The 141,601-nt window shown below is 38.2% G+C and overlaps 1 protein-coding gene across 1 annotated transcript; it reads right to left on the bottom strand.

Annotated features, from left to right (window-relative positions):
* Positions 1-20,705: 20,705 nt before the first annotated feature.
* Positions 20,706-98,558, bottom strand: LOC128021281 (protocadherin-1-like). Its single transcript, XM_052608385.1, has 5 exons — positions 97,941-98,558; positions 93,042-93,860; positions 90,216-92,402; positions 47,436-47,655; positions 20,706-24,425 (listed from the first exon to the last, which is right to left on the bottom strand). Exons 2-5 carry the CDS (start codon positions 93,831-93,833, stop codon positions 24,052-24,054), a joined length of 3,573 nt encoding a protein of 1,190 aa, XP_052464345.1. The 5' UTR covers positions 93,834-93,860; positions 97,941-98,558; the 3' UTR covers positions 20,706-24,051.
* Between the last annotated feature and the right edge of the window lie 43,043 nt (positions 98,559-141,601).

Genomic DNA, 141,601 nt, shown 5'->3' with positions numbered 1-141,601 from the left:
TGTTGTGCATCAAAAGATGAGCCATTGCTGTCTGAAGGTCTGGACAGATCCACTTCTCACTTGCTGTTTTACACTTGCAGGTTATGTCTGTACCTTTTTTTGTATCCCACAAAGGATAGTCTAGAGGTAAAAGGGCCCACAAATGAGGTTCTTTGAGGGCCCCAGAGTCTTCTCTCCTCCGGTGGGAGCTGTCACCTCCATCTTTTTGGCACTTCAATTACCAGGAATTCATGACCCACAAGAACGAATCATGTACAGGAACAGACGTGCTGAATTTTTGAGCGATGATAAGATGTTATCTGAGAGTGACATTTGCACCTGCGGAGTCTCGCACTTCTTTAATTGGTGAATGACAGAAGCCCTTTGTTTTTGCAGATTCATTAATTCAGCTCGGTAGTTTTACTCAATCGAGAGAACTGTGATGGTTAAGGGTCTTCAGCAAAGTAAACTTGCTGTAGGCACATTAATTATTTAGGAGCAAAGTGGCCCTGGATGCTTAAGCCACACTTAAAAATGCATGAATGTCATTGCTTTATATAACGAAATGTATAATCAAGAGGCATTCATTTTAAAGAAAGATAAGACAAGAAAAACTACTGATGAAATTACACTGCTCAAAAAAAAGATTAAGGAAACACTTAATCATCACTGTCATCACATCATCCAGCAAAATGGGTTTGGCAGATGGTCTGGGGAGGAATATGCTTTGGGGGTTGCACAGACTGGTGCATGATAAACCCAGCCTCATGTGGTCAGGGTGCTTAGGAAGTTTCTGGACAATGAAGACATTAATGACACTGACTGGCCATAGTGTTCTTCAGACTTGAACCCAACTGAGAACCTCTGGGATGTTATATATCCGAGCATTTGAAGCTACCAAGTAGCACCGCAGACTGTCCAGGAGCTCACTGATACCCTAATCCAATTCTGGGAGGAGATTCCCAGGACGGCATCCGATATCTCTTTAGGAGCATTGTCGGGAGTGCACACAGACATACTGTATGGGGGCCATACACACTAATGACTTACATTTTAAGTTGATGTGATGAAATTCATTCAAGTTGGATTTTTTTTCGGGGTGATTTGGAATTCAGCCTTTAGTGGCTTGATGATTTTGGTTTTCATTGTCCATTTTACACCACATCTTTTTGTTTTCATTGAATTATACAATGTATATAAGTGAAGATTTTCAACTGAAATATTTAGCTTATCCAGATCTAATGTGTTATTTAAGTGTTCCCTTTTTACCTTTTTTGAGCAGTTTGCTGGGTTTAAAGTGATAAGTCTGTGGAAGCCTATTTCAGTTTTGTGTAAAAATAAAAAAAGATAATTGTGATATAAAGTTTGAAATAATAAATAGTTAACACGTGTTTTTTTTTTTTTTTTTTTGCCAAACACATACGTTAAAGTGATCTGGGACTGGTTAAAGTAATTGCAAAAATGGCCCAGAAATGTTCCTTCTGAAAATGTCTGGCATTATTTGTTTGCAGATGCCACTGGGTTTGACATTTGTTAACTTATATAATGAAATTCATGAATTTTACATAAGACTTAAGTTTTCAAATATAGGCCAATACAATGTTCCTGCTATGAGAAACTAATTAAGGATTATTTTTATATTCATACCTCTCTTTCATCCAAAATATTTATATAATCATGGGAACTATCCAAAAAAAAAAAAAAAAAAAAGGCAAATTTAGCCAACAATCTATAAAATTATCATTGGAAGGTTCTATAAACTGGAACAGAGCTTTTCCAACCTGCTCTTGGACGAACACCAACACTATTGAAGCAGCTCAATTGCCATAGAAAATGTCCAAAAAACAATGAAATATAAAAGTTGGAAAATAAGCTTCAACTCTAAACGTGTCTTATAAGCAGTGAGAAGAAACCTTTCAGTCATGCACATCTGTTACCATGGTGACAGAGGGCCTGCTGGGCTGTTCAATACATGCAACATGTGTTTGACACACTGCCATGAGCACAATAAATGACATTTACATGCAGAGATGCTTAATTAGTGGCAATGAGTAATTTATGTGAATGTATTTATTTGTGTACACATGTATATGGGTGCATAAGCAAATGAGCGGCCATGGAATTTTTTTAAATAATAAAAACAATATTAAATGTGTATTAATAGCACTACAGGCATTATCCTGAATAATAATAATAATTGTTGTTATTATTATTAATCTTATTAATTTTATTATTATTAAAGTACAAAGTATTTATATGCAATTTTAAAAATAACACATAGTGAAGTATTTCCCCCCCTACAAAATAATAATAAAACAATTTTAAACTACTTTAGTCTCTTTAGTAATTTTTATTATTTTTTTTTTCTTTTTTACTTTATGCCCCACAAAACATCTCAAAATTAATTTGAATAAAAAATAAATAAAACATGATAAAACAGTGTCATAATATAATTAAATTCATTATCATAATCGTTAATATATATAACAATGATAACTGTCCTGTTGTAATTTGATTTCAGTTACTACAAATGTATTTGTGCACATTCAAGTTTGTGGGTCCGAATGTTTTGCTGCATACAGATGTGTGTGTGTGTGTGTGTGTGTGTTGCAGCAGAATGTCCACCAGAGTGGCTTTGACGTGCTCATCCATCAGCACAGCGAGCTGAGGTCTCCGTCAGAGAGGTAGGGATACAGTGGGCCGCAGGGAGGGGAGGTGTCACTCTTAAACAGGATATATGGCCTCTCACTGAGACACAAATTACAGAGTAAATACATTATGGTGCTGCAGGACTTCCCCACTGCAACATCTCTTTACAAGCTGTGGCCCAGCGAATGCACGCAGTCCCGCATTAAACAGCTCCACACTGCATACGCGATCACATTACAGAACGGCCTGCCAACACCCCATACAGTCACATTACACAGCGTTGTAGATTGCACTTTCATGCAATCACCGCCGGTATAAAATAAACTCACTGGATCTAAATGTTGATTGACCCACCACACAGTGAACAAATTTAAGCATCAGATTCAGATCTCACAGCACACTGGATTCAAGATCTCCAGCTAGAATACAGGTGCATCTCAATGAATTATAATGTCGTGGAAAAGTCAATTCATTTCAGTAATTCAACTCAAATTGTGAAACTAGTGTATGAAATAAATTCATTGCACACAGACTGAATTAGTTTAAGTCTTTAGTTCTTTTAATTGTGATGATTTTGGCTCACATTTAATAAAAACCCACCAATTCACTATCTCAACAAATTAGAATACTTCATTCTACATTAAATTCTAATTTATTGAGATTTACCTGTATATCCTAATGATGGCATTTCCATTATAAGACACCCAGCCTGTGCACTTTGAGAGAAAATTGCCTGCCGTCTTTTACTCCTTTTTCTACCATAATTATAGCTTAATTGACAGTATTTGTGGTATAATGCTGATTAATTATTTAAAATACTTAAAAAAAAGGCAAACTTACAGTAGAAGTGAATAAAGACAGTCCACAAATGTTAAAATAGTTTCAAAAGTCATAACAATGAATGACAAAATGACAATGCAATAACACAAAACCTGAAAACTTAAAAAGGGTATAAAAGTAAAGTTAGACCGCTTTTGAGTTCAAATAATACCCACATTTTTAACAGAGAATTTATTGTTTTTATAAAATTCACATTTTTGCTTGTAAATCCTTCAAAAATGTACTTCCTTTGTAAGCGTCTCATTGTAACTCATTCCTCCTCCTCAGACTTGATGCTTATGCGGGTTGCCAGATTGAGGACACACAACAGGACTGAGCGCATTCGACATTGATAAGCATTGCAGTGTAAGTTGATAAGTTGGTTTATTTGTTTTAATAAGGCACTGGTCATAGAGATTTGTAGATGGATACAGAAGCTTTTTAGGTCGTTTAAATCTGCGATCTCTGATGCAGTTTGTTTGCTGGCTTCCGTGACTGCAATGAACTGTGTTTTCCACCAACTGGGTTGGGGTGGGGGCATATGTAATCTTGGCATATTTCCTAAATGTCTGCAATCATAATATGGTGTACTATTTATTTTTAGTACAGTCAAAAAATTACATACAGCACTTTTAAACAATAACAAAAACTGAATGCTATCAGTCTGCTGGACCCCAACGTAAATGGTCAGTGCATCCATACAGTACATCAAAAGCCCACAATTGCTTCATGATTTCACCATCTAATAAAGACTGGTGTCTAACATGAGGCTCAGGATTTCACAACTGCCTTAAAAAGAAAAAAGAAAAAGTTCTTTCTACCAAATTTGCTGATTGTTAAAACAGAGCATCTTCTTCAACAATCAGTACAATTCCCTTTAAAGTGAACTTTGAACTGCATCCTCTAGGGGTCGCTATGGGGAATGCCTCATCGTGACCCATGTCTGAAGCATACATTGAAAAACACCAACAAAACGTTGGCCGGTGACAGCCCATGACGTGCCTACCGGTGCCATTATAGTATAAATAGGCGCCAGGAGAACACGTCATCCTCAGTCTTTATTGACTGTTTTTTTGTTTGAAGCATACAGCGTTTAGGAGTACATGTTTCTCAACAGAAGCTTTGCTCTGATACCTGCAGTTCACACAGCTGACATGCTATGGGTGTGTGTGTGTGTGTAGTGAAGAGAAAGTGCATTCTGCTCTTGAGGGAGCTGGATGAGCTCTGCTGTGCTCATTGTGATGCATTTGCGGGACTACTGAGGGGGATGTGAGTATTTCACCATTTACCTGAATAGATAGTTTTTGTAGTTTGTAGACAGCGTTTGTATGAGTGCATTGCCTCTCGTGGGAATAGCGATGCATTCGCGGCAGCAGTTTCGCTTGCGCTTGACTTCTGTGGTAATATAGCGGTTGGGCGCAGCGTGTTTAGCTCCTGTGGGAGCTGAATGCATGCTGCTCATTGCGTCGCGGTGAGAACATGGAAAGGATCTGACAGGAAATTTTTCCCTATCAGTAATTTTCGTTTATTCATATAGGAAATATATAGTGTGGGTCTGTCTGTCTGTATTTTTTTTTTTTTTTGACAGATGGTTTATAACATGTCCTTCTCAGATAACCACACTATGCTGCACTTTAGCTTAAAAAAATAAAAATAAAATAAATATAAAAACCATTCTCATCCCGCATCCACAGATTCCAGCATGCTAGTTATGCCAGCATTGAGGGAATGGGTAAGAATGGTTATGAGAAGATGCCACCTGTTGAAGAGAAGCTGCCCTGCTATCTTTTCATGGGGGAGGCACTTTCTTTTAAGATGTAAGCCTTTTAGGATACATCTCGCCTTTCAAACGTTTCGATACCTCTGTCGAGACAGTGGTTGAGAAGTTCAGGGAGGCAAAGGCATGTTCAATGGCCTCCAAATCCTTCGACCCACGGAGGTCCAGGTCTGAGCTGAAACAAACCAAGGGGTCCTGGCCCGTATCGATGTGTATAATTCTTCTGTGAGATTTCTTTGCAGTGTTTTTCCGGAACCTGTGGGTTTCTTACCTTTCTAAGGTAGGTTCTCTGTGAGCACCCCCCTTGGCTGGATTCATAAACTGGGTGCTCGATTTGCAGTGTTACTTCACTTGTTGATATTGTGTCCAGCCAGTATGATAGGACTGGTTCCGGCTTCATAGTTCCTGGATCATGTGGCCAGGTCATAGTCTTCTGCGGGAACCTTCTTGATCATCAGGTCCCCGGCACGGCACTGACCTGAGGGGCTTCCTAGTCACCAAGGATATACCCTTTTGCTGAAGCATAGAGCGGGAAGTATAGGTGGAATTTGTGAGAACTTTCATGTGTAATGCTGTCTCAGGCAGTGTTCCCCTTACCTTAGAGGGTTATATTTGAGCTTGCCTCTCCCGTTCGGTTCAGTACCTCTAGGTATCTGTGAACAGATCCTTGGGAAGCTTTAAGTAAACACGCTAAGCTCTGTGTACTTTCTGAAATCCACATGGTGGTAAGTGTGCACATTGAACACTTACCACACTTTCTAAAGTCCACATATGTGGTAAGTGTGCACGCAAGACTCTGCACACTTTCTGAAATCCTGTATTGTAAGGGTTACCAATCTTTGGCTAGATTGCAGTACGCTTCATGCTGTAGGTTGAGCCCCCTATTGTTGAGAGCTGGGTCTATACTCCCTCAGCTAGGTAACCTACTGCTAGCCGTTCTAGCATTGGAACATGCTGTAGGTTGAGCCCCCTCTCTTGTTGAGAACTGGGTGTGTTGCTCCCTCAGCCAAGTAAGTTACTGTTTTACTGGCTGGACAATTCTGTTCCAGCATTGGAACATGTGGTAGGTCAAGCTCTCCTGTCGTTTGAGAGCTGGGTGTTTGCCCCTCCCATTAGCTGGATATTTACTGCTAGCCACTCCAGCATTATATCATATATTAAGTTGATGACTCTCAAACATATTGGTTTTGGGATGTACCATTCCATCTATGAGCTGCTCTTTCATTGTACCATGAGAGCCCTTTAGAAAAATATCCTTAAATCCATGTTATGATAAGTGTGCACGTGAAGTCTTTGCACACTTTCTAAAATCCACACTGTGGTAAGTTCGCAAGCATAGACTGTGCGTTCTTTTCTAAAATTCTATATGGTGATGGCTTCGCGCGGTTGCATCGAGCCCTTTCTTAAACTAATGTCTAATGTCCCAGGGGCAACTCCCATGGAAATGGTAGAGTTGGTACTTAGTGCTTGCCATGGTTCTGGCCTGCACTCCCCTCAGCATGGTGGCATGGGTATACCATTCCCCATAGTGACCCGTAGAGGACACAGTTTGAAGTTCACCTTGATTACTTGTAACCATGGTTTCCTGAGTAGGGAATGAGACACTGCATCCTCTAGCTTCCTGACATACTTCGGTCGCAGGCTTCAGATGAAGAAGTGGATGATGTGTTCTCCTTCTATTTATACTATAGTCGCACCGGTAGTGATATCATGGTCTGTCTCCGGCCAAAGTGTTGTTGGTGTTTTTCAATGTATGCTTCAGACACAGGTCACGATGAGGCATTCCCCATAGCGACCCCTAGAGGATGCAGTTTCTCATTCCCTACTCAGGGATCCATGCTTACATAAATAACCTGAGACATTCTTCATCTATAAATTATGATTTTTTAACATAGGGAGCAGTTTGACATGAATTATTCCCCATTTGTTTAAAGCACAGCTATAATTTTCATAACTACACCCACTGATAATAAAGTGCCACGGGTGGCTGTCTGTCACCTTGCCGGCATTCTGTGACAGATGACATCCTGCTTGGTTTATTCCCAGCTCTTTGCTCTCGTCTCATGCCCTCAGCGAATCACAGCGAGCCCCACAAAAGCACAAACATGCTTAATGTGAAATTAACCTTTTTTTTGCTGGTGTTGTCAGATAATGCGGCAAGGATGATGGTGACTTGTTTTATGACCTCATTTCTCTTTTTCAAACCTGCAGCTTCACTTGGTATTTTCCTTCCTTCCTTTTGTTACTTCACCTGTAAGAACAGACAGGGCTGGGTGTGCAAAACATAGACAAATGGCCTCTTGCTTTCATGTTTTTAGCTAGGGGAGAGAAACAAAGATGACCAATGAGAAAGAGGGGAATAGGTCAAATGGAATCTTCAATTTGATAAGCAAAGGTATTAATTTAAACTAGCACAAATGATCATCATATATTATTTTCAATTATTGCTGTCAGGCTACTGTTTGTGTGCAGGTTTCTTTGATGCAAAGAACACAATCCAGGGTGAGTGGACAATTAGATCCACATAGGCTGATCTTTGCAGAGTTTTCCTCCAATTATCTCTGGTGTAAACCACAGGGATGGGGTGGGATGAACCTAGCTCTTAGCAAATAATCATGTACAAATGAGTGGAAGCAGAGGAGGGTGCAGAAATGGGAGAAGAGTCTACAGTGGCTCAGTGTGAGGCCTGTGAAAGCTGTCTGTATAGGAAGGAAAATAAGTCTTCCATCTCAGTGGTTCCTCCAAGACAGTTTCACATTAAATAGAGAGCAAATGGAGACTTTTTGCTGACATCTCTCTGATATGTTTTCAGAGAGAGGGAGAGAGAGAAAAAAATAATCCTCAAAAACATCAAAAACTGTGTTCAGATTTTCCAAGATACAAAATTCACAGATTTACATATGAACTCAAAGATCTCTTTTTAAAAATGTATTTGGCATAGCTATTGAAACACAATTGACAATAAATAAATAATATATATATATATAATGTGTGTGTATATAAACTACTGTTCAAATGATTGGGATCAATAAGAGTTTTAATGTGCTTTAAAGACCCTTCTGTTCATAACGGCTGTATTTATTTGACCAAGAAAAAAAAACGGTGATATTGTAAAATATTATTACCATTTAAAATGATGGTTTTCTATTTTAATATACTTTAAAATATAATTTATATTTGTGATGCGAAGTTGAATTTTCACCAGCCATTATTACAATCTTCATTGTCAAATAATCCATATAATATCATACTGATATTACAGTTATTACAGGTAAAAGAAAATTGACACTATGGTTGGAAAATGGTTTTACTGATTCAAAAATGAATCCCTCGATGGGGTCGGTTCTTTGATGAATCGGTCAAATGTTATTTGTTAAAATATGCCTAACATAGCTTTTTCCTTCAGTGCTGACTGATAGGATGTACTGTACTTTTTTCAATGAACTGTAGGTAAATAATTAACCTGACACTCTTTTGTTCCCTATCTGTCGGTCACTACGAGTTATGTCGAACTACATATGGGGTCTCACTTGGGAGGCCAATCATCTCTGAGTTTAAGAGAAAACGACAATGAAAATTGGCTAGTGGATTTAACATACCTGAGCCACTCCCCGTGCCGACGGGTATGAAGGGCGACAGGTGCATCCACTCATTAGATTTTTGCTTCGCAGCCGAGTGGTTGTATGAAAGCTGTTATATTCCACAAAGCCATTCATCTGTTGTGGGTCGGGAAGCTGTTCTGGTTGGCGGTACGGCGCACACAGCAGTGTCCCTTTCAGCGATTCCCCTGGGTGCTTCAAATAAGAGAGCAGATTTCCTAAAAGAGCCGTTTTTTAAAGACGCCGTTTTGTCCGCGTCCTTCTGGAAGGTGACAGTGAGAGCTTCTCCGCCGGGCCATGCCCCACAGACATCTTACCCCTTCCGCAGTGTTTGTCCTGTACGGCTACTGGGTGATTTTGCTGGGCTGTCTTATGGCAGTCCCAACGGGTCATTTAGTTTGCCGCCGGGGATCAAATGTCGATTGCAGCATCGGGGATGGGCTGTTGACCTCTGTGGATGAAGATTCGGCGGGGCTGCCCCCCTCTGGTGTTGTCGCCACTGCCGAATTGTACCCAGAGTTGACAACCGTGCTTGCCCGGGCAGCTGTGAGCATCAGGAAAGAGGTGATTGCACCGCCCAGCCCTGAATGCTCATGGCTGTTCGATTGGTTCTCGGTGTAGAGTGTGGCTCACAACTGGGGGAAATTGTCTCCTTGTCCCCCGTGTCTTCACAAAGGTTGCGGAGGGCGCTCTTGCCCCACTCTGGGAATAGGGCATCAGGATCCTCAACTCAATGACTTGCTCAATATGGCCCGGTCCTGAGAGCAGTTCTGCGATCACAGGGACTTGGTGCTCTGGCACCTCATTCAGTTGGGGCTTCAGGTCAACCGAGAGAGGAGCAAGCTCTCCCCTGTGCAGAGAATCTCTCATCTCGGTATGGAGTTAGACTCGGTGAGTATGATGGCACGGTTCACCAGCGAGCGTGCCCAGTCAGTGCTGAACTGCCTGAGTTCCTTCAGAGGCAGGACAGTGGTACCACTGAAACTCTTTCAGAGGCTCCTGGGGCATATGCCAGGCACACGTTCTCTGCTCCTTAGCGTAAAACCTAATGAGTGGATGCACCTGTCGCCCTTTATACCCGTTGGCACAGGGAGTGGCTCAGGTATTTGCTAAACAATTGACCGATTAATCAATGGTTCTCAACCTTGCTTAGGCCAGTGCACCCCTATCATATAAAACATAGTCTAATTGTCTTCACTGAATATTACAGTTGATTATTATTTTGTGTTTATAATGAGAACTGTTAATATATTGTATATATATATATATATATATATATATATATATATATATATATATATATATATATATATATATATATATATATATATATATATATATATATATAGTATATTGAATTTCCTTTGTTTCTGGCATAACAGATATGGTCATTTTGGTGGGTAAATAGCAATGCGAATGGAAGAAATGTAAACCCTCCTTTACTATATTTCATGATTTTGAAAGAATATTTCAAAGTTTGCTTATAAATGTATATTTTAAAATGTATATTTTAAAAGCATATTTCAACCAAAATATTACAGTCCTCATTAGCTCATATATCATATTAAAAAAAATGTCATTAAACACACCTGACATATTTGATTTGACTGGACTGGAAACTACATTATAATTAGTTTCCCAAAGATTAAAAAATAAAAATCAAAGTAGGCTATAATTAAGAATGATGAATAAACTGTTTAGAAATTCGAGATTCAAGAAGAAGAAAACTTCAGTGCCACCCCCCCACCCCCAACAAGTTAAACATTTAGATAAGAGTGCTCCATAATATCTCAGTTTTCAAAACTACACTTTGTAAAATAATTATGGACATATATTAAAATGATCTGGACATTGGATGATTGAAGCTCTGTATGCAGTATGGAGAGTAGGTTAATAGACTCCGTTCATAATTCATTTTTAGGTTTGAATTTTATGGGTGAAAATAGATGAAGCATGTTATCTCACAGAAAGCTTTTCATTTATGCAGGCCTATAAAATGATGAATTCATTTCATCCCCAAACCTGAAGCTTAAGTGGGTTTTTTTTTTCCTCAAGATCACCTCTTTATAAAGCTGCGGGTTATGTCTGGACCATTTTCTCTCTGTGCTGTAAGGTAAGTGAGTGTTCATTCATGATATGAATCTCATTTAAAGCAGCCAGAAACATTGCGTTGCATGAGTGGCCCTATCACACGACCGATGCAAGGAACGCAACGATTTGTCACCCGCTTCCAGCGAGTCCGCAAAGAAAACACTCCGTAGGCGCCACAGAACTGCCTAAACCACAACAGGCCATTAAAGTTACCTCACCATGAAGAAAACCTTGTGGGGATGGGGAAAGTGAGAGAGACTTCTGGCTTACATTACTGAAACTTTTCATTAATATACTGTAGCCTTATTCAGGGTAGACACCATATTAATCCAGTTTTACTGTCTCTGGGTACTGTGTCATATCTGGTCACTGACTGCATCAATTGAATCAAGATCAAGATTTTTTTTCTGCTTGCTTGCTCGGGCCAGTAGCTCAGATTTCTACTTGCAAATATTTTCACCGGCACAAAGACATAATAATAATAATAATAATAATAATAATAATAATAATAATAATAATAATAATAATAATAAATAAATAAAATTACATACACTACAGGCTAAATGCTTTTTAATCAGACATTAAGTGTTCTTTACAAATAAAACCTGCAATAATAACTGGAAATAATTCAGTTATTACAGTTACTCACTGGCCAGCAGGTCATCCTTACTGTTAAGCCCCAGACACCTGAATATTAAATTTTCCACTGTCTCAGTTCTGAATGCCTAGAGAACAATGTAAGTGAAAACTGAATTATCTTACTCATCTCTATCTACTTAAAATTGCAGGGACAACCTACTCTTTGCAAGTTGCCATTATGGCAATAATGTCACCTGAATAGAAATATTCATAATTCTGCACTGCTGAACTCAGTTCATGCATACAGTCACTTATTGTATATTAAAATTATACAAACTTGGACTTGGCTTGGACATTAAGCCTGTGCACAATTCAACTTTCATTCCGGTTCTTTTTCACAGCAAGTCCAACCCAGACTGACACAACAGTACATCTATTGCTCACATTATCGTTTTCATTTTTGAAAATGAAATATGGTGTCTCTCTTGAATAAGGTCCATTGCTACTCATGTATTATCTTGTTCTCTATCACAACCTCTGCTTTTTTTCTTACAGATACCAACGCAAACAACAGATCTGGAATAATTGACTTTGCATGTAGCCGCTTTATTCATTTTAATTTTCTGACTATGTCTGAGAAACCAGACACATTCGCAGCGATGAGAAAGAGAGAGAGTAGAACTCCGCTGGTGTCTTCCATCTCACAAGAACAAAAAGGAAATACAAGTTAAGTCAAGTGTGAAGGGAGTACTCATTATAAAAGTGAAACATGTCAGTTTTGGTGTAAGAAATAAATTTAAAATGCATTTGACTTCCTGTTTCTCTCCTACAATAGAGCACTTTTACATTCGATGATTAGTGTTGCTCAGAAAAAAAGGGCTCATTTTACACTTTAAAACTCTTTATGAAGTCAACACGTCCTCTGGAGAATATTCTCCATTCCATCATGAAATCTTTGAGAGTTCAGCTGAAAGGTTATCAAGTCTCACTTTTCCCCATTTTCCTCCTCAGAACAAAAGACTTTCTGTCTCCTGGCAACAAAAGAACAAATTTATGGAGAGTGGAAGAGAAGAAATGTGACAGCATGTGGCACCCAAAACATATGCTTTATTTTATTTTTTACTGAGACTATTCAAAGTCCCTCAACCGTTTCTTCAAAAACACATCATGCGCTGAATAACGGCTTTGAGACTCGCCATTATCTTGAATTCAATGTGTTGTTGTTTTGAGGCACAATCTGCACTATCGTAATTGGAAAGCCAGGCCTGGTGTGTGTACTTCTTGTCTGAAAACACACTAAGTCAGGTCTGTAAGTTAGTGAACTGGGAGAGATACTTCTCCTGGGAGATACAGGACCGGCTCTGAGGACAGTGGAAGAAAACTAGCTGAGAAAAGTGTTTCTACACTCTGGGTTCGAGATGGAACCTCCAATTCCACATGGCTTTAGAAGATCCAGTCTGGGGAAGCAACAAAGTGGATGGGCTGAAATTGGCTGGATGCCGAGGGAGAGAGGTGTATTGTTAGGGCTATAGCGAAGCCCCACTGTCTGAGGAGGGAGACAATGATCTTCAATTACCAACAACTCTCAGTCCAATTTACTGCGGACATTAGAAGGGGAACAATGAAAGAATTGTCTTCAGAGGAGAGCTTCGGGTTGTAGAGGCTGAAACTTTCTGGATCGGTCTGTGAACAGAGAAAAAGGTGAGTTTTTTAATGTGCAGCTAAGTGGATCGACATATAGAAAAGTGAATGGGAGCCTTTTAATTAGATGACGGACGCAAAGAAAGGGTGGTTTTAATTAGAAGGGAATCGATTCCGAAAGGAAGAAAAGTTTTATTCAGAAGGGAAAGGGCTAGGAAAAAATGTGAGCTTTAATGAGACTACAAGATCAGAGCTTTAGTGAGAACTGCGATTTAAAAATATATATAATTTCTTTTTTCCAAAATAGATGGTAAGCAACACTGGGAAGTGCCTGTCATTAAAGCCATAATGTATTTCATTTCTCTTTCACTATAGGCCAAGACACACATGCCTAATGCAGATCAGATTAACCAAAAAAAAAAACAGAAAAAAAAAAAAAAACCTTCCGCGGTTCACAAACAAAAAATTTCAAGGCTACATTGGTGGAGTAAATCAAAAAGCGCTTTGCATTACCCACCGAGACGCACTCATTTTTCTCCCTAATCATGTGCATCCAGCCTCAGCAGTCGGCAAACAGGTGAGACTGTTCCTCAACGCCTAAGATATAACCGCAGATTTAGTCCGACAGCATGGCAATTATAGGCTACTTTGATACAGAAGGATTGAAAGAGCAGAAAATGAGCGCGTGGGGTTGATCAGAGGCTCCGACGGCTGAGATCAACTGATGCCACTCAGCCACCCAGGTGTGTGCTTAATCAGGAGTGCTTCTCCTTTAGGTTTCGTGTTGGACAGAAGGATCAGGTCCGCCGGGAGACCACCTGTCAGTATTCATCTTCTAAATGAGAGCCCCCTTCCCCAATCCATCATGTAGCCTGTCTCCTCTTCTCTGGGAACTGCCAGTTCTGCTCTCCCCAGAAGCTACAACATTTTTCAACAAAACGCCATGTTTTCCAACTGTACCCTGACTGTCTTTACAAAGCCATCTAGCACGTGCAGGAGAGCCTCCTCTGCACCTTTAGAGGAAGAGGAAACACTATAGCTCACCGTGCCTGTAGGGTTCATTCAGGTGCATAACAACATCCGACAAACCTCTCAAATAAACGCAAACAATGTAGCTGCACAAAACGGCGTCGAAATAATCCGGCCCTACTTGCACAAGATAAATATGTAAAAGGAGCTCTGATTAGGCTCTCGACTGATCTCTCTTCAAAATAAAGCACTCCTCTCCACCATTAGCAGTGGAGTGTTTTGTAGTAACTCCGTATGGCCTTCAATAAAATCGTTCGGAGCAGCTGTACACATGATGTTTAATTGCACCCCCTGTGTTTACAACAAAAGATCCATCTTTCCTTACTCTCCATTTTCTTGCCTTTACTTTCTAGCTATTGAGCATCTGCTTCTATCCACTTTGTCTAAGGCTGCTAAGCGAGTTTCTCACGGGAGAATCTTCTTGTTGCGATATTGAATTTTTTAATTTTGAAAGTTCGTATTTTCTCTAACTTTCCTTTCAGACTTCTGTTGCCTGACTGGAACTCTTTTCCCATAGGGCTGAAATAGAAAAAAAAAACAGTGGGTGCCCACAAGTTTAGGAGTCACACAATGTGTTACTAGAACTAAAAGGTATTATCAAATACAGTGTATTGTCTAAGGGTGTATTCACACAAGGAAAGTCTGCTAGTTCCCTTGCTTTGGTGTGGACCAAATACAATGTTTATAACCAATATTCTATCATATTTTTCCTTTATTTTCCTAACCACAGAATTATGCGGAAGATATATTTTATAGTTTCTATAGGCAACTGTAATAAATGTTGTCAATTAGCACTGCATTATTCAGATGCTTTTTTAATTTCCTAGTGATGGCTTGAAAAACACACATAAACCATTGTCGCAGTCAACGTGTTTAATGTCTTCACGTTTCATTAGTCCAAACTTTTTTTATTAATGCCAAGGTATCAACAAAATAAGTGCAGAAAATATCAAAAGTATGTACAAAGAAGTGACACAAGCAAAGCATTGTTTATGCATGTATAGGCTAACAACAAATAAATAATAATATACAACAGATGAATAATATAAAAGAACAACTAACAAAATAGGTGAAAATAAAACAGTTTTAAGAGCTTTAAAGGGGTCATAGGATGCTTTTCTGGGTACTCACGGTGTTTTACATGAACGGGGGGAATCTCCTCATCCACCACCAGTGTGCAGCATCCACCTGGATGATGCGACGGCAGACATATTGCGCCAGAACACCCACCACACACCAGCTTACTGGTGGAGAGGAGACAGAGTGATGAAGCCAATCAGTGTATGGGGATGATTGGGTGGCCATGATCTTCAGAGGCCAATGGGAAATTTGGATTTTTAATGACCACAGAGAGTCAAGTCATGACCTTGGTTTAAGATCTCATCCGAAGCAAGGTGCTTTTACAGTATAGTTTCCCCGTCACTACACTGGGGCATTAGTACCCACACAGACTGCAGGGTGGGCACCCCCTGCTGGCCTCACTAACACCTCTTCCACCAGCAACCTAGTTTTCCCAGGAGGTCTCCCATCCAGGTACTGACCAGGCTCAACCCTGCTTAGCTTCAGTGGGCAACCAGTCCTGGGCTGTAGGGTGATATGGCTATAACAATAATCATTAAAAAAAGTTAACGGCTAAAGTAAACAGTGTCTCTGAGAATGGCTTGGAATAGAGGGGTGGGGTCAGCAGGGCTCATTAACATTTAAAGGAACATGCTTCAAAACTGCTTGCTCTGAAAAGAGCTGTTTTTGACAGGGTAAACATTTTGTTTTTTACACTACCATTGAGAAACTTTGACGAAACTATGTTACAGACTTTTAATTAAGGCCCTAAAGAATCATATTAACTTGTGGAAAATGGCCATTTGATGACTCCTTTAAGATTGACAAAGAAGTGTGTATATACTGTGCACCTCACCACTGCCTGTAAGTCAATACCTTTTTATTTTTTTACTTTTTTTTTACTATGCTTAAATGCGATGTGTCACAACATGTGGGATGCAATTAACATTTAAAGAAAACAGCTAACACATTTGCTAACCTGTCTAAATGGCAGGGTAATTAAAATCCATTTTTGTCACACAATAGAAATGTGTTTATTGGCATAGTTGTTCTCACAGGTGTCACTTTTATAAAGAATGTCACGGTTTTCAGGCGTTAACCAGACCTATGAGAACAAAACAAGCATCATACCACATGCATACATTGTGGTGTAAATCATGCTGATCAGCTGGAGTGGAATAATTAATATTGGCTACATTGTGAGTTGATTGAAAGTGCCATAGTTTACAGGGTGTGTAATGGAGGAAAATGCAGCCACATGGTGTGATTACTACATTTACCTGCAGGGGCTAAAGAGCCATGCTTCTCAGCCAAACCTTGACCCTTTGGGTGTATTACCTGGTTTCTAAAGCAACATTGGACACCAGTGATTTTCATTGTTTAAAAAAGCAAAAAAGTAAAAAGAAACCCATACATATATATAACTTTTTTTTTTTTTTTGTTCAACAACACAAAAAGTGTTTCCCTATATTACATTATTGTTATTGTATACTTTTTATATTTCTTATATGTTGTGTTTTACATTTGGAGATAGGGAATAGTTTTTTTTTTTTTTTTTTTGGCATCTGTTACACATCTGACATTTTCAAATAACGAATAAAGTAAACTTATTTCGTCTGCTGTTCAACCACCTATTTCTTCGTTATAAATCATCAGTGTCACTTTATAATGTTTAGTAACAGTAATAATACTTCTATATTGCATTTTTAAAGCTACCTGTTCTGTAACATCATAATAATTCAATCTGACAAATGAAAATTTGGAAGGTGCAAAATTAGAGTTTCATAAGTGTAATTTTATTTCAAGACACCTGGGTCATTCCGTGTTAACGCAACCAGAGGTCCCCATCTCAAATTTTTTAATTAGCTAATATTTTTTTTTCTGCAGAAAGATAAACATGTATATTGATAAAAGCAAAAATATTAAATGTCATGGATGAATATTTACCGAGTAAAACACTATTTCGTAGATGGGGGGGTTAAAATGGTAATTCTTTTGCCATTTTGATTTCTGCATACTGTTCTTTGACAATGTAAAGTTAAATGTTATTTTCTCACTTTCTCTATATAATTTATTTGCTGTTTCAATAACTTTTTGGAAGGTACAGGTAATAAAAATAAATAAATAATTAATTACATCCGTGAACACGATTCAGACATTTCTGGATGGTGAAAACAACATCTTATTATTAGGAAAGGTGATTAGCAAACAATTATTAAAAGACCTGCTGGACCACAAATGATTTGTATGTGGACATACTCATTTAGGTAGATCGGGGATGTATTCCTTTTACAAACAAATGTAATCCACTTTGCTTCAGTGACTCAGATGTCGGGAGTAAATGACGACTACTAGGTTCATTATTACAATCATCAATAAAACAACTTGATCACTTAGGAGTCATTCGTGTCTACATCTGCTTCAGCGGGGAAACAATGGCGGACTGATGACAGCTCACTCAGGATAGGTCTAAGGTAAGATGCCAGTCCAGTCTGTGTATCGTGGGAGGGGCCTGTCTGTGTGACATCACAAAGACAGGCATCTGAGATCAGCTCGATTTGAGATAATGGTTAAGATTTTAGTAGGAAAAAAAAAACACTGGGTGGATTTTAATCATTATATGGTAGTTGTGTACACGTACTGCCAACACACAATTCAGTTCTAACAACTTGTAAAAGTGCATGTAGTATCCTATGACCCCTTTAACATTTTGGCTTATTAGCAATATCAAATATTTGATCCGGTGGCCTCTGGTTGAGTTGACACGGAATGACCCATCTGTGACTTTCAAAGCAGAACTGTTTTCTAAATGTAAATAATATAAAACCTCAAGCTACTGAATATAAATATTCGCATATAAACATATACAGCAGGTGACTCAGACAGGCATGTATGCCAGTGGCTTGAAAAGCAGTGGTTTGAAAAGCTGTTTTAATTCCATTTGGGCAGAGACTTGCTGTAAATTAGATTAATGTTAAAGTGTCATGTTCCCAGGATTAGAAGATGAATTCAAATGAGTCTCTAGGTATGTGATGGTGCTCAGCAGGTGGGCAGGGAAGTGTGAGGTGAGCTACACTCTCTTGAAGGCACCACTGATTCTGAGCTCTCTGCCATGGCTCTACAATTTCAATAATCCCGTTTTAACAAACTGACAAACACAAACAGCGCGGGCCAGTAAAATACGACTTCCTGTTATACTTCCTGTTGGACTACTCCACAAATGTGACTCTTATTGTACCACAGTAACTCTCTCTCTGCCAGTCATGAGCTATAGGCCATTTTTATCAAGCAGAATGCCACAGAAGAGGCAGTGAACGAAAGTGAAAGGGACAAGTAGTTATTCAAAAAGTGATTTTCCACTTGAATATACAGGAGAAGCCTTCTGAGGCTTATGCGGCTGTGGAAAGGGGGGCGTTTAGGCCCAGTGAACAGGTGAGGAGGCACTACTGTGAGGCGTGGTGTGTGGTCACTGTGTTTGTCAGGGCTGATGGATGGCTCTAGGCCGTTTCGGGATCATAGATGATTGGAAGATTGAGTTCAGGTGGGATGTAATCGGGTGTTAAATGAGACAAAGAGACTTTTTATTGACACTATTGGGCAGCAGAGGAGTGTATACAGTACCTAGCTGGCGTGGACAAAAATTGACAGGCATGTGTGAGATTGGATATACAGTAAGACGCAAAATTAGTTTTATATTTATGTGCGATGTTGCATGTGCCCGCAGTTCTGAACCATTTCTCCAGTGCTTATTGACTTTGCCCATAAGCCTTTGATGATGCTGTTTAAATTGCGCCATTGATTTTAATGCACCAATTACGTATATAGTGTATGAGAGTCGATATGTAGGACAGTGGTACAAATAGCTGAATATGAAGAGGGCTTTAGTTCAGCAATTTTCGATGAGTCTTAAGTGCCCACGATCTGTAAAACACCCCACTTTCCTGAAAAATGTGCGATCAATACTGTGGAGAAAACCTTTTTAGGGCTTGCAGCTATATGACTTTTCTGTTAAATGAAAGTATAATCAAGTTTTTAACGTCTTGTGACTACAGGAAAAACATGCCACCTTTAGCATCATTACGTATAGGCCTACTACTGGGAAAATGTGGAATTCGTGCACGCATCGATCTCTGCGTCTTTAAACAGGCACAAATGTGTCATGTGATAGGAGGGTACGAAGGGAGGTGGCGCTTTTGATATATGCCATTATTTGACAGTGTTTAATTGGAGAGTGCATTTGAGAGGCAGCCGTCCCCGCCGCTGGCTTTGCTTCTAATTGCCAGCAGCACCGCGCTTAACGAAGCGAGCAAGAAGGAGCGTGGGTGAGGGAGGAACAGAAAGAGAGAGGGGCCAGGTTTCTATGGCAACAGCACATCAACAGTAGGCAGTAGCCGAGGGGGTAGTTTCATCTTGAAGAAAGACCCTCTCTGCCGAGGCTTCCTCCACAACGAGAAATAAATGCCCCGGCCGCACGTAAACAAAACACCAGCAAAACGGCTCCTTTTTAAGCTCAGCCTGCAGAGTGTGAGGCGAAGCGAAAACCTATCCATTAGAAAGAGATTAATGGAAAAAAACTCAGTGGGTCCTCCCAAAGCAGCCTCGGTTAAATAAGCTGCTACAAGCACCCCTGTCTGCGAAATGTACTTCTATGTGGTCCAGAAACCAGTATCATCCTGATCTCAATTATTATTCATGCAGCTTCACTCGTTTCATCCGCCGTCCTCGGGAACGCGTACGCTGTAGGTGATGTCAACAAGAAACTGAAGAACACCAGCAGAAAAGAAGGCTATCTGATTCATTAATCCTGACTTGTTGAGTATCAGGTATTAAACGCTAATCTTTTGCCTTACTGGGGAGTTGTAGTTATCCTGATGACCATTAGAGGGCAGTTTGGCCTTCTAAACAAGCATAAAGTGCGTTTTCTCACGTTTGTCTGTTTACTCACATACTTGCTCCAAGTATTTACCTCACTTTCTATCTTGTATGTTTCATATTCTTTTGATCTTGTTTATGACTCTCGCTTTTGAAAGCGTTTGTTTGCTGGCTCACATCAATATATTTTTATCCGTGAAAGCTATCATTTCAGAGGTGCGCGAATTATGTAGTGGCATAACTATAAAGACAGCGCACCAAATGAAAGCCGGATTGATTTATTGTCTTTTGTCTCGGCGTTATCATCTTTATGGCTTCGTCTTTATTGTGCTGTCGAGTACTGGAAGGTCTTGGGTGTAATGCTTTAACTCCTTGTTGAGGAGAGAATTAGGTTTCAGAGACTGAGAAAACTCGGGGTCTTGTGTTTTTTGATCATTAATATTGATGGACAGCTTTTGTGAAGTGAGAGCTTCACATGACTAGATCTCACATTCGCTATTCTGTTCTATTAAGTTCCTGTCAGTCTGGCGAAACCGTAACCTTTTCCTCTTTCTCTGTTTACATAGGCAAAGAGACCCGGAATTGGAGAGAAAGAAATTGAGTCTTATATCTTTGTCAGATCAATTTGCTTTATTAATGAAAAAGCTTCATGGAGAGATCACAGTCCCTAGATTCATTCTTAAACAATGACTCACCAAGCAAATGTATTTTCCTTTTTTTTTTCTTCTCTCATTTTATTACAAACTTTGCAAGGACTTATTACAAGGGGTTTGTTTTCAACATGCGGAAACAGAACAAAACCAAACACATGGGAGTCAAACAAACAAGTCGGATCGGACAATCCACTGTTCACAATAAACATAAAATCTGATAAAGCCCTCGGTGACAGGAGCCGGTGAATGACTACGGTGCAGGCATACGACGGCCACATTCACACTGACTCGGCAAAAAAAAGATCAATCCATCCAAGGCAAGATGTGCACATCTCAATAAACACTTTACGATTTGTATATGCCATCGGCTTTTGTTGTAAGATTTAAAAAGCTTCACTTGCATGTACATAAAACTGTACAAAAACAGATCATCACAAGCATTTTTAATCCTATATAAATATAACCAACAATTAAGGATAACAAGTTTTGAACTCTCCTGCAAAAGACATACTTTCAAGGCAGCTGTCTTCAGTTTGGGGTGAATGGTGAAGATGAGTTTTGTGCAGTGAACGTCGCTTTTGTTCTCAAGAAAAGGTTTCTGATCCGGCACTAACATTTCAGCAAGAACAGTAAACGGTTTCTACCAATTATCTTTGGAATTCATGCTCAGCTCGTCGCCTGCTAGACACCACACACGGGGAATGTGGAGAGCTATGTACAGAACACTTTTTAAGAGATGTTTACTACAAACACCAGTTTTCGTTACTCTATGAAGAAAAGTCTCGCTCTAAGGATGAAGAAAAGACTCCCTTGTTTCGTTACGGTCGTCTCATCACATCCAGACATCTAACAGCGAAAGAGCACACATCTAAACACCAGTTTAAAAAACAACCACAAGAAGTGGACATTCCTCCATCTGTCCTCTGGCATTTTGGGCCGAAGGACTCTAGTAGTCTAGACTTAGAATTCCTAGGAATAAAACAGCCAATATAAAGCCAGAGGAGTCGAAACCTGCAATTCAGACTGTCTGAATCAGGCTGGCATCAGAGTGGAGGAAGGTCAAAACCTGCTTCACTCAGAGTTAGAATAGATGAAAGCCTTTAAGTGGTGGTAGAGTTTCGTGGTCATCTCTATCTTTTAGCCATGTTAAGTCCAGGTCAGCGATCTCACACGTTTGCCTGGGAAGCCTGCCTGAAGTGCAGAGGAGAAGCAAGCTGGGCTAATTACGCTGGATCATGACTCTCGCTGGATTATTCTTTTTTTTTTTTCTATTGGAGTCACTAAATGGCTTTGAAAAAAGCATAATGTGCTGTCTTTCCTTAGGCGGGATAATCATTCGCCTTATTTAATCATGGCTACGTCCAGTAATTTCCATACGTTTCAGACTTAATTATTTGGTGAGAGGTGCTGAAGACCGTCGCGATGAGGTAAGTGCATTGAAAATTGCGAATTGCTAAACAACTGAAGCATTTGGACCAGGATCTTTTTCTGTGATCTGTGCTTCCTTTGGGGGCTGGAGAGTTCGCATATGCCAACTGCACCACACTCATTACTCACCCTAATTAAGGAAATGCCCACTGTCAACCCCCCTGCAGACATAAAGCAAGCTCACCCAGGTGTGGAAAAAGTTGAGATATTGAGGCGATGCACCGTGATGCAATAGTAATGATAATGTCCATCAGATATGGTCCTTGAGCACACTAGGTAATCATTGTCAAAATGGTCCCCCAGAGATTCTCTGAAACTTGGAGGGAGCCAGAGCTTCAGAACAGGTTAGATAGTCAGCACAGTGTCAAAGAAAAAAAAGAAATTCCCAACTGATGGAGGGCAGAACAATTTATGAAAAAAAAGGTGGCTGAAATTAGGCAAATGGTGATGTGATCGCTTGTAACATTTGTAATTATTTGATTGTGGGAAAATAAAAGAACATGCACAGTTGACATGCGAAAGACAAGACAGGATTATCAGTCTAATTTGTCCATTGTGATTGTTATATACAACTGTTTTTTAAGGCAATTAATACATTTGTTCTTCAAACAAAGTCTAAATAGGACACACACATTTCATTTAAGACTGTAAAAACTATGTAAACAAAGAAAACATGACAGTGAATATGAGCGTGGCAAAAAGGACTCTTTTGATGGAGACGAGGTTTGTTTGTGGACTTAGCACACACCGTCAGTTTAACAAAACCATACTGATAATTTGAGGGGAAGCAGGTGGTCTCCTCCTCACTGGGGCTGTGCTGTGTGAGCCGTAGGCGTCTTTGCGAGTGCCAGGCAGCGTTTGCACTACATCGTGGGAGTTCAGGAGAGATTCACAGTGCCAAAAAACACAAGTTCTGCCGTATGACACAAAAGTATGCACTCACATTCTCACCTATTGAAGAATGTGCTAATGTACCAAAAGCCACATGTGTTACTTTTTGTGACAGTAGGTCCCCTGATGCATGAACGCACACACCGGCATACGTTAAGATCTGTCATATCGAGTTAATAGATGTTAAACCCACTGCCCGTTCTCCAAGCGCACACACACAGCTATACACCATGCTCCAGCGTGCAGATGGACATACAGAACAGCAGGTGAGGATCTAGGCCCTAGATGGGCACGACGAGGGTCAGGAGCACCATCAGGATGTTTTCCCCTTCACTCCAGCTCGTCTATTCACGTTCCCATATGGCCATTACAAATGTTCAAATCCTCAAAAGCAGTGGTAAATACACACACTTCAGGTGTTCAGGCTGATTTAGATGTAACTTTTGACCTTTTTGTATATACTATTTTTCAACTTGAGCCTGATAGTAATATTCATATATTCACCATACACATGTATTTACAGCATTATTACAGCATGTATAAAGACTGCTCTCCTCTGAGGACAGGATCAGGTTAAGAGTGTCAGACACTCTATGTGGCTCAAGACCCTTTTACAGCAGTATCTCCAGTCCACTATAGCACTTGGTAATCTAGTAGAAGAACCCATGAACATTCTGTAGGCTAGCGAAGCTAAAAGTCGGTTAGTCACGTAAAAGTATGCATCTTTTTTTTTTTTTTATGGTACGCAAAAACAGTATAAAAAGTTTAAAGAAACCACAAAAAATGTTAAAAGTGATAATAAATAGATGCATGTATGAATGAATGAATGGATGAATAAATAAATAAATCTACTTTGACATTATGACAATTGTGTATTTTTCCAATATCCAATTTATATCCTGTCGCAAATTCGATGTTCTATTTTTGCAACCGTGTCTTTGTAATTTCCGGTGCGTGTCAATCAAAGATGGTGGGTGTGGTTATCTCACAGGTATATTTCTCTTTTCGAGGTGTGATTGGATGGGGGATTGGTAGGTGGGAACTCTGATGTCACGCTCAGAGGCACCTCCTCCAGTGGGGCGTGGCCACTGGGGTTGTGGTCACTACTGGAGTAGGCACTACGGGAAGGTGGGAGGCGTGGCCTGTTCTCCTCTGCTCCCAGCCTCACGCTCCCATTGGCCAGGCGTCCCAAGCTCCCCCTCTCCTGATAAGGCACAAACGTGGACAGTTTAGGGGGATTGCGGGTCTTGCGGACGGGCGAAGGCTGACCAGGCATCCAACAAGCATCTGAGTGACCCAGCTCGCTACACTCCTGACTGCAGTTTCCCGTCATGGCAACATCAGGCAGTGAGCGAATATCTGTGAGAAGAAGGCACACAAAAAACAGTCTTTAATGACGAGTAAATTATATAAAAGAACAGAAAATCAAAACTTATTTTGTTGTACCGGGTGAGTCACAGAGACACTGCAGTTCACCTAGCGTAAAATGCAAGCAACTAACAGGGAATACACAAAGAGCTGCCAGTGGTTGCTATGCACTGTGGTGTGGTTGCCATGTGAGAGGCAGTATTTGCTATGCACAGTGCTGTTGTTATGGACTGCATACTGGGATTTCTTCAGTGGTTACTGTGGGTCAGATTTTTCTGGTTTGATTCTTTAAAGTCCTTTGAATTGAAATGATTTCTTCATAGTGTAGGCATTCCGACTGACGGTTGCTAGATGCATTCGAATGTATGCATGCCCACATATGTATTGGAAGTTTGATGGCAAAACGGCGGAAGTGCAATTCACTTTTCCCTGCATTTATGTCCCTTGGGCTGCAATCCCTCGATATTCGTGTCTTGAATATTTATGCACAAATAAACATACAGGCATGCTTGCATTCAGTATCCTACATTCAACAGTAAATGAGATCCACCAAGGCCCCTGAAGGAAAATTCAGCACTAAGGCTTCAAGATTGGCAGGTCTGAAATTAGTGAGCCTCTGATTGCTATCCATTTTCCATTCCACTGTTCCCTAATTAATTAAACAGGGCCGAGACCCAGTGACCTCATTCTGATAGAGCCATTCAGAGAGCTACATTAACACACACTCCCTGTAATCCGCCAACCACATGCTCTCTCTCTCAGGAGCCGTTCCACTCTGTGGACCACATTCCTCACCCTTGTGCATTAACACCAGAGGTTTTCAGTCTCTCAGTTATGAACCCGCGTGGGGCTGCTGGAAATGCAGATGGAGTCATGGTCTTATTTTTTATCATAGTCTAGGAGAAAAATCTTTAGAAAACAGTAAAATAACAAAATTACTTTGTGACAAAGATAAGAATTTCAAGTAGTGTTGGGAATTTAGGACCGAAAGGAAGCATTTGTGTTATTTGTTATTTGTATATATTTGATTCTAACCACGTCATGGCAACGAATAGAGAAGTCAGCAATGCTATTTATTAGTATTGTGCATTTAGACACAACAGCAAAGGTGCTTTTTATCCCAGATGCCATACTTTTATATTTTCTTCGGTCATTGAAAAACATTATTTTATTACTTTGACCAACATCAAAAATAATAAAGAAGACCATTGATCCTATATGGAATTGGTTGCGGAACACAGAACAATAAGAACCAGTGTTGGAGAAGCCACTCTGAAACTATAACTTGATAAGTTACAAGCTACTCATAAGTTAAAGTAGTTAAGCAACAGTCAAGCTACCCTTCTTAAAAAGTAGCTAGCTACACTACAAGTTGCTACCAGAAAGTAGCTAGCCTTAACTACCCTTTGTTCACAATGACATATATCAGAAATACCTGAATAAGTGTTAATGAGGAATGTTTTAAGTAAAATATTTGTTATTTAAAACAACATTGCAATACAATTATGTTGTCAAAGACTATTGTTTTATTCCAAACAATATAATATCTCAGGCTGTCAGAAGTAAAAGTTCAACACTGCATCACATTTAGCATTGCAATACAAATATATATATATATATTTAAGTAGCTTGAATTAAACTCACAAAATTATTTTCTCAAAAATATTGTGTAAAAGATGGCTTTTCCCTGGAAAAAGTAATTAGGACCTGGAAAAGCTACATTGTTTTAAAAGTAGCTGAGGTACTGTCGAACTACTAAAAAATGTAGTTACATTAGTAGTGTCAGTATTCCACAACACTGTTAAGAACCTCTGATCTACCTGCAATGTTACCTTTCTCTCCACTTTCAATTATCGCCACAGTTTCAAACAGAGACCGAGAAAATGAAGAGAAAAGTAGTGAAGACCCTTAAATGTGCAAGAGATCTACAGATGGCAGCCCTGAGGCAGACGCTGGGGCCCAGGGGACGTACCTCCACTGGCATTGAACATCCAGACAGCTTTAATGCACTCATTAAATAAAGCTCTGTGAGGCTCCACCGGCACAACATAACTGACAGTTCTCTCCACACGAAAACACGACACTGACCCCACCACCGCACAAATGAACGTATGCTTCAAAAAAACTCCCAGTAAGCAGGAGCCGACATGGTCAATACATCAAAGAGGTCTTGAATAGGCTAAAAGAGGGCGTTTACTGGAGGAGGAAAGAGGCTTTATGTCTCACCAAACGGAATAGATCAACTCACCCCTCTGGAACAAACACATTAAGAGTTCTACAGTCCTGTTTGTTTGTGTGCGAAAGGGCTAGATTGTGTGGGAGAAAAAAGTGTGTGGTGAACTCGGAATATAATTGAGGATGTGCATTAGAGGCACAACCTGTGTGTGTATGAGGGGTAGGATGTGCGTAGGAAAGGGAGCATGTGTGTTAGATGATGTTACTGTCCATGTGCTTGAGAAGTAATAGTGTTTGCACGTGTTTGTGCAAGAAGGATGTGTGCTACAGATGGTGTTTGAAAAGTGAGGTGTTGGGAGTATAGAAATGTGTGTGTGTGTGTGTGTGTTGCGTGCGTTTGTGATATCCTTGTGGCTCTATGTAGGCAGGCGTGAAAACAGTTTCTTACATTTATTATCCATTACTGGATCTCATTTCTTCCAGTATATATATACATATACTGGAAATTATAGAATAATAGCCAATTAAATGCAGATCTACTTGAATGATTTGAAGTAGTTTTAGGTGAACAAATGAAAACGGGAAAGGAAAGCATGCATTTAGATGTGAGCACAAGAGAAAACGTTAAACAAGTACTGTAGTTTATAAAGCAGTTACTTTAATTCTGATTCTAAATTCTGATTAAGTGTGCCACATTTGGACTACTATGTATGCAACTGTTCAGGTAACTTGTGTGCTACATTGTGGAAAAGTTTATATATATATATATATATATATATATATATATATATATATATATATATATATATATATATATATATATATATATATATATATATATATATATATATATATAACAGAAACTATTTTTTTTTCCACTACTGGTGTATTTTATAATATTTCAGTTCCTTACCACACCTTACCCACAATACAATCAGTAAGTGTGTTTACATGCACTTTACAAGACTTATTCAATTGATTTAGTGTTATTCAGTTCATCTTTTTAAAATGTCAGGTACACTGTTACACAAAGTTAATAAAACAAAGAATACGGGAACACACTATACAGAAAATATTGTTTACTTCTTTCTGCTTCAAAATGTCATGTTAAAATCAAAGTGTTACTTGCCATTTCTTGTTTTTTTTTTTGGGAAATCCAACACACAGCCCGAAATAACATGATCGTAACTCAGCTTTGTCCAGCATGTATAGGGGAGAACCGGGGCGAAAGTAACACGGGACGAAAGATTATAACTGCCTTTCAAAGCTTCGAGTAGCTTACTGTTTTTATAAATTACATTTCACATCTTAAAGTTGTGTGTGTTTTGGTGTTTACTGTGATTGGCATTAGAGGTCAACCGATAGTGGATTTTACAGATACTGATAGCTAGGTTGGATCACACTGGCCGATGCGATTAATCAACCGATAAAATGGATTTAAAATGGATACTGTATGAAAACTAAAATACTGCTTTACTGTTAAAAAAAATAAATAATAATAAATAAATAAATAATCTGAAACTAAAAACTGAAGGTGAATCAAAATGTATTGAACCATACTTTGTAAATGAATACAAATATTAATATTAATTATATATTGATAATTAAGGTTAGTTCCAAGTTCATTCAATGTTAACAGTAGCAACTTTAAAATTTCAAAATGTTTAAGTAAATGTTGAAATTCACAATACACAATAGAATGAACAATACTTCTACAGCTTTCAGTAATCTTAATGTTACAATGGACTCTTATCAATGTGACTCATCAATGTGCTTTCTCACATCACTAGCTTTAAATATGCAAATTTTCTGACTGAAAAATACATTCATGTGACCAGCTGTATATAAACTAATGACAACAGATGGTAAGAATTATGAAATAAAAGAGCGCCAGCCTCACATGTCAAAACAAACATCACAAGGTGTCAGATTTTTGCCTTCAGAGGCCACTCTCATGTTGTAATGACAGCAGGACCATCTCAGCCAGTCAAGTAACTGACGCAACCCAGAAAACTATCGGCATGGATTTTTGTTGATAGCGATTGTTCCAGCAATCAAATATCATGCTGATTAATCTGCAAAACTGATCAGTCGGTCGATCTCTAATTGGCATTTTGTATGGGGTTTGGACCATGCATGGGTGTTCTGTCTGTACAACAAAAGTTTGAAACCGTTTTGGTTTTCACAGCACACAACCTGAGACCAAAAGGAAGTCAGAAAAAGGAAAGATGAAAGAGCACAAAAAAGGTAAACTGCATGCTACAAGCACTTCGCCATGACCACCTTAGCATGCAAAACTTGCCCGACCTTCATTTTTAGACACATGTAAGGGTGGGTTTGCAGTGTTCTTGCATCAGGGAACCAGTGGGATGACTGGTCTCGTTGATCAGTGGCAGGCTTCCTTTCAGTCTGATCTCCAGCTGGGGGGTAGTGGGGAGGGGAAATGGGCATGTTGCTCTTCCTGAGATTTCACAGAACACCTCCTTTTTGATCTGGCGTGCACACTTTCTAACGTACCCTCAGCCTTTTGTCCTCTCTCTGTCTCTCTGATCCTCTATTTCTAGTTATTTTTCTGAATGACTCTCTTTACCTTGCTTTTCTGCTTTTATTCTCCCACCCCCTCCCTTCCTCTTTTACTTTCTCTCCAATCTGCCACTTTTTTCTCTCCGTTCGTCTCTCCTCTCTTTCCTTCTACCTGCTGCTTTTGAGTGTGCCGCTGTGCTCTAATCAGCTGGAAATTACAGTCCAGTTCACGGAAAAGCACACCAAATGAAAAGAATCTGACGCCACAATTGTCCACAGTTTTAATCAAATGTGCAAAATGCTCATGTAATTATAAGAATCTATTATCAAAAATCAGGTGCCCTGTGGTTAACCACGAAAGAAAAACAATGATGTCTATATTTCTGTAATAATTTGTGGCAGTTGTTTTCTTGTGGAGGGAAAATGACACAGCTTGGTTTAGCCTGACATGCTGAGGTTATTATCAGACACAGAAGCTCCTCTAACAAGCTGGCACTGCTGAGTACATCATGTTCCTTTCTAGAGCAACCAGGAAAGACAAAGAAAATGAGAGAAATCAGCTGAGAAAATAACACAAAATAAGACAGATCTTGGAATCCTTCACATAATTGCGGAGATATCCCAAGAAGGATACATATTTAAGAAGTAATGATGGCAAATTTTCAGGTGCTGAAGCATTATGGACGTCTAGTGTCCTGTGTTTGTTTCCATTACAAGGACATTTCTGTTGCTCTATGAAAGCATAGAGCTTGATTTCTTGGTTACAAAACCTTTCATATTTGGAGTTAGAGGGGTTTTTGAGGGCTTAGGAACTAGCATTTTTACAAACTCGTTCATGTTTACCCATATTTCAATGTCTACCTACTCAGTGTGGGGCTTTTGTTAAACTAATCTCTACTTCTAAATATTTCACTCCAGAAAGTACAAAAAAGATTTCAAGGAATATTTGATTCATTATTGAACACAGCTCTACTCTATTTTTGTACTTGAGTGTGTTGATTGTTGCTTGGAACATTTGGGTTACTGCAGTTGTCTTTGGTGTCCATTTTCCTCCTCCAGTGTTTGGCATGCTGTGCCATGCATTTCCATTTGAGAACGAATGGAATGGATGAAAAACTTCTTCTAGAGGACCTAAGGAACCTCTAAGTGGAGATCTGTGCGGGATTGATTTTTCAGTTCCGTCCCTACAAGATTATGTCCCGTTGGACAATATCCAACCCTGCAATTGTAGACAGTTTCTACCTTAAAATAAATTGTAACTTTTACTTTTAGATAATAGTATTTTGTGGAAGCCCCACGATTGATTGCTTTCTTCAGCTTCCTGCACACACACATTGTCATCTTTCCTCTTGCACTCAGAAATTCAGAACTTGTCCCATGCTGCATTCAGTGACATCAGATGCAGACCTCTACCTCCAAGAGAGGAAAGGGAGAGATTGGGAGGTAGGGGCCATTTTGATGAACTGATTAGCCACTCACTTCTGCCAGGTCCCTCTGATGGGCAGTAATTTATGAGCTAGGGATCATTTTCCTCTTGGCGCCGGAGTGGTGCTGCTTGGCTGTAGCATGTCCTAGGTTTTATTATGGTGATTGCTGGCGTTCATATGGTCGTATCTGGCTTTGATGCAACACAATTTGGCACTATCAGTTTGCTGTTGGATTAAGGGGTAAAAATTAAAGTCTGGCTTCCCGGAGTGTGACTGTATAATCACAAAGCTTTAGAGCATGGAGCGAATGGACAATGGTGTGTATGGCCGCATCAATACATGCGAGGGAACGTGTACTGTCTGCAGACTTTCAGCATATGTTTGACACCACAGAGCGTGTTGCCAATGGCTTGCTGGTGAAGATGGAGAGTGGCCACAGTGGACTTGCTCCTCTCAGCACTGCTGAAAATAAGGAAGTACATGTCAGAGCCACACAGCCTGCTCCCTCTAGTGCCATCCATCATGGCAGGCCAGTTCAGTAGTTAGAGAGCGCTTCGCTGCTTCTCCGTGTATGCGTGCGTGTGTGAGATGGAGGCATGAGCCCCAGGGCATTTCTTTGCCTTTATGAGCAACCCAACTGGGGTGGAAGTGGATTTGGCTGCAAGCCCGCAGTCTCAAAAAGAGTGCCCTTCACTCTATCTGCTCTAAGAGAGCTTTGTCATTGTGGTGCAGAGGTGGGGCATGGACAGAAACTGTGTTGAATATAATTTCTCCTTCCGATTTGTGTCAATAGCATTATACAATGGTCTGTAAAGAGGAAGATTTCCAATTTGCCATCATTTCCTCCTTCCTCCCACCGTTGAATTTAAAAAGAATAAAAATTAGCCCAAAATCTGTCATCATTTACCCACCCTCCTGTTGTTCCAAACCCATAAGACTTTGGTTAACCTTTCCTAAAACATTAACACAGAGCTTAATTTGTAAATTGCGAGGTAGCACTTTATTTTACAGTCCTGTTCCCCATGTACATACTATAATAGTAATTACAATAACTATGTAAAAACTAGGTACTAACCCTGAACCTACCCCTAAACCTAACCCTGCCCCATGTAGTTACCTTGTATTACCAGAACTTTCTTAGATAAATACACTGTAAGTACACTATAAGTACATGTAAGTACACATACTGTAAAATAAAGTGCAACCAATTGCGATGTACCGGAAGAAGCGGGGTAACGGATCCAGCATGTTACAGGAGGGATTGGTAACGGATCATTCGCACAATCACATTGGTGGACCAGTTGAAGTGATTAATAGCATGCATCAGTTGCTTTCAGGGTCTGTACGGTCAATAATAACCGGGAAAAGCCATACAATTTTCAAAATAGCAATTTTCAGGCCTGAAAAAGTTTTGAAAAAGTAAAAAAACTAACAAAAAAAACAAAACAAATACAACTTATAACTTTATATTTAATCATGTCCTAAATTTGGGTGGGGGAGTTGCGTGTAGCTACTGTATATCACATAGTTTTACATTCCCGCAGATTTCAAGTTCATAATGAGGCAAATCCCTGCATTTATTCAATATAGTATGTAGGTTAGATGAACAAATAAATTCACGCAAACTATAAGATTAAATCAGTCATTATGAAATCAGCGTTTGAAACCATGAACTCTCTAAGAGCGCGCTTCACATCAGTGCATCTTGTCTGCATTATAGACAAGCTGCTGCATGCTGCATGCTGAGATACAAGACTTTCACTCACATTTTGGCACAGCTGACAGAACTGTAACTTGACTAATTGGGTCATTGTTGCATTGTCACTAAAATGTATAATTTGCACATCTTTGCACATCTTGTGCGCTCCAGAGGCTGTATTCTGTACACTCATAAAGTCACATCCAAAGTGCACGGGTATAAAGCCGTCTCGCGAGTTATTTTTCGTAGTTTGTTGAGCTTAAGTGACCAAATACACACAAAATGATGTCTGAATGGCCTTCCTGGTGAGTATCCTCTTTAGCACTGTAGGTTCCTAAATGTAAACAGTTGAGAAAGAAAACGCATGTGTAACAGTAAGGATCCGTGCATTCGGTTTTTGTGTGAGCAGCCTCATGTGAGCAGCAGCCATTCACGTCACATCTTTTGCGCGCAGAAGTTTATTTCAAATGTAGATGTGCACTCAAGATTTTTCATGACATATATGCATGCTGTAGGTCAGCACGGACGTCTTTCAGTGGCGTGTGAGGAGGGGGGTCTGCCAAAATTAGGTGCCGAATCGGATTTCGAAGGTGCCAGATTAGGCTTGTTCCGGCACAAATTAAGCCCTGCATTAAGATATAATAAATGAAACCTGAGAGGTAACTGTCCCACCTCAGTGTAACCAAAACTTAAAAGATTAAAAAAGGTTACAAAGGCACTGTAGTTTTATATGTGTGTGTGTGTGTGTGTGTTCTTACGTAAAAAAAAAAAAAAAAGTCCTCAATTTTTTTTTATAAATAAATAAACAATGATACAATAAAACAAAAAAGCAAAGGACAAACACAATAGAAAATAGTTACAAGTGAAGTAAACAGTGCTTTAAGTTTTTTGTATGCAAGTCTGAAGTATTCAGCTTACAGTCTAATACAGAAACTGAACAATAGAATTTAAAATAAAACAGCATAGTCTTCACTTTAAGAATTGAACTTGCTTTGTTTATTATTATTCAGGCTACAGATGTCCTTCAATCAAGAGCAGTGAGTGATTTTTTCTTTGTCTTTTGATGTTTTATTAATATTAAGCACACAGACAGCAGCTTGTCTGTCACATGAAGAGCTGTACGTATCCAACATACTGTTACTCATATTTTCACTCTAAACTCTTTAAGTTCACTTAAGACCCTGACTAGGGTTTACGTGTATAATCAAGCACTGCATTTTTTTTTTTTTTTTTTTGCTTCTATTTAACTGTTTAAGCTGCTAAAACTTGTGTTATGTTCTACAGTGTGAAGAGGCTCCATTCGCCCCATAATGTGTCTAATTTGCTCAGGAACCCCCTTACAGAGACTGTGGAGCTCCAGTCTGAGCTCAGATATGTTGTTCTTCCCTCTTTGTTTTGAGCTAATCCTCTGTCCGTCTTCGGCTCATCACAACCCATTAGCCACTGTTCTGCAACGTCAGTCCGTAGCAACTGCACTTTTTAAAATTATCCCCCGCGTCTCCATAATGTCTAACAGTTCTTCTCACTCCTCTAACTTAAAATCTACAATGTCAACTTCCACAACTTGTGTGTGTTATTTATTGGGTTATTTTGTGCTATGTGTATTGTAATGTTCTCCATTTGTCAGAGAATCAAAGTTGTTTATTCTGTGAGCAATCCACAATGGCAGTATAAAAGGTTTTGCTTCTGATTAGCATACAAGCACACACACTTACTGAAAGCATGCTCAAATCAACTGCTCACAAAAAAAAAAAAAATAAAAAAAAAAAATAACTGAATCTACTGACACTTGCTGAAAAAATCTATTGAAGCACCAACATTTCAGCTTTACTGGTGTTTATGAATTAACTAATACATCATGGCTATTCAATAAATAATAATGGAGTGCTATATTATTGACTTTCACAGTGAATTAAATGACTTCGGGCTGGACTACGTATGCAGATCGAGATGAAACTTGGATCAGAGATGAATTATATGTGGCATGAAGATGAGAAATCACACTGCAGCAAAGGCATGCTATAGCTTGATATAGCGTTTGAGTCCACATGATGTAACTGGGCTCTATTTGCTGGAAAATGAGCGAGGGGCAGGCGAGAGGTTTGAAAGGTCTTATTTGTGCTTTATTGTAGTGTAACATGATGATGGTATAATCAGTTTCATTGAGGTTCAAACCGAAGGCTGATGTTGATGTTCCGTGAAGGCGATAATCATCTAATTTTTATCTATTTTTATCAGCTCACATTGCCGAGACCCCATCAAGCCCTGAACCCACTTCTGTACTTTGAGCGATCCACTTTGTCCTAATGACAGATGTTATCTGCACCACTTGGGCCAGATCGGCCTGCGGTCATTACACACAATCCTGGGTAAACATCAGAGCGGTGTGTGCAGGGAGGGCTAAAAAAGGTGCTTGGAGAGGAGGAAGAGAGTACACCTGGAAAAAGTACTCAGATCAGATTGGACTGCAGAATCTCAATGTTTATTAAATAAATAAAATAAACATCTAAATAATATTAAAATGATTAATTTAATGACTTTGTTGAGGCCATTTATATCTACCTCTTGCAGTACTCTCCTTTAGTGTTACACACACTGAGACACTAAATACTTTCAAAGTGTGACAAAGTGAATTAAGCAGAAAGTGCTGCATGCTTGGGCTGGAAGGTGCAGCTTGGTTTGTTGAAATGAAGCAAACATTTCGCAAAGTTACTATAGTTATTGTTCTTGGTAAGAACTGGCCTTTACACAAATATATATATATATATTTTTAATATAAAAAAATATTTTCTTTTGGCTAGAACTATAATCCCAATTGTTTTTTTTTGTTTTGTTTTTTTTTTTTATGGTTAGTGCTTTCGTTCATTTGTTAATTCATCTCGTTCATAGCCTTGTTCACTTTCATTATATGTGCCTTAAAAAGAAATATGGGACAGTTGAAGTTATTTTCTGAACCGGAACCCTCTTTTAAACCGGCAGTGACCCACTCTCTCGATGTCTCCTCACTCTGTTTGCATTCAACCAAACTCTGCAACACAGATACATCTGAGCCCTAGTTGTTGGTTTTTTCTTGCTACTGCACTGTAACTGTAAACGGCGCAGTGCTGAACAATAAAGGAGGTAAAAAAAACGATAGCACAATGAGCACAATAGCTGTGCTGCAACCTACTGGCATTAAGGCCAGAGAGCCACTGACAGCTCACCTCTTGAGGGTAAACAGAACCAGGACACATTGTTTCACCCCCTCCACCTGAAACAAACAAACAAAAAAAATACTGTCTGAAAAATCGAGAACATCAGATGCACCTCTCTCTTGTGGGGAAGGTTGAGCAGAGAGCAGAGAGGCTGGCTCGGGCCTCTGCAATCAATTCTACTAACAGGCAGGGACTCTGACAAGGCCTAACGCCATCTGTCTGAACAGAGCCATGCCCCGCGTCGTCACGCCACACTGGCACCCGGGCAACAACCCAAGCTGGCACCCAGAAGACAAACAAGCCCCCTCAGACTAACACTCCGTTCTTCAGTCTGTCCCTCTTTCTTCCTCTCTTTCATCACACGCATTGTCACATACAGAACAAACAAAGACACGTCATCTTTGGTTCACCCAACAAACTAGTGAATGATCACACATAAACAAGAATCACTAACAAAACTAAAGTAAAAAATACTGACTTGCAAAGCGACATGAGATGTGAACGTGACGGGATTGAATGAGCTAGGGACACATTGAAAATGGTTTCAGTAAAACCCAGAGGTGTAAAAAGTACTCAAAGATTTTCTCAAGTGAAAGTACAAGTTCTCAGTAAAAAATTTACTCATTTAAAAGTACAAGTATCTGGTCAAAAACATACTTGAGTAAAAGTAAAAAGTACAACTTTAAATTGTACTCAAGGATTTAAAAATTAGAAGTACATAAATATATACAGGGAAAGGGATTAAAAGGAATGTCCATCCTTTCCACCCTCATGCCATCCTATATGAGTTTCATTTATCAGATGAACACAAACTAAGAGTTTTAGAAAAAAAAAAAAAAATCTTTATATAATGAAAGTGTATAGGACATCCAAAATGACACTTCCAAAACTATACACAAAGAGAATATGACCCTAACTCATGCAACCCCTGTTAATGAATTACTGACTTCTTAAGTGAAACGCATATGTAAGAAAAATACAAATACCAATATTTGAATCACTTTGTGTGGTTTCTGAAGTGGTCCTGTCCCCTTGCATTATATGGACTAAAAATCTTTGCTTGTGCTCATGTGAAGAAAGAAAGTCATGAACATCTGGGATGACAGAGGTTCAGTAAATGGTGAGAGAATTTTCATTTTTGTTGAAACAATCCCTTTGAAGAGCAAGAGGACAATTACAGTAATCTTTTAAATGTTTATTTGGGGCATTTAGTTTTTTTCTTAGCAAATTTTGATAAATAATTATTTGTGACTAATAGTATTAATTAATAAGAAAATAATGCAATTATTAAGATTAAAAAATATATATAATAATTCACTGACAGTCCTAATTCCTGCTTAATGTTTCATATAATGACATATTGTAAATACAATTTATCCACCAACTGGTAAGAAAATCCCTAATCACAAATTGCAATTTATTTAGCATATAATGTTTATTTAAACACTTTTTTTGGAGATTTGTAACATTCAATAAAAACCAAATCCGACAAAAATAATTGTATTTCAATTCTCATCACTGACTTAATTTGCACTCAATTTTGTGCGTTCAGCTAATATATTACATAGCTGCACAACTTTGCTACCTCAGTATGCTTCCTCAGATTTAATGGTGAACTTTCGAAGCCAGACATTTACCTGATGAAAGTTATAATTGAAGTAGAAATATGTGTGTTTGATGCATGAAAACAATGATCATAAGTTCTCTAATCAGGCACACATGAGCTTCTGCTTTAAAATTAAAATGAAAAGTGCACTTGGTTAAACCACACATCTGGACATAAACAGTTATAACATTATTATCCATTACCATACATACTATATACATTGCCACCTACAGCACAAAGAAAGATGTGCAATCTTTGTTTTACCCAACAAATTAATGAACGATCACACATAAACACAAATCACTCGCAAACAAGACCAATCGCCAAAGCGATGCAATACTTGACCGTGACATGCAATTGAACGAGTTCTGGAAACAATGAAAATTATTTCATTAAAATCCAGAAATTGGCAGGGTTTAAAATATATATTTTTTTTTAAAGTAGGACATAAATATTATTGTAGTACGCTTTGCAAGAATATACTACTCAAGTCTTTCCAAAATGTCACTTTTAATTCAATTCTTTACTTTCCGTTTCTTTTAACTTTTTGTACAAAATTTACTAGCAATTTCTGAATGAAAATCCTTCACCAAAGTTTTCTCAGTGTCCCCTTCACGTGGCTCTTTAAAATGTTAAAAGCACACTTGTTTATTACGCATGTCTGGATATATACCAGTTATTAAGTTCTTCTCCATTGCCATACATGCATTCATTATCAAATACAGAACAAACAAAAATACGTCATCTTCAGTACACCCAAAAACTAGCAAACGATCACACACAAATCACTCACAAACAAGACCGACCACTAAAGCAGCATGAGATCTGAATGTGACGTGTGACTGAACGAGCTCGGGACACAATGAAAAATGTGTTCATTAAAACCAAGAGCTTGAAACTAAGAGAGAATCTGTCAAAAGAGTTACAAAAAAACGTGCTACATTATTAGGACTTCATAAGGCACCAGAAACATCACAGGAACGAAGAAGAAAGAATCACACAGCATTGCTAAAGTTCCTCATCATTATGCATATGCCATTTTATTCCATTTTATCTCTGTCTCTTTTTCCACTCTGGCCATATGTGCGGTGGCTCATGTTGGGGCTTCAAAAGGAGGCTCAGCCAGGCCACATGCAAATACCCCCATCTGGGGATCAAACAGCCCAAGCTGATCACCACACATAGGACACGCTGTGGGCATCGAGATGTGGTCAAACGTCACCGCTGACCTGTGTAAAACTCCCAGCGAGCTCTCAGGGACAAAACCTGTGCACTTGCCTCTCCCTGTGGGACGAGCGAGTGCTTGTCTTAAAGAGTACAAAAGCAATCTAACACGAGGAGGACCCAATATCAGTGCCTTAGAGACCAAGTGTTCTGACAATCCTGTCTAATGAGCCTTTAAAAGTGTTTCTGATAGTCAAATTATTCCAGACACACGCAAGACTGGATTGTCGTTAGAAAACTGCAACGTTCGATACAAAAAAACATGCTTGATAATTCCTTCATAAATCAAAATTAGCAGCCCTAATCAGAGTCAAACAGCCACTTATGAGGAAGGAATGATTCATCAGCGTCAATCCTTGCTCTTTTTCCTTCTCTCTCGAGTGGAGGAAGCCACAATAAAGAGAAAATCAGCATTTGCAAGAATATGATTGTTCGCTGGCTGTCACTCGGATTGTCTACATTAATGAGTTCTGTACACCTGGCTCGTCCAATCAAACGAGTCCAATTAAGAGAGAAGATTAAAACTCTGAACCTGTTATGGCAGACGTTCACACTGCTAGCGCTGTCTGTCTTGAAAAATCATAATCAAAACTGGGTGAGCCTGTATACATTAGTACACAAATCTCTATTTTGGGTGGCCTCTGTGTTGCCATATATGTATAATACAGAACAGCATCTAGAGTGAAGCGCAAGCTGTTGTAGTACACTGAAATTCTTGTCGCCATTGTAGTGATGTTTCTATATACAGGCAAGTTCATTTGTAATGCATTTACTGTAACTCAAGCAGATGGGACCACATATGAACACACTAACCACTCAAAACAATCACTGAAGAGAAATAAGTGGCCTGTCATAAACTGTACACTTTTGATTTCATGTTCATTTTTCATCATATAATGCTAATATGATACTAATAAGCATTAGCTAGCACTTAAACTAATGACGCTCATCAATTTTAATAATATCCACGATGATGACAGATTTATTGAAAGATTGCATTCAATACAACTACAAAGACTGACAGTCATTCAGTCCATGGGAAGCGATGACTTTTTCCTGTTTATTAACTATGGAGTATAAAATGATTTCTAATTAACATTAATTATTATACAGCACTGTATCATTTATTTGCCTACATATGGTGACACAGTGATGCAAATTACTCATCACTGCATAAATATGTATGGTTGCTTGGGCAAACGTTCATTTAACAAAATCAATGCTTTACTAAAAAGTTGGTTTATGGGAAGTCTTTAGCCAAGATCTCAACCAGAACACAGAACAAAAAAAAAAAAATATTCGTTAAGAGGAATTATGCAAATATAAAATCGCTGAAATTGTTTACACTACATTTCTCTTTTGTGTGTTGGTGTGCTTGGTTATGGAGGATTTAGTTGACTATTGTGATCTGGCATGTTTTACTGGAACCATACAGCATTATACTGTCAAAAATGAGTATGTTTTACTAGAAAATTCTATTTCAGGCTTTTATTTCCAAATTTCACACCTAATCAAATGTGTTACTTGTGATTTCATTGTAAAATAACAATCTATTTCCGAGTGAAAACTGTTTCCAAGTAAAGATTTGTGTTGAAAGTGCACTTCTAACACTTCTTATAACACTCTTCTCCAAAATATGAAGTACAGGTATAACTGATTTAGTGATCAATTGTAAATGTGTGCAAACATCTGTTTTATATGATACTGCCCTCAAAGTCTGCCTTCCACGAACAGTAACAGAGCAATGTTAATTGAGGCGGGAATGTACTGTAGTTTTATAAATAAGGCACAATCTACAATAACCCAATGTCAAATGTTGTACACGTTACATATGTGACCCTCGACCACAAAACCAGTCTTAAGTCCCTGGGGTATATTTTTAAAAAACATTGTATGGATCAAAATGATACATTTTTCTTTTAAGCCAAAAATCATTTGGATATTAAGTAGACCATGTTACATGAATATATTTAGTAAATTTCCAAACTTAAATATACCAAACATTCACTTTTTTTTTTTTTTAAATATGGATTGCTAAGAATTCCTTTGGACAACTTCAAAGGCGATTTTCTCAGTATTTCGATTTTTTACACCCTCAGATTCCAGATTTTCAGATAGTTGTCTCTCGGCCAAATATTGGCCAATCCTAATAAACCATACATCAATGGAAAGCTTATTTATTCAGCTTCCAGCTGATGTTTAAATATTAATTTAAAAAAATTACACTTAAGACTGGTGTTGTGGTCACTTATACTTACTACGGTAAAAACAATAAATCAATTAACCCTAAACTAAAGACTTATACACAAACAATTAAGGATTTACTTTGAAATAATTTTCACTCTAAAATTGCTAGTAAAATTAAAATGATTAAAAAGAAAAGCAAGTACTGAATTAAACATTTTAAAGTAGAACTTTACTTTCTTGTAAAATTAACTACAATGATCTTTAATTTACAACTTCACTTACACTTCAGTAAGTACATGTTCTTAAATGTATAATTACACTGTAACAAGGACACCTTATAAAAAAATTATCTGATGTATAATAAGCCTCATTTACATAGAAAGGAGATGTGTTTACATTGAAAACAGTCAATTATTTAATGTAAATGCAACACAGTGCTACTTAAATGCATTTAGCACCTAGTTAAACTGGATTGTGGTCATAGCTGGTTTTTGCTCTTAAATAGTGTGCACTAAAGTGTTTCTTATATTCGCCCCACAGTACTTAAACAAACAAAGGAAGATCAGGGAAAAATTTACAGAACAAAAACCAAGAGCAAGCCAAAAACCAGAGCTAATGTTAATGCCAAAATGAGAACTACAGAAATCAATAGTAACAGATCATGTTACATGAAAATCAAATTGTGTATCACAGATCTCAGGAAGCCCGTCTGAGCCTTTTCTCTAAGGAGAAAAGCCTTGAGCAAGAGCGAGAGAGAGAAACAGATTGGAAGAGAAGAGAGACAAAAATGAGACCGACAGCAAGGGGAAGACAGAACAATAGAGAGAGATAGAGAGAGAAAAAGGGATACAAAGACTCAGACAGACAGGTAGACAGACAGAAAAAGGGAGGGGGTGGGGGTTTGGGGTGGTATGTAGAGAGCACAAAACAGAAAACATTTTCCTTCCACTAAGTCATTGAATCCCAGAATTTAAGACCACCGTCCCTTCTCTCCCCAACCATATATACCACCAAATTACATCATACACTTCAATCTGATCCAAGATCAAAAGGGAAACGTGTGGGTGCCATGGAAACACACTTCAAAGACTTCCTCTTCCAGCATCCAGTGTAAACCTCTGCAACTGACTGGTGTTCGTGCAGAGGAGACGCCGGGGTTTTGTTGACCTCTTCAGAATATTCCTGACAACTGCCTAAGCTCAAATTTGATATTAACTGATGGAACGATATAACACTGCTGCAAACTGCAAAATGAGAAATGACAGAGTGTAATTTTTTACATTACATTCATGTTAGAGACAAGTGTGTTTTCTGCAGCACAAAATCAGACTACAACGGGCGTCGCAGTTAGAATTCACAGAAATGGATGAGACTGAAATTTCTCATGAATATTAAAGGGTTAGTTCATCCAGAAATGGACAGCAGCGTTGTACGTCAGTCTCGAACTAAACCTATAATATCTTAAACTGTGTTCCGAAGATGAACACAGGTCTTACAGGTTTGGAACGACATGAGGGTGAGTCATTAATGACATCATTTTTCTTTTTGGAGTGAACTAAGCCTTTAATTATGTTAAGTTTCAAATGGTTTCAAATAATCTTGTAGTGATTTGAATAGGGCCAGTCACCTCATGACATGTTTAATCTGATCTACCAAAGTCATTCAGTTCAGTGAACATGTGCATGAATCGGCAAATGAACAATAAGTATATCTTGATGGTCCAGTGCGAGAGGTTCCAGATTATAATCCGCACTTATACAACTTTTTATTTTAATAAACCAGATGTACATTGGTGGATGTACATTTGGACTGGGGTGACATTTGTTTGCATTTTGTTTTGTGAATTCACTAGAACGGATGGCAAGCTGCTGAAATGCAGTAGATTAGAGTCTTAGAAGTTTAAGCTGGAGAGAAAATGCCACTGTTGCTTTCCACAACTGATAACAACCCCAAAAAACATACAGCAATGAAAATATTAAATTCCAGCACCATATAGGAAGTACATTATGACACTAACCAAACAAAACCATAGTGAATAAACTTCTGGTGACAACTGTAACCAGCACAAATGCGTGTCCTTTTTATATATTTACATTTTAGTATTTTATTCTATTTCAGTTGATAGTTTTTTTTTTTTATTTATACATAAAATGTACTATTAACTGACATAAAATATTTTTTTAAATTATTATTTTTAAAGCTAGTAGTCAAGGCAATTAAACCTCATTTTCATTTAAAGTACTAAAATAAGCTAAACTGAACTAAAACTTAAACTATATACAAACTAAAAAATTACAAGAAAATACAAAATCTAAAATTGAAATGGAAGCAAAAAATGAAAATAACATCTAATTCAAAATATCAAAAAAATCTATAATAGAATATTAATGATAATAAAATAATGCTGCCTTTTTGCAAAATAATTTCCCATTTGCATTGGGACATAATTTAAACATTTTCATTATTTTATTAATAATAACATTTTAAAATAAAATAATTATATTATTATCCTTTTATGTACATTATATAATTTAATGTACATCTATACTGGCCACTTCACTCCACTCCACTCCACTAATATCTGAACAATGTCAAACTTAGTGATCGACAGTTTGTGGCTAATGTGGTGAACGCAATGCACAGTATATGCATTACATAAATCAGTAGTCTCTGCTCTGAGCTGCGTAACTCTGTCAAGATGACACCAATCAATCATTAGTGGATTGACAAACGAGCAGTGTAATGGCAGTCTGAAACATTAGCGGAGTTCTTGGTACGTCAGTTTGCGGTCTTATGGATGGATTTGAGGTATCATGTATATTGCGCTCTGTACTGATACCAGCTAACAATGGTTGTTGTGTCAAATATCCCGTGAAGGGCATGTGAAATATTACATCTGCCATTTGCTCAGCATGAAAGATGGATGATATTCGACACGTCATCCCGGGCTTGCAGAAATGATTGGTTTAGAGTTGCAGTTGGTCACTGAATCTGTCACAGGCTGCAGGTGTTCACTGTATATCTAAAATAGGCAAGAGAACAAAGCGTCTTGTTCCAGCACTGTCAACGAGAACTGGAATCAAGAGGTCTGGAAACAAAGGTCAGAGCAAATCATAAAACACAGTCCTTTCCTGCATGAAGCGGCCAACGTCGGCAACAGAAAAAAGGAGACTTTTCATAACCAAAGGCCAAACTGCTTCGGGGATCCACGGTGTCCTTTCTCCTGTGGGCTGCAGACGCACGGGTATGTGTGTGTAGAGTTCACATATTGCTTTTCTTCCAGTTTAAACAGAGTTACACCCCCCTCAAACTGTCAATCATTGCAACGGCAGTGAACAAAAGCCTCCACCGGCCCCTGCTTGTCACCCTGTCACTCAAATCCCAGCGCAAAAATAAATAGGGGGCAGAGAGTAGCACCGCAGGGTAGATGGCTAGAGGGGTTGGGGGAGTGGGAACAACTGCCTTTTTAAAATCATTTTCTCCTCCATTTCTCAATGAGGGATTTCTTTATAATCTCCCTGAGGTGAGAATCATATTTTAATTAGGTCTACTTCTGGTTAACAGTTCCCCTCCCTGCCTGATCAGTGTACGTGTCCACCCGGCGGTGTTAGCAGGGCTGTCACACTCACTCACTTTCAGATCAAATTGGATCATATCAAAGATGCCAACAATCCTCAGTCTTCCCACTCTTGTGACACCCCCAAACAACAAAAAGCCAGCTTGTGCCATGCTAGTCTTTAAAGGTGCCATGTGTAAAAATTGAGGTAAAAATATCCAAAAAAATGACCTACACACATCAAAAGAATGAGAAGAAATAAGGGCGATGATGTCATTAAAAAAATGTAAAGTTATAGTGCTGCAGAGATATCAACCTTAATTAGCATTAGCATTACTAGCCACAGCCCGACAGGTGTCGTAATACCATTTTCGGCCATGGGAGGCGATATGCGGACAACATAACCACCAGCCAACCTGCAATACACGAATAACTCGCACGGCTTGTGGGCGTGTACTTGAACCTGATATCAATCGTGTGGAAAGTACAGCTCCCTACTTCATTTCAGTTCAGGGAAGAGAGCGGAAGGATGGCTGAAGCCCTTGGCAAGAGACCCCTACCACCACCACCCGCTACAGGGAAACAACCGCGCTCGGAATCACAAATCAAATCCGATAAGAAAAGGAGCCGAACCAGAGTAAACATCGCCACTGCTTTCCATCACTGGAGACAACTGATGGACTTGAAAGAAATGAGGTTCGACTCCGAACTTGCAACATTTCTTTTGGATAGGTAGGTAAGATGCTGTTAGTGTTTCGCTAGAAGTTTGTTTTATATGTTTGCGTATTTTTTTCGGGAAGTTATAACAATCAGATATTTTTTAATATCATAACTAACCTGCTCTGTCTAGTCTGTTGGTCTCCGTGTCCTCTTTGCTCCTTGGTTTTTCTGTGCGTGAGAAAATTGATGTGTGGCTTGAAAGCGTGTGAAAAGAGTCAAGTGCGTGTGTCTCACGGTGAATGCTTGAGAGTTGGCAGCTCTGGTGACTTTGGTTGGCGCTAGCTTGATGTTGACAGAATGCTGTCTGTCAAATTAATTGAATTCAAATAATGTGTATATACAACTCAAAATGTAATATGAACAAAACGAATATGAACACATTCACTGGTAAAGGTGAAGGGGAGTAGCTTGAAGATGTCATGGTGAAGGGGAGTAGCTTGAAGATGTCAGACAAATACAATCGGAGTTACATAAAAAATGTCCTGGCACATCCAAACCTTATAATGGCAGTGAATGGTGGCAGGGATTTAAAAGCCCCAAAACAACTGCATCCTTCCCTCAAAAAGTGTCCCAAACGGCTCTGGTGGGGTTAATAAAGGCCTTCTAAAGCAAATCAATGCATTTGTGTGAGTCAAATACCCATATTTAAAACTTTATAAACCATAATCTCTAGCTTCTGCTTACTGTCGTATGTGCGTTCATGAGAGAGTGGCGTTGAGTAGATGATGTAGGATGTAGACTTAGTGAAAGCTCCAATTCACTTCAGGAGGCCTTTATTAACCCCCTGGAGCTGTGTGGAGCATTTTTAAAGATGGATGGATGCACTTTATTTTGCTTCAAACCACCATTCACTGCTATTATAAAGCTTGGAAGATCCAGGACATTTTTTTAATATACCCTGATTGTATTTGTCTGAAAGAAGAAAATCGTATACACCTAGGATGCCTTGAGAGTGAGTAAATCATAAGGTTATTTCATTTTTGGATTAAGTATCCTTTTAAATAAAATGTTTGTGTTAAATAAAATAATAATTATTCTTATTATTTTACAGTAAGTATTGCCTTGAATTATTCATTAATTGATTTTACTAATAATAATAATAATAATAAATACTCATGTTATTTTACAGTTAAATAGTATTATTATTGAGTAAATATATTTCTTCATTTTCTTATTTAAATGTTACAATATAATTGAATAAAATATTTTATAAATAACTAAATTAATTAATTAATGAACAATTATAATAGTACTATTGTTTTTATATTATTTTTTTATTTTTATAATTAAAAAAATATATATTTTATGTTTTATAATAATAGTATATACAGTACAATATAATAAAATATTCATACTAACATATGAATAATACAAATGTTTTTGTTGTTGTTGTTTATTATTGTATAGTTGTGTTCTACGGGTTCTATAAAATACAATAGTGTGAATATTGTCTATTAGGAAAAAGAAAATCTCTGACTAAAATTTCTGTTCATCATACTTATAGCGCTACATTTAAGTGTATTTTTGTTTTTTTTTTAGAGGCTGACTGTCCTATAAAAATCTATGTGGAGATATTTTAATTTGTGTTGCATTCCATGAAAAGAATAAATACATTTAAATTCTAAAAGTCCCTCTATTCATGGCTTCCTGAAGATATTGGCCAAAGACCATCATGCAAAATCATGCATAACACATCAGACTACGGTGTTACCCACAAGGCAATGTACAAACAGAAGGTTATGTTTATTTTCCATAGGATTTTCTCTGTTGAACACCAAGCCAGTCGCATGCAGTGCTGACATTTCACTTTCTAAATGGTTCTCCTAGAATCTGATGCATGTCTGTGGGGCTGGCAGACACACCCCACACGTGGCGCAGGTTCCCAGAGTGAAATCAACAGGACGTTGTGTTTCACGGAGCATGTTAAAACACTGACATGAGAAGACTAAGGTACACGTCACAGCTAAAATGTTAACACAAGCTCACTAAGACATCCAGAGGGATATCAACATAGTAATTGAGCACAACAGCACTAATAGAACAAAAATCTGAAGAAGATAATATGCGAAAAAGTGGTATTTTGGCAATGTTGCTAGGGTAATGGAGCTTAAATTGAACAGAGATGAATTTGGGAGGGCAACATTTAAATGGCAGCGGCTGTGACAATGTTTCTGGTTATGAGAGTGACAATATAAATTAATTACAGGAAGAATGTCTACTACATCTCCGGTGGAATTTAGTAATGGCTAAAGGAAACTGTCCGTAGACTATCCTGCTTATTGCGTGCATTTTCTTTTTTGGATTCGTTTTCTGTCTTATTGTTTTATGACCATGGCAGCTGCTGTGAAAGCAGTTTGGCTTGAGCAAAGAAGCTGTTTACGATCAGCACACTGTTGTCTGGGCAGACGTCAAAGAGCAGATTTATTCAGAGACCAAAAGCTCCATTAGTCGGAGTTTTTAATTAGCACACTTTTGTGAGAGGGTCATTAAGAATGATTTGCTGTTGTGATTGAGGGCTTGCTGATGGGCAAGACGCAGACCCTGCTGAGTCTGCTTCTGACCCCAAACACAGATCTAGCTTCGGCCGAAAACAAAGCATTGTTGATAAAAAAAACCTCACCTGGGCAACTCTTCACTGGATCCAGTGTTACCCTGCCAAATGAGATGTAACAGCAGTCTAAATTGCCTACCGTTTTCTGGGTGTTCCATCTCTCCGATGCTACCATCAGGGGTGGTCCGTTCATAGTGGTCCTCGGGCAGGGCGAGGGGGCCGATGCGTGGTCCTGAAGAGCTCTTGCTGCTGGGGGTCTCAGACTCCTCCAGACCACTGTCATAGTAACTCTGCTGAGAGGAGTCCTGCTGATCTTGCATGGGATTGGCTGTAGAGAATGTCACTCTGCGATGCGGGAGCTGCAGTCGAGAGGAAAGAGGGGCTTTTAGTCACACAACAATCTAATTATAACTTTAGGCCCCAAAACTAGGCTAATTGACCACTAAATTTGTAATATCACACTTCAGCAGTCGGGCATTTTCAATATGTAATTTCCAGAGGGGCGGCTAATGAGGAAACGTTTTGTTCAAATTGAGGGGAAATGGTAAAGAGGAAATCACTTATTAGACTATCTCTTGGCAGAGGGGAAAGCAATATAATTCTTTGATATCACTGCTTAGGTGACCACATTGTTTTTCACAAGGCCAATGAGGGCAAACACTCACGCTGAAATATAGAGTTGCAGAGCTCATAAAACTGTGGAAATCACAGAATCCTGCAAAAAAGCCTCCATTCCCAATTCTGTGGGAGCTCAGAGTCTCCCGGCTGCAGGGTCGATCGATAGTGCCAGGCTGCATACACACATACAAACTGGCAAACAGAACCTTTTTAGAGTAGGAATTAGGGCCATTAAGAGAGCAATTTCTGTTCATATAAAAAGCCCATTAACATGGCCATTTAAAACATATAGAAAGGCCATTAACACAAAATACTTCACCATCCCAAAGTTGTAAGGCTTTCTTTTTCTCCCTCTAATTCAGCATGTTTATTTATTTGCTCATTCTTCAACTATTTTCTTGACTTCTCCTGAAATTTAATTCTCCAAATTGTACAGAAATGCAGTGCAAATGTCTTAGGCCACTAGTATTTTCACCACAAAAAATGGTTTTAAGTCAGATATTTCTATGTTTTGCTGTAGTGTCGGTAGAAAATATCAGTTTACATTTCCAAACATTACTTTTGTCATTAAATGTAATAATCCAATGAGATTTTAGTTTGCACAAGGAGTCTGACAGCAGCCAGTGCTCCACACAGAGATCTGATCTCATCATCATCCAGTCTGTCTGGAACAACATGAAGAAACAGAACAAACTGAGACAGACTCAATCCAGAACAACGTTGGCAATGTCTCCAAAATGCTTCAAGAAACCTACAAAGCTACAGTACTGTGCAACGTTTTAGGCACTGTTACCATGATATAAAAATTACTTTTCCATCATACAAGATCTTGGTCATTTTGCCCCCCCCCCCCAAATCTACAGTATTTACTTGTACACATCTCCTCATTGCTCATAAGCTATACACACACTTCCACTAAACATTTGTACTTTGCGCTTACTCTTTACTCTGTCACGTTCACGAGTTGTAGGCCTGTTATTCTTGTGCTCCCTTGTGCTCTGGTATTTACGGTTAGCGAGGCACTGAAGTGCATAGACGAACATTCCCACTGCACAGTAATTACATTGACTTCCTTCCCTAAACTCAGACATGGACTCACAGCATGAGTCCCTCTGTTGTCAAAGCTTTCATACAATGAGGGACCATGTGTGTGGAAGAGAGAAAGAGATACAAGGGAGAACCATGGGGTGTTTTGTCTTAGGGCAGAAACAGTTTATATATATATATATATATATATATATATATATATATTTTTTTTTTTTTTTTCTTATTAATTAGCAGTCTTTGATGTGCAAGGGGCCATTCTTCGGGTGGCACACGTTTTAGTCATTGTTTTATCTTTTTCTGTAAAATGTGCTTATCATGCTTTGTAGAAAATGCAAATGGCACTGCTTGATCACTGTAAAGGGATGTAGTGATTACAAGGCCACATGTAATATGCAAATTGTAGCGTTTGATCTACAGTAGGGGACTTTGAAAAGAAAAATCCTCCAGTGTGGTTTTATTAGGGAAAGCACATTATTACAGTTATGATATTTTAAATGCTAATATCATTGCCAATCCAGCTACCATCCTAGAATAATGGCATTCTCAGAGACTAGAATTGTACTTCAGACACGTTGCTATTTAAACTTAAGAGGGACATTTAGTTATTTAAATATGGATTCTTGCTTAAACTGCTCCTACAGGCATTGCTCGAAAGTCAGCACTTTTATTTCCCCCTTAGCGCAGGAACCTGCAGTCTGCAGTTCTGCAGATGGAGTAGAGTCTCAGCACAGAGTCCGGTCTCTCTCTCTCTCCCTCCAGGGGGAGCACTGCAGAGTTGGGACGGGGAGGGGGAGGGGGGTGCGGTGGGATTGGAGGTGGTGGTTAAGTGGGGGCAGAAGTGAGGCAGGAAAAAGATAAAGGAACAGAGCCTGGATGTAAAAGAGCCAGTCTCCATTCTGGCTGGCTTAAGTGATCCCTGATTGGAATCGACCTGCATGAATTTTGATGAGTGTGAATTGGGTAACTGGAGTTGGGCACTTTGGAGAGCGAGGGTCTTGTAATAGAATACTGGACTGGAAGAAAAGTCAGAGAGAGAATCTTAAGATTGTAGAGGAACCTGGAATCGACAGAGTCTTGGATTGGAGAGTGTTTTGTACTGGCCTGAGAATCTTGGACAGGTCAGAGAGTCTTGGATAGAAAAGAGAGAACTGCACCAGGCATAGAGAGTCTTGCTTTGGAGAGACAGCCTAGAATTTGGCAGGGAGTCTAATTCTAGGCTGAATTAGACTCCCTGCCTAATTGGAGAGGGTCTTGGACTGGAGGCTGAAACTTAGATTGTAGAGAGACTTGGATTGGAGGGGGAGAGTGATAATCTGCTGTCTACAGGACAGAAATGGAGAAGTGTATTAGGGTTTCTAGGACTGGCCTTTACACTGGACTTGAAACCAAATACAGATTTGATTATGCACCACAAAGATGCCTGGACAAAGTAAAAGAGACAAACAACATGGCCTTGAAGGATTTGAGTAAAACTAGAACAGTGCACATGGAAATAGAAATGGAACAAAACAAAAATGCAGCACTGAATATGCAAGAGAATTTCACAAAACTCCACAGATATGAGCAGAGGTAGAGGGAGAAAATGACGTTTGCTAGGCTGAAGTGTTGCGCCTCTGAGCTGATAATGGAGTGCTGCCTGATATCTGTTTATACATCACGCATGAGGTGTGGTTTGAGGTGAAATACTCCAGAAATGGATAGCGGATACACAGGGTGGTTTAAGCTGCAAGCAGGGCGGCGAGGCTGAGCTTTCCCTACCAGTGATTCATTCAGCACATTACTCCTGCACGCTGTCATACCAAATTGCATGAACTGTGAGATTTGTCATTAGAAGTGGCAGCTCGATCCCCTGTACTCTGCGTACGGCCAATGCAGGCTTTTACTGTGTCAGCGCTGCTGCAGCCTCAAACCCTGTACCATTTTTAAACATTCTGCTTTAGGAATGCAGTTTTCGAAGCAGGGAGGGAGATCTATTGAGGTAGAAGCTCTCATGCCTTTCGGACACAGAGGGGTTTGTATCTACCGAACTTTGCTGGTGAAATTAGCCACTAGTGAATGCTAAACAACTCTGACAATGGCTTTCTCCTGCCCTCTCTCATTTCAATCACCAGCTCTTCTTCGTCTTGTTTCATATCTTCACTCTTTCCTCTTTTTCTCGACCACCCCCTCCATTCTGTTTCATTCTCCGACACGTTCTCTGAGTGCCCACTCCCAAACTCTCCCTCCCTGTGTCTCTTTGATAAGTCTGGACTCTTTGAAGACCCTAGTGTCACACTTCTTGCCTCCAAGCTCTTGCACCTACAAAAAAACTGAGAAACAAAAAATCTGAAAGATGGAAGAGGAAAAGCTGGCGAGAGTCGGATGGAAAATAAGAACAGATCCGTATGTGCCTAACAACCCCTCCACCCCCTGCTTATTTTTCTCAGCTCTCTGTGATTTTATGCTGGCTGCATCTCTTCCGAGGTGCACTCCTTCATTGTCATGTTTGTTTGCGCAGCTCATTTTTCCTCTGCTCTACATGCCTTCTGAAGCAGCGGCTCATTGATCCTCACATGCGCCTGCAGCCCTGGAGCCTGAACACTCGCTCAGATCCCCTTTAACTAACACATGGCACCAAAAGTTCACCCACTGACTTTAACCAAGCGAGAGCACAGTGGTTCACAGTACATCTCCTACTCAGTGTGGGTGCACAAAGGCAGGAAAGATCTCTAAATTAACCATGGGACAGCAGCTGAGAAAACAACTTTCAATTTCTGTCACATAATTTATCACAGCAGACAGCGCAACAGACCTTTCCAGACTTTTCAATAAAACATCTGTACAATAAGTTGGTTTTAATGCCTTGAGAAAAAAAAAATGCTAAAAGTAAAATAAAAACAGCCATACTTAAGATCAGTGGTCTAGGGGCAAGGATTTAAAGCAGGGACCACTGGGGTTCTGTGAAGGTCCATAGATATATATGCAGTGTAAAACATAGAATATATGCAGTTAATTCACTAGGGAGTGAATTCACTAAACAGTAAGCATACTACTTTTGCTCACAGCAATTCTTTTTTATTTCAATGTAAAATTTGGCATCTTAACCTCTCACAATCCAGGTTAAAGGGAGATTATAATTCAGTGAAAACTCTTTCATCATCTGCAGTGTATAAATCAGGATATTATAAAAGATTAAAAAAAAAAAAAGTGCCAAAGATATAGATGGTTTAGAGTTTACTTTTTTTTTCTTTTTTTTTTTTTATAATAGTTTTTTTCTAGCACTAATTACTCATTTTGTGAATTTATCAATTAGACGATATATATTCTTAGAATGTTGGAAAATGGGGTTAGTTACCCCAGTTTTCAAGATGGTGATCAAACTAATGTGGCAAATTATAGGGCGATTTCGATTCTATCAGTAGTGTCTAAAATAGTAGAAAAAAGTAGTAACTAAGCAAACTGTGAATTTTGTGGTTATTGAAAATAATTTATTGTGTCCTATGCAATTTGGGTTTTGTAAACAGCATTCAACAGAAACTGCTGTATGTTATTTTATTGAGCAAATTCGATCAAAATTAGGTAAGGCTGGGGCTGTGGTTGCTGTGTTCCTTGATTTACAAAAGGCATTCAATACACTAAATCACAACATTTTATTATCTAAATTATCACATACATTTTTTTCGGAATATGCAATAAAATGTATTGAGTCTTACCTTACATCAAGGAAACAGTGTACCTGGATTAAAACATAAATATCTTCTTTGAGAGATTGTCCCACAGGGGTTCCTCAGGGGTTAACACTAGGGCCATTACTCTTTAGTTTGTATTTTAATGATTTTCCAGATGTTTGTCCTGATGTACATATTCAAATGTACGCAGATGACATTAAATTCTAAATTATACGGAATAGATTTATGCACCTGACAAAACAATAGAAAAGGTGGCACAAAGATTATCTATTTAGATTGGTTTACTCAGTGCTGTTTAATATTCAAATGTTTTTTTTTTTTTTTTTTTTTTTTTTTAAGAGCATGTATGTATTTTAAAATTAAAAAGGAGGAGGCCCAACCAGATATATTAGTTAATGGTGTAAAATTACAAATTGTACCAGATTTTAAGTATCCTGGAGTTATTTTATCTAACATTTAAAAAGCATGTTCGAAAAATAGTCTGTGCAGTGACGCCTCAACTTCAAGAGTCTTTTAAAATTTTTTGAACTTTTCTCATTTCTCTTATTTTATTACTTCATGGTCAGAAGCAGGAAAGTCTACTCTTAAACCATTATATACTTGTATAAACGTGCACTAAAATAATTCGACAAGAAATCCTTATAGGTATCATCATTGTTTGATTATAAGTACTTTTTTTATTTATTTTACTTTGGAAAATTTTATTGTTTTTTATAATTGTTAATGTACAAAATTGTTAACATTCTTGCACCTTTACCCTTGAAGGAATTTCTGTAGTACTGAAAATATAAGACAAACTGCAACTTTGTCAAGAGGAGATTGCGCAGTGAATTTTACAGTTACTAATTTTGATTGTTTAGCTTTCTCTGTAAGGGTTGTTAATAACTGGGATAATTTACCAATCAAAGACAATGTTCCACCTTACAGTTTAAGCTACATTTGAAAATATGGTTAAAGATGAGTCAGGTGTGTTGAGTATTTCTGTGTTCTGAATGAAACTTTGGTTGAGTTGTAATATTTTTTATAATTGTCTGTAGGATTATGTTTTGTAGTATTTATAGGGGATATTTTGTAGAAATTTGGATTGTAGTTTCTATTTGAATGTACATGGTATTATACTGATGTATTGACACATCATTTGTTTTGTATGTTCCTGCCCAGGGACAGCAGATTAAATTTTGTTCTATAGCTAATTCTGGGGCTGTTTTCAGACTGCCTATTGTCCCTAATTGTCAAATAATTAATTAAATAAAAAAGAACCCAAAAGAAGATTTTCTGAATGACGTTCAGATACATTTGCTGAAATAGCACCTGAATTAACTTACTGCCATTTCTATGTAAATTAAGCCTTATTCAAAAGTGTAATTTGCCTGTCACGATGAACACTGATCTATTATACACACACACAACCCCCCCCCCCCCCCCCAGAAATCACAATTTTAAAGAGATGCTTGTGCACATTTTCAATGGCAGCAGTTTTAAGATCAAATAATGACCAAAATATGGAGAAGAGCACTATAATTGGGCATACATTCTAATGCATAGTGTAGATGAACATACTTTCACATTTTAAAGAGAATCACAGTGTTACATAATTTACATTATTCTTTAGTGAACTGGCTAAAGAGTTACTTAAAAAAAGACTGTGGGCAATTAAGCAGCATTAAAAGATGGAATAATACTTTCAAACAGAATTTTCCTACTGTTAATCTCATCAAAAAAATTACATATAGAAGTGTTGTTAAAGATTTTTTTAACACTTTTCTGCTAAAGATGACATACTACCATTATTTGGTAGCACTTTCTATGAAGCCAGTTTTTATAATACATCAAAAGGGTATTCTTAAGGCATTATAATAAATACATAATGCATTATAAAAATCCTTATAATATGTTATATCAACTCATGAGTAATCATAATGGCAATTATACAGTACTTATGTATATGTGGTTATACGTTTAAGAGTATGATTATTTAAAGCACACAATGAACACCATATTAAATCTACTTAATTTACAGTATAATGGACTGCATCACATATTGACATTGTTTAAGATCTGCACAGTATCTTATTACAGCTTGTGAGTGGTTAGATGTTGAGTGTTATTTGAGTGTTTCATGTGGAGCTAATGTTAATTAATTGATGTGAGCATAATACTCCAACTGAAAAAATGCAAGGTTTTATATGTTTACATTTTATTTTGATGGTCCCCTTAATCAATCAGCTGTAAGCATTTTTCCAACTACCTCTCATTAAAGTAATAGGATGGTCAAGAATGGTAGAATCTAGTAAGGTAGAATAAGCTGACGTACTTGCTAATACATGTATAGTCAGTTTATCTGTTGGTTGACTATCAAAATAAAGTGTTAGCATATATTTACAGTAGCAGACATACTAATAATCTATTGACAGCTAGTTGAAATAAAAAAAAAAAATTGATAACACGGATAAAACGTGTTCATTTTGTTATAAAACATGATACTCTTAAAAGCTATAACCACAAATAACTAAATATTATAATATATTAAAACTGTTCTTATGAATATTAATGAGATGATACAACATATTATACGTTTTTTTTTTATAATGCATTATGCATTCATTATAATGCCTTAAGAATACATGTATAATGTATTATAAATACAGGCTTCATAGAAAATATTACCAATTACAAAAAATGCAAAAAATACTGTTGAAAAACAATGCAATACATTAATGTATTACCGATGTTTCTAAAAAAAAGAGAAAACAATAGAAGTAATATAACTTTTTTTAAAGTTATTTATGGCAAAAAAAAAAAAACACAACTAAAAAGCTATCTGAATGAACAATAACTAGAGATCTTATATACATTTTAGTAATGTTAAAAAAATACATTTGTTCTTCATTTAAGTTGTTCTAAAGCAAATTAATTTTCCTTTTTAATACTGGGGGTTCCTGGGTTGAGTGAGAGTATTTGTGAGGGATTTATAGAAGTTGAAAAACCCTAGTCTAGGCTATATGAAGGTAATTCAATACATGATTATGCTGAGAACAAGACAAGTAACATAATTTCTGCTGTCTGCCACATCAGATGACACAGCCGTCTAATCTCTGTCCTGAGTGGGAAAACATACAGTAGTCGAATCTGCGATCCAGCTTTGACATGATCACAATGGCTGTCATTGTTGACCTCGCTGTGAACCCATAACCTTTCAAACTCTTCAGCCTCCTGTCCATCACCGGGGACAAGATGCGAAACAAACACTCTAATCTACACTCCTTATAACACCTCTCCATCTCACCTTTACTTCCTTCACACCATCTAAATTTTAAACTTGTTTTCTCCTTCCAGTTTCTTCACACCCTCTATATTTTACCTTTCTCTCCTCCCTTTTTGCACCTGGCATCTGTCACTCCCCCTCTGCCTCCCTCACAATCTCTCCATCTCTCCCCACCCCATATTTTTGGAACTGTAGGCCACCATTGGGATTTGGAGGAAATTGAATTGAATAATGAAGGAATTTCTCTGCAGTTCGATTGGCATCACCCCCCCCCCCCCTCACAATAGAACATCATTCTCATATCTCTTTGTATGAGAGAATGAAAATAGACCAGGGCGCCATTCTCCCTCTCATCCTTTTAAATTGAATTTTTCATATCACAGGGCAGCCAAGACATCTGCCGATTCTTTTAAAGCTGGGGAGAAAAACCCATTTCATAAGATATGAGAGGCATATACCTGCGATTTCCAACGTGAAAAATCTGACTTCCTGCGAGAGAGAGAAGAGTATGGATCCGTCACAGCATAACATGAAATAATAACAAAAGCCTCTTTTACAACATTAGAAAGAGGGGCTGTGTCAGTGTGTCAAGTTTTCAGAATATTACCTCGTAATCTGGGTGGATCAAGCAGCCGTTTGCCTGCAATAAATCCTTTATCCTGAGGGTTGCACTTGGTCGGCCCCACTGCAAGTGTTTGCATTCAGAGGTGGGAAACATTAGGGCTCGGTCCTAAACTGCATTTCATTTGTGCTGTGTTCTAAAAGTCCTTGTTTTAAAAAATATTGAATGACAGTGGGAGAGGCCGTTTGAATATTAATCTGCAATGAGGAGTTGCGAGGGAAAAGTGAGAGGCACAGAAAAGCACTTGAGAAATTAATCCTCAGCATCCACTCCCAAGTGGACACCTTTTTCCTTTTTAAACTTCCATTTCAGAGTTAATATCTCAGTCCCTAAAGCTCCTGGCTGGAAGGCATGCATGAAGCTCAGCCTCAAATTGCTTTAAGGACCTGATATATAATGGGATTGTGGGGAGAGATGACAAAGCTCTCAAGCGTGTGCCAGACTTCAGGAGCTCCCTTCGAAATTGTTTTTTTGCATTACTATTAATAGACTATAGGCCCTATTTTGACGATCGAAGCGCATGGTCTAAAGCACACGGCACAGGTGCACTCAGGGCGTGTCCAAATCCACTTTTGCTAGTTTAACGATGGGAAAACGGTCGGTGTGCCCGGGCACATGGTCTAATTGGGTTGACCCTGCTCTCTTAATGAGTAATGAGTAATGGGTGTTAACATGCAATAAATCAATCAGAATCTCATTTCCCATTTCCTTTTAAGAGTCAGTTGTGCAAAGATAGAACATGTCTCAGAGATGAAATGGAGCTGCTAGTGCGTGAGCAAATAGGTATAGGTATTCTGATACATGCGATGACTATCCATTATGACATGTATGGCATTTTTATATTCATAATATTCATTTGCATTATAATACTTTAATTTTTAACATTTGGCATGTTTGTGTGCTGCTGTGCCTCCCTGTGTGTTTAATCAGCAGTGTGAATGCACGTTGTGGACCCGCCTATAATAACACGCTCTTGAAATAACAAAGAAAAACATTGTGCCAGACTTTAGACCAGGTTTGAGTTGGTCTATGGCACAGTCTATTTTCAGTTCCTCAGAATAGCAATGCGCCAGTAATGCACCTGAACACACCTCGTTTTAAGACCAGCATGCCCATCAGCGCACAAATGGACGCAAATGCATTTGCTATTTAAACATCTTGGAACAAGACAGGAAAATGAACACTGCGTCGGGCTAAAACTAGCAAAAACACTTGCGCAGTGCCTTGCATCGCATTGTGCCGGTGTATGATAGGGCTCTTTTATGGTATAGCTTGGAAGCTAGTTCAGTGTTAAAAACTATACTACTAAAGACACTTACTGTATTACAGTGGTTTTCAAAGCTTATTGTACTTACAAGTACTGTGAAGGTGGTGTGGGAGACTGCCCTAGTTCTCAAATCCTGCACGTTTCACACATTTAAATCTGCCGTATTGTTGATACACATGGGAACCAACGAAAAGTGAGCACGGCTTCTCTTATGGTGTTGCTTTGCTTATGTAAACTAAGATGTTCTAGCATGTATCATTGACTCTGTAAAGCCTATAGTATCTGTAAACTGTAACTAAATTTTCGACGCAATCAAAACCTGTAGTACACAATCTGTTTCATGCCTTCTCTCATCTGATAGATGAATTATACTTTTTTATTTATATCCAATTACGGTATATATGTAATACTGTACATGAAGGTATTCAATATAAACTTTGCCCTTTAGGTTGTGGTTCACCTTTTTTTTGCAGTTAAATCTTAAATTTTTATAAAGTAAAAATAATAACTTCTATATTGTAAGTAATATTTCAAGATGAACACTTACAGGACTGAAACATCTTTCATTATAGACATTTTCCCTACCTTATTATTTAAAAGAGATGACTAACCACACTCTGAATTTCCTAAACATATAAAATGAGGGAGACTATATCAAAAAAATAATGTGTAATTAGAAGCCGGCGAGCTCTTTCATCTGCTGTTCAGTGCTCTCTGCCATGGCCATGGAACTAGGACAAAATTCTTTTATTGATCCATTTGAGTGAACCCTTGGTTTGGCAGCTGCCTAAGAGTGTTCAACCAGACGTAAAAATGACTCTTAGAATTTCTTTTTTCTATCTGCAGCAAGGCCGGCTCGCTCATGTGCTTTCTCCGTTTGCTTCAGAAATCATAAGGACGTCTTGTCTGGAGTTCTGTTTGCAAATATCAAAGGAATTCAAAGCCTTTTAAATAACCCAAGAAAATGATGGAGTAGATGATTCTGCTCACATCTCATCCTCCGCCCACTTTAGCCAGAGAGTGAAACAACACGCCGTACAGCTGATGAATTCTAAGCTCTGTCCTCTTAATGAATTAAAAGCTGATTACAGATGGGTGAGTATAGCTCTGGCTACAGCTGGGCCTTGCAAGTAAACGGAAGGAGGGAGAGAGTGAGAGAGAGTGAGAGAGAGAGGTAAGTCTTTAAAGAAAAACAAAACAAAACAAGTGGGATAAAAACTACTGCCGTAAGCCAGAAACAAACTATCTTGTGAAGCCTGGTAATCAGAAAGCATTGATCCGACATTTCCAATTAAGTGAGGACGCATGTCGAGTTGAGGAGTTTGTGATTACGCATTCATGCGTGTGCGTGCAAGGCAAAGTGTTTGTCTGTGCTTAGTGTGGTGTGATAATGGCTTGAAAGTCAAGGCATTCGCTTGCTCCCCCTTCTCTCTCTCTCTCTCTCTCTCTCTCTCTCTCTCTCTCTGTGTGTGTGTGTGTGTGTTTCTGTGCATAATCTGAATTCAACCTAAAACAAGTGAACTAAAGTCATGTCCCCTTTAAAAAATAATTACTATTAACAGCTGTTAACTGTAATAGTCTTCATGGTGAAGAACTACATTACCCATGATGTTGTACAGAAAATTCCACCAAAGTCATAGCAAGCAAATCACATCAAATAATTTGTATAAATATATTCAACAACTTTAAAATAAATCATTTTCGCCATTGTTTTTAATTTTTGGAGGTGTTTGAAAGATTCTTGGCGGTGAACTTTAAATATTTGACATACTTTTGAGACCACAGTGTTTAGTTGATCCTGATAAGCGCTCACCATCACAATTGTAAACACTTCGGCTTTCTTTTTTCGTGAGGGGGTTTGGCATCACGACTGCATCCTGGTGTCCGTACAGAAGGTTAAAGAATGCAACACACGTTTTCGAGAAATCCTGTAGATTTCAACCAATCCAATGATGACTTTGACACTCCTGAAGTGTTTCCACTTTTGTGTCCCATATGAATCAGACGTTTAGCTAATGGTCTGTGGGTGTGCCGTCTGAGACCAACCCTCTACATTTCGACTAAATCACATGCATATCCGACTAAATCTTCACTCTGGGTGACTAAATTATGTCTAATAATGGCTAATACATTATCAGATTTTACTCGCCAGTGAGGGAGTTGGAGGCTAAGTAAAGGTTTAGCACAGATATACTGTATTTACACTCCCTGAAGACTGACTCAGCGCTTCAGAGTTTCACTGTCCGTCAAGCGATCTGTGCTATTCTTCAGTTAATCTGAATGGATGTACAACATAACCAGTATTTGAAATTGAATAGCCTGGATGCACTGTAAGTCGCTTTGGATAAAAGCGTCTGCCAAATGCATAAATGTAAATGTAATTACTAAAGTTCTATCATTTAATAATATTGATTATCATATTATAATGAATGACTGATGTTAAGACTGATGTCAAGAGTGTACTTTCAGATATTTAAAAAACTGTGCCATTGATATATATATATATATATATATATATATATATATATATATATATAGAGAGAGAGAGAGAGAGAGAGAGAGAGAGAGAGAGAGAGAGAGAGAGAGAGAGAGAGAGAGAGAGAGAGAGAGAGAGAGAGATTTTTATCAGTCTGTTGAGTTAATTAAATATTTATTAGCTAATAGCGATTCAATTGCCAAGGTGCCTGTAGAGGGTTGGAGGTTGAGACTATCTGCTCCTAAATCCCTGGATAACACAGGGATTGAAATGTACCAGTCTTACCAGAATCAGTGTTTTCTTTTGTAGTGCAACTCAACGGCAAAATGTTTCTCTCTCTCTCTCTATCTCTCTCTCTTGGATTTGTTTAAAAAATAACCCATCGTTTCTCATGGAAATCAAGAAGTGAGTCAGCTAGTTGGGGATTAGAGTAGCAGATGGGAGGGAAAGGAAGTTTCTACAAGCAGCAAATTTAAATCTGCATTAGTTGTGTTGGAGATGTTTTCAGCCATTCAGCATGCTGGGATTTGAGACACTGGCTCTATAGGGGGGTTTGTAGGTCAGTGGACTAATCTGCAGCCAGAGGTTATATTCTGCAGCCCACATTGACCTCCATTACACTACTGCAGGACGTTAACAGAAACAGATAGTGAGAGACAGAGAGAGAGATACCCATTAGTCCCATGTTAAATCAACTAATTTCAGTACATTTCTGACCACAAACTGAAAGGCTGACTGGGAGCAGAGTCTGGTTCAGTTTATATGTAACACTGCACTTCCGTGGCCATAAAGCTCCAGGGACCTTATCAGTGCAGTGATCGTGTCCAATACACAGAGCTCTTTCAACTTTTCTAAAACATCCAGACTCGCACAGTCCAACTGTAACTGGCATAGACATTCACAATAGCTCGCAAAACAAAAACCCTTAAAAAGGACGTGACACATGGTCTCGATCCCTACGGACATATACAGACCATGCCACATTTTCCACTCTGAAAACCTAGGCAACAGTATGTTTTAAAACCACTTGCACCTTATACAGATTAGTTTGTTTTGTTTTCACCCAAAAATGATTTTCACCCACCTCATGTTTTTCCAAATCTATATGATTTTCTTATTGTGTGTGTGAATTTTCAAGATGTGGTTTCTCATTCAACTAAAGTGAATGCAGATGAGCTCTGTCAAGCTACAAAAATCAACATAGACTGAAACATTCATAGCATTATTTGCTTAAAATAAAACCTTATGCAATGTATCTGATTTGCATACATTCAGATATGATCAAGATTAATTTTAACAGGCCACATTGGGGAAGCTACTTTGCAAGCGCTACACTGAAAAATAAAAAAGGGTGTAGAAACTTTTTTACTCAGATATGAATTACAAATGGCAAGGAAAAGTGTATTAAATGTGAAAAAAACCTTTGAATCGCTTTATGACTGTAGAGCAACAATTTACAGTTTTTACTAGAGCATTTACTTGGCCGACCAACATGAAAACTAGGGTTACTTAAAATTACAATATATATATATATATATATATATATATATATATATATATATATATATGTATAAATACTGGACTAAGACTGAGAAGGAATATGATTCACTACTTAAAACTATTTAAAATATGAATAAAGTGTAGTTAAATTAGTGCTGTTAATTATAGATAATTAGTTCTCAACCCTGGTGCCAGGTTTGACATCAATTACATCACACAACATTGATCCTTGTGTCACTGTTGTGAAACGTGTCTTAGTGCATCTTGGTGTGTCTTATTTGAATGTAAATACAAACAAGATTTAAAAGCAACAGTAGGTAGATAAATTGGGTAAAAATCTAAAGGGGAGCAGTAAATCATAATACAGCTTGCTTGATCCAACAAAAGAAGCCCAATCTAATTAAAATATAACAGATTATTTCGTACAGTACATTACATTATACATAATTTGTGTCCATCTTTTGTTTTCTTTTTTCCCTTGTTATTTATGATCACTGGAAAATAAATGTAAATATATACTAAAAACATTATAACAATTGATTAGACAATCAATTTGATAGAGATTTCTTTGAAGAAGATCAATATCTAGTTCGTAATATGTTTAACAGATGAACGTTTCATGACTTTTACAGGCCAGGAAATTACTATTTTAGAAAATCCCTGATATTTCCGGGCTCTCCACAACAGTATGAATCCAGTGTAGTGCAAATAATTTACATATTAAAAAAATTGTCATACATCTATTGAAATGCAATCCTTTTGAAAATAATGATTTAGTGCTAGTTTTCTGGAGACACTGTTAACACATTAACAGTACTGGTTTCTAAAGAAGGCTCTCTGTGATCACACATTCACATAGTCTTTTAATGCATTAACTTTCTGCAGTGGCCATTGCTCTTTTGAACCCCAAACATCATCTAAAGCAATAGGCATCTCTGGGAACATGAGCTGCCATTATAACTCCTTTTAAATGATTGAATTTCAGTCTGACGTGTGATAAAGGCACATACATACTTTTTCAGTGCACAGCAACAAAACAGGCTTTAATTAAAGATGCATCTATGCTAGCTTGGAGATAAATCACAGCCTTATGCTGGCAACATTCCAATATGTTCACGCTCATTCTATGGACATAAACAATAGCATACACTAGAGTTGGATCAATACCAACATTTTGGCTTCATTACGATACTAGCCTCTGTTTCCTCAATATTGATACTAAATCAATACTTTGCGCCACAAATAAACTGTCTCCGGCAAATGATGAAATAAAACTAGTGCTGTGAAATGTAAAATAATGTAAATAATTCATTATTAATTTCATAATTTTTGTAGATAAAGTAAGAAAACAAAATGTCTCAGCAATTCACTTGGATGACAAACATAATGGAATAATTGTATTGTAAACAATGCAAATATAACTCTAAACATCCGGATCTGGATTTGATTCATAGATAAATTATAGAATGACAGCTAAGATGGCTAACACTAGATGGCTACGTACTTAAAAAGCACTGTTAATGAATCTCGATAGTAAATGCATTAAGATACGCTTCAGGTTATATTTGCTGCACTGCCGAACAGCAGCACAATGTCATCCGCCTCAGGTGCACAAATGTGGAAAAATTATAGTTTTTTTTTTGTGAAAATATTCCATTCAGCTCTACATACACACACACACACACACAATCACATCAAAGCTGTCACATTTGAGTGACTTCAGTTCATATTTCTGTGAAAGTGTTTACCCATTGGTTGAAGTGACAGATTGGTTGAAACTTGAAACCATCTAACAAAGTGACACTCAATCAACTTGAAACATTATTAAAACATTAAACGACTTCAACACTTATCCCCTCTTATTCAATTGCGCACAAAGGCAAAACACACTTCATTTTCTCTGATTTACTCCCATACATACACTCACACATGCTAACACCCCCCTCCACAAACACACACACACACGTTTGTTTTTGTGAAAAGTGGGGACATCCCATAGGTGTAATAGTTTTTATACTGTACAAACTGTATATTCTATGGCCTTACACCAACCCTAAACCTAACCCTAACCCTCACAGGAAACTTTGTGCATTTTTACTTTCTCAAAAAAAAAAAAAAACAACAACAAAAAAAAAAACTCATTATCTATGATTTATAAGCGTTTCGAAAAAATGGGGACATGGGTTATGTCCTCATAAGTCACCCTCTCCTTGTAATAACTGTGTCATACCCATGTCATTATACATAGTTGTGTACTGATATGTCACAAAAACAAGAGTACACACATACACACACACACTGCCTGTATTCTCATAGTTAATACATCAAACATCATTAGCTTACAGAATTGTAAGGCCTCAGACAGACATTTTTTTTCTGACAGACAGTGATCTCTCTTTCTCTCAAACACACACATATACACAATGTGCTGACAGTGTGTAGATTGTATCTGTGTTACTAGGCTTGTGTAATATCAAGCTGAAAGTGATGTACTGTCTTACAAGGGTAAACTGCTGTAGGAAGAGCCAATGAAAAAAAAAAAAAAAACACTGAGATCCTTTTGCTCCAACTTTTGAAATCTCATATATTTGAGATTTCAAATATCTTTAAGGCTTAATTCATTATAATCACTTATCACTGTGCATCAGGGATTGAGAAAAATGTGTCAGTGTTCACAAAAGATCTCATTATCATGCTTACATATATGGCTATCACATCCATATTCATGACTGTATCTTTTATTTGTTTGTAATGAAGGTTTGGATTAGAATGCTCCTGAACAAGCTTTATTTGGCTCTTAAACCCATAAAGGCCTTTGGCGTCTAATGAGATGACCAGGTGGTCCATTACATTTCCCCTAAAAAAAAAAAAAAAAAAAAAACATTAATTAGTTCACGAGCTGAATAAAACTCCATGTAATTATCACTGATGGATAGAGCTCTTGTCCATTTCCCCTTTTCATGGAAAATAGCGTATGGTGTCCATCCTCTTTTATTTCATCAGCTTGGTAATTATGCTATTGATATTCATCATTAGTTTTCAAACAAGCCTTTGCATAGCAGAGTTGTTAAATCTAGGTCGCCAAAAATTGTGTCCCAATGTGGACCCACCAAGTCTGGCCTTACGTTCTTATTTTTTTTTCAGCGTCGATTTGCTATATTCCACTTCAAATGCATGAATAAAGGAGACGTTTGCTGTGTTCCGCCTCAGTCGTAGCTCTCAGTAGGCATTAGTAAGGAATACCAGTGCTCTATGAAGTCCTAAATGCGCCCTGACAATCTGAGACCCACTTGTTATGTCAACTTGGTATTAGCACTGACACGGTACTATTTGGAAGCTGAGGTGGTGTTATCTTCAATTACCTGATCATTCTCTGAGTGAGCAGGTAATCCATGGAAAAAAGACTGTTTGGCTTTAAAGATAGAGAATGGTGACAACGTCTCTATTTTTTCACTCTGTTTTCCCCACCGTTCTCAGTGGACACGTTTCATTAGCCTAAACCAGCTGCAGTAGGAAACTCATTGCGTTGACACTTAGTAGATGGATTTCTCATGTTAGAGTTCCTCCGGCCTTGGACGTGGGTGGGTTTTCTTGGTAGTGTTTCAGAGTATAAATGCACAGTCGTTTCTGAAAAGCAGGGGGCACACAATCACATCACATGACGCACTCTGGTGTCTCTGGACCATCTGAAAAAGAAATGAGTGTGGGCCATTATCTTTAACCCTCCAACATTGCCGACACAACATCTTCTCGGATATAACCCATTGAAGTCCTTCCCCCAAGACTGCGTTCAATAATGCAGCTCCTAACATTAGATTAATGAGGCCTGCCTGGCATGTGCACCAAACTCTCTCTTAATAACAGCACATTTTTTTCTGTGTGCTCTGCAGAACAACGCAGACCAATTTAGCAGAACTGAAGCGGCCTGATTCCTCCATAAATCTCCTCCATCATTTGGCCTGCCACCATGCTATCTTTATGGGGATGGCGAGATATCCCAGCGGATCTCCCTGGACTTATTTGCGATCTACTCGGCTGACTAAAGGTGTCTCAAGGAGCGTGTGCACATCTGACGCGGCAGCGTTTTCGCCTGCCTGTCTCTCCTTATTGCCACCTATGAGGAAATGAGAGGCTTGATTTAATTTCCACTTTGTTTTCGGTGATCTGTGTCATTCCAGTTAAAGATGTCACACGTCTGCGGACCCGTCTCACCTCCGGCGGCTCGGTGACATTTTCAGAGCTGCTTTCATCAGTGTCTATCTGGCAGCTTTCTTTTCTCTGTGCTCTCCATAAACATATAAGGCAAACATATGAAAAAGACACAGCCCCTTGCGCTTTACCAGAGTTCCAATCAAAGAACCCCACATTAACTTGTCAAGCTATAAAATAAATAATGTATTGAATTTAAATAAAAAAGGCAGGGATGCCAGTGGTGGCAGCTAGCGTGGCAGTGCTTTGATCCACTTCATCAAATATAGAGCGTGCCGTTCCCCCTCTTCCACTCCCCCTCGCATTCTGTCTATCTATATTGTGCCTGCTTTTTCTGCATTGTTTTAATGACAATCCTGCAAAAGAAAGGTATCAAAACCAATAAAAAATAAATGCTTTTTCCCCGTCCAAATCTGGCTCGGATTTTTTAATTTGCATGGACGTCTGATGTGGGGATAAGTCACATGAAATGATGTGGCATTTTCAGGGGAGATAGATAATGAAGAGGATGTAAAGAAGGGCTGCAACTGCCAGCATCTTTCCACTATGAATGGCGGCCCGGTGAATAATGCTTCCATTTCCCTGCTGGCATTTTAGTGGCATTTTGATGTGAGTGTGTGAAGGGTCCCAGGAGAGAGGAGAGGAGAAATCCAATAGAGATAAAACTCCCTCTTCTCTGTGTGCATTTATAGTTATGCCAAACATAAAAGATCAATATCCATGCTTGGTCTTCAGTTGGCTGATGAGGGAGAAAGAACGTTAAAAAGTCTTCTAAGATCTGATCGATTGTGATGCATAAGGTTCCATTTGCACTCCTTGTATACCTACCTTAATGCTTCCTGATTGTGTGTGAAAAAATAAAGTGGGGACTCATAATTCAGTAGGTTCTCTTAGGACGCTCCTCGGGCCTCTGCAAAGGGTTTTTGTTGGGCTTGTTTTCAATGGTTACGTAATGGGGACCGAGCGATGCCGTGTGACTCCGAAAGAGGGAGGAAGAAGAGAGAGAGTGAGTGAAAGAGAGAGAGGTTTCCTTCCTCCCCTCTTGCTTTATTTACGAGGGCTGTTTTTGCTCTCATGGCTCTGATTCATGAATGGAAGCGAGAGATGAGAGCAGAAAAGAGGAGTGGAGGACAAGTGTACATCGCGAGCCACTTCCCTGCTCATTGCTTGCACTCCACTTCCCTTTACTACACATGGCCAATTCAGGGTGTGAGATTTCGCTCACCTGATGATGCAGTTTTTTTGGTTGGTGTGAAAGTCACTTTAAGAATGAAGTAACTGGCACACAAATGCAGCTCCTTTCTACTTGAATATTGGAAAACTTTAATCTAACAATTTTGTCAAGATTACATTACAAGAATATAATTCAAAACAGCACTAAAATCTGACAACAATAGTAACAAATACATCAATTGTATTGTCATATCAGGCTGGTTCAGTTAATGGCCATATACACTCTACAATAAATAAACTCTCAAAAATCAAAAAGTCAATAGAGTGCAACAGTCTAGTTCTGGAAGAAAAAAAAAAAAACACATTAATTTTATCTATAGGGAAATTGATTTTTAACAGTTCTGTGTAAGCCTTTCAAGACAAACCCAACATGAGCTTCAAGGTTTTTTAATTGTAGGTATAAGCTTGTATTGAAGTCATCAGTCAACTTCATTATTTTCTTTTAATAGTATTTAATAGCCCCCCCCCCCCCCCAAAAAAAAAAAAACACTACTCACAAATCCTGAAGAGAAACATGTACGAAGAAACATTTGATTAAGAGAATTAAAGCAAACAAAGAGCTCATCAGCTGATTACCCTCTAATGTGTGTTTGTGTTGGTTCTGTAAAAGTTAAAGTATGTCTTAAAATCATCTGTATACAGTACTGCCGTGCAAAGGCAAAAGACATAACTTCGTTTTTTTTTTCAGAAATTTGTTATTGATATTTTGATATACATTCAATACATCTTTTATCATGTGTATAAGTATCTTGAGTCAATTTCTTTGTTTTTCCGAGAAAATAATGACTATCTCAACCGTAACTTCGAAAAGCCCCGGAGAAGCCAAGGCAGAACACCGTATAACACCAGTTACGGCTCTTTCACTTTGTTTGGAACGCTCAAATTGAGTTACAGCATTCTGACTTTGTTTAGCCGCGTGTCGATATGCAGTTACGGTGCCAGTTTGGAGTTATACGGTGTTCTTCCTTTGTTTTAATGTCCATTAAAGTCTGTCGCCTTGTACTTACGTTATAGACAAACAAATTAGATAGATCGCGATCTAGCAAATATCTTGATATAACAAAGCACTGTAAATACTAGATACCTTGGCAACAATACGTAATTGTAAATAACCTTTAAAGATTTTTTTTTCTTTTTGTAATGCAGATTATTCACCAGGCTGTCACTTTTAGTTGGACTTGTGTGTACTCGAATCCCGTAGCTAGCGTGATCAATCATAAAATCAGTGGCCTACTAATAGTTCGCAATTAAATCCGTCCCCTACCTTTTCTTGTAACCCGATAAAATCAGTCCATGGTGATGAACCTCATCGTAGATGTAATCCACAAGCATTCTGAGCATTATTCCAGCTTGCTGGCATTCACATCAATCCACAAGTCATTCTTTTAGGTTAGACTATTTCACACAAATCAATATAAAAGCAATTATTAGTTTTATTTGTATGCCATCATTTACTCACTCACACCTAAACAAGTTTCTTTCTTCTGTTAAACAAAAACAGTTGCTGGTCCACAGTGACGTCCATAGTTTAAAAAAAGTTCAAATTAAATGTTAAGCAAACTGTTTGGTTACACACATTCTTCAAAATATACAACATACGTTTATTTGGGAACTATCCCTTTAATGGCAAGCAGCAGCATGTTTAGTTCTGTCGCTTTAAGAGCTGCACACACAACTTTTCTCTCAACTGTTAACTCTAATTTTAGATATAACTACCTGTGTTTATACTGTATGTAAACCTTTTAAAGCAAATAATGCAAACAATATACTTTAGTGACTGCGCACAAAAATGCTGTCTCATAAGGGTAACGCTATTGCTGGATAACATTTGCTGTGAATGTATGTCGCATTGTACAGAATATTAATATGGAGGTACCAGAGGTATGGAGGTATTCAGTTGATAGAATATGCACTGTAGCTATGATATTTATCCAAAATGAGATCGTGGAGACATTTTTATAATCCACCATCAAAATTCTTCAAATCGCACACCCCTAAAACAAGTATAATCAATCGTAAACACACAAACAAATGAAAATCAACTCACAATATTAAGCAGCTGTGTTTTAAACATGCAAAACATACTGTATATTGCATTAAACTGATAAAAAAGTGATAAGACTTTTGTAATGTTAAAAAAAAACTACTTAAAAATTATTTAAATGAAATACTGCAAATGGATCGCAGTTTCCACAAAATACAATGCAGCAAATCTGTTTTCAACAATAACCATTATTAATAATTGAGTACCAGTTATAACTGATAAATCTGAGCATATTAGAGCATAGTAAAATTATTTCTGAAGGGTAATGTAACACTAATGACTGGAGTAATGGCCACTGAAAATGTTGCTTTGCCATCCCATCACAAGAATAAATTACAACTGTTCTTTTAATTTGTTAAATTTTACAGCATATCTTTATTGTGTTATTGATCAAATAAATGCACCCTTGGTGAGTATAAGAGAGATCTTTAACATGAAATCATGAATATGAATATTTAGCAGCAGATATAGTAGTATGTTTCGGAGTGTATTGCAGTATAACAGTAGTTTCAAATTGCTCACCCCTCTCTGTCGCTGACAATTCCAGCAAGTGACAGCCGTTTTGGATCCATTTTTTTTCATAATCCAAGTGTCTCTGGTGCTTATTACACAGATGGAATTCTTTGTCATACAGTAAATGGGATGGTTTCCAACGTGGGTGCCGCCGGGGAGGCCGAAGGGCCTTCTAAGGTTTTTCTTATTTCTCCCTCTGCCTGCTTAGCAAAATGGCATCCCAGACCAAAGCTCACGTTATGGAGTCAGAATCTGTCTGGGGCAGCCTTGTGGCTGCGAGTTAGCCAAAAACTCTCCTCCCTCATCATCCTCTCAAAGAGAAAAGTGACTCGTCTTTCACTCTCTCTGACTCACTTCCTTCCTCCAAGTCTGTATCCCTCTCTCTTGGCTCTGCAGCATGCCTGTCACTCACTGTCGACTGGGTGGAAGCTCATGTCTGACATGCTTCCATTAGTAGGGAGACTGTTCTATTACCTCAGCTCATGATGTTTAAACCCTGCCAATTACTGATACATCTTTCATCTAAATTATGCATACGGAGGGCTGGGCCGCGGCGTGTAATGATTTTCCCCTTTTGACACCGTGCTGTGTCGAGACCAGCGCGCCTGCAGTCGGAGGGAAGGTTTATCCAGATGCCCGCGCTCACTGGTGTGCCGATAGATCCCGGTTTAGTATCTCCCTTTCGTGTATCTTGTGCTCATTTGGTCTGATGCCTTCACAACAGCAGCTTTCTGAAATCACTGGCACAAAGCTTACCGTCTTCAAACTGGCACACTATCTCTCTGTATGCGCTCGGCACATCTCTTCTCATCCCACAGTCTCCTAGCAACCTCGGCTGTCTCTGGCCCATGAGGCTCCCTATCAGTATCTTCACTCGGCATGACTTATCCCCCTTTATTCTACCCTCAACCCCCTCTGCTAGTTGACCCCCATTCTGCGTTTGGGATGTAACCCCATCTCTTGCATGAGTACTCTCTCTGTACAATCTCAATCCAAAGCTACTCTAACTTCTTTTTTAGAATGAGATGGACTGTCTCACTCCATCTCCATCTATTACTCCTTCTAAGGAACCCTATAGTTAATCACTTATCTCTGAAACCACCACATGTATCCGGACTAGGACTTGCATAGACTAGTCAAGTAGTGGAGTGATCGACTTCTACAACCACTAGTAAGCGCTGTCAGAAACAATCGACTACTCGAGTAGCATTAACCATAAAGCATGCACAGAGTTTGCAAGTACGATTTGAATTTTAGGATTACAATATTGCATGTAGCTGTTACTTTCTATGACTTTATCTATGTTGCATGTAAAATTATAATATGTAATTGTAATAATTAGGGGTGTGCTTGAAGCTGAATACCTCATCCAGAATGGCACGGATAATGGCTTCAAAAATGAATAATAGACAAGGAATAATTCTGCCTGGATATTCGGCTGATGCCGGCACAGTCTGGTGTTTGCTAGATAACAGCTGAACCAGGGAATCAGCGCAATATTATACACAGACCTCTAAAGTCACACAATAGAGTGTGAAGTGAATAAATGTGAACTTTATGAAGTCTCTCAAAAACCAAACCAGTTCTCTCTCAAAATTAGGATTATGTAATCAAGTTAGATATAGATACATTTTCTATTTGGCCTACATGTTTGCATCTTAATCTTTTTCTGGTTTGCACGGCACATGCACATTTGTTTAGTGAAGTTCCAAAAAAAGACTTGCTTAAAGAGTTCTGCTAATGAAAATGATTACTAAACGTTTGTCATGACATCTCTCTGGTTGCATGATTAATATTATTTTAGAAATTTATAATTATTTTAGTTTAACATGGCACAATTTTTTAATGATAACTATGAAAAAAGATCTTATCAAGTAACTGTACGTTCCACCTGGTTTTATCCGAATGTAGATAAGAAAAAATGTTGTGATTGATGTGATCCTTAGAAACAAATGTTCCAAAAGGGTGTTTCTGTGAAATGGAAAGTTTCCATGCATGTTAAAGGTTCACCATAGATGCATCACATACCACAATGGCGCCAGATCTGAATACAAATTTGGTAAAACAATGTCTGAATCACTATTTACTGTAGCTATTACTTAAAACTATCCAGTAGCCCACAGGGTTGAAAACAAAGCCGTTTCAGAGTCTGATGAAGGAACTGAATTTCTTTCATTTTTGAACAATAGCAATGAAATATAATCAGAAATGTTAAATAGGAAAGTAAATAAGATACATTTTGTTGATTTTACACACAAAAATGCCATTTGCACCATATTAACCACTCATAATGTAACATATTTCTGAATGGAGTACTATAGAAAAGGAAATAATGCAGGGCAGAATTTTTTTTTCTTTATCAGACAGGATTTTAATTGGACAGGGATCCCAAGACAATGATATTAATGGTTCATGCAATTTTTTCCCACCTGACCAGACATAGCTACATGAGCAGAAAAACAGAGTTATTAAATTTTTATGAATTGAAGTTCCCAACGCAGGTTTGGAAAGAGCCTAATCATAACCATAATAATCTTGTCAATCATGGCAACGACCACATGTAAGCAGCTGTCATTGCTCCAGTCCAGTGACAATTCTTCTGATATCCCTCCACCTCCCCTTCATTTCCTATAATTCCTTCTCTTTATCCTCCACACTTTACCATCATGGGGGGAGGGGGGTCTTTTTCAGAGCTCGAGCCAAGCCTCAGGTTCGAGCCTCCTTCACGGACAGCAAGCCAAGCTTGTTTACCATTATCTGGCGAATTCATGAAAGCAAATGATTAGGAAAACAAACAGGGGTTTTTTTTTTCTTTGGAATAGCATGACTCGATGAGTCACACAGCTAAATGTGTTAAGAAAATAAATAAGGTCAGTTTGATTTCACATAGTTTTTAAACCATTACAGTAGCATTCTTAGAAGGTCCTCCACTTTAATTGAATGCATTTCAAGCTTGACTGTGAGGCAGGCATTATTACCAGTGAAATCAAGGAGAATAAACTGAATTACTTTCAAATCATCAAAGTTCCCCATAAGTAATTGTTTCTGAGTCAGTGACCACGGGCAGTGGGGGGCAAGAGATGGCCTGCCTGCCTGCAACCAAATAAGCCTGCAGCAGTCCTTGTAAGTGCATAATGCCCTGTTATGGATAGATGCACAAAGAACTAGCATTAAATTAAATTCAATTCAGACAGACTTCATCACAAAGCATGCCTATACACAGCTAGCAAAGGCTATATCAAATGAAATCTGAATCACTTCCAAATCAGACCTTTGATTAAATATATTTGCTCTATCAACAAGAACTCACATTTAATCCAACACAAATGTGCACTGTGTTGAGGAATACTTAAAAATGAAAACTGTATTGGGAGATCGAATTCAGTGTGTTGAGGAGAGTTGGTTGGTCCAACAACTGCTTACAGGGGTCGCAGAACAAATGGTGGCTGAAGGTCAGAAAACAAATACAAAAATTCAAAAATCATACAGCATGAAACTTTTCTTATTTATATATATATACACAATACACATTATACACAGTATGTACATATTGTACTTTATGTAGACATAAATGCACATAAAAAAATAATTTGCACATGCAAAATCTATGTCTAAATATGTTACAGTTTAAAAGTAAATGCACATTTAGTTTTTTAGGGGCGATTTCCCCCCATCTTACAGTTAAATATTGAAGAAGCATGTTGTTTAAATAAGCACAAACTCTGATACTGGCATATGAAAGATTGAAACTGATTTCAACTGCAGTCCAATTATAATATTGTGATGCATTGCAGTATATTTTATTGCAACATACTTATTTCAACGTGTATTGTATTATGAAGCAGTCTGCACTAACCAGTCCTAATTCCGATCTTTGCCTGTGAGTATCAAAACATTCCAGTATCACTTTGAAAAGTCTTTCAGTGACAGTAAGAAAATTAACAGTTGCAAATAAAGATTTTTCCTCAGCAAGAAGTGATTTAAAGATTAAGAAGGGAAGCTCGTTTCATTCGTTGTGTTTGAGTTTCTCAGTCACAGTCAATTCAGGCAGATTGCCCTAAGACTTGTGGAGGCTCAAGCTGTGATGCTCTGTCAGAGGTGGTATAGGGGGATAAAACCCTCTCCAGCTGTGCTTCCATGGAGATGGGGAATGTAGAACACAGCCAGGGCAGGCTGGTTTGAATCCCAGCTGTGCTGCAACTGCAACAACTGAATGCAGGACAGTGGTTCATACTTCATTTGGATCCCAGCTGGGTAGCGGGGGTAATGCCGGAAAACAGAACGGGCCCAAACACACACCCTTGTGGAACCCCAGCTGTGCTGTGATTGTGATGGAGAAATAAAGCGTAGAGGCGTAATACAGATATGTCCCCCTGTGTCAAACTCAAGGCCTGAGGGCCTATTTCGGCCCGCCACATCATTTTATGTTGCCCACGAGAGTATATGATTGTCTTAAAATAAAAATCTATGCTGCTTTATATCGTAAATTATGAAAGTGTGTTTCCACAAGTTTCTGTTTATATTTGGTGTTCTATTTATATGCAGAATTGACATTGGTGTGCATCATATATGATTAGAAATGGTTAATATGTGATTAGGGTTTTTTCTGTTAAAGATGACTGTGTGGACCGCTCAAAGGAATAACTGCGAACCTCAGTTGTTCGAGCACCACCACCGGAAATGATCGAGCAGCACACATGGAAAAACATGATATTCTGCTTTTATTTAACGGAAAAAAAAGCTTTTTTCTCATTGTAATAGTTTGAATGAAGCTCTTTCTACTGAGTTACTGTATTTTAATGACAAATGTCCAGAGCGCATTATATAGCCTATGCAAGAGTGCATTAAATGCATGAGCGCAAATCTATCTGCTCGCAGGTGGATTCCCATTCATTCACTCATAAAACAGATGCACTCCCTATCGCTCAGACATGTGTGTGCTCAAAAATTATCTTATCTGTTGAGTTTAATACACACAACTTGGAGTGTGTGCATCCACCGACAGAAATAAATGTGTGCATATATGCCAACCAATGTAAATCAGTATTTACATAGCATAACAGTAATGTCCCAAATTGTCCCGCAAAATCAGATCTATAACCAGGTGGTCACCCTAGCCTAGAGTTATAAAATAATAATTACTCATTTAAATCAACAATATATTCTAAAAATGAAAAGATGCGGTTCTTTTTTTTTTTTTTTTTTTTTTTTTTTTTTTTGCAATCAGATCAACCGGTAAACTCATGGAAAGTCTAAGGAACGCAAATGCATTCAAGCAATAAGTTAAAAAATGGCCAATGTCATGAGAGATGGTGGAGATAATAGTACTTATGTACAGACGGCAAGCTATTTTGTTTAAAAGCATGAGTGTATTATACTGAATGCTGGGTTAAGGTGTTTTAGTTTATGCAGTAGTCAGTGGTTTAGTAAATCTGGATCAGTCCTTTCAAGGTAGCTTATTTCTTATTATGTTGTTTATTGTGTTCCTGTTTGGTATGGCAGAGAGACTTGTACATTTTTTTGTGTGTGTGTGCTATAAACTACTAAATGTAATCTAGAAATATTAATTTTCTGTGAAGCTGCTTTGCAACAGTGTATCATGAAATGTGCTAATTAACCTAATCAAACTTATTATTGAATTTATTTGTTCATTTTGGCATACATTTATTGCAAATTATGAAAATCAAAAAGTATTTTTTTTAGTACTTTACTTTGTATTTATTTATTTTTGGTCGGGGGAGTGGGGTTGAGTACCACCACTTCTTTTTTTCAACTGCAAGCATTGATTGCGTATCATATGCACACCAAACATGTGCGTATCATATGCACACCAAAGTCAATTTCTGCGTCGATAAATCGCATGCCAAATAGAAACCGAAAATCCTGCTATTGATACTCATTTTCATGAGACTGGGCTCATGCCATTTCTGTCACACATTCTTATCAGCTCACAATTATTTGTTGTGCCATGAATGTAACAAAACAGTTTTTAACAAATTTATTGTAATGACTTGTTTGATGACTTTATTATTTACTTTGATTTATAGAGTAAATTGGATTTCTTAACCTGGTTAGTTAAAAGGATTTATGTTAAAATAACAGAGCAATTGCATATATTTTTACATCTATGCAAATGCATGCAATACTTAACATTTAAATAATTAATAATAAAATAAAGAGACAGCTATTTAACAATATGTTAAGGAGTAGTAACATTTGTACAGTCTTACAGTTACAACCGGCCCTTTTGATGGCAGCCATAATGTTGAAGTGGCCCTCAGTGACAATGAGTTTGACACTCCTGCCCTAGAGTCTTGTATGGCAAACTGAAATGAAGGGCACATGATTCCCTTACATGGAGCTGATCCGTGCATCCATAATGATGCCATCTTTAGCAACAAAGCTTAAACACAGAAAAGTGGGGCAGAGCATGGTTTTGTCAATAAATCACTGATATGCTACTTTTTTATTTCCCCACAAGCCATAAAAACTGGCACAGACAGGTTTTTAGAAAACATGGCCAACGCGACCAATGAGTTGAAGCTAATAATTAGCTATATCACACAATGACATGGTTCATCCAAGAGGGCGAGTCTCTCTCTTTGGTGAACAATAGAAGACAATATGTTTCAGCTCAGGAGAAATCTCCAGCAGGGATTGCCTGCTTCACATAATACTTGTCAAATCTTGGTTGACACTTCATATGGACTGCTAATCAGAGACAATCCATCCCTGGGCGAGACCCTGCAGTTTCCACAAATCTTTTTGTTGTAAGCACAAAAACCCACAGAGCTGCTGCTCGGACTTCACATTTCTGGTCTTTTGTTTACTCTGACATTAATCCAAAAGGGAAACGAGGGGGGGAAATATGAATTCCTAAACAGGTATTCATTGTGAAGAAAGCTAAATGACTGCTGAAAGACTCAGTGATTGCAAACAAGGATAACCAAAGTGTGAAAAACTAATAAATAAAACAAATGGAAATAGACTGTCTATTTTCAGGATCGGTGCTCTGGAGACTCGTGCCTGCATGCCGCTTTCTCTAGTCTGGTATTTTTAGATGGAAATTAGAGTGTGAGTATGACATCGTTTCCTATACCTAACAATTATGCCTTAATTGGGAAGTTTCCCACCCAGTTAAGGTGTGAGAAGTTCCTCATATCCTTGTAAGTCTTTAAAAGGGCAGACTTGGGGAAAATAAATAAACATGTGCAGCACAGTAACAGGAGCAAGACTCCACTTGACATAAAGATTTTGTTTGCTGCTGGTTCACAAAATAGAAGTATTTGTGGTGTACAGCGGCGTTTTATACATATGAATGGTTTAGCAGCTAAAAAATAAGGTAAGGGTAAGAGTTTGATTATAGACTTGTGCTTTCCTCTTGTGATTGGCATTGCAAGCAACCAAAAGAGAGTCATCTGGTTTTAGACTTGATTACATAAGTATAGCAATTCAGACTAATTTTGTTCAAAGTGTTCATGTATTAGCAAAGTAATGAAAACATCTGCCTCTCCAAGGTCTTTAAATGCTGTAATAAATGCTGAAGAACCATGATAGTCTTACAAACAATCTAACACATAATTGCACGCCACAGTGAACACTAGATAATTTTAAAAGCTCACTGAATCCCCTCTCAAAGGGACCCGAATCCAATCTCCAAAACTCTCTCATTTCATGCTATGCTGCATTATGGTATTGTTAATTATCTTCTATCATCCTGTTGAAAACAGCCAATATTTTTTTTTTTTTTTTGCAATCTTGTCAATACCAGAGGCTATCTTTAGCTACCATTCTCTTGGTATGAACGTTTTGTTGTTGTAGCCTATGCTATTTGGAGCAAATAGATACTGGTGTGCTGCTAAGTTGAGCTGTGTGACACAGTGTCTCGTATAGAAGCGTAGAGGCTTTAGCGGACTGGCCCATCGCATTAGCATTACCACAGAGAGCATGGAGACGGGGAGATAGACAAGCTCGTTGAGCATCAGGGTGGCCCTGCACTTCTCTTCTTATCAGGCTCCAGTGCTTGGCTTCCAAAAAAATAAAAAAAGGCAAAGTAGGGAGGAAAAAACTAAACTTGCAAGAGAGAGAGAGAAAAAAAAAAACAAGTGCAGATGTAGCAAAGCAATTAATATTAGCCTTGCCTGGCATTTCAATTTAAAACTCAAGCAAAAATGTCTATTATAAGGATGGTGATTTTAGACAGAACAGAGCTTCCTCACCCTCCATATTAGCCTAAACATAAAATCCAATATGGAATGGACTAAATTATTTTAAATACACATTTAAGTCACTGCTGGTAATAGAATATGTACCGCAATATGGCTCTTTTTCCATTTATGAGTAGGTAGCTGAACTGAACTATAGGTTTCTTGAATACTGGCTACATGTTTATGGTATTTGAGCAAGAATGGCATTAACTTTACAAAATTACTTTTTGCTCCCAGAAACACGCGGAATACATGCAGAATAAATAAATACATAAACAGTTGTTTGTACATGTTTTATAATATTACTATATAATGCATACACATTTCTATAGGTTATTATCTCAATTCAACACAGAAGAGCGCACCACCCTGATTGAGATACATTTCTGAGTTAAGCATCTAGTGCTACTCACGCCACACACGGAGACCTTGCCTTAGGCCATTCCTTCAGAGACACGCTGAACACAAAGACATTTCAAAACAGCAGACAAAGACAATATCAGCAGGAAACAGAGGGATGAAGGGAGAAGAGGGGGTAAAGGGGTGGCATCTGGAAGAGAAAAGGTTATGGTTCATTTATCACTGTCCGACTGGTTCGCTTCTTCCTCATAACAGCACGCATGAATCCTTCCGCTAAAATCCGCTTCAATGTGCCCTCACTGGCATACACACATGCATGCACGGACACACACACACACACACACACACACAAACTGATATACTTACACTCTCCTAGCCTGAGGAAGAACTTTATAGGATATCCTCAATCCTGTTCTACAGAGCTTCTCAAGGATCCTTTTGGTTGTCTTTGTCCAGGCTGGATACTTTATTTATACTCCAAAAACAGAAATAAAATCTAGGGAGGGACAAACCTCTTGAACGTTCACACACATACTGAGCTGGATAGATGACTCTATTGTGCTGTAGCCGAAGTATGAGACTAGGGATGGGCCATGATGACAGTGAGGTTCACTAGTCATTTTTAAATATATACAGGGAAACAGTTGTGATGCTTATATTTTTTTTATGGATACCATTATACTTCTTTGTTTTTTCAAGATTCTTTGATGAATTTAAATGAATGATAAAGAAATCTTTTGTGACAATGTAAATATCTTTTTTTTTCTATCACTTTTAATCTATTAAATGTGTCCTTGCTGAATAAAAGTAATAATTTATTTAAAAAAAAGAATAAGTGTAGCCATGTTATTCAACACCTATATATAAATCTTCCTAGACCAACTTTTAAACAGCGGTGTAAATGTCCCTAAGAAATGTATCTGATCAGTTTACTATTACAGGGCTTCGTAAATATATATATATATTTTTTAAATCGTCATTCAGATTAATAAATCAAGTTTTGGCTGGTTACCATGAACCTGATCATCTACCAGTCTTTTGCTGGTAGATGCCAGTAGAAAAAAAAAAGAAAATTTCATTTTGTTTTTGAGACTTATTTTTTTCTGGGTTGAAAGCCTGACTTCTTTTTTTTTTTCTGCAGTGTTTGCTGCCTTTCAAGTCACAGCTTAAGATAGTCACTAGTGAAGGGTTTGGAACTGATTCCACAAAAGAGATTTCAAACTGTGTCTTTCCAGGGGGTCCTGTGCCAGGTGCCACTAAGATAAATAGAAATACTATTGGATAGCTCTCACCAGGTGTTACAGCCCTTTTTGGTCAACCCACCAACTAGTAGATTTTAAAACATTAGCAAAATACAAGCCTTGGTGTGTGTGTGTATGTATATATAACAACTGTAAAAATATATATTTTTTCTCTCTCTCCCTACTCCCTCTTATGTTTTCTCACTATCTTTCTTTACCCTGCTGGGACTGATATGACTGTAGGATGTGAAGAAGGCCACAGCTGAGGTAGCAGTCCAGAATGCACTACCGGCAGAATTGGATAAACTCGTTTATTGGTATTGTGCGTCCACTCAGAGGGCATCAGTGTGTAATGAATGGCAGAGCACAGCTACTGCAGTAAACTATCTCTCTCTCTCACTCTCACTCTCTCTGTGTGTGTGTCTTTAAAATACACATTCAATGGAGCTTTAATGATGTCACTGTCCAAACTATAATATTGCCAACGCAATGTAGATCAATTTCTGAATATAACACCATCCTTTCTTCCTCTCTTTCATGGTACACGGTCAAGCAGGTGACCTGCTGGCTGTCGGTTCAAACCCCAACTGGGAACGAATAGAGTGTTTTCGAGCAGCTAGATAATTAACCTGAATTCTTCTGTGTAGCCAAGCGCATAAGGGACAACTGAGAGCCATGTCAGCGACTGCAGATAAGGGCATCTGCTCTGCATTCTGATTACAGTCATAGAAATAATGCTGATAATGATGTGTTATCATCATCAATTATCTTCTCATGTTATGGAAACAGAAAAAAAAAACATGAGTTAAAGAGATGAGATGTTTGTCTAATCTGTACTGACAGTTGTATTGACAAGGTTTGTGGCTCAAGAATGCAATGACAGACAAAACTCATGCAAATCATGCCTGTCGGCCTGAGATGATGGAGCTAATGAACTCAACCACCGTCCATGCGTTCACTCTGAAGTTTTATCCTATTTTCTGGCTTTTTTTAAAAGTGCTTTAATTGGATTTCATCATCCTGACAAGTGCTTTTGGACAGATAATTATCACTGGTGCTTTGTCCAGTGCTATCTCTGCCTCTCTTCTCAGTGGCCTTTGTGTTTAAACATGCCTTCTATCCAGATAAGAGCATGAGACTGCCATGCAAATAATCATCTCTGAATGTGCTTTAGAGCACTCACCCGAAGAATCTCTTAACACAGGAAATAAAGGATTAGACTGTCTCTTCTCTCGTTTTCTCTCTTGCTCTCTTTCACACCAGTGCCTATAGTTATTAGTCAGACAAGGGAATCCAACATGGTGGAAAATATTGGATCTGGATCAAGTGTAGCCATGCTATTCAACACCAGTGACCATTTCTACAGGGGGCGGGGGAAAAGCTTCCGGAATCAATGTTGTAAGAAATATCGTCCATTTAAATAGAAATCAACACCACATACACAGACCAATATAAAATTGCAAATGTACCTTTCCTCAGTCCCAGGGGGATCTGAGCATGTTATACCACATCGTTGAGTTCAAAAGGTTTATCTCACAGACGGCTAAACCGAAAAGTGATTCAGTGGGGCACTTGAAGATTTGCCTTTTATCTAAAAGCATTTAGCGGTCCTTTCTTTTCCACGTCATCCTTGACTACATTCAAGTTGATGCTGTTGCTTTTGAGACTAATACAAGGTTGTGCATCAGACCAATTTACATTTTAATTTTTTAATTTTTCTTTCTCATCCAATTTTATAGACTTCCTTCCTTTTGCCAACATGAAACAGTGGAGAACAGTATTTATGCCACTTCCAAAAAGCCTGGGAGAGCTCAACAATCATGAAATATTCTAATATCCTACCTTCCCAGTGGGGCGAAGACAGTGAGATAAATAATGTTCACTGCTCCTATCATCCAGCAAAAGCAGCAAAGAGAATTATGCAAAAGCATTTCTCTTCAGCACTTTTTTTATTTCAATTTTTTTGGTGGTTTCTCACTTTTTTTTTTTTTTTTTTCTCGCGGTAAGTTGATTATTCTCCAATCCAGGACAGAAGAAAATGTATGTTTTCCATCATGACTACCTATAGTACCTATGAAGCCTCAGATATTAAACTAGGCTTTAAACACAATTGTCGCTGAAGATGTGGGTTGAACAATTTGAACATAACAGGTTTCTCCAAAACTGCAAAATGTAGCAATGCTCTTCAGGGGTGGAGATAAAGAGAGGAATATCTTATTAGGGCTTGTATTTTTGACGGGGTCAGGAGTTGAGCCTGCTCGTTGACATCTCAGTAAGAGCCAGGCCGTCTTGGGGCTGTCGAGGGGCTTGACTGACAAGCCTCTGACGATGAACACTGTATTTGAAGAATTGATTTAGTTGTATCTTCTTGTTTGTTTGTGCCAGGGTGTGATGCATGATTGAGTCACTGACAGCTCAAAAACAGAGAATTGGAGCAAGCACATCATGACTGCAGGACTGTTCCTTCATTTCCTGCCACCTTTCATGTACAAAAACAAAGCATGTCCTGTTGATTTCCAATGCAAATTGTAGTTGTGGACAGTAAGTGATATTAACAGTAGGTTTATAAAAGCAAAGCTCTACCAAGTCTGCCCCCAGGCGTCTTTTCTGCGGCGTCACATATCATGGTCAAATATGAGTCCATGTTTTCTCTAGGTAGTTTGCAACTTGCATTTTGTATGAATGGTGTGTCTGAATAATGAAACTTCATTGTAAGAGTAACAGCACACCGCTGCAAGGCTTTGAAGGTGTGAGTGCATGTGTGAATTTATACATCTCTAATGGAGCTTAATGGATTGTGTTCAGATCTCTACCGCTTTAATGGGGTGAGATGTCTGAGAGGTATTTGTCCATATTTTCCTCTCTTCAGTTGAAGCTTCCCCACTGACCTACAGCAGAGACAGAGACCAGTGGTCTGTCAAATCTGAAAATTATATTAAAGAAATGAAAATATGTGAGGCTCAGGGCATCTTCAATCTTTGTGAGCTTGTTTGCCTTTTTATTTAAAGTGGCTTAAATTTTAATATCATCAATATTTACAAATAAGCTTCAGCAAATGCAGAGCTGTAGCCTATTTCTCCATGGCAACACAATGAACAGAGAAATGTTGTGCTTCCCAGTCATCATACAAAGCCCATGACAAGACAATTACATCAGGCAAAGTTGATTTTTCATCACACTGAGAGAATGAGCCACTTCATTACTGTCACCTCAGAAATCTGATTGGCCTTGTTGGCCTTTGAATGAGTAATCAACTTATATTTGCATAGTGGAAGATAAAGCAGAACAAAGGGAGGGAGAAAGAACACAAAAGACGGAACTTTGCATTCACAAACAATTTCATATTGTACAGTAGTAACCACTGTAATCAATTTAGTTTGGGAAAAATGACTTGCCTCACCAATATAAGCCTAAATATAGTATATACAGTATTGTTCAAAATAATAGCAGTACAATGTGACTAACCAGAATAATCAAGGTTTTTCGTATATTTTTTATTGCTACGTGGCAAACAAGTTACCAGAAGGTTCAGTAGATTCTCAGAAAACAAATGAGACCCAGCATTCATGATATGCACGCTCTTAAGGCTGTTGTAATTGCTGTGCAATTAGTTGAATTAGTTGAAAGGGGTGTGTTCAAAAAAATAGCAGTGTGGTATTCAATCACTGAGGTCATCAATTTGGTGAAGAAACAGGTGTGAATCAGGTGGCCCCTATTTAAGGATGAAGCCAACACTTGTTGAACATGCATTTGAAAGCTGAGGAAAATGGGTCGTTCAAGACATTGTTCAGAAGAACAGCGCACTTTGATTAAAAAGTTGATTAGAGATGGGAAAACCTATAAAGAGGTGCAAAAAATGATAGGCTGTTCAGCTAAAATGATCTCCAATGCCTTAAAATGGAGAGCAAAACCAGAGAGACGTGGAAGAAAACGGAAGACAACCATCAAAATGGATAGAAGAATAACCAGAATGGCAAAGGCTCAGCCAATGATCACCTCCAGGATGATCAAAGACAGTCTGGAGTTACCTGTAAGTACTGTGACAGTTAGAAGACGTCTGTGTGAAGCTAATCTATTTTCAAGAATCCCCCGCAAAGTCCCTCTGTTAAAAAAAAGGCATGTGCAGAAGAGGTTACAATTTGCCAAAGAACACATCAACTGGCCTAAAGAGAAATGGAGGAACATTTTGTGGACTGATGAGAGTAAAATTGTTCTTTTTGGGTCCAAGGGCCACAGGCAGTTTGTGAGACGACCCCCAAACTCTGAATTCAAGCCACAGTACACAGTGAAGACAGTGAAGCATGGAGGTGCAAGCATCATGATATGGGCATGTTTCTCCTACTATGGTGTTGGGCCTATTTATCGCATACCAGGGATCATGGATCAGTTTGCATATGTTAAAATACTTGAAGAGGTCATGTTGCCCTATGCTGAAGAGGACATGCCCTTGAAATGGTTGTTTCAACAAGACAATGACCCAAAACACACTAGTAAACGGGCAAAGTCTTGGTTCCAAACCAACAAAATTAATGTTATGGAGTGGCCAGCCCAATCTCCAGACCTTAATCCAATTGAGAACTTGTGGGGTGATATCAAAAATGCTGTTTCTGAAGCAAAACCAAGAAATGTGAATGAATTGTGGAATGTTGTTAAAGAATCATGGAGTGGAATAACAGCTGAGAGGTGCCACAAGTTGGTTGACTCCATGCCACACAGATGTCAAGCAGTTTTAAAAAACTGTGGTCATACAACTAAATATTAGTTTAGTGATTCACAGGATTGCTAAATCCCAGAAAAAAAAAAAATGTTTGTACAAAATAGTTTTGAGTTTGTACAGTCAAAGGTAGACACTGCTATTTTTTTGAACACACCCCTTTCAACTAATTGCCCAATTGCACTGCCTTAAGAGCGTGCATATCATGAATGCTGGGTCTTGTTTGTTTTCTGAGAATCTACTGAACCTACTGGTAACTTGTTTGCCACGTAGCAATAAAAAATATACTAAAAACCTTGATTATTCTGGTTAGTCACATTGTACTGCTATTATTTTGAGCAATACTGTATGTCACAGGCACAAGCTAATCATTGCAGTGTTAGGAGTGTTTCGTGGGACATACACACATCATTTAGGGATGTGCTCATTTCCTTACTTAATATGGACACATTAAAAATAATTGTGACGCATTTATTTTTTCACTTCTTGACCTAATATATTTTCCCCTCTGCACACACAGCAGGTACAGTGAAACTGAATGGCTCAAGAAATTAGTAAGGATGTGTGGATTTATCGTAAAATACTGATACTGTAATGATTGTTTTAAAGGGATGGTTAACTAGAAATTTAACAAGAGATTTAACGAATGTATCATTACAATAAAAAAAAAAAAGTTATGAAGAGAAAATTAAGTGTTACATACAACATACTGTACAAATGCATGCATACTGTACATACAGTTTAAGGCCTGTCATCAATTTGTAATATATTAACTTAATTTCTAGTTTATTAATTGCTAGTTGGTGCTATGTTGTGTAACCTAATAATTGCATTATGCTGACTTAAAAAAAAAGTGTACATCAACCAGTGTAAAGGAAAACAAGAAGAAAAAAAAAACAAAGAAAGAGAAGCATCTAGGAGTTACAGCAACAAGAATGAAATGGCATAGCACATTATTGAGAGAAGCATCGGTGCTAAGCTGCTTATTGATAAAAGCACTAATCTGCCTGGCAGAAGGTAAAGTAGGCTGGAAGGAGTAGTGATAAAATATTTGAGCTAAAGGCAATGCCATCAGGGAGCTGAGCCTCTACATAGCTTTCCCTAAAGGAGCTTCTCATTTTTTATTAAGTGCGACTCTGACCATCGGTGGCTCAAAGAGCGCGTTTCTGTCACCGGTGAAATGAGACAGAGGCACAGAATACAACTGCCTTTGCCTTTCATCTTCTCAGGCAAACAGCTAGAGATATAGAGAATTTAACTTTCTATAGTCCTGTCACAGTTATTACAAAATCACCTGATTGATCTGATCTCATCTCATTTGATTGTGATTATCAAGCACTTTAAATTCCAATCTCATATTACCATCCACAGTATAAGGCAATGAAGAAATTCCCTGAAATGTGTTTATACTGTACATCAATATATCACTATAATATAATATCCAGGTTGGCTGAGTTTCAAAAAGCAACACTGTTAATGGAAAGTGAACTAATGATTGCTATTATTTGTATGACAATTATTCATAATTGTGTCAGCCCAGCCTATCTACATTCATCCTTATCACAGCTTTCTCTTCTCATATCATAAGCAAGAAATGTAATATGATGAAATCAGAGATGCTCTGCCTCTGGCGCAATAAAAAAAAATAAATGACATTGCTTCATAAACACCCATGTAGAAGAATGCTTCCAAGACAACACCCGCATAAATCAAGCTCCTTGTGGTTGTGTGCAGAAATATATCTAGGAGGAAATGAATCTGACTGTGAACACTTGCATGTTACCATTATTATTATCATTATTGTCATCCTTGTCTTTGACGACACTATCATTAGTTGCACATCTGTGTGCTTCTGTGTTGCGCTGCGCTTCACTGTCGAACAACTCAACAACATCAGCCATCTCCTTCGGTGACAGAAAAACTGTGTCCTGACAGTGGAGCACCTCCTGGGTAGGGTCTCTAATCCCTCTTAACAGGTAATCATTGGGATGTTAGATCGAAATCGCCAAACAGCGCACGACCAAACCAGAGGCATGAAGATTTACTCAAACCTTTCCACTACTACAATCCTCAAGTTTCTGGGAGAGTTTGTGTTCTTTTGAGATGAACGGAGAGGGAGTGACAGACAGAGAGAGATTATCCATTTCTACTCTGCCATTTCTGCAGGGCCAATCCCAGCATGCTTGTCAAGATCATGAGAATCGATTAGTCCAGACTCAAAATGTCATGTCGGCCTCATTTATTTGAAGTAGAGATCCAACAGAGTGGTGATATCTAGTGAATCATTTTGGCAGAAGAACTGGCTTGAACATCCTAAAATTGGTTGGTGGCCAAAATGTGGTTTGACTACAAAATGGCTAAGAAAGAACTGGAAACCGTCATAGACCGTCTTATCACTACTGGACAAGATTACACTTTTGGAATATGTCTGCCCAGTGCACTAAATCCCTGAGCACTTGTCCAGGTCAATCGATTCTGAAGTGTCAGCCAAGACCAGTCAGTCCGTAAGTGCCAGCACAGACTTGTTAGTCCCAGAGAGACCCTCCAGCAAGACTCCAAGAGCAAACAAGAATGCATATCTGACCCTTCCTGTTGTCTTCACGACATCTGCCATGTTGACACAAACATACCAGCGTAGGTGCAATGGAATTTCTTCTTTTTGTGGTAATTTCATTCAGTATGAGCGATCTCTGTGGAATATAATTGCAAAGCATTTCTTGATAATTGCTTAGTTGTTTGCTCCTGCAGGCTAGAAGGGGAGAGGGTGCCACGTACTTTTGAATTCCTGTAAGTGCAGCAGTTGTCTTCACGCTGAGCATGAGCCTGTGAGGCCTTCGCACCTGACAGTAGATTGCTCCACCGAGAGGGAGCTGAGTGCCGGCAGTATTGTGCTCTAATGAGGAGCAGTCTGAGAGTATTATGGGCTGTATTCACTGAGGGGAGATCTGAGAGGGTGGGCGTCAGGTTTGAGGTTTACGGCTGCATTCTGCTTTGGATATTAGCCAGAGCTGGGTTGAGCAGATGCTCAAAATGTGGGATTCTGGGAAGGGCTTTGAGGCAGCCTCCATAAAGGCAACACTGGTTCACATATAGAATAGTTGAGTAGATGAACCATACAAAGAGCAGGGGGCTCTAAAGTTACTGAATATTTACTATTTAAGCTTCTCTTGGTGCAGAGTCTAATTTATGGACATATTGGATTTGTTATATAGGGTGCATAATTTAGAAAAGTGAAAAAAATAGAGAGAGAAAAGGAAGAATGGTCTGTAGAAACATTTTTGATGGTAGATCCTCTTATCTTAAAGCTTCACTTGCCAGAGAATATAAGGCATCTGTGGTAGATATGAAGATAGTGAGATGGAGTGGAGATAAGGCTTGGAGCTATTTATCTGCTACAATGCTTTTCTAGTCTGCACTTCACTGTTTTAACTTAGTTTTGCCATGCCGTGGATGGTCAACACAGTCTGACAGAGTAAGGGTCATCTGAATCTTATCAATTGTATATAGAGTTATGAGAAATGTTATACAACATTATCTATAGTGTTTGACTATATCATGATAGTTATTTGTCCTGGAAAATAGGCTTGCCGTGATAGACAGTGCTAACTGTTATACCTGTGTTGAGCCTCGACAACAGTTGTCACTTGCCCAGCATGGCACCGACCCCCAACCCCACCATCGTTTAGATTTTTGATAGTAATTAAAATCATTTAGTTCAGTAAAAGAACAGATATAACAATTAAGAACGAAACCTTTGCCAAATGAGACATTTCAAACAACTCACAATATATACCATCACCTTCCCAGGCAAAATATTAGTGTTTTATGAGTACTCTTCAAACACACTGGAATTTGCAAGGTTAGGAGATGTGTTTCACTATTAAAGCCCACCCCAAAATCCAACCTGAATCCCTGCCTCCCAATCCTCCACCCTCCAGTAAGAGATGAAGGGCAGCCCATGGTGAAGAGTGGGTAAAACAAAGCATTATCTCTGTCAAACAAGGCATTTTAATTGGATGGGTTTAATTTAAGCAGAGATTTACAGCTTCACAAAATCTCATCACACCCATTTCAACATAACTGGGAATGTCTCTCCCCTGATCTCCACCTGTGTGCTATGTCTCTCATTCAAGGCTGTTCTGGAGAGAGATGAACACATCATAAAAAAGGTGTTAGATCTTTGCCATGACCACCTAATTATCAGCACTGTTCTTGATGAGCCCATGCAGTCACCTCGGTAACTGTCTCACAGTCTAACACATTTGGAAGTTTTAGGGAGAGTTTTGGGAAGATCCATGAACTGTGAAAGCACAAACACAAAGCAGAGCAACATATTTAAACAAATCTCTCCTCACAAAGTCAGGCCATACCACTGTGAATTGAACATTGAGGGTTTTTTTTTCTTCTCACACCTCAGGAGAAGTATTTCTGAACAAACAAACTCCTCTTAATGAGTTTTTTACGGACCAGGAAGGAAAGCAGTGAAGCCAGTCATCACGCTCAATCCTCACTGGCAATAAACTGCAAACAAGGCCACTGTGTTTACACTCATCAGAGCTTAAACTGGGAAAGCTTGAGCCAAGGATGTCACACGCACCTGAGCACATTGCCATGCACCCTGAGTAATCAGTGAGCATATTACCATTCGTTCTGTCATGCTCTACTCTCCACATCTGTCACTCAGTTTGGCTGAGATTTTAATTTTTTATTTTGGTCAATCTGTTAAGCCTGATGTGGGTTTGGGATGGGATGGAGGGGGTTCCCTAACGAGTTTACATCTGCCAAGAGATGTCACATGAGTCAACATCTGTCCCTTGATTAAATGCCGATCAGTCAACTTTCACAGAAACAAATATCCATTAACGTAACGCATGTCATCAAGTAAGAATCTTATCAGTTAGGAAACAGGAAACTCAGCCCGCATTCACACAAACGGATTACATGAGTGCATGCAGAAGCCTGGAAGTACACACATAAAAAACACACACACCAATGCAGTACGCTCTCCATAGCTGGAGTCTATTGTCACTTCCATGCCATATGCTGTCCATCATGATGTGGGAGCTGCCGTGGGTAACTGTTCTCCCCAGTCAGTGAGTCTGCAAGGCCTGCACTCAACCTGACTGTCATCTAGCATCTGCTGGCTTTATCAAACACCAGTCTGGTACTGACGGAGTCAGGACCCATGTGCCCTTGCTTTCTGTCTCAAACCTCTGCCCAGTAAACTTCACTACAACTCTCCCTGGAGATTACAATCAATTTGAAATTGCTTATGTTTACCCTTAATCCACACAGAAATCATAGCACCAGTTGCTTTACCTTTCCCTCCTTGGATTCCATCTGAAATTAGCATGTTGAATTGGCATCTAAATGGGTCAAGACTGAATTGAGATCTGAGCTAAAGAAAACTACTTTGGACTTATTCAATAGAAACAGATTATACAGGTCTACAGGTCTCTCTCACTGAGTAGATCGGATTTCATGAGAAATGTAAGAATTTTTTTTCAAATATGCACATTTTGCACTCTACCTAAACCACAAAAATACAATAAAAACATTTCATGACTGGACATTTTTCTGATCACAAAGTAAAAGTGAAGTGTATTTTTAGACAGTGAACTGGTGGCCAGAGAATACATAAAAGGGTACATGATGCAATACAAGAGCCATTTCTGACATCTTTCATACAGACAGATTCTTGTATGGCAAAATTGTCTTTTCATGTCATATACTGTACTGTAAATTAACCCTCAACAAATGAAATGCAGAGAATAATATTTAGCATATAGTGAAATATTCATATATCAACACTCACTACATTAGCAAAAGTACCTATCTGAGCAAAATTGAAATGACCCATATCAGGAATTGCAAGCAAAACCTATTTTTCTACCACAGCACTGCACATACAAAATCAGAAAAGAAAGATTGGTACCGTTTTTGTGCTGTACTTTGGTTGAGTGGTCTTGTAGCTGTAATCCGAGTATTGGTCTGAGCCGGTGGAGTTGTCATCACCACCTGTTCCCACAAAGGTGTTGGCAGCAGGGAGCTCCTGGACAGCCTGATGCTTTTGGGATGCAGATGGGGATTGGGCCTGGAGCTGAATGGAAGGCAATGGGGAATTGGAACGGTAGTGCCTGCCAAGGTCAGGGCTTCCAGGCGGATATGTCAGAGGCAAATGGATCCTGGGGCTGTCGTTGACCCCATCAAGGTTAAATTTCAGACTCTTTTGAAGACTGCTTTCCTCATCCTCTCCAAGAGGTTTAGGTGATTTTGGGGGCTTACCTCTTTTACCCTTTCTCCCCTTGCCACTTTTTGGCCCTTGCTTGGGGGCATACAAATCTTTGGTCTCCTTCTTGCCAGCCTGATAACCACTCTTAGCTTCTCTTTGAAGGCGATGCCTGATGAAGACTACTACAACAATCACAGTGACCACACCTGCCACTCCAGCTAAACTGCCATATACAATGTTGCTTCTTTGGGCAGCCAAACCATAATCTGGGTCTCCTGCAATGTCCATGTCTAGTGGTGTGTACAAGCTATGCCCTACAAGTGCCTCCACATGACTTACGTTGGCAATGGTTTCATTTACGTAAATGTGTACCAAGGCAATGGCGTGGCGGGAAGGTTTGCCCCTATCGCTCACTTTTACCACCAGACGATGCAGACCACTATGTTTTCGAGTTAGTTCCTTGGTTAAAATGATCTCACCATTAGATGGTGAGATATAAAAAAGGTCATGTGGATTTCCCCCACCAATGCTGTAAACTAACTCTGCATTGGAACCGGAATCAATGTCCTCAGCTTCGACCACTTCCACAACACTGTCTGGAGCAGCCATAGGAGACAGACGTATGAAGGATGAATTAGATGGTTTGGTGACAACAGGGGCATTATCATTCTCATCAAGGACATTGATGGTCACTCCAACGTAGGATGACCTTGGTGGATCCCCTCCATCTACAGCTTTCAAGCGGAAAGTGTAACTGCTCTCCTTCTCTCTGTCAAATGAGATACTGGACAGAATAGTGCCAGTCCCATTCTGGATCACAAATTTACCCACATCCGGTTCCACAGAAAGCTGCACTTGAGCATTCTCAACCTCGTCCATGTCCTGTACTGTTACCATGCCAACAGGGCTAAGGGGTGGCATGTTCTCCAAGACTGAGAAGCTGTATCCACTCAGCATGAATTTGGGATCATTGTCATTCCGATCAAGTACTTTGATTACAACTGTGGCGGTACCCCTGTGACTGGGAACCCCTTTATCTGCTGCAGTAACACGGAATTCATAGCGCTCCTTGTGCTCACGATCAAGAGGGCTCCGAGCACGTACTTCACCTGAGTTAGGGTCAATCTCAAAAAGTCCCCTTGTTGAAGAGTCCGCAATAATACTGTAGACCAGCTCTGCATTAGTGCCGCTGTCTGCATCTGAGGCGACTACATCTACCACCTTTTCTCCTGGCTGGTTCTCCTCAGCAAACTTCACTTCAAACAGAGTTGGTGAGAAAATAGGGGAATTGTCATTTGTGTCAGTCACTTGGACTTTTAGCGAGTTGGTACTGGACAGAGCTGGGTTGCCTGAATCCACTGCCACTATCTCCACCCGGTAGTCCCTAACCCTTTCATAGTCCAGAGGTGTTGTCGTCTGCAGAAAATACTTTCTCTTGTTGTCAACTGATGAATCACTGGCTGGCCGAAGCTGGAAAGGAACATCACCAGCAACCACACATGTCACCACAGCATTCTCTCCCTCGTCCTTGTCTGAAACCTGGACCAATGCCACTGCAGTGCCTACAGGCATATCCTCTGAAATGTTTGCTACTCCATCACTATGGGTGACAAGACCAATGCCTCGGATTTCCACTGCTGGTGCGTTGTCATTTTGGTCAGTCACATCAATAGAAACATATGTTTTAGAACTTTTGGGTGAGGGGCCTTTGTCTCGTGCAACAACATAAAAATTCAAATTGTTGATTTCCTCACGATCCAACAGGCCTTTGACATATATGATGCCTGATGAGCGGTCTATCCTGAGAAGTTTTGGCACAGGATCAATGGCCTGATGTAATGTGTATTCAATCTCACCATTAGGACCCAAGTCTGAATCATTAGCCTTCACCTGCAATAGAAAATATAGTAATTGAAACTTTGAAACACTGAAATAAATGTAAATTTAAAATGGATTTTACGTATACTCAAGACGGTGTACAAAAACACTGTAGGACAAGACAGCAAAAAAAACAAAAAACATTCATTAACATTCACTGGGCATTAAATATTGGGTTTTTAAACAGTGAATATATTTATAACACAAAACTGAGAACAGGGTCAAAGCGCTGCATAACATAATTTCTGGGGCACAGGCTATCTATAAAGAGTGGGGTTTACAGACTACACAGATCATCTCAATAATTTATTCTTTCAAATTCAACTTTAATAGTTATAATGATTTACTTATTTAACCAAATGAGCATGTATCTCATTTAACCAATTTAATGTGTATTTTTTAACTTATTTATTCTTTAACTAGATGAACGTGTATGTGATGATCAAACTGGATTATTCTAATAATTAAGGAAAATGAATCTGGTAAGTCAGGCCCTGCTCCACTGATGTAAGGCATCAAAGTAAAGAACAGACAGCTGGGAGGTTGGAAAAGCAGCACTCATTAAATTTTCACACTCCAACATGACGCAACAGGCAATTTATCTAGCTTTGTTCGGATATAAAAGTTGACTTAGCATGTTTGCGATTTTACCTGTAACACAGAGTGTCCAACTGGGCTGTTCTCTGCGACCTCTGCTTCATAGGAGGATTTTTCAAATTGGGGTGCATTGTCATTGGCATCAGCAATGACGACCCTCAGCAAGGCACTGCTGTAGCGAGGTGGACTGCCTCCATCCACAGCTTTGATGGTGAGATCGTAGGAGTCTTTCCGTTCTCGATCAAGGCTTCCCAACACAATGAGTTGAGGCAACTTTTCACCTCTGTCCTCTGCAACTTGCAGACCAAAGAGTGCTACAGCTTCTGGTCCTGCTGTTAAGGTGTAGTCAGCTACTCCATTTCTCACTGTATCTTTGTCAGTGGCCAGTGGAATTGAGAAGAGCGCCCCCACGTGGGTGTTCTCTGGGACTGAGAGGGTTAGCACAGGTGAGGGGAACTGTGGTGTGTTATCATTGATATCCTGCACTTCGATCCTTCCCTCTATTAGTCGTGGACTCTGATTCTGAATAAGGTCTGTGACGGATACCTCAAACTCCAGAAAGCAGGGCCTGCCTTTATTACGACAATCCTTCAGTGTCTCTCTGTCTATGGGAATCTCAGTTGTGAAGATGTCTCCAGTTTTGCCATCCACCCGCAGATAGGGAGCGCCCACCTCCAGTTTGTACAGGTGTCCAGTGTCTGGTAGGCCCTGGTCAGCCGCCAGACTGCCAATCAGTGTGCTTGGAGGTTGTTCCTCATGCACGCGGTATAGAATGCCACCCACGGCAACACTCAGCAAGTCCAGTGACAGTCCCCACAGGAGAAACAACACCACTGGGAGATCCATGGGCCCTTGGAGAGGTAACACCTCAGTCTGCAAAACAGTGTGAAAAACATGTTAAATCATAAACAAGTGTGTCATGTGGTACTCTTTTGAACAAAACAAAGAAAAACACATTTCCTATTTTCTTTTAATTGACTTTACCAGTAAGGGACTAACTGAGGGGGAAACAGAAGGCACACACCACACACTGTTTTGTGTACACATTGTGAGCACTAAATCCAAGGCTAAGAGTGGTAAAAGCTCCCGGAAAATGCCTCTTCCCCCGACACCACTAAAAGCCTCCTCTCTCATTATCTTACATTATTTATCATCCTCATTTTTGAGCGGACGATTACTTGTATGCGAAGAAAGACAATAAAGACCTACTGTACAAATGTCTTTCATAAAGGTGTTTGAAACCATGGTAATGTTTTCACCTTCAACCAATGATTTAGTAGCTTCATTGCTACAAAAATACTTTATTTCTGAAATCTGGAAGGTACATTATCCCTATTAATACCACACAGTAAAATGTTAATTTTTAAGCCTTTTTTAAGATGCTTTTGAAAATTAATGATTTAGAACACGCAATAAGACACTTCTTAATGGGCTCTTTAATAAGAAGGTATGGGTTACTGTTAGGCTCGAAACAACAGCTCAGCAAGCTTTGTACTATTTACAAGATAAATTAAACCATCTTACATGCAGTTTATAATGCACTTTCCTCAACATATGCTTTATCCAATGCATATTCACAGCCAGTGATGGGGCTATTATTTTGGAAGACTTCCCTTTAATGAAGGTTACCCTCATTTGATTGGCCCATAACGTAAAATAGGCAGTTTCTCAATGCAAAGTGCTGAGGAGACAAAACGTACTAAGAAGACTGCTAACACAGCAGAGGAACCATTCAGCATCACAGAATGGAAGCTGAAAGATTCCCCTCAGTGAAACACTGGTATGCACTCCCAGATCACAAAGCACCTGAAGGCCAGCCCTTATCTCAAAGTACAGATTTACTCAAGACAGATTTGAAATATCTGTCCTATCAAGGCTCAGAAGTTTCAGGCTAATTTACACACTGTAATGCTCATGTTTGATTTTCAACCTGCTAGGCCTCCTCGTTAATTACTATCCTCTATTTTAGCATCTGCTTTGATCAGTATTCCTCTGGATCGAGGTTTCTCTCCTTTTTGAGCACCATATAGTTTTAAATTGTAATTATTTTCTGAGTGAGATGATGCTGCGCCTTTAAAAGACAGTAGACAGTTTATTGTGCTGGGCCACATAATGCTACAGTCCTTGAAGACTGTATGTTTATATGCAAAACATCCATGTAACATCTAGAATGGGGAATGAGTCAAACCAGAATCAATACAAGCTTTGCAAGTGGCCATGATACAAAGGAAAGTAAATAAGTGTTATACAAAATAGCTAAACACAAGAATGCATAGAAATCCAATAAGAAATACAATTCCTTCGTATCTGTTAAGATTTGGAGTGCAGCGTATTGATGCACTAATTGCCCAGGTATTGATGTGTCCTCTTTCTGCATTTGTAGGGCAGCCTCCTGTCGATTTAGCTGTGCTGATAGTGTATAGGGTAAAAACTTGCTTAGGGGCTGTGGCATAAAGCACAGACTCTGAAGGCCCAGGCAATAACTTGCACTCATGGCAGTGGGGAGGTGGTAATGTAGTGAGCAACCACACAAGTATCCAGTGAGACTGGAACACTGCTACGGATGTGAAAATACTTCTAACTGTGATGATATGTTGGCCCATGCATTATGTCTTAGTGAATGAAATGCAATTTTGTGATGTTTTGGTGCAATATGTTTTTTTTTTTTTTTCAGAATTGATCAATCATAAGGGCTTTACGTTTGCTGCTCCAAGTAACTGACTAGTGCATGTAATGATTTGTGCCAAGAAAAAAAAAAGAATCCTGGCAATAAACCTGCCTGCAACTGAGGAACCTTCAAGCCAGTTCTACTGTATAACCACTCAATTCAAACTGAATAGAAATTCACTGACGCTGCAGTGCCCTACAAAGACAAAAGCACAATAACTACACATTTGGTCAAAAGTGGGTTATGACCGAAATTGGGTCTCTTAGTCTCTGATCTGTCATCTGACAGACATGTCAAGCTGAACTATCCTCAGATTCTGAGAAAACTGAGTATAAAAATCAATCAAAAAACTATGAAGCTCTTTTTCCTCAGTTCCAGCATTGACATGTTTATTGCGTTTTGCCTTTGTTGGGGCGGTTCACAGGGTAGTGAAAACATTTTGCTGAAGAAATGTGCAAGGGGGAGGTTCATTTGAGTGCTTTTCCATGCCATATTTGACAGGCTGTAGAAGCCATTTTCATTTTTTTTACTCCCTCAGCAGCCACAATAAATTGACAAGAGATTCATATATGGATCTAGCAAATCATAATAATAATATAAAAAAATGTTAAACACGGAAGCATCCTTTACATAAGAGACTCTTCAACACCACAAGAGCATAAGCACTTCATCTCATCCTGATAAGAGTCTACAAACACTCAAAAAACTATTTAAGTGCTGTTGATTTAAGCTGTTCAGAGTGCCTCATGTTCAAAAGGTTATTATATTGGCTTTGAACTCAAATGTAAGCGCTGAAAAATATGTTGATGAAAACATAAACTATAGGGTCTGTTTGAGACACATCAGTTGGTAACACGCTGTGGAGAGGTAAAGAGCAGAACATATGTTCACTATGTATTATTTCATTCCCTGAATGCTGGTAAGCACCTAGACAATCTAAACGAACCAGCCACATTCAGCCAGTATCAGTCTCACACAGTGCTGAGAATATTCAGAGGTCTGTTGAAAATCCAACACAAGCACTTTCAGACTGAACCCTCAGCTGTACATTTCAAGCCTTGCTTACACTGCACAAGATGCCTGCAACAATTTCAGAGATGAACATGAAGGAGAGCAACCCTTAAACAAGTTCTGAAGACATTTTTGCTCTTCTCTTGAGACTGATAGTTCATGCAGACATTTTATTTTCCCTGAAGTATTGTGACCTTTTATATTTCTGCAGTGCTGTAAATCAGCTGTTATCGCATTCATTCAGGTTCAACAGGTTTAGCATTTCAGCTCAGTCCAATTAAATCAGTTACCCATATTATTAGCCATACCTTTCCCTATGGACAAACGCTGGATCATTTTACAGGCAAATGAATTCAGTAATGGCTGTTTAAGACCATGCGCTATTTTTATCCTTTGCATAAGCTCATTAGAAAATGCTATCATTAGGAATGCTATCATAAGTGCATTATTAGTTTGCTTTTTTGTTTTTGATAGCTATATGAATGTATGTACCAATTATGATAATACTTATTATTATCATCAACTCACAGGGGGGTTGATTGGGATTTTATTTATTTATTTATTTATTGCAATCCCCAATTTGTAGACGCACGCCATACTTTCCTTTGAGCTCAGACGGGGTTGTGGGTGGAGATGGCGGATGGGGGAATCCTGCAATCAGTCTTACAGAGATTTGACCAAACATTGATCCTGCTGTTGACCCTGCCAGCCCAGGTGGGCGCTCCACTGCGATTTCCTTTTTTATCTGCAGCCCTGTGGAATAAAATCCAACCCAGGTCGGCTCGATGGCGAGTTACTAACGATAATAATGTTACAACATAACATGCAGTTGCGCACGGCAAACAGCACATTCAACTGGTCGTTCGTCAACTATCTTCACCGCAGCTGGATCCGTACGATTGATATTCGGTACCTTAAAATGCGCACCAAAAGATCCGCAAAACGTTTACAGCACTAATAAATAAGAATCGTGAATTCGCGTCGCATTAAATATTAGGCTAGTGGCGAGGCGACAAACAAGTGGTTAATTGCATGTAAACCTAAACAGCCCGATTGATTCTGCGGCACATAAACCCCGTCTAAATGCGGTCAGAATCTCGAAATAATAGGGCTGCCACATATCATTGACATCTATAGATGATCTTCAAAAATCAATATACTTTCTGCAGTGGCATACCGCCGTATCGAAATTTTTAATATTACCTATCGACATAACGAGCATTCCCCTTAGCTTTATTAATTTTCCAGAGGCGTCAATAAAGTTCATTGCCTACCTCCGTCGATCACTTTTTCCTGCCGAGACCGAGGCTTCTTGTCTGAGGATCAACTACAGCTGATGTTTCCTTCGTGGTTACACGGAGTCCTAAACACCTGCTTTAAAGGATCCAGATATCAAGAAAACATATCATCCTTTCGTTGGAAACCGATCCATAAGTGAACGCGTTATTTTCCCACGCCATTCCCTCGACTCCGCGTCAGTTCGACAACGCCGACACTCATTTAAGTCTTAATGGATTAGAAATTACGGCTGATGATGGGTGTTGAAATGTCTTTTATGTTGTTTCTCAACGCAGGAACAGTTCTAATACGAGCAACCTCCCCCGTTTCAGTCCATAAATCCTCAAATAGTCATTTTAGGAGAGTACAGGTTCTCACAAATTTGGACTGCACCTCGTTATACGTTACGGAATGATAGCGTAATAATAATGTACAAATGTGACAGTACATGGCAGAACGTATGGAATCGGGTTTCTCCCCTTCTCTTTCCTCAGAAGTAGACTATCAGCGCAGTTTTGGCTCAGGGATCTTCTCCGCACAGGGTTAATCCTGCATTTCTATGCATGCGAGAGAGTGAGTGGAGAGATTTCTCAGCACCGCGCGCTGTCCCCTCTCCAGAAGCGCGCACAGGCGGACGCGCAGACAGACAGGAGGTGGGGCTCTTGTGAGCCACAGGCTGTTTGATGAGAAAAGCACAATTAGGTTAGGAAAATAATTGTTAATAGTCTAATATATATGGCCCATATCATTTTAAATGCGTTTCATTGCTTTCCTATTAGTAAGACAGATTCGTGAACAAATCGGGTCAGACCTCTTCAATTAATTGTTTAAACTTGTTCACACAACCATGAATTTGACTGAATCGGTTCACGAGTCATTGAACTTTCTTGTGTCCAAAACAACACCGCCGATTTCGGACCGATAAATGTGGTCTGATAGTAACACCCTTCGGACTGAATTTAGGATTTGATTGATGGACCTTAAATCGAATTTCTTAAATAGCCAACAATCAGAATGTTTATAGGCTACACAAACGAGAATTTCCTGCAAGTTGCTATTTTATTGACCAGAGTTGGGTATAGGAACTGGATTGGTAGACAAAAAAACTAACAGTAAAATGCCTATAAATAAAATGTGATCAAAAACAGGGACCAACGTGATGGCCTTATTAAAAAATAATCGCTTTTGAATTGGTTTTGGAAACTGTTCTGGGGAAAACGGTCGTTTAAGGTGAGTCGACTCGCACCCATAACCATTTCGTTCAGGAAATGTCTTTATCTTTTTTATTATTATTTTTATTATTAGTATTTTAATTAAAGTTGTTAGTTTTAAAGAGTTGGCTTCAAATTCTTTAAGCATCAGACCCTTCCAAGGGTTAACCACGGAGCTCTGCTGGCTGTGCCATTGCTCATTACTTTCTCGTGCATGGATCATAATACTGAGCAATTGGATCATGAAACGTGATGATTATTGATCGAGTTGGAATCGCATCCAATGAACAGATACAGTTTGATGCATTCAACATTTAAGAGCTGGGCGCTCTTTGCTCTTTTGGCGCCACCCACAGGCGTTTGAATGTACACTGCAAAGCGTGTTCACGTTTGCTCTAATCTACCCCATAAATCCACTCCCCCATCGCCCACGCGCGCGCGCGCACGCACACACGCACCGCCAGAACCGCTGTTGTTGTTCTTATGCTGAAGAAAGGATGCTAGATTGTGTAACAGTTGTTGTGAAGAGAAGACTAGACTTCATCCCTGAACTTGCTGTTTAGAAATGAGCCCATATAGGAATGAATGGAGATGTGTGATTAAGCTTTGAATGAAGAAGACACTCAACAGCAGCAAAAACAACAGAAATGAAACATCTGTTGCATCTATCTACGCCATGTGTGTTTATTTCTTTTTTAAATTAGGGCAGGTGTGGGCTCATGCCATAATGACATAAATGAAATCATAACTTAAAACATAAAAACACTGCCTTGTGTCACAGTTACGTTTACATGAAACCAAATGCAACAGTTTTAAGTAATCCAATTGATGGCTTAATTCTGATTGAAAATCCTTTAAAAACCTCAATCAATTTGACTGAGCTCCATCTGAATGCAGTTTTGATCGAATTGGAAGCTGTGGTGTAGACATTAAATATTTTGATCAATACAAAATAAGCTTGTACAGGGGCGTGATTACAGTTTTGGAGACACTAACAAACAGTCCCTGGAGGGTCCCCTTTGTAGAAATCATGTTCTGCAGAGGCCCCCCTGACTGCGGGGCCCCACTCAGTTACGTTGATTGCGTGGTGCTTCCTAAACACGCTACTGAGCATGTAAATGCTTGAATCTTCTTAATCGAATTCAAAAACACCTTTGTGCATGTTTACATACATTTTACGTCTTACAAATGTGCCTGTTTTCTTCCGAATTGGTCAGTGGAGGAGACCGAATATTTATTAAACATTTGTGAAAAAAAGCTCTTCTGACATACATCAGCTTTTAGATGTGTCATAAAAGCAAATATGGCAGTTGCACTAATAGTAGCTCCGGTGACGTCATTGTGGTGACTTCTGAATGTGACAAACTGCATTTTTAAGTGAATATGTGAACTGGAATGTAAAGTTTATATTATGTAATTGAAAAATGACTGAATCTGTCAATCAAGAATTTGCTGTCTATGCTACTGGATGACTTCTGAATTTAGCGCAGAAGTTTGTAAACAAGTATGAACTACATTTAGTGTGCTTTTGGAATTGTAGCTTGATAGCCCCTGGTCCCCATCCACTTTCATTGTACAGAAATCATTCCACTAAACATCTCTATTTGTGTTTAGGAGGTTTGGAACAACATGAGGGTGAGTAAATGATGACAGAATTTTTAATTTAGGCAAAACTATCCCTTTAAGTACCTTACAAACCGTCTGCCAAGGCCTTTATTGATTGCTGTGAGACCAGTGGAGCAGAAAGTAGAACCTGCTATGCTTAATTCAGTGTTCACATTGCAAAACGGAGGATTCAACTCAATATTTTTAGCCCTGTATGTATTCAATATGGTGCATGTTTTCTACACTGGGTGTAACAGCATGCCACCTGATGCTGTCTGTTAAAATCATGCAGCTCCCACCAGCCGAGAGGAGGTCTGTATAAAAGAAAGACAGCAGGCACTTTGTCCTTCAGAAAGAGTCCAACAGACGTTTTGTGATTTTTGGGGGGTTGGAAACTACACGTTTAATTTTTTCCAATATGCTACGTTGGAGTTATAAAAGCTCAGAGAGAAAAAAACATTTAAAGCAGGATTCTGTATAGATAAAACTGTACCAATCCACCGCACATTGTTACCAAAATCACATGACCTAAGTGCTAAAAATGGTTCATCATCTTTTTATATAGTCATCTTTTATGAAAGATCAATACAATCTTGTTAAGCCTAATTATCACAGACACAGCAAAGCTTTGACAAGCCACATATCCCTGCTCTCTGTGCAAACATCAAATCCGATCTGTGGTGAACAGCGGTGGCAGAACCCAGGAGCTTCCAGAGCGGATAACTGCAGCAGACCCCTGAGCCCGGCCCTCAGGGAGAGGTAGGACTTCTTCTTTTCTGCCAGGCGCTCTGAAGGCAGCCTCTTTCAAAGAGTTCCAGTGTGTGAGAGTTCCAGAGTGTTTCTGTCTCTCATTAGCAGCAAACAAACAGCTGTCGGGTTACCTCTCCTGGGCTCTCATTAAGCACTGCCATTCATTCATGAGCCTGGCGCCAGCCAATCAAAGCGAAGCTTCTACCCACGCTGTGCCCGCCTACATGCAACAGGGAGAAGGTCAGAGGTCAGGTTTTTTTCACTGTATCTTTGTGTCTCACAAGTAGGGCTGTACAATTAATTGAAATATAATCAAATTTGTGATATGACTTAGTGCAGTTATTTAAGGCTGTGATTTAATTGAATATATGCACTGTGTTTTTCAGAGTCAAACATGGCATTGTGTTCTTATACGTGAGCAGCTCATTATATGAGGTGTCTGCAAGTGTCTCACAGCAGCTCGGATTGCTGGAAATGCTGTTCAAATCAAACTCTCGTCTCTGCAACTGCTCTTAGTTTTTTTGTCACTTTAATGTGCATTTGGCTACTATCTTCCCATATGTGTAATAAGAAGCATAAAAAAAGAACTTTTAAAGGGGTCAAATGATGCTATTTAAATTTTCCTTTCTCTTTGGAGTTTAACAAGCTCTTAGCGCATGAAGAAGATCTGTAAAGTTGCAAAGACTAGTTTCAAATTATTGATATTCTTTATAAAAGTAAAAGGGGGGTTGAAATGCTCGTTTTTACTCAATATCTTGTTAATCTTGAGTACCTATAGAGTAGTACTGCATCCTTCATAACTCCAAAAAGTCTTTATTTTTATTATATTTATAAGAGAAAGATAGTCTGTACCGATTTTTCCCAGAAAAACACGAGCGTCTAGAGGCGTGACGTGTGGGCGGAGCTAAAGAATCATGAGCGTGAGTAGGCTTTTGCGTTGAGAGTGTTTGGAAGCTGTGACACAGATCCAGAGGCTGAAATTTAACAAGAGCATATTTTTTATTTTATTTTTTTTTTAAGCTGTACATGTGGAAAGTGCAGTTTGATGACAACATCGCATGTTGTTTACTTGATATGCTTACGCGCTGATAGCTAAGTTAACAACACAGAGATATCTGAAGCAGTTTTACTCACCGCATGTGGTTCCAACACACCATCGTGACCCTTTTTCGTTGGGACTGCATTATCCTTAAGAAATAAACAATGAGCAAATCCGGCGTCAAACTGGGCCTTGTTTGTAAAACAAGCATCTTCGAAATGCAGGGAACAAACAAAAACACTTGCACAACTCCGTTGATGCTCTGTAAAAATAAACTCCATCCACTGGTCCCTTAATGCTGTTTCTCTTTTGGTAATCTGTGCAGGGTTGTCTTGCCCTGGTAACCAAAAACACACTCCTTTTGCTCTGATCAGGGAATGCCTGTGCTCAGCCTCTCAGTGCTCTGCTCTACGGGCGCGTGCATGCTCTTCCGGCAGAAGTGCCTTAGGACCCATATAAGGAAATTCCACTCCATCTAACGTCACACAGAGCCATACTCGAAAAAAACTTTCCGAAACTTGTGACAAACCGGAAGAGGTTTTTTTGGAACAAAAATACTCCTTCAAACGTACAACTTAATTTTTGAAACTTTGTCCATGTTTAGCATGGGAATCCAACTCTTTAACAGTTTAAAAAACTCAGTATGCATGAAATAGCATTTCACCCCCCTTTAAGACTCGTCCACACCCCCCTAAAACGGCTCGTTCTAACACGCCCCACATCTTTACGTCACTATGTGGGAAGATTTGCATAGCGCCGCCCAGATGTTCATGCCAAGAAAAAAGGTGTATTTTTATTCTCATTGTAGTACTGTTGTTGCTGCTGCCGCCATGTCTAATATACAATGCGCGTTTCACTGTGAAATCGAAACTTCTTTGTTTGACATTCCAAAAGAGGACAATATCCGCTTTGTCACGCCTGGAGCTGATCCGTGCTGGTCGCTGAGGGAATACATACATTTTGCACTGTGGATCGCCGGATCGGCTTTCACTGTGGACGAAGCGGAGTCCAGCCCGTGGACGTCACATGTGGTTGACGCTCCTTCGTAGAATCTGCTGGCCGCGCCATTGTCAAGCTGCCCCGCCTCTATCACCTCTTTAAAGCACCCCTTTGTGTTTTTACATCAAAATAAAAGTTGGTTTAATATGTAAAAATTAAGAAACTAAGACAGACGCAAATGTAAGCATTGTAACTATATAGTTGTTATGTACAATAAAAAAAAAATAAATAAATAAAAAAAAAAATATATATATATATATATATATATATATATATATATATATATATAATTATTATCATATATTATTATATAGCCATATTTATATACAATATAATAACAATTTGGCCAAATTGTACCACCCTAAAAATAGACAAACACATTTTAAATTGCAAAAAAATTGCAGTTATTGTACAGAATTCTGTTAAATACTCCAGAAGTAACTTATCTCACAAAATAAATTCTACATTCAGGTTTTGCATAGCCTGAAACCTGTTCTAATGAAAGGTGAGATACTTTAAAATCACCCGTGTTTTTTGATTGTGTAATAGCAGTGACTCATTTTTCACACAGTTTGTGATAATGACATCCCACCACTGTCAATCATTCAGAAATATTCAAAGGTATAAAACTGCATTATGGGATAGCAAACTCAGAGGGGGGTGCCGAGGAGTTCCTTTGGTTAGTGCTCTATTTCACAAGTAAAGCAGTTTGATTATTCTCCTCTTTAGAGCATGAGATGCTTTTGACATTTCCTCACAGTCATTTCACACATTGTTCTTCTACAGCTGAAACTCCCTCTTTTCCCTCTTTTTCTCGCTTCGACTATATGCGATGATGATTTTAGTAATGAATGGAAAAGCATAATGTGTGTGGCCATTTTTTGCTTCTACAAACTGACATTTACACATTAAAACAACTCTGCTTCAGAGAAATTCATGTGAACTAATGCTTTAGCCCTGAGGCTGATTCATGTGACAAGACTGCAGGGGGACAATTAAGTGGGCTTAGGAATACAACCAGGCAGGAACCTATTTTACACGTTTCAGGGTCAACAGTATTATGACAGCATAAAGCCAGTGCATGAAGAACAAGATATTCCCATCCAAGGAACCTGCTTAAATTGCTCCTTTCAAATGAAGAGTTGCTCCTTTCAAATGAAGAGTTGGATCCAACCTTGAACACGGTCCAGGAGAGTAATGTTAAGAGAAGGCCAAACACTTTTTGCTAGTAGCGCTGCCTGAATCACTGAATGTAAGTGCACATTGGTATTCAGATGGTTTGTTGACCTTATATAAAAGCTATATTTTGGTTGATCCACCACTTTCAGCTCTGCCGGCCCCTAAAAAGCATCACTTAATGTCCCATTCACACTGACAGAGATATTATTGTAGGAAGCCATCAGGTTGCTACACTGTTGCTCGCTACTTTCTACTGATGAAAGCACTAATGTTATTGGTGGGCTACGTAACTAGCAGAGTTGTGAAAACTTGACATGTGAAAAAAATTGTAATAATACAAAAATTATTATCTAACACAAATCTATCCATCCACCCATGTCTGTCTCTATCTAAATAGGATGTTTGCTGGTAAAAATAAGCTTTCATTCTATTTTACACAGAAGCTGTTTTTTTTTTCTTCTCAAAATTCTTTCTTGGGCCAAAAGGGTTGGTATATTAATTGCAGTAGTGCATAATTAATCATATCATGAACAAGATGAGCAATTATCAATGCATGAATCAAATTCAATGCTGACAATTTCTAACATAGTTTCCATGCATAATTATATCGCACTATGTGAGCACACAACACAAATCATATAGAACAATGAAATCCCTCACCATTGACGGATCACAGGAGCTCCGTTGTTTTCATCTTACTAGTAGCTGCTGCATTGACTTGCTGTTCATTTGCATGACGTTAAACTTTTATCACCTTTGTGACATAGCTGGACACGCCCACAACTGACGCTGTCACTCGTGCTGCCAGAAATCCCCAACTCTCATTGAAAATGATTGACTTTTAGTTGCTTCTTCTCTGCAAATCACTGTCAGCATGAAGGCCCTTTCACTGACTGCAGATGCTGTGCTATAATAATAAATAATAAACACTCTGCAGAACACATACACTCTGTAATGTTTTATTAGACTTCTACAGAACACGTAGTGAGTTGTCATGACTGCCAAACATCTGATCTTCACCTGAAAGCTTTGAATAAAACAGAGCAGGCATAATGATTGGAAACTCAGCGAGTTTGCTCTTCAAGCCGACTGACTTTATGAAAGGAAGCTTCAGATAACAATTCCTACAGTTCATACAATACCATTTAATAATCTATCATCCGAAGCCTTGAAAGTATAGAGATCATGTAATCGTTCCACATACAGTACTGACAGCCATGCAAAAACACTATAAACTTATTAACTTTTTTTTTTATTCATTTCAGCATTATACTGACTACATAAGCAGCTCCCTTCTAAGGCATCATTCTAACTGAAATGAAACCTCACAAGTGACTAATTTAGGCAGCAACAGTGAACCACTCAACTAAAAAAAAAAACACAATTGATTTAAATTCACACAGCATGAGAGGAACTACATTAATTAGCATAAATATGCATAAAAACAGGACGTTTTTGAGCGTCAGAAGCGGTTGTGGAATGCGGTTGTCACTCCAAAAATCAGGTTTTTAAAACTATTTAAACTTTCCAGTATTGAAAGAAATATAAATTCTTTGTAATCAACTTTGTTTCTTTGTTCGTTTCAATTTATTCTAGGATTACTTTCTCCGTGAAGGATACATACCATGTTCCCTTTCTATTTGGGCAAAAGATGGTGTCTTAGGAGCCAGCATAATTAAGTTTAAGTTGAATAAATTACACTTTGGAACAGTCTTAATGTCGAAAGTGTGTGTGTGATGCTTTAAAATGCATAAAATACAGAAGCAGCTCAATAGGTTTTGGAACAGAGCTGATGTCTTGGCTACCTCAGTGGAGGACTAATTTTCCTCCAACTCAAATTGCTGAAGCAATGCTTGAAAAAAAAATGTAAATGAATAAATAGTAATGATGATTATAAGCCTTTAGCTTTGTTAAATGCAAAGACAAGGATTAATGTGCGTGGCTTTCGTCCAAAGGAACATTAACCAACACAATGTAAAACTGCACTTTTCTCGCTTGGAGAACAAGCTAAAATAATTATTTTTCATTAGAGTGCTTCAGACAATGTTGCTTGGAAAAGAAACGGCCCTGGTAGCATTATGTTTCTACAGTTAGTTAGCATTGTTAGCAAACAAGTATTGGTGTTACCTGTCTCTCCTTTGCTTGGTGGCTCATCTCTTATCATAATGACTGCATGTGATGGACTTTCCTCATGCTAGACACAATCATGTCCCCTTTTTTAATTCATTCTTCAGTCTTAAAATATAGGTTACAAAAGGAGCTTATTGCACAAAGTTCATAGAACCACCAAAGTTAGGTTCTCAGAAGTTATTTTTTGTTAATCTGAAGAGCTTTTAATTCTTTTTAATTCGAACTATTAACTAGTTGCTTATTAGCCCGCATATTACTAGCATGTTGGCTTTTTATTAGTGCTTATAAAGCACACATTAATGCCTTATTCTGCATATTCAAGATCCCTCAATCCAACCTAATACCAAACCTTAACAACTACCCTACTAACTATATAATAAGTGGCAAAGTTAGTGAATAGTGAATATGTGTTTCCTATTCTGAAGTGTTATCTAAAAAAATAAATAAACTAATTTTAGTTGATAATTGTAATGGTACAAATATATAATGTGTCCTTAATTATACATGACAAGCATCATAAATTGCATTGTCCTGAGTTAAACTGAGTGAGTTTAAACATTAAACTGAGTGAGTCCTGGCCCACGAACAGGAGGCATAATCTCCTCAACTCTATATTGTTGAGATCTAACCACCACTTTCCTGTGATCTACCCCTGTGAGACACAGAAATTCCAAAAGCAAACACTAAAACCATATGTGGCCTTTCGAATGGGCTTGAAGACTCCATAATGCCTCACTCTCTCTAATGAGAGGTCTCTTAACGCGATCCCCCGCAGGTCTCTTTCAGCTCACACTGACCAGCCACTGCACAAACAGGTCTAAATGAAGTCCTTCATCAAAGGTCTGTCACACCTCAATGCTCTGAGGCAGCATACGCCCCCCACAGACTGCGGCAGAGGTGGATGGCATGGAGGCCTTTTATCGTATTATAGTGTTCAATATGGTATAATAACCGCCATATATCACAGAGTAATTATAACTGGCTTCTATGTCCACTGTAAATCACTGGGCTACAATCTGTAATGGGAACGATTAGAAATTTCACAGTAACAATGGTGTACTGGAGATGAATGATTATGTATCTATTCTTGTAGTGAAAATACCAGGAGAGAAATTGTTGGAAAAAAACATGCATTATTGTTTTTTGTCACAATGGCATCTTGAGAACAGAGGAGCTCATTTGCATCGGAAGTGCCGCTGATTGCAACTAAACTGTTTTATAGTTTATTTTTTTTACGTCCAAATAATCGGATTGAATGTTGGAAGCGTACCACAAATATGTTAGGATAAATCAAATAATGTATTTTTTATTGTGTCATGCTTTTAGATGTATTCCTGACAAATACAGTGAGTTGTTGTGGATTGTTACCAGGGCATTGCTACATGGTTGCAATTTGATGTATTGTTAATGATGTTTATACCACAAATAGTGAAATTTAATGCTTATGTGCAATTGTAAAACCTCAATTTATGAAAAGATACAGTGTGTTTTTTGCACCAAAGTTTAATAGTGTTATCCAGCTATGATGTATTTTTGTAACCCATTCCATAAGTTTGCTTCACAAAAACGCAGGATTTATCCATTGGCTTTTGGATCATTGCAGAAAATAAGCTCCGTGACCAACAAAAGATTATGATTCTTACATGTTTTGTTCATCATAATGTTCTGAAATGCACACAGCTTTCATGAATCTTTAAGCCTAAATACAATTGGCAGAAGTGAAAAGCTGAACTTAAGCTATAAATGGACTACCATCGCATTAATGTGACCACCATTAACCTTCCAACAACTCTTTCAGTTTTTAAAAAAAGAAAAAAGAACATAAACATTAAAACATTTTCCTGAAAGTTTGAATTAGAATAGTCTGCAAGAGCATGATTATAAATGCAACGAGGCTGTGAAAGCTGACTAGTGAGTAGATGAGTTTTTCTGTTTGGTGTTTAATGGTGTTTAATGTCCCCTAAACCTCTGTAGTCCTATTTAGCCACTTTTTAGAAACTGCCCTTTTAATACAAGTAAAAGCTTTAAAACAATTACAATGAGGTATTACTAATGTATTTTGTATTATAGAATAAAAGAATAGTATAATTAGGAGAATAAGAAAAATGTAAAAAAAATTCAGTGTTTATTGCATCACCTAAATCACCAAGTCCAATGCTGTAGTAGTCAAACACAAGACGCAACAGGGCACCGAGCATAAATAAACATTGTAGTCAAAATAAAATCAGTAATCCAAGAAACAAGAACAAGGTTAAACAGGGAGCTGTCAGGGGGGAAAAAAAGACATTCAATATCCTAAAAAAAAGAGTGAAAAAAAGATGTGTGTGCACAATAGACTTTAATAAGAGAAGTACATTAGTGTTTTTTAGGAGGTGGAGCAATGTGACACCATTGGCTGCCAAGCTTGCTTAAGTAAGACAAAACATGTGATTTAATCAGGCTTAAAATTAAAATACAATGTCAGATAATTAAAGCTACAAATCTCCATAGAGATTTGATGAAAAATTAACTCTGCATTGATGAGACCACTGATAAGAATTGATTATCTCTCATTTTACATTTAAAATTAGAACTTCAGAATGTAAACAAGTTCCATCTGAGGTAAGAAAATGCAATCTGATTGCAGTTCCTTCTACATTGTTCTGGTATTTGATTTATGTAATATAATTGGTTTCTGCTGGTCAGTCTCCATTGACATCTATTAGTTAGCTGCTCATGTGATTCTGTCAGTTCGTATTGTATTTGTTTTCGTGTTGTTGATAATTGTGTTTGGCCTTAACGTCTCAGAGCAGCAAAACTAAAAACGGTGTGTAATTGATTTTCTTCCTGTTTGAGAGACATCAGCAGCTTATTTGCTTTGAGATGCTATTTCCACATCGATGGGGCTATTAGCTATGCAATCTGACATCTCAGATAGCTTTGAGAAAGAAGGAGGGTTTTTTGTGTGTAAACCCTGACTGACAGCTTAAAGAGTCCGGTGTTTTGGCTCACACACAGTGTTATCAACTAATATCAAACCCCTTATCGAGAATACCCTGTACATCTTCAGCACCCCTTTTCTTCCCTTGCACACACATATTTTATTCCACAAAGCCATCAAAAATCTGCATTCTGGGCACTTTCATCTTATTTAATATCTACCATGCAATCATAATTTCTTTAAACAAATATACATAAATATATGTGTGTGTGTGTGTGTGTGCGTGTGTGTGTGTGTATATATATATATATATATATATATATATATATATATATATATATATATATATATATACACGCACACACACGCACACACACACATACACACACACACACACACACACACACACACAGAGAGAGAGAACGAGCAGTAATTATTTCTCAATTATTATGCTGTTTTCTTTGAAAACAAACATTTCAAAACATGTCCCCAATAAAGTTTTTTTTTTTTTTTTTTTTTTTTCAGAGGTTAGTGTTCTTTGTAACCATGGAAACAAAACTGTCAGTGGACAGGCTGTTTGAAATGAAATATGAGATATGTAATGTATGAAGAAAACAAAAGGGAAAACAAGGAAGATATCGCATTTTTTATTCACTCCAATCAGGCTGCAATTGTCAAATTATGCCAAAAGTATGAAAATATTATATGTACATTGTGTGTATTTCAGATACGTAATATGCTAGCTGTGAAATTAGCCTCTTGAACACAACAGATGCCGCCATTTTATTCTGGAAAACATTTAAACGTGAAGTATGAATACCTACTGTTGAACGTTGTTACTGAACAAGTTACTGTTTTTCATGGGCTAAATATAAATTTGGTCAAAAACAATGAAGAATGGTTTGGCCTTTTATTGTGAAATCAGCATTAGGTAGACAAAGTAGGTAAATGTAGGTAATTGGCCATGTACACACTACAGCTAAATTCGGTTTCTTAGTTCACCTTTTAGTACTTAATTCTGTTTTGTACACACACTGTTCACTAGTTTACACAAACTCACAACCGCATTCCACAACTGCTTCTGACGCACAAAAAATTCAATGACTGCTGCATTTACAAAAATGTTACTTATTTAAATGCATATTAGAGTTGTGTTTTTTTTTCTGTACTAGATCACAGGGTAATTTTTTTTGACTCACTAATGTTGCCAGATGTAAAAAAAAAAAAAAAAAAAACTAGAACATCCATAATAAACTTAATTCCAAATTTAAACTGAATCGCTTTATTAGCCCAGACAACAAGCTCAAAGACACTTAAAAAGTGTCACTTATAATAAGTTGACATGGCAACCTTTCAAGAGTGATCTCTGTAAAGTATCCTTCCAAACATCAACAGAACACGACAGCTTTTTTGACAGTGGTTTAGTTAAAACTGTGGAATATAACAAATCTTTGGTCGCTGTAATATTACTACGGTTAAAAATAGCGAATAGCAAACGTGCAAGATGCCAGAACATAATTTCTGCCATCGTCAAACAATACAGAATTTCAAATATACTGAAAATATTCTTGGTTTTCAGAAAACCTGACAGTATTCACCTGTGATCTAAGAATATATACACTGTTGAACTTTGTTATTGGACAATTTAAACTAGTGAGAGTGTAAAAAGTTTGTTTTAAGCGAGTTTAGTTAGGGCCAAAGTGCCGATAGCTGAAGCAACACCTTTCCCCATAATAGATGAAGTCTCTATATTTTCCTCCTACTTGACTTCAGTTAAATATACAGTGCTGTCTTTGTCAGTACCATGCACATTGAACTTATATACCCTTTCTATTCTAGTGTCCAGAGGAAGCATCTGCCCTGGAAGTCATGCTCGAGGCTGCTGTGTGTAGGCGATGCTGAAGGCAGCTGGGGAGGAGAGGTGATGAAAGCTTTAGAGAAAACACAGCATGCCGAGACTGCTAAAAGAGGAGAGGTACTGCAGGGAAAGAAACGTGGATGGCCTTTAAGAAATAGCTTGTGTGAGCAGAGAAGTGCAGAACTTTCTCGCTTTGCTTTGTAATATCTATTAAGTAGGTTTCCTCTGGCTTCTGGTGAAGCCACTACAGTGAGCTGACTACTTCAGCCATTTGTCTTGTTGAGTAACGTCGTGCCAGCCCAGCTAGATGAGCTTTTAAATGACTGTCACTTCAGCCTCTATTTCAAACAGCCTCATGTTATGGCATCCTATAGCAATTTACTTTATTTACGCTTCCTGCCTCTGGGTGCTTTCATTTATGGGCCGAATATAAGTTTGGTCAAAAACAGTGAAGAAAGGTTTGGCCTTGTATTTTCTTAGGCAGAATACAGTAGTTATTTCAGAAGAGAGAGGGAAAAGCCCATAAGAAAGAACATTAACAATTGTGATCTTAATATCTCAATTGTTTCTCCAAGAAAGCAATGATATTAAATGCAAAGGAGAGAACCTACCAATGAATATATATTGAGAACATTGTGATATAATATTGATTGGCAAAGAAATTATTTCCAATTTGTACCTTCTTTTCCTGAATGAAAAATAACAAATCTATGTTAAAGTGAAAGACTGGAGCCAAGCATATAAAAACTCTTTTGCAATAATATAGCCACAAGATATTAAAAAAAAATGTGTATGAACACAACACCAACCATTTAAACATCTTTACAGTTTAACCCTATAAATCCTATTGCATCATATTTGATACTCAATTTTGTATTTTCACATTGTTATAAAACCTAATGTACATAATCTAATACATGTCTTCTCTCAAAAACATTTAAAATTATTTACTGATTTTATAAAATAAATATAAGAATAACTAAGGTTTACTTGTTTATCCATACATCATTTTGTAGGAAACAGAGCTTTAATTATATAACTGAGCACTTAAATATCATTTGACGAAGACATATTATTGTCAAATATAGAGTGCCAACTCACGTGTACAGCTACCACTGTATTTTTGAGCTTCATATCCTTCCAACAGTATATCAAATATTATATTAAACAAAAAAAGCATGTATTAGAATTGTTTTAGTATAATAATTATTTATATTTTTATAACAATGTTTTGAAATTTAGTGTACCAAATTATAAATAAACATTTTAGAGTCCAAATTATTTTTGAGGTAATTAGCATTATGCAATGAATGCTGCCTGGATGAATTTAAATTTTTTTCGGAAAATGTATTATTCCTTCAAATGTGAAGTGTGTATTTTTATGTATTTAAAATGCACATTAGCTCAACCAGTTGTGTAATATGTCGCTATCATATGAAACATATTTTTTAAAAGTCTCCTGTGCTATAAAAGACCCTTTGAGCTGTCCAGTTGTCCTCTGAGAGGATAAATTGTCTCCACAGATCTATTCCAGAGGTGATGAGCTGATTAAAACCACATTATAGTTTAATAAGCATGAGGAATGGAGTAAAAGGGAGGGGTTTCTGTTATGAGGGGGAGGGGCCAGGTAGGTTTAGATGAAGTGGATTCGTTTGGAGAAAAAGAGAGATGTCTTAATTTAGAGAGAATAAAGAATGAGTCTTTTTCTGTGCAAATTACCGACTCTGGTGCAATATGAGCCATCGTCCCCTTCAGAGCACACACAGTGGGTCAAACAGAACATCCTGTGAGTTAATTAATGAAGAGCTAGTCTAGATGTAAGCTGGGTAGTCAGTGCATACATGCCCTGTAAAGGTTGGTAAAACATGTCAGTTGAGACAGAGGGCAATGCAAAAACAGCAAGAGGGAGATTCGTTTTCTTCCAGACATTTCAGTCTTAACTTTAAGCTATGTGAATTCAATACAAATTCCATCCATTTTATATAATTTATGTTCTGCTTTATAAAATATACATTAAAACTATTTCTTTTTTTTGGACATCAGCTGTAATGCTTTGATGATTGGGGTGTCAAGCAGAAACCTGACCCTCCTCGGGCTGGATTCAGGACATGACCCACCTATGTTCCCTCCAGAGGATCTAACAGGACAGAAACTGTTTGTAGGTTGTAGGACAGACAGGAGAGTATCAGACTAGAGAGAAGTGACTTATGAATTCTGTATGTCATGACTTTGTGCTTTAGGCATCGAGCAGCTTGAGTACAGACAGAATAACTTCAGTTACACTGTGTCCTTACCATGCAATGTTGAAGAAGTCTACTTTTGAGAGAAGAATATCATATTATTCTTAACACATTATTAACAGTAGTGCTATACTTTGCATGTATGTAATTGCTAGTAAAAAAAATTATTGATTGATTGATCGACTGATACTTCTTATATTTATTTATCCTGAATATTATTATTTTTCCTATGCATTTTAGGTTGTATTAAATACTATAAATAATTGTATAATAAAAGTATATTTATAAATATAATGGCTTAATAATAATAGATAAATTATACTTAAAATATTACATTTCAGAATATACAAAGGCACAGATTTACGATTATCAGTAAATAAATGTAAATATTATTCTTATTATTAATGTTAAGTATAAGAAAATAGGATAACATATATTATTATTGTAATGATAGAATGATTCTTTACTGATTTTAATATGATTCTATTATTCTCAGTAGTATGTGGCTGTAAGGGAGCACATGACAGAGGAGATACCCTGGAGGCCTATAGTTTATTACTCAAGGATCCAAACAGAAGATCATCTAGCCAAAATCTACAACCACAAAACACAGTGAGCTTAAACATAGGCAAGCACCCCATCTCCTCACGTTTTGTATGTCTCCCTGCTCCATTGATATTGAACCTGGTACTTTGGTGCGTGTTTGCTCTAGTTGAGCTTGTACAAGTGATTTTACTTTGGTACCTGCACATCACGCGCTGTCATCCACAGCAATTACCACCAAGAGAAATACATGTTCTGACATGTCTTAACTTGAATATCAAAGTAGTCGGTGATCAAATTAGTCATCTTACCAGCTTTAGAGATCTCTCTCTCTCTCTGTGTCTCTTCTTCCTTTCTCAGTGAGTGTTTAATGTATCCGTACTTGCTCCCAGCCACGTTTCACCTCTTTCCCTGCCATGCTGCTTACTCCTTAGCAGATGCTTGTTTTCTACCTTCTAGGCTATCTGCCATCGGGTTGTTTAGTGGGATTACAACTGTGTGGATCTGCGGTGAGACTCTTGTCAAACCGGCATGGCCAACAGTGATAGAGCTCTGCTTTAATGTCTATCATGCTCATTTTTTACCCACGCACCAAACACAGAGAAGACAGCCGGCAAGAAAATAGCATATTAAGCCTCTTAATGATACAGTGGTCTAATGAAACGGTTTCTCATGAAGAAGAGAAAAATGCTTTTAAATCAATATTACAGATTTGAGAGGATTAGCGCAAACAGTGTCTATTTGTACATTTCTCTAGGTTTAGTATGTTTTAAGCTCTTTTTTTTTTCAATTAGGATTATTTCTGCCCCTTGGAACGCTATTAATTTATGATTGCAGTGCATGTCTGTAATTAGTTGTTAACAATTGGCTCTTTGTACAAATCCCCAGCTCGTGAAACATGTTACTCTGTTGTCTTTCGGAATCAAATCACGGCTAGTTTTGCAGGATATCAGGTTGGCGTATGTGTTTTCGTCTAAATCGCAAGCTTCTCACAGTCTTATTTGCCAGTTTATCACAGACACACGCTCTCGGAAGTAGCTGAATGTCAGTCTGGACCAGCTTTGAAGATATGATCCCATTCCACCAGCGGAACATCCTGATAATATATGAATCCACCGGCTCTAACTGCGGTATAGGCATATCTCAGACTTTAATTTATGGAACACGTGTACGTCTGTTCCCAGGAGAATGTGGTACGTTATAGGCTTCTGCACATACGTTAACATGTTCTTTCGGATAATATTCACAAAAGCTCTTCTGGCTGGGAGCAAAGAAAACATTTACCCAACAGCCGGAGCATGGTTTTCCGAGCCGAGGAGAGTGGAAAAACACAATAACCACGACTGGCCCTTTTTGCTGAGTAAATGCAAGTGTTTGAAAAGAGAGAGGAAGAGGGAGTCAGGGGCTATAAACATGAAGTCTTCTGCTTTGATGTAATGTGCTCTGTGTTTACATGATCTGTACCTCTTTGATGTTGTAACGGAAAGTGTTCGGAGCGCAGTGTCAGGGTATTGTCTGACGCCGAAGGCATTACCTTTACCTTGCAATGAGCAGCACCTTAAGAGAAACGGTATCCTGAACACAAAATTTCATCTGAACACTAAGCACACAGTGTATTTGTCTTAAAATTGCTTTAGATATGCTGGACTGTCTTGAGTCGTGGCTTAGCAATTAGTGCCCTTTCTGCCCTTAGGGTTAGGGTTAGGGTTAGTATATATATATATATATATATATATATATATATATATATATATATATATATATATATATATATATATATATATATATATATATATATATATATATATATATATATATATATATATATATATATATATATATATAAGAGAGCAGTTTTATTTTAATTTTATTTTTTTAAGAAGTGAGTAATGGCAAATTCTATATATTTCTCCTTTCTGACCAGTTTTGAAGGTTTAACGGAAGTTTACCTGACTTCATCATTTTTACCCTGTCAACCATGGAAATGTGAAAAGAGTATTTTTCAGCATTTCTGTTTTCAGGATAACTGTGAATATCACCTGCAACTATATAGTGACAGAAATTAAATGCCACACATAGTCTTGTCACAACTGACACATTAATTAATAGACCAGTCTAATGGAGGTGTGAGTTTGTCTGTCATATCTTAATTAACCAGCTTTGGCTTTGAATGCTGTAAAGCAAAACACAAAACTTATGATGCTTATGTGGAAAATGTGAGATAGAATCTGGTTAGGAAAATAAGGATAATTTAATTCTTCCCCTTCATTCTTTTAAAACCTTACAGTGAACTGTGGAAGAAACAGAAGAGTAGGTATACTGTAAATATTCTGTCTGCTTACGGTTGCTTAAGACTTGGCTGGGGTTGAGGGTCAAGAGAGGCTCGGAGCGGTGAGAACCAAATATGGAAGCATTTTGACATTTAAACAGAGATTGTTGTTTATAAAGAGAACATTTTGAGCATGGGGGGATTGGGCGGTACAAATCTGTCATAATTACTCACAGCAAAAAGTAATTGTGTGCTGCAACTAGAAACCTTGAACTTAATTCTCTGCGATAGTTTCTAAGAACACATAATTTCAATGTAAATAAAACATGGCATTTTAACAATAAGCATGCTCCACCCAAACAAGGTTTTGCAATTGAATGAGCCACCATAAAAGTATATTAGGGAAACATCATTTGCTAGTATAGTGATGCAAATAAAACTTTTTAAAATGTACATGCTATTTTACACTCAACAGATAACATATTTGTGACCACTTAACCGTTTTAAAGGGAAGGAGATTTCAGTAACACTTTAGAATAGGTAACACTTGTTAACTATTAACTATGACTTTTCTCTCAATACATTCTTAATTTGCTGCTTATTAATAGTTAGTAAGGTAGAAGTTATATTTAAGTATTGGGTAAGATTAGGGATGTAGAATAAGGTAAGGTAGAATAAGGCATTAATATGTTCTTAATTAGCACTAATACATGGCTAATATTCTAGTATATGCATGCTAATAAGCAACTAATAGGTGTTACCGTTTGGAACCACTGTAAAGCATGATTGTACTTTTGGAGTTTTCATTTGAGACTTTTACAAAGAGTTTTGTAATTGCTGAAGCTTAAAATCTCTCTAAAAGCAGATATTCATAAACCGTAGACAATGCTGTTCTGCCTAAAACAAGGTTCAAAATTGCTGGAGCTTATAAAGCACTATAAAACCTTGTAGTAATTTCCTCACTGGAGAGAACATTTGATGTCTTGTTTGAATACATTCATTTTATGAAAATGGCCTTTTGCAGATCCCTCAAGTCTGAAGTGGCATTATAAAACTTTTCTCTCAAGGCTGTCAATTTCAACAGCGTTTCGAAAACTCATCGATGGCACTTGTATAATCAGGATCTGTGAGGAATTAGTGTGTCAGTCTGGCGATTTCTTAGTAAAAATCCATCAAATTCAGGAGCTGTAGTAGCAGTAGATAGTAAATCACTCTACAATGCTTTTCATAATGGAACCCATATTGCTAATGATATTACTTTTAATTAATATAATTAACAACAACAACAACAACAACAATCACAGACTGTTCCACAACATAATTACATAAAAGTGCATGTTGTTGTTCATTATTTTTACTGGGCATTTCCATATGTATTTACCCTGTAAAGCTTGCAGAAGTACTCATGCTGGCCATGGGCACTCACCACTTATCATCGCAGGGCAGGGGAGAATTTTCTCTTTGATGGAGGAGGCTTAAAGCAATGGGCCACAGTGGGAAATTTGTCCAAGTTGCCAGGTTATCACCCTAGCTTTCCTGCAAGAAGTGCCCTGGGAATTTTAATGATGACAGAAAGTCGAGAAAGATTTCTCAGGTTATCTTGCTTAGCCTCGTCAGGTGTTACTGGCATCGGGCTCCGCTTAATGCTTGATATAGTAATCTGAATCAGTACTTGATATGGAACTAATTAAGTTTCTGTACAATTACATGTCTTAACGAGTCTTAACTAATAGCTCAATTAAATGTTTTTTGTTTCTTTCTTTTCAGATGTATAGAAAAATGAAGTGTAAATTTCATTATTTGACAGTTAAGAGAATGCAGAACACATATAGAGAACCTAGAGAATATTTAGAGAGTGTTTTCATGAATCTTATTTCATAAATCATTTCAGAGCTGTCAAAAAACACTTCAAACTCTAATCTGAAGTAATGCTAGGTCATTAGAAGTGTTATTTCTGGATGTCTGCAATAACATTTTTCTCATGAAAGAGCATTGATTTATGAGAGGTTGGTTGTGTTTTCAAGTGAGTGAACTGAGTTGGGGAGCACTTTTGTAGACATTTTATGCACTTTTTTTGTGTAATGAGGACTCAACACCACCAGTTCCACTGTTCCACTTGGATAATTCAGTGTCAATACATCAAAATAGTCTGCAGAACAGCTAGCTGTAATGTAAATCATGATTTGGTGAAGTTTATGAAATATAAAAAAAATACTCATCTAGGTTGCATTTTTTTAATTACAAAAATCTATTTAGAAAAATAATAAGAATGTAAAATAACTGTTTTCTCTTTTACTAATGTCTTTTAAAATCGAATGTATTCCTGTGATGCAGTACTGAATTTTTTGCATCATAACTCCAGATTTAGTGTCACATGATCATTCAGTTTTTGTGGAACACACACACACACACACACACACGCGCGCACACACACACACACACACACACACACACACAAATGATTGTCTGTATACATTAACTTATATATACATATAAATGACAAAGTTTCAGCTGATGTCCTAAAATCACTCAAACTGAATTAAAAAATGTATAATATTTTGTTGAAAAATATATACTTTTATTTAGCAAGGATGCATTACATTAATCAAAAGTAACAGTTAAAACATTTATGATGTTACAAGATATTTCTATTTTAAATAAATGCAGTTCTTTTGAACTTCAATGAATCATAAATATAAATGTGTGTGTGTGTGTGTGTGTGTGTGTATGAAAAAGGCATCAGAAATAAATGTTTAAAGTTTTGTTTGTGGCAAAATTTTCATTCTCATCCTAGTCTCTGTCAGGCCTGCACAGCTTAACTGTAGTGGATTAGACGAGTTGCAGGCAAAGTGTTTTCAAGCTTTTGTTTATTTTATATACATCTTTTTGACAGAGATTCACAACAGGCTGGCAGTTGCGGCTAAACGTCAGACAGATCTCATTCACACTCTGAAGCTTGTTCCCCCAGGTGTTTTTCAGTACCAGGTTATGACATCACCATTCTAAGTGGGAAAGTGGGCCACTTACCTAGACGCTTCACAGCACGAGTGCATTCACCTGTTCACATTGGCGCGGCTGCACTTAAGGCCAGGGTGTGAAAACGTCTCAAGGACGTGCGTATAAAAAAAGTATAAAAAAAAAACCTTGTCTGTACTCAGAGCCTTGGGGCTGCATGCCAACCCAAACCCAATCACGGTGATGCTCCACTTTTGAGGATTCCTCCTTCCACTGCTTTGTTTGCGCTAAGTACAGTGTGACAGGCAAAGAGGCTTAATAAAAAGGGAAGTAGATTGAGGGAATGACAGACCTGACAGGAGTTAATGGACTGGTGATAAAAATTGAAATGTAGAGCAGAAACAAAATGTCGTTTTAACCTAATTTAAATGTACATCTTCCCTTTCACTGTTATTTCGAAAGGGGTCACAAACACATGACTCAGTTGCCTGGATACATGGCAGAGCAGATTATTCCAACTAAAATGATTGTGTACAAAATAAGCAAATCACTCAAACTGATTTGTGATATTAATTTACTGCATGTCAGGCATGATTCCGTATGGAAAAGGTCACATTCAATCTTCTGTGTTTCAGCAATGTTGCTCCTTGTTCATTTCTCTAAATAAAGATCTCTGAGCGAATCGAGGATTTGTAAATGTATCGGCCTACGTTTGCGGCTGCTCCTTGTCTCAGCAAATTTAGAATGTCAAACACTGACCTGTGATAAATAGAAGCTTGAGTGAGAATTGCTCTTTCTTTTTCACTTATTTTCCAAAGGGTAGAGTGTGCTTCTTCTAGAGAGATAACTTACAATTAAAGTATATTCAATTCACTAGTTTTATAATTGATATAAAAATAACAGCACCATCTCTCTTGTATTTTACTTAGGTCTATTTTGTGATATTCTGTGTTTCCGAGCAGCTCAAGCCGTTTCTCTTTATGCTGTGTAAAATACAGACTGAACGGCGGTTCACAACACCCGACCGCTACATGAGCATATAATACGCAAACTACAGCTCTCAACTGGATGAAGCAAACCAGTGTCATGCTAGTAAAGTTTTGATTGATGACGATTGCAATTGAGGTTAAGATGATCACAGTGCAAAGGAACACTGTATGTGCACTCTCGGCACACATGATCACTGTAACCAAAGTCTCTTCTATAGCTTTGCTATAACATCATATTTCTGCTTGAACAGTTCAGTATGTTGATAAAAATGTATGTACATCAAGTTTTTTTTCATAATGGATGCTAACTGAAGAAGCGTGTTTTGAAGAAGATTGTGAAGATCAGTGGCGTTTATGTGTACACATGGATATCAGATGCTCCGAACACATATATGATATTCACTGTTGACACCGATAAACTTTCAGATCCACATATTCAGAATTGTTTTTTTCTTTTTTAACTGTATGTTTCTATTTTTCATTTGTATTATGGTGTTTAGTGATTCTGAATGGATCCCTGTAGTAGTTTTTGGCATCACCCTGTGGTCTTCTTTGGCAGGTTGACTTGTGCTCACTTTTTGAAGTTAGGTTTCTTTACATATCTGTATATCTGAGCTTTACATACTTTTAAGTAGTAAAGAATATCTGCCGTGACATTTTTGCAAAGTATATTTAAATAATATAACACTGGGTGTTTAAATTTATCTGGAATTTAGTTTAAAACATTTTATTGTTTAAAAATAATGACATGGAATTGAAAAACAATGACAATAGAATACGAAGTTGTTTGTGATTAGAAAAGGTTGGAGGGCATTGCAGTATTGATTCAGAGAGGAGGAGGGCCCTGGAGTAAAAAGGACTTAGGACTGTCTTAGAGGAATAGTTCACCCAAAAATGTAGCCACTTTTACCTCATTTGATCCTTTGTGTAACCAAAACCTGCTAAGAAATATATCTTAAGCCAACTTAAGCTTATTTGGTCTTTGCTGGACTCCAAGGCTGGTCTGTATGTTGGTTTTAGAGGAGTTTTGGGAACTTGAGAACTTTCAGGCTATGACACCAGGTTGGGCTCAGTGGTTTTTTTAATATATATATTTATTTATTAATATGTTAAATTCGTTTTTATACTTATCGTTGTGTGTGTGATATAGGGAAAGTAGGGAAAGTACTTGTCACAATCTCTAGCTGGAGTGCCTGTGCGCTTTGCTAGAGGGCACTCTATTCCAGACTCTTGCCACTTTACCCCAGACTCCATTTTCTGTAAAGTAGGAGTCGTGACACCGGAGATGTGGGTCCAAATGATAGCTTTATTAAAAGATGATGGCCAAACAGGCAGGGTTAATCACCAGGAAACAATGACATATAAGAATATTCCAAGAGAGTAATCCAACAAACAGGCACAAAACACAGAAACAGTCCAAGAGAAAAAATAAAATAAAATAAATAAAAATAAAACACACATTAAGGCAAGGCACTCCAGCCAAAGATTGTGACAGTACTTATATTAGTTTAGTCTTGTTAATTATTATTTTTTACTTTATTTTTACTGCATGAAGCACATAGGTTACCTTAGGTCAGAATTCGTTACACTTTATTAATTTATTATTTTTTTATGCTGGCATATCTCAAACTGTACTAGCGCAGAACACTCATCTATCTTAATAATATATTTTTTTTTCTGAAATATGACAATAACTAAGGTCATGATTAAAAACAAAACAAAATCAAATTAAATGAAGAACAGGAAAAATAGCACAGTATATTATTACAGCCACATTATCCAGATAGATTTTAATATATTACATTATAACCTGGCAAACAAAAATTCTTAGTGCTACAAGCCGAATGTTCTGCAAATAAAGATGATGAATACTGTAAAGAGAAAGAGAGAGGGAGAGAGAGGAAAAGAGGTTCACATGTGTTCCTTTGGTCCATTTAAGACATGTCCTGTTGGGCAAACCACACTGCTCTTTCAAGCCTGCCTCACATTACCATGGCAACACACAAACCCCTGCTGGCCCCTGCCAGACTCACAGTCCATGTAAGAGAGTGCAAGCAAGACATGCTCGCTCACTCTCTCACCTTCTCCGGCCTTCACACACCCCCAAAGAAGTATGAGCACACATACACTCACACACACATTTTACAGTATGTGACAGCGCACACAACAAACCCACTTCCCACATTTTGCCTCACCATGAGTAGTGTACCATACAGAAAGTCTAATTATCATTCAGAAGCGCGAAGGTTTATATGTCACCAACAACACACTAATGGCATAGTGATTAGCTGCATTAATTCCAAAGAAAGCAGGAACCTTGGAGTCATGTGTATCTAAGCATGCAGATCTGGCTAATGGCCCAATGCAGAGATAGAATCAGGGCTTGGGGGGGGGGGGGGGGGGCAGTCATGCAGATAGGCAGCCGATCAAAAGCCCTTCCCCATGAGGCGAACCGGCATTTTCCACGGATGAGCTGGGATGTCGCTGCTCTGTTCAGGGAGCCGAGAGGAGGACAGATGCAGTGTGACAGTCTATCACCTTCTGCAGTGGATGATCAAACTGTAAACGGTTGTGCCATCATTAGTTTTGTACCCAGTGCACAAAAACAAAGATAAAATCACACCCGCTGATGGCGTCATTAATTTGTGCATGCCATCTGCTTTTTTTTTGCGCTTGATTTTGTGTAACTGGGTCTTTGGCCATTTATAGACCTTTTGTATATTGTAAAAGCGTTGAAAGCTTGGCCTATAAAAATATGCATATAGTATCATATTTATTTGGGTTAAATGTTGTGTATCTTTATTTACTGCATTTTTATTTTATTTTTTATTTTGATATCATATTATAACAATAACAAAAACAATAAATAGTACATCCGTCGACCCCCTGCTGAAGACCTCTTGATGCAAATCAGGTAACTGCAAATATGGGCCAAAAATTATTACTGAACTCAATTTGGATGGCACAATGTTTTGCAAGTTGACTACTTATTTGGCTATATATATATATATATATATATATATATATATATATATATATATATATATATATATATATATATATATATATATATATACACACATACAGTACTGTGCACAAGTCTTAAGCCACTAGTATTTTCAAGTCAGTAATTTCTATGTTTTGCTGTAGTGTGTCAGTAAGAAATATCAGTTAGGTTACATTTACAGACATTATTTTTGCCATTAATCCAGTGAGATTTTTGTTTGCACAAGGAGTCTGACAGCAGCCAGTGCTCTACACAGAGATCTGATCTCATCATCATCCAGTCTGTCTAGATAACATGAAGAAATGGAACAAACTGAGACAGACTAAATCCAGAACAACGGTGGCAATGTCTCCAAAACGCTTCAAGAAACCTGCAAAGCTACAGTACTTTGCGAAGTTTTAGGACTTATAAAAATGCTGTAAAGTGAGAATTCCTTAAAAAAAAAAGATTTTTATTAATTAACTTCTATTTAATTAAATCAACATTTGGTGTGTTAATGGCAAAAAATAATGCTTGGATTATGTACTACTGACACACTACAGCAAAAGATTGAAATGACTGACTTAAAACCATTTTTTGTTTGGTGAAAATACTAGTGACCTAAGGCTTTTGCACTGTACTGTAGTGTGTGTGTGTGTGTGTGTGTGTGTATATATATATATATTTATATATATATATATATATATATATATATATATATATACTGTATATATATATATATATATATATATATATATATATATATATATATACTGTATATATATATATATATATATATATATATATATATATATATATATATATATATATATATATATATATTCATCATCATTATTATTATTATTATTCAGTCTACTTACAGCCCACTGAGGATAAAGTTCAAGGGTGGACTTCAATGCTTTAAATAAATAATCAATTAATCAATTAATTAACTTTGACCTAAAAAATATTTTTACTACATGTTCATATATTGTATTTCAGGCCATACAAACTCAAAACATATTCCCCATCATCTGATCATTACTGCAGCCATGATTGCTGGAAGATTCACATGAATATGTTTTATAGATCCTGTTTCAATTCGATTGCAGAAGCAAGAGCTATATTTTGTGAAGTGGTGTGTAAAAAAAAATCTGAGAATAGTAAAATGAATTCAGTCAAGCTTCTAGAAATGTTCTGTTAACAGAGAAGGACTATTAATCAGAAACATGTTTAATACAGAAGGCTGGACATGAGACTGGCTCTGATGCTTCCTTTGCGCTCTTCCTTTCTTTCTCTCAATCATACCCACCAGTCCTGTACCCCTCCACCATGGAGAAGATGAAAATGATGTGCGCTTGTTAAATTAACAGTCCCCAGTGCAGTCTAATTAGCATGTAATAGGACACCAAATCCAGTGCAGGAGGCTTGTTATTTAAGGATAAAGCTCATCTCTCATTTGAATGCATTTTTCATTAGCCGTGCTAATTAAGTTTCATTAGCATTATTAATTAAACATGAAAAGTTCCTCATCCCCTTGCTATGATTATGTCTGCATTAGAGTGGGGCTGAGTGACAGCACTCGATGGGGTGGAGAAGGAAATGATTAGTCCCAACACTCAGCGTTCGACCTGGACAAAAGTGCCTTTGCCGCCAATGTTTATCTCACAACAAGATGACTCCGTTTTCTCGCCAACCGAAACAAATAATGTTGTCCAAAGCTGTGCCGTTCCTGTCTTATGAATGTATTTAGACTGTTTGAAGATTGATTTCTTCACGTATATGAATGGAAATGTATGCAGGTTGAAAGGCCCTTGATACGGACAAACTAAGTGCTTACAGCATCCAGCAACAACAACAACCACAAAAAGTCATAATAGGCTTCCCGAATTCATATGGTGGATTATAAGAAAGTGTCAATCAAAGAGAAGCTCGCTTTGTGCGCGGGTTTTATTGAGAACGGGTCTGACACTCGTGATTACTCACTCTCAATCACACCGGCAAGTGTCATCACCCGTAGCCGCTAGCAATAAAACCTCCCACCAACCCAAAAAAAAAAGAAATCTCTGTTGTTCACCCTATGACAAAAAATAAATCTGGTGCTCGATCCTGGCAAAGCAGAGCAGGAGCACGGCTCTGTGGAAATTGAGGTGAGTTTCTCAGCAGGAGGCTTGCTCTGAATCTGTTATGGATACCACGCAAACTCATCTCTCACTAGACTCTGATAAGTGAAACCGAATCAATTTTGCATCTCCCTGGGCTAAGTGTCCTCCCATTGGTCATGCGCCCCCCATCCCAGAATCCCATACTCTGTGGTTTGTTCCAGTTGCCCTTGGAGTGGGGCAGGGTTACAAAGTCTTTTGGTAGTCGTTTGTAATGTAGCCGAAGAGAAATGGTGAGTTTTGGTGTCAGCCGCCTCACATGTCTCTTTATTTTACTGCACGTAGCTCAAACAAAAGCGAACATTTGCTTGTTTCTCTCACTTCAACAACACAGGTGCTTTCGCGTTGTTGTCAGGTGGTCCGCAAGGAGGAGAAATCCCTCACCACCTGAACTAAAAATAATCCCAAAGGTGAACAGACTCTAATTAAAAAACTATAGGCCAGATGTTTTGCCTTCTCTGTTTCTTTTCCCAAATGCTTTCACTTGGCATCCGTCGATTCTTTTTGCTCTTCCAGCGGCACACAGATTTGGATGCTCAATAAAGCAACATAACCTGCTTTAATACCCAGCCAAACTGATGGTGTGATTGGGTTTGTTCTGCCGCAGATAGCGAAACGTGCTTCTTCACAGAAATAAGTTGATTTTGAATGCAGTGAGCGTTTTATCATTTTGATGCTGAGTATTTTTGAAGCTTGTGCAAGCATGTGACAGCTCAACTATGAATCTTCTCACCCATAAATCACAGTATTAATTATTGTATTCACACTATATTTCATTAAACCAAGGAGATGCATATATGCAGCCAGATTTGTCATTATTATAATATTATTATTATCATTATATCAATATCCCATAATAATTATTATATTAACAATTTCCTTAATAATAATAATAAATAATAATAATAATAAACAATTCCAAACAATTAATATTTAGCAAATTGAACGTTTAACTTTTAACGTTTGGGGGAAAAAAGCAGGTTTCCGCTTAGAGTATATAATAATAATAATAATAATAATAATAATGATAATAACAATTAAATATCTACTTTAATGATATATTTAAAAATAATAATAATAATAAATTATGATTATTATTAAATATATAAGTAGATATTCAATTGTTATTATTATTGTTATTATTATTATATTTAATCATAAAATTATAATTATACAAAACTATCACAAAAAGATAATTACAAAAAATGAAAATAGCTGCAAGCAGCAATAATCAGGGTTAAAGCACTAATGTTTTGGCGTTCTGTCTTGATGGCGAGTCAAATTTATTTATTTTTTTTACTAGTAGTTTTTAGAACAAATCCAAAATACCCCAAAAATTTCACCAATGTGAAAGCCAAGGACCCCAACGATATAAAACAATTGAGTCTGGGACCAAAGGTTTAGAAGTTACAAGAGATTTTATATTTTTGATCGCAGTAGCACCACCGTCAGGCTGAATGGGGGTGAGTATTGTTGATGTTGTAACTTATTACATTAAAAAAAAAAATAATAATAATAAATAAGATTAACGAATGTCTTACGGGTTTGGAACGACTTGAGGGTGAGTAATTAATGACAGAATTAAAATTTTTGGGTGAACTATCACTTTAATATCATATCATTTTATTATTTTTATTATATATGATATATACTTTTTATTTAATTAATTTATCAATCCATCTTTTCATCTGTATATCTGACTGTACTGTCTCTTTTAGCAGATATGAGTCAAAAAGACAATTGGGAAAGAGAGCAGGGTGTGAGTTCAATGCCAGGTCACTTCACAGGATGTCAAGGCCACTTGGTGTGACAAAGAAAATCCTGAAAAATTGAGAACATCCAGCATGGACCAGGTGAAGGAGACTGATTTTTGTTCTTGAAAGAAAAAGAAATAACAGGGAAATGCATTGTGTAAATGTTGCACCTATGCATGGTCATATGGATCACAGTATATTAAATAAGTAGAAAAGTGTCATCTGTACTCCCAGCTGCCCCTGCAGGAGGCCATTTAGACCAGCAACATTAATGATTTGTTATAGCATTACATATGAGACTTCACTGACAATGCTGTCAGCTGCAATCAGGGAATGATGCCTATGGGTTTTTTAATGCGATTCACATGTCTGATTAAGACAGGAACTCCTTGTTCAGCATCTAAACAGCTCAATCTTTAATTCTCCACACATAGCCCTTGTGTTTTCCCCAAGGTCTCTCCAGTGTCTCTCTTAAAACCCAATCAAAAGTAAGCCATCAGTGCAGCTCATCAGCGCAGACAAGCAGCCGTGCAGAATGAAAATGTCTCATCAGTGATATTCCTCTGATAGCCCTCTAGTCAGTAACAACTCACACACTAAGCTTGTGTACCCCACAGTCCCAGAGGCTCTCACAACCATGCCAACATTCCTCCTAGATACAGTTACATTTACACAAATAGATAAATAAATTACAAATACTTGCTCATCAAATGTTGTGAGAAACATAATTAATTAGTATTTTTTAAGTTAAAAATATACAAAAATATAAACAATATTTACAAGCAAGCATTTGATGTGCAAGAGACAGTGCCATTGCATTTAGTTATACTGCAGTTAGATACATACATAAGAGAAAGATAAATGTTTTCCCCTCCTTGAACAACGTATAACCCCTTTGCGTTCAAGCATCGCCGACGCCCCCAGTTTATTATTGTTTTACTTTACTTGATCGGGACAAACTGTGCATCAATTGAAAGTTTAAAGACTCTAGCTTCGATATTTGACCAATGTTTTGATAAAACATTGTTGCAGTTACAGTTATTTAGTAATTTATGTCAGGAGTGCAAAATAATAAATCCGTATTATGCCACATTTTGAATAGAAATTCCCCACTCATTCATATTCAGTCACGTCTGCAGCGGTTTATTTGTGTTCACATAGACTCACTGAACAGCGTCAATAAGGATTTACAGACCAAAGATGCATATCCGTGGAGATATATGGATATATTTACTGATGTTTACTTCATATTTCTTCAGACATAATCATAATTTCTATTTATTTTCCACTGATTTATGCGATCTGATGATAAATAGCCTCTCCCAGCACTGTCTCTGTGTGTTTGCTCCTCAATGCTCGTGCTCTGTGTCAGACACTTCCTGGTTCATATTTGCTCACAACAACACTGATAGACCTCTGTACACACGAAATATCCGAATAATAAACCAGCGATTACGATAAAAAAGCTACAGATAGCATATTTTTACAATAGTAAATAACCAAATTCCACCCGAGATCGCAAAAGGAAGTTATTACAAACACTCGATCGGGGTTCAAAGTGAGTTTTGAGTAAAAGTGTAACGTTACTAATAATTTAATAAATTGTCTGATGTAGCTTGATGCTAACGTCAGATCTAATGCTACTAATAGCAGGTGCATTTCTTCTTCATAATGCATTTATGTCACAATAATTCACGTACTGTAAGGTCGTAAGAAAATGTTTTGTTGTATTTTTATAGTAAGATTTTGATAAATAAGGGCATAGAGGAGAAAGAATAATGTACATTATGTGGAAAATAATGTGTTTTTTAACCTTAAACTGCATAAACACATTGCATTACACCAAATGCACAAAATAATGTTATTTTTAGCAACGTCATATGACCCCCTTCAAGCCTAACACTAGACAACATATCCAATATATCGATCCATATTTTTTCAAATTTCTTATGTTTACCTTAAACACAACCGTGTTCACTTGAATATCATCAAGCATGTCTACGCTTTATTATTATTTTTTTGTGTGTGTGTTTATCTTTATCAGTGTGTCAAAAATTAAGCAGTCCTGCAAAACTGTGTACTGCCTTGTCCTACTCAAGAGGATGGTAAAAAAATTTACTCCTGAAAATGCTGAAATGTAGCTGTTAAATGACTCTATGTAGAATTCAGAAACCCTTGTTATTAGCAACACTGGTGGCAGTTAATTGAGCTGTGGACAGCAACTTATTGCTCATGCTCCTGCACACACTCCACAGTAATGCGAGCAAGCGACGGCCAGTGATTCACTGACATCATGTCGACAGTTAAGGTAGAGTCCTGCACGGGTTCGGATACCCGCGGGTACCCGACGGGTGACCCGCAAATTTGGCTGAAACGGGTGAAAAATATCCAACTGTGTCGGATGCGGGTCGGGTCGGAAACAGGGAAACACGGGTCTAAACACGGGTTCAAAACAGTCACGTGCAAACGTAAAAATAGATATTTCATTCCATAGCTAACACATTTGTGAATATGGGCCTAATCTAGGCTATCCAGGGTTGTTGTTGTTTTTTTTACTTTGTGCAGCTCATTTACATGCGCGCTCTGGCTCAGATGCGCCTCTCGCGATGCTCAGCTGTGAAGAATTAATAAATGGGTGCGTTCGACTTGAAGCACAACCTCAGACAGTGGTATGATTCACTCTTTTGTTGTTCTGTTTTCTTTCAGGATCAAAAATACAACAAATGAAAGCGTTTATCTGTATTTCCGACTGATGAGAACTATGCATATACATTCATAAATCAGTCAATTTTGTATTTTATTATGAGATATTTTATTCTAATGTGATCAGTGACTGATGGACCAAAGAGCAAGTATTTCGACATTTGCAGTAAAAAAAGTGAATTTAATACCAGTATATTGAAACGTCTGTTTATATAGCCTACTCCATTAATAAAGGAGTCCAGACATTGGAAAATATCAGTCCACATGCGTTTTATATTTAATATGAGGGAAATAGACATGCATGATGCATGCGTGATGCAAAAAAAATTTACATTTTAGGTAGCAAAATATTTTTTTAGTAATTCTGTCAATTACACTAAGGTTATTTCATTGTCTGCTATATATTTGCTTCTTATTTATTAAAATATGGGCAATTGATAGATAAAACATTGATCAAAATTAAGATACAATGTATAAAAAACTAATATATTTTAAGAATAGTTTTCCATAAATAATTTCTGTATGACCTGGCAATACAATTCGAAAAAAGTGTGTCTAATGTGATTTGCTTAACTGATTTGATTTCGGGTGCGGGTCAGGTGTCGGTTCTATTTTAAAAAACAAGTAATACTTGAAAATTATTTCATAAAGCCACTTTAAAATATTCATTTTGTCCATAGAAACAATAAGCTTATTTTAACTAGCAATCTAACATCACTTGTCTGCTGGCATGCAAAGTTCCAGAGCAGCTTTTTCTTCTGTCCTGTAATTACATTCAGTGAGCAATATCTAATAGTATACAGGTGCTTGTCATATAATTAGAATTTCATTTAAAAGTTGATTTATTTCACTAATTCATTCATTACACAAAGAATGATATATTTTAAATGTTTATTTCTTTTAATTTGATGATTATAACTGACAACTAAGGAAAATCCCAAATTCAGTATCTCAGAAAATGTGAATATTGTGAAAAGGTTCAATATTGAAGACACCTGGTGCCACACTCTAATCAGCTAATTAACTCAAAACACATGCAAAGGCCTTTAAATGGTCTCTTAGTCTAGTTTGTAGGCTACACAATCATGGGGAAGACTGCTGACTTGACAGTTGTCCAAAAGACGACCATTGACACCCTGCACAAGGAGGGCAAGACACAAAAGGTCATTGCAAAAGAGGCGGCTGTTCACAGAGCTCTGTGTCCAAGCACATTTAAACCCTTTGACTCGTACAATCACACCAGTGTGATTAGAACTTTCAGTACGTCACATCATCAACTGCTGAATTTAAATCCGCTTTTGCACTTTGGCTGGAGCAGAGACAGATCAGATGAGCTGAGCGCTGGTCATATTATCACAAATATTCAGTGTTTTCAATCATATAATGCTTATTTTAGGTTTCAGATATTTAAATACACATGAGTACTAGCAAAAACATACATTTACATTTACATACATTGTAAAATATATGCTGTTGTCTGTGGGACTGGAAATAATCATCCTTACAAATATAATCTGATGACATGTTTTTATTGTTATCATATACAGATTTTGTAGATAACTATAAAGTTACTCTGTTCTTCTCTTAGCTTACCACAGACTTACTTTCATGTCTTTTCGGGAGGAGAGGATGAATTTGCGTGTTGTAAATCCCACATCTTGGATTCAGCGCGAACTAACATGGTGTGCGAAAGGGTTAATAGAGAGGCGAAGGGAAGGACAAGATGTGTTCGAAAAAAGTGTACAAGCAATAGGGATAACCACACTCTGGAGAGGATTGTGAAATAAAACCCATTAAAAAATGTGGTGGAGATCCACAAAGAGTGGACTGCAGCTGGAATCAGTGCTTCAAGAACCACTACGCACAGTTGTATGCAAGACATGGGTTTCAGCTGTCGCATTCCTTGTGTCAAGCCACTCTTGAACAACAGACAGCATCAGAAGTGTCTCGCCTTGGTTAAAGACAAAAATGACTGGACTGCTGCTGAGTGGTCCAAAGTTTTGTTCTCTGATGAAAGTTAATTTTGCATTTCCTTTGGAAATCAGGGTTCCAGAGTCTGGAGGAAGAGAGGAGAGGCACACAATCCATGTTGCTTGAGCTCTAGTATAAAGTTTCCAAATTCAGTGATGGTTTGGGGTGCCATGTCATCTGCTGGTGTTGGTCCACTGTGTTTTCTGAGGTCAATGGTCAATGCAACCATATACCAGGATGTTTTAGAGCACTTCATGCTTCCTGCTGCTGACCAACTTTATGGAAATGCAGATTTCACTTTCCAACAGGACTTGCCACCTGCACTAAGTGCCAAAGCTACCAATACCTGGTTTAAGGACCACATTATCCCTGTTTTTAATTGGCCAGCAAACTCGCCTGACCTTGACCCCATATAAAATCTATGGGTTATTGTGGAGAGGAAGATATGCCAGACCCAAAAAATGCAGAAGAGCTGAAGGCCACTATCAGAGCAACCTGTGCTCTCATAACACCTGAGCAGTGCCACAGACTGATCGACTCCATGCTATGCCCCATTGCTGCAGTAATTCAGGCAAAAGGAGCCCCAACTAAGTATTGAGTGCTTTATATGCTCATACTTTTTATGTTCTTACTTTCCAGTTGGCCAAGATTTCTAAAAATCCTTTCTTTGTATTGGTCTTAAGTAATATTCAAATTTTACTGAGAATATGGGATTTTCCTCAGTTGTCACTTATAATTATCAACATTTTAATAAATAAATATTTGAAATATATCAGTCTGTCTAATGAATTAATACAATATACAAATTTCACTTTTTGAATGGAATTATTGAAATCAACTTTTTGATGAATTATATGACCAGCACCTGTATATTTTACTACATGCTTAGCCTATTTGCATTGAGCACCAAAAACTTTTCTCAATGTTTTTTTTTTATTTTTATTTTTTTATTAATATTAGATGGAGAGTTTATTTTGCTAGATGGGTGGATGGATGGATATACACAGATGAATAAACAAATGAAAAGATAAATAGATGGATGGATAGACAGATGGACAGCCAGAGGCGTAGAGACAGATAAGTTGATGGATGGATATGGTTGGATTTTTGGACAGATGGATGATATATGGATGGAGAGACAGACAGACAGATAGATTTTCTTGTCTTTGAAAAAAAAAAAAAAAACATTATGGGAATGTGTAAGTGTAAACTACTGCCCTGCTATCTCTAATTGGCCCCTAACAAACAATACTATATATACTATATACAGTGCAAATGGAATCATTGCTGACATCTGATCTCATCAATTCTTCTTATGAAAATCATCCCCACTGTAGAAACTAATTAAGTCTATAGATCACAAAATAATTGGCCAACTGTTTATTCTCAGTTTGAGGCATTCTGGGAAGAGCTTATCCTTTGATAATTAGCCTGTCAGTGAAAAGCTAAATAAATAAATTAATAAACAGGAGTGTTAGTTATGTGTGAAGATGTAATTCCATGCCTTGATAACAACAGGACACCCTCTAGCAGAGAAACAGCAGCAAAACTATGGCTAATTAAGGGAGGATTTGCCTGTTTTTTTTCCATATTACACATAGGTTTATTTATAAGAGTGTGTACCAAATGTTGAGTCGCCAGCCAAAAGTGGTCTGGTGCGAGACACATACAGAGCATATCATTATTGTTACAAAGAGGTAATAACCGTTGTAACAATCCCTTAGATAATGAAAGACAAATGAGTTGCAGGGCTAAAAGCTGCAATCAACATCTCGCTGGTGCATTTAGATCCATCACACTCTTTCTTACATTACAGAGCCTTTTGATTGTGTCTCTTTAGATTTGCTAAACACCACAGAAGGAGATAATTGGTCCATTCTGACATGACGTTTATGTGAACAGCACACTGCATTTCAGGGACATTTCAGTGTTATCGTTACATACAGTAACACGTTTATATAATTTATTATATTGTAATAATAATATCAATGCAGCAATAGTAAGTACAAGCAGTTCTAAAACATAACTAATATTAAGTGCATGTTTGTAATTAGTATGATTTTGCAAATATTCATGTAATTATATTGCAAAGTGAGCACTGTAATGTAAAGCACAAAGCCAGTATTGTAAACAGTCTAGAACTGTCTAACAGAAACCCAGGGCAAGTTGTCACATGGGGAATTCTCAAGGTTTTCTCTAGGAGTTTTTTTTTTTTTTTTTTTTTTTTTTTTGTAGGCAGTTTGACCTACAATATTTATTGCTATTGCAATTGTATAAACAAGTGAACACAATAAAAGCACATTAGCATTCATTCATGCAAGAGTCAACTATATTCAAGTAGTAAGCCAGGAGAGGCCATGTGTTATTGTGATTTTACAATAAGCAGAGTGTCAACATCCCAACACCCCACCCACCCCAAACTCACTCAGGTTGTAATTCACTAGAACGCACAGACTCCGGCAGCTTATTGCTTTTATAAAATACTGGCAATGGCAGTATGATAAAAGACACCAATGTTCAATAAAGGTTTACATTTATTACAAACAATTATTGATATATTTCATTATCCTGCCTGTCGTCTGTTTAGGCTTGCAAAACAATATGATATAGAATGTGCAGTCACAGGTCTGCATTTTTTTGTGAATTTTGATCGTGGCTCAACCAATCAGATGTATAAAAAAGAAGCAAAGAAATGAACAATATATAAAAAAAAAAAACATCTTGTGTGTTTCAAACATTAGAAACGTTGACCAAAACAAATGTTTTATATGTGTGTGTGTGTGTGTGTGTGTGTGTGTGTGTTTGTATATTTGTAATTAAATATATATCTGTATTTTAAACACACACACACACACACACACACACAGACCAGAGAGAACCATTACCGCAGTACTAACCGGTCTTCTTGGACTGCATTTCCAATAACCCCCTGCCTGAGACTGATCACCTGTACAGGTGTTCCTCATTACCCAGACTATTTAAATAGTGCCTTCCCCCACTCTCGTTGTGAAGTCTTGTTTTGCTATTGCTGACATTTTCAAGCATTTATACCCTGCCTGATTCTATGCTGCCTAGTCTGGACTGTTTATCTCAGGAGTGCTCAACCCTGCTCCTGGCGATCGACTGTCCTACAAAGTTTAGCTCCAATCCTAATCAAACACACCTGAAGCAACTAATTAAGTCTTCAGGCTCACTTAAAAATTAAAGGCAGGTGTGTTTGATTAGGGTTGGAGCCAAACTTTGCAGGACAGTCGATCGCCAGGAACAGGGTTGGGCACCCCTGGTTTATCTGTTTCTGATCATTTGCTGCCTGCCACATTGACTCTGCTTGCCTCCTGGATTTATTCTATTCTTTGTCTGCCTCCTGCCTCAATCATTTACATGAACCCGGTTTATGATTTTGGCCTCCCTTCGTTGTACTTGATGATACTGATTGAACTCTGTCTTTTTGACTTGTTTTCTGTGTTATTAAAGCTGCACATGGATCCCAATGCCCTTTACTCCTCATTACAGAAGTCTTCGCCGTAGATCAAGTGACAGTACTGGTCATCCATTAACAGCAGCTCAATCCACTTAAAACACTCACTGAGGAGAATGGAAGGACTTTGTGAGCCCTCCGTCTACAACCACCCGAGGCAAACGTTCCTCCTCCTAATCCACCTCGACAGACTCCAGTTTCAGCTCCTGTCACCGCCATCCCTCGCTTGGCATTTCCTGAAATGTTTGATGGTTCACCCATGAGGTGAGAGGGATTTTTGCTTCAGTGTTCAATTTGTTAATCAGCAACCCATGATTTATCCCACAGACGAGAATCTTATTTCTTTTGTTTGTTCTCTTCCACAGTATGGAAGGAGGACCATGTTGTTTTCCCCTCTTTCACCAGTTTTATCTAGCATTTCAAGGAGGTTTTCGAACACCCCACTGGTGGTAAAGAAGCAGGGAGCAGTTACTGTCTCTTCACCAAGGACGGGGCTCGGCAGCTGATTATGCAGTCTCCTTTCACACAATCACTACGCAAACAGGGTGGGTGGATGATCCTCTCAAGCTCCACTTCCTCAGGGGTCTCTGCACAGGCCTGCAGTCTGAACTGGCCTGTCGTGATAAGGATAAATTATTGGATCAATTCATTGACCTGGCAATCTGCATTGATAATCTCATCTGCTCTCGTTGACCACCTCACATTCCCTCGCCTCTTGTCAGAGCGACATCGCTGACAACAGAGACTGAACACATGAAGATCAGCTTCACCCATCTCAGTGTGAAGGAGAGAGAGATAGACGCATCTGCCAGAATCTATGCCTGTACTGCGGGCTTCCTGGACTTATGAGAGCTTCCTGTGCAACTTGTATCACAATTCTTCTATAGTGAGTCAAAATCTATTTACTGTCCTTAATGGTTAATGAAGAGGTTATGGAAACTACCGCTCTGATTGACTTGTGGGCAGCAGGAAATTTAATTGATTCTGAATTCGCAGAGACTCATAAAATTCTTCTTGTCCCTTGTGAAATTCATTTGGCAGTGGCAGCGCTAGATGGACTGGCTGAATTCACTTCACCACCGAGGCTTTATTACTGTGCACAGGAGCTCTTCACACCGATACTATCCATCTATTCGTTTTTCAGTCCTCTCAGACTCCTAATATCTTGGGACTTCCCTAGTTAGCGAGGCATAACCCATCTATCTCCTGGAGAGAGAAACAGAGAGTTCAGTTTTCAGAATCTTCCGTAACTGTCTCAACATTATTCTGCAAAAAAAAATGAAACAGCACTCGCCCTGACTTCCTGTAGAACACCACAATCTAACAGAGGCCTTCAGCAAGACCAAAGATTCTCAACTAACCCCTCATCATTGTAATTGTAAAGGTCAAGTTTTCACTTTATCTCAACTCGAGTCTGAAGCCATGAAGTCATACATCGAGGAGGAGCTTACAAAAGGTGTAATTCAGCCATCTCCATCACCTGCTTCAACAGGAGTCTTCTTTGTTAAGAAAGAGTTAGTCCGTGCATTGATTATTGAGGACTTAATGATATCAACATCAAGTTCTCTACCCCTTCCCTCTAATCCCTGCATCCCTTGAACAACTCAGAATGGCCAAGTATTTCACCAAGCTTGATCTTCACAATGCCTACAATTTCTTTCGCATCTGTGAAGGCGATGAATGGAAAACGGCTTTCTCCACCAGTTATGGGCACTAAGAATATCTTGCAATGCCGTTCGGGCTAGTGAACAGTCTTTCAGTGTTCCAGGTTATAAATAATGTGGGACAATGTACAAATGGTGAATAAAAACAGAATGCAATGATGTGGAAGTTTCAAATTTCAATATCTTATTCAGCTGTCATGGGAGGAGCCCGCGAGGAGGGAGATAACGTAGGCCACCTTGGCCCGCTCCTGAGCATAAGTAGCGGGCTGTAACGAAAAGACTACCTGACACTGGGTGAGAAAGGAGCGGCATTGAGTTGGCTCACCGGAGTAGACAGGGGGATTGTTGATTCGCGGTTTAGGCACCTCACGGATCTCAGTGGTGGGTGGCTCATGACGAATCTGACACACCCGATGAGAGAGGTCAGCCATCTGGTTGGCAAGGGAGTCAACAGCCTGGCGAGTGGTGGATATCTCCTGCTCATGTCTGCCCAACATAGCACCCTGGAGCTTGACCGCCGCTTGAAAGGGATTGCTGCTCACCTGGTCAATAACTGGTCAATTTACTCTGTTATAAGAGAGAAAGAGGACCAAAAGGCGAGACTCTCAATCACGGTCTTTTAATGTAAATGAGAAAGTCAAAGAATCAAATGGAAAACATAAATCTACTCCGGAGACAGAGGTATGAGTCAAACAGAATTCTTCACTCGTAAACCCTGAGCTTTAACAAAAGGTAGCAGATAAACAGGTTACTGGGAATCGGGATGAGCGGCAGCTGAGCCAGGTGCAGTGGGAGATTCCAACAGAGGGTACGGCGAGAGGCAAAGCCTGCAGAGAGCGTGGGTACCGTAGGCTGGATACCGCATCCGTTCAGGACCACAGTCTCTGAGTTGGAAGAGCACAGTAAGGAGCGTGAAAGGGAATGACTTCCAGACAAACCGCACAGGACGAGACAGGACAGGACAGGACAACACTTGATTCAGCAGGTAAGAGATGCGTCTTCAGAATTGATCGTTAGGAATAAACTGACAGAAGTGTTAGAGAAAGCGGAGGTAGAAATTAGCAGAAGGAATCAGGGAAAAGGGGAAATAGGTGGAAGGATTGGGTAAGTGGGAACAGCTAGGACTAATGAAGTTAAAGTGATGGTGTAGAGAAAGAGTGTGTAGGATGACCACAAAAGGGGGACAGAGAAAGGAGGAACCCGGATCATGACACAATCACCCATTCCATGTTCAAAGTCACTTAAAAATTGTTGGGTCTGTGACGGTATGTAAAAACACTGTCCTATACAATATACATGCACCTCAAATGCAAAATATGCATATGTGTCACGCTGTCAGTCTCTGTTTCCCTGGGTGTCCACTAGTGAGCTCACTTCTCCTTAGGCACTTCACCATAGGCACTATAATTCCTCTAGTCTGGTCCTGTCTTCACAGTAATTGCACTCCAGTTAATTGCACCAGGTGCAGCCAATCTATTGTCATTAGTCTCCTTATAAATACCTGTCTTTCCCTGTTGTTTGTATGGAGTCCTTACCCTTCGATGTTCCAGTCTTCTCGTTCCCTGAGATTCTCCATTCCTCACATTCTGAGTTCCCGTTCCGTTCCTTTCCCTTTTCCTGTTTCCTTCTTTGTTTTGTTATGTTGTTTGTTTGGACTGCATTTCTGGTTTTGACCCTGCCTTGTCTGACAACGTATTTGGATTATCCTATTAAAGCATACCTGCATTTGGATCTCTCGTCTCCCTGTGTTTTCACTGGTCGTCGAATCGTTACAATATGTTCAACATTTTGAGTCATTATGCTTTGGGCAAACTTTCAAAAGGCAGTGTATTAGACAACAGTTTAATGCTACGGCATGTTTCCTCATAACTGCAAACAAGAATATTGTCTGCCATAAAGGCCCCCAGTGAGCAGGTGTGCTTCTTCAGTGGACCAGGACTTAAGGACTAAAAACTCAAGTGCCCATTCAAAATTGCCCTCCTTTAATTTCTCTCAAGCTCTGAGGTGTTTTTATTTTTTGTCTGGGGATCTGGTTTTCAGGTTTTTGCTCTTGTGTGGGCACCAAGACCAACCATTAATCACACACCGCTCGCCTTGCACAGTCCATTGGGAGTGAACGAGTAATGAATACTTTCAGCTCGCCTAAAATGAATCAGCATTGTGTTAAAACAGGCTAGCAGCACATCCATTTTTATAATTTTGAACAATGCTATGTACAGCGATCTAAAGCAGTGTGAAAATGTGCGGGACTTTGTCATACGAGTTGATAAATGACACTTAAGCTCCATGTCTATTGGATTAGCATACATTAGCAATGCAAGGCACTTTAGCCACACGGCAACACTCGGCCACTTTTTTGAACATGCACGGACGGGCTGAGGAGCATTGTACTCTCCCAACACTACATTATCTAACATTAATGAAGAGTACTCATGCACACAGAGCTCACTCAAACACACTCATGCCAGAATAAATCTCCGACAGGTGTCCAGAGAGAGAGTTTACAGTACATTTGTGCTAGCAATATGGAAACCGGGTAGTGGCCATTATCTTTCACAGGTATCATTGTTTATGGGGGGAAAAACTAAAATTTAATAATAATAAAAAAAAAAATATATATATATATATATATATATATATATATATATATATATATATATATATATATATATATATATTTGAGGGATTAACCTAGATGACTAGAATGAATTGAGTTTTTGTTGACAATGAATCGCATTGAGAAGGAGACCATATAGCAGTCAGTAACTGTGAGTGTGATGGTTTCTTGGCAATACATATCGTCTCTCTGAGAAAAAATTGAAAAATTGAAAACTGTATTGACCAATCAGTGGAAAGTATGGTTTACAGCATATCAAGTCATCATAGCTGTCCTCTAAACCACCTATTCTTAACCATAGGGCCGCGGCCCATGCTTGGGCCGTGAGGACAACCTGGAGGGCCGCAAAAAACTTTATGTTTTTCACCTGTGGGTCGCGAGGGCCGTGGGACCACCAGAATGACCACTGTTATCCATGAGACAGTTACAATACACCATCCCACCACTAGTGGCATTAATGCCTCAGTTAGTTGTTTAACAAGCGCTAATAAGCAGAAGAAGACACTCAGTCAACTGTTGCCTGTATCAAAAGTTATGTCTGTTTCACCCCTGATTTCACCCACTGCACACGTCTGCAGCGCGTTGCAGTCTATTTCTGATGCACCCCGCGTCCAAACCGCACAGCAAATACAAAATAGAAGTAAAAAATCATGTGCATTTCAAAATAAACACCCTGTGCAGACTCCCAATCATATTTCACATTACTATATTCATGCTAGGAGGCCAGAAATAGATGACAAGAGGTTCATCCTTAAAGTTGAAAAACCTCACATTATTATATGACACCTCTGATCCTTTTTTACAAGGACAATTAAAAAAGGAAGTGGTGTGGAGTTTAATTGCAGGAGTTGCAAGACTGGAATAAACATAATTAAACCTGACAAAATATTAACATTTAGCCAACCATGTTAGAACACACAGAAATCAAGAAAAACAGTGTTGGACCATAGACTGTAGTGTTGGACAGGCAAATCACGTGGTCTCGCGAATCCTAGTGCTGTGCTTCTGATCCGCCTATAACGTGTGTATTTTTGCTGTGCTGCACGCACTGAATTAAAGCTGCGGTAGGTAACTTTTGACGCTCTAGCGGTTAATAAACAGAACTGCTTGCGTCTTGCAGAAGAACATCGTAGCCAGAACTACTTCTCTCTGTTTATGTCTATGAAGAATCACAAAGGTACTGGGTTACTCCGCCGCGTTACCCCCGAAGCAATCTAAAATAGTCCGAACATAAACACTTATTATAGGTGCACCTTAGTGATTCAGGACAAGCTAAAGACATGGTTTGGAAAATGGATTCATGGTGTACTCACTTATTATATACATTTTTCTACATTTTGAACACAAACAAAGTTACGGACCGCAGCTCTGATTGGTTATTTCTTACCAGGAGCGGATGACTTTCTGCAAATGACAATAGGACCAATGGGAGAAGCCAGATGAGCTTGATTTTTTCACAGATTATCTGTCTCATATTCTATTGTCAGGATATAACGACAGGTTTAACAAAAATGTAAAAAATATATTTTTACAAAAGTTACCTACTGCAGCTTTAAAGTGACACCGCATTGTTCACAGTAAAAATTAACATGGATTGACATGGAAATGCAGTCATTTCACAATACATTTATACAA

This window comes from Carassius gibelio, chromosome A10 (assembly GCF_023724105.1).
Source record: "Carassius gibelio isolate Cgi1373 ecotype wild population from Czech Republic chromosome A10, carGib1.2-hapl.c, whole genome shotgun sequence".
NCBI classification, from domain to species: Eukaryota; Metazoa; Chordata; class Actinopteri; order Cypriniformes; family Cyprinidae; genus Carassius; species Carassius gibelio.
This window is presented reverse-complemented; position numbering and strand designations above follow the sequence as displayed.

Excerpts from the sequence above, each read along its gene's own strand:
- LOC128021281 (XM_052608385.1), bottom strand. The coding sequence starts at position 93,833 with ATGGATCTCCCAGTGGTGTTGTTTCTCCTGTGGGGACTGTCACTGGAC. Across the intron at positions 92,403-93,041 it reads TTGGACACTCTGTGTTACAG|GTGAAGGCTAATGATTCAGA; the intron begins GTAAAATCGCAA and ends TTTCTATTGCAG. Across the intron at positions 47,656-90,215 it reads CAAAGTACAGCACAAAAACG|CTCCCGCATCGCAGAGTGAC; the intron begins GTACCAATCTTT and ends TCTCGACTGCAG.